The following is a 144,179-nucleotide window of genomic DNA, read 5'->3' on the forward strand; positions in this document are numbered from 1 at the left end:
AATTAAAAAGTATGTAAGTGCTTGAAAAGACTACTAACATGAGTCAGAGGGACCAGGTCCCTTGAAAATTTTGATAAAAACTTAGGCAGAAACTCTGATGAGCGCAATGTCTCCTAAGATTGCCATGTGAGCATACTTGTAACGGTATAAGAGTGAGTTAGATATATCCAAAAAACACTTCACGCATTGTACCTTTTCTCTTAACATAGCCAGTCATTTAGGAGCCATTTGACGGTTTAGAACAAACCCAACTCCAACGATTTCTTTCAAGATGCTCCCTACTTAATGCCTTGATGAAGATGTGTGCAAAATGGTATATCTTGTAGACCTTCATGTAAAAACACACTTTCTTTACATTATTCCATTCCATAAGTGCTCTTCATATTCACCACGAATCCAGTTCAAATATCTTTAACATATCCAACCAAGCTGAAGTTATCTCCAGAGGAAGAGTATGGACCAGGTCCTTCCACCTCTCAAGATACTTATGTACCCTCTTAGCTATCTTCAAAAGAGACTCTTTTGAGCTTGGCTGTTTTTTAGCATACAACCCAGCACTTAGCACACAGTAGTGTTTTCCAGCAATTATGTGCAACAGAGATCCACTTGACACCTTAGTGGTCTCAACATCCTCCATCCTGCACCTTTGAGCGATTCCTTGATATACTTCAGTTGACTGACCAAAGTGCCTTTTGACAGCAGCTATTTGCAATCCCAAGAAGAGATTGGCCTCATTTACCATTCTTACTTCAGAGTTACTGTCCATGAGCTAGGCACACTCTTTACCTCTTTCCTCTGGTCAGGCTAATTTTTAGTAGAAAATTTTGACAAATCTTCCATTTCATGCCCAAAGTGCTTGCTTTGAGAACTGAGGAACCTTATCAAGCTAGAGTGATAACACAGGAGCCTCGAGACCTTTAACAACTTGCAAGTTTGCTTTGACACAGCCCTCACTCTTCAAGTATCCATTTGAGAGAAACACTATCCATCAGGAACCATTTGATTTCATATGGGATACATGAGCAATTTATACCCTCATTACTTCTAACTTTCTACTGGCACAAAAATCTCATTATAGTTACTTCCCTCTTTTTGTTTGTCTCCTTAAGTCACAAATTCTAACCACAGTTGTCTGAGTACTTAAGGACCAAGTTCCACACTTTGTATTTCTTAAAGAGATAAAGCTCTTCCTTAGACCTGGTTTAGATCCCAGAGTCTGGAGGGGTGATTTCGGCATCAAGAGGATGAGCTCTTTTAAGCTTTTAATTGGAAAATGAAATTCAGCATTTGAGGTACCATGTACCTCTACATTTGATCCATCATTAACAGCTACAAGCCTTGATCACCATTTCTTTGCTCACCCTCAGATGTGTTTGACACAATGTTAGAGACTCCATCTTCAGCCTTAGGTGGAGTAATAAAGGAACAAGGTTCTTCTACATCCTCTAGATGCTTTTCTGCACTTTCTTCATTTGCTAGCCTCAACTTGAGTTATCATTTCAGCTTTATACTCCGTGCTCCTTTGCTTTTGTGATCAGATTTCTCTTAGTGTCGAGCCCTTTTCAAGTCTTTCTCACGATCATTTAGACTGAAGCATTTGCATCCAAATCTCTTTAGTCAAATAAGCTAGGGCTTTTTTTCCATTAAGCAGCTCACAGAAGGTCTTCTAAAGCAGGAGCCAGATCAAGCACCCATTTAACACATAACATAACGAAAATACCACCCTTCATTAGTAAAAACTTGACCTTATCTTCAGGAGTCATGTCTTTCTTTTCCTAAACACAATATCGGGTGTTCTACGAGAAGAAAAATAGGTTTGAATCATCTCATTTTCAGCACACAATTTGTTGTCATTTGCTATTGATTTTACATGGACCGGTCCTTCATCAGAGGAGACTTGCATATCTTAGTTCTAGTGACATTGCTTCTAGCACCAGTAACATTCTCATTCACATCACTAAGATAGATCAAGTATCCACTTAGCACTTAGCACTTAGCAGTAGATACCACTTAGTGCACTTGTAGTACAAATCTTTGACTTGGTATACACATTTAAATTCATAGGAGCGTGTCTTGCCAATTTTGCTCTCACAAAGAGTATATCATCTCTTCATGTTACTACTTGACATACTCCCACATTTTAAGGCTTTGAGTGAGAGAAAGTTGTCCATTCTTTCAACCGTACGCTCAGAACAATCACCATGTACCAACCACTATTGACTGCCCGTCTCTCACTTCAGCCTTTACACACGATCACTTATTGGATTTAGGAACCCAAACCAGCTTAGGTCCCAAGTAATGATAGAATGGGTGAACTAGATATTTGTTTGCCCATGCAGGTAGCACACTCTTCTTCTTACGGGAACCAGGTCCCTATTTTCTTGATTTGTGTTCAACATCCTCTCTGTTTCTCTGTATAGAATAAGCTTTTACTTTACTCAAGTCCTTATAACGACCAGCATGATCATAATGAGTGCAATGACAGTTTTCAGTCACAGAGACATATTTGCCATGCATATCGTAGGGATTTTTGACCCTTTTAGCAGCAACACTCTGTTCTCTATCATTATCAGTACACCTAGTAACAACTTTATTAGAGGGCTGAGTCCAATGATGTAGCTTCTCAAGTTCAGTTCTGACTCATTTAAGCTCTTTTTGAAGTAGTCTATTTTTTTCTACTTCAGCAGTGAGATTCATCTTGGCCTTTTCAAGTTCACCTTCAATCTCAAGATGAATCTTACTAGCCTCTTATTTTCTCATAGAAGAAGTGTTCATCCATTTGTTCATTTGTCTATTTAACAGAGTATTATCTCTAGATATTTTCTTAACTTGTTCTCTTAAATCCACTATAGTGATTGCCATATCATTTCTAGCTTGTTCTAAAACGTCAACTTCCTTATTTAGAGAGTTTTTATTATTTACAAAGCTATGATAGGCATCAATCAGCACATTTGCAAGAGATATTAACTTCTTTTGAGAGTAGTTTTTTAGATTTCTCTGAACATCAAGAAGATTTACCTCTTTGTCATCCTCATCTTCAGATTTTGCCACAAGTGCAGGGATGGAGTCATATCTTGAAACTTCATTATCAGTATCCATTAACGATAGCTCCCCAGCATCCTCACCATTTTTAGATTGATCTGAGGAGTCTTCCCAAACGGCCAAAGCCTGCTCTACCAAAGTGTCAGCATTAGTTTTTGAGTTGAGCTTGTCGTCAGGGACCCGGTTCTTATCTTCTACCTTTTCAGCATCCTCGTGATATTCCTGATAGTGAAAGGACTATGTTTACACGACTCGTCCAGGTTTCCCACAATCGTGACAACAAATATTTTCTTTGACACTTCTGCTATTGCTTCCTATCTTTGACAACCTTTTATTGATGGCAGCTATTACAGACTCATAACCGCCTGAGTCACTTGTATCATCTCTCTTGAGTACTTTCTTGTTTTGCACATCTTTTATTATGAGCTCGTAGATCTTGAGGTCATTGACTAGCTCATCAAGGGTCAGGTCTGCCAAATCCTTAGATTCAGAGATGACGAATACTTTCATTTCCTAGGATGTTAGCAGTGCCCACAATAGTTTATGGATAGGAACTTTTATTCGGAGTCTTCACCAAGAGAGTGAAGCTCATCAATAATGGAAGTGAATCTAGTATACATATCATGAATAGGGTCACCATCCTTCATCTTGAATACCTCATACTTTGTAGTAAGCATTTGTCGAGCGTTCTAAATATCTATTGGTGACTTGTAGAGAGAGTTAAGGTTGTAGTCTTCAAAGTCATTTTCAGTATGGAGGCTCTATTATCTTGGCTTGACTTACCGTTTTCTTCGTTTGGTGGAGTAGCCATGAGAGATCCTTTCTAGGTATTACCCTTTTAGAAAGCACCTGCTCTAATACCAATTGATAGAACCTATGAGTCCACCAAAATAGTTTAAGGGACCTGGTCCCTGAATTGTTTTTACAGATAAAGACAAAGAAAATAAGGCAAAATATTTATGTGGAAAACTCCTTGCTCAAGGGATTAAAAATCACGACCTACCCCAGTAGAATTTCCAACTTCACTAAACTGAGCAATGTTTCAGATTATAAGCTTTTGCAACCTAGGAATTAGACCATTGATCCTTCCCCTTACAATAACTCTATTGCAAGCACACTCTTAACTAACTCTAGTCAAGCACCAAACTGATTCAACTAACTCTAGCTGAGACTTAACACCGCTATGACTAACTCTAGCCAAATGTTAACAACAAAAGCATGATAAAACAAAATACCTACAAAACCCTTCTTGAAGAAGTGTAAGTTTACAATGTAGAGATCACAAAGACAAAACTAGACAACTCTAGGACTCAAAGCATCTTCCGTTGTTAAGATCTGGTCCTTGAACTTGTCTTAGCTTTGTTCTTTGAAGCACCAAGAGAACTATGGCGGTTGCACTTGTATAGATCTGGATTTCTAGGTTTTTAAGTGATGGGTTAAACAATGCCAACATGTTGTTTAAAAATAGGAACTCAAATGAGATCATGTGAGAGGCATGTGGCCTGGATAGAGACGTTGCACTGGTCTTTTTGCTTTTAGTATGCTTGCAGCTGTGCTGCTGTGGTACCGCCTGACGGAGCAATGTCACAACTTTATAGCTGTCATGTAACTTACAGTGCCCAAGGGACCTGGTCCTTGGCGTGTTTGTCAAATCATCAAAACTATGAAATGTCATAACTCATCATGTATTCTCTTTTTTATCTATTTAAAAATCTAATTTTTTTCTTTTTGGTACTCCCATTGTCTCAAATTAGACATTTGTCGCTTCTCGAATTTAAAATTATTTCACTAATATTTTAAAATATATTATTAATCATATTTACATGAGAAGAATTGCATTTTATAGTACTTTTAGTTTCTAAATATTGAAATTTTTAACTTTTAAATATTAAGTTGATCTAATCAAATCTACTTCAAAAGTGAGTCAACTTGACTCTTAATAAGCGAAAAGTGTCACATAAATTGCGAATTTGCGATAGAGAGACTATTTCCTTAATTTTATTTCACTTTCTTATAAAAATTCCATGACATGCATAAAACTGCAAGATTCGAGTGATATTTTCAGTATAATATACACACATTTATTAAAGATTATAAGATCCATTTTTTTTTTATTTCTCATACTTCGCGCCTAATCAAATTTAAACACATAACATGAAGTGTGGAAAGAAGTGGGATATTCTGAGCAGAATGGAGCATCTCGTAACAACACCCAACAAACAACAACAACAACATACCCAATGTAATCTTACGAGTGAGCTTGGGAAGGGTAGAGTGTATACAGGCCTTACCCCTAGAATGGAAGGTAGAGATGTTGTTTCGAATAGACCCTCAGCTCAGAGAAAAACAAATCAAAGTAGTCCAAAAAAAAAATAACAGAAGTAAAAAAGCCATGACAAAATACTAAATAAAGCATGATGAATTACATAGGTAGTATTATTAAATACTATTAAATAATTTGGTGGATAGTTGGTTGAGTAAATTTATGAGCCTGCAATCTGCATGAATCATACGGTACGTAGGTGAAGAAGATGATATATACTCATCATTTTACTAGACAACCAATGTACATGGGTACTAGAATTAATGATAGGGACTAGACTGCATACAAGTGATCGATAAACTGAATAACACGACACTTTCTTTCCACAAGGCCAATTGTTTTTTTGCCATTATCTATAAGTTGGGTGATCACAATGTTATACCCCCATTTATTCACAATTATGCATTTATGACAAATGGGAAGGCGGTTGGGAAGAAACTATCCCGTGATATATAATTAGGGCGGGTAAAAACTTATCGGCATCATGTGTTTACGCAAGACGAATAAATGTAAGACATGTATTTAATTATACATATATTTTTATCAATTAACCGTGGTAATTAATGTATATTTTCGCTAAACTTAATTACTTAACCATAGTAAGTTGAGTTGGTTTGGTGTATACATTAGATGCCGACAAGTCTTTAAATTAATTTACCACAGAGTCATGCAAAAGCAGATTCAGAATTTGAAATTTATGAACTTTCATGATGATTTTAAGTTAATGAACAACAGTAATTTGGTTCATAGTCAAATATTTATAGATATTTAGAGAATTTCCTAATAAGTATATAAGATTTGGAGAAAAGCTACCAAGTTCACGTGAACCCCTAAGTTACACTATAGATCCGTCTATGGACTGACAATGATGACTACAAATCTAAAACATCACAGTGTAACAGTCATTTTTTTTTCACTCGCTGTCTCGATACATGCTTTGAGGTCGACTAATATGAATTCACGTCGGGAAAATCTCATTTTGAGAGTGAAACTCTTCCCATCAAATTAAGGCGATTTAATTCTAAGAGCTCAATTAGAGACTTCTGTGGCTAAGAACGAAGAAGTAGTTACCATTCCGCGGCCTTTGGTAGTAATTAAGATAAGATGTCCCCCTTTTTTTCATGAGTCAAACAATCTTTTATTATAATCTGTATATTATTTAAATATATTGAATTATAAAAAATGGAACATAAAAAACTTTCTATGTGTTTTAATTATTTGAATTTTATTTTTAGAAATATTAAGAAATTCATTTCTGAATTAAGTAAGATCCAAAATTACAAGGTTTGGCTTACTGTGTGAACTACGTCATTCTTCTTGAGACGGGATGAAGTATTTTTCTGTTACTAATTTTTTTGTAGAAATTTATTGTACAAAATCAATCATGAGTTATAATGTGAAAATAAAAGATTACATTTTTCTTGCTTCCAACAAAAGATACTGATTTGATGAATGGATGTCCAGTCAGAAGATTATTATAGTGAAAGGTGAACATGTTTTATCTATTGACTGAGTATACGAAGTTTAAAGCCATTTTTAATTTCATTATAAAAGAAACAGAGAGAGAGAAACGTTATTAGTAAGAGGAATTTAAGACCTCGTAAAAAGTTTTTCTTTTTTTATAAAAAGTTGATGAAAAGTTAATCATACAAAACTTTTGCTCATCAAACTGGAACAATTTATTCAGAAAGCTAAGTAGATATTAATTCCATCTGAATATCTGATCCATTTATGCCACAAGTATACGCAGTGGTAGAGCCAGGATTTCCGCGGAGGGAGTTCAAAATATAAAAACTAAACATACGAAGAAGGCTAAGTGAGTTCAACGTCTACTATATATACATAAAAAATAATTTTAACCTCATAAAAACAATATTTTTTTTCCGCCGAGGGGGTTCGGATGAACACCCTCGGCATAGTGTGGCTCCGCCACTGAGTATACGCACGACTAAGTTTTAAAAGGAACATGTTATAATATTTGAGTTATAACTTTTAAATTTTGTAATCTTAAATATGTCATAATATTACAGGCCTTTTTCCATCTTATTATATACTCCATACTTTTGTTTCAAACTCTTCAACTTTGAAATCAAACCAAGTGAATTTCAACTAATTAATTTCTGAAAGTGTATTTTCTTGTCATTATTGTCGAGATATACTGCCAAAAGCTAATCATGCAAAAATTTTGCGCATCGAACTGTAACAATTAATCCAGAAAGTAGATACTCCGTTCTATAATTAAAAGACTATAGCTAATCGTTGATTACCGTGCGGATTAAACTAACTTTTCTTTTTGTTCTTCTTAGAAACATGGCTCATTTGGAAACAGCATGGAGGGGGGACCATAATCAATTATTATTGGGGGAGGGGGACCATAGTCAATTGTTATTTCACCTAATTAGACCACAGCTAATAGCCGTACCAGGATGTTTAACTTTTCCAACTTTTATATTATTATTAGACCATTTGTTGTGGTCCATAACTTCTACATTGGCATAAAAAAAAGTGTTTACTTACCAAATAAAGAAATAATTAATCTTATTCTTTTAAAATTATCTTTATTAAGTAATAAATAATTAAATCTCAATACATATTTAATTAGGGATAGTTTAATCAAATTACTTAATTTTATCTAAAAATTAATATTTTCTTAAGGAATATACAAAATGGCTAAGGGTATAATTTTTTTTATCCGGAGGGAGTACAAGTTTGTCACATCCATTCATCAAGAAAAAAGTCAATCAAACGTTTATCACGAGTTTCCTCTTGATAAAAAAAAAATTGGCCAATTTTTTGCTGTCCTCACCAGAAAAACAACACTCTCTTGTCGCTTTAATTATGTTATGCTTATTAAAAAAAAAAAATACTAAAGTTTTTTATGATACCCCTATTTAATATAAAAAAAAGATTGATACCCCTATTTAATATAAAACAAAGATTGATATTTTTCTCTTAAATAATGTGCACGATCTTTAATTTTAATGTTATGGTTAGAAACACTTGTCAACTTTAATTTTGAATTTCTGAAGTGATAATTTTTTGAGCTAAAGTTACTGTTAATTTAGGAGGAATTGAAAAAAAAATTATTTGTAGTTACAATTGAAATTTAAAAGTATCAAAAAGTTTCAACTTGAATTTCATTTGGAAAAAGGTGGTTTTTTTGAGTGAAAACCATTATTCACTTTGATTTATTTTTTTCAAACAAGTATATGCAGTAATTAATGCAAATACTGATGGCCAAATTAATATTTGCAAATAATACTGAGAATTAATAGCCAATTGATTGTAATGGTAATTAATGTTAGTATCACAATACATTAATCAAAAGTGTGAAAAACAAGAAATTGACCAGAGCAGGACATTAATCCAGCATATAAAACTCAAATACGTAAACAAAAAGGTCTTTTGGCCACACTATTTTGGGTATAATGGCCCAAATGAAGTAAATTCATATGACTATTTAGGTCAAATTTAATAATTTATGTTTACTTAATGTCATTTTTATCTTTTCTTCTCAAAGCTTATCTTAATTTAAAATTATACAATAGAGGTTATGGTAATTTTTATATAAATATGACTAAATTTGAATCAAATTGGTGTGGAGTATGCTTGAGAAGGTGAAGATGCACCACGTGAATTATTACACTAAATTTCTGGCCCCAAAAGTCTGTAGGAAATTAATTCTTACGGTTACTGGTTACATCAAAAGCAGTATTTCTACTATGCTATAAAATGATTTAAATTACAATAAAAAGCTAGCAGTAGGTCATGCAAAGGCATGGCAAACCACTATGCTATTTAAAATAGAGTTAAATTCAGAACTTTCGTTATTATACTTACCTATTATTTAAAACAATTTTACTGTCTACAATAATTATTATAAGTTATTTATCATCAATAAAATGTAATGACAATCTTAGGCATTTTTTCCGTTTCTTTTGAGACAAGTTAAAAACATGTTTTGCTTCCAGCATGAGGTTCATAAATCAAAACTATCAACTTATTTTTTGTTTTATCTAATACTATTAGTCTTTGAAAGAAAACTTAGAAACCAAGATATTTATCTACACGTTTTTAACCACGGTTTAATTTTATCTCAGAATATGATAACTACTTTTGTATTATTAAATATATAATATCTTAATGAAATCACATGGCGCAATGCGAGTTTTTGTAATAAACATATAATCTCTAAAATGGTTTTGACTTTCGTGAGGTCACTTTTTAATATTATTTCACTATTAAAAATTAGTACTACACTATTTTTTCTTGAGAAGACTTTTATGCATAAAGATGTCAAAGTTGGGTCTAGAGAACTAAACGGCTCCCGAAATACCCAACCAACTATGAATATATTTTGTAAGAGTCATTTTGTAAAGGCTTCTCCTTTCCTTTAACCCAATTAAGGGGAATATGATAAGTCCGTGTATGTTTTCTTGGAGAAACTTTTAGTCAATTTAGCATTGACCTTCAGAAACTTTAGGTAGTTCGATCAAATCAAAAATTATTGTGAAGCATTAATTTCGAAAGTGACTACTTGACAAAAGTCTCCTTAGCTGGTTGAGAGTGGTGGAGACCATTTTGACCCAAAAACAAAGTGGATATTAACTACAAAAGGAGTGTTATATGGGATATATATATGATATAAATCAGAAAAAGAATTTCGTGAAGCATATCAAAAAGAGAATTTACGCGGGGTGTCCTTTCCAAAAATACCTATTTAATTTTTTATCTCGTTAAAAGTTGTGTAAATATATTCGCCAGGATTTCCCCTCCTATTCTTCTTCTTCATTTTTTCATATGGGCAGTAAAAGATTGAAGATTAATTGCTTAATTGTGATTATTTTGGATTGGTATTGGTTAAAGAAACTTAAAAAAAAAAAAAAAAAACATTGTTGGGTTTTATTGAGCTTGTTTGTACAAGAAGACAAAGTGGGTCTATTAATTTTTTTAAGTTCTAAGTTGAATCTAACAATTGAAAATTATTTGGACCGGCATTAGAAGGTTGGATATCAAAACTGGAGGTGATTTGGGACAATTGGGATCAATTTCAAAGCAAAAACGTATTGTAGAAATTTCTACACAACATGTTATGGAATAATCATCAAAATTTGGCCACAAATTCTTACGAATCTCTATAATTTCCTCCGCAAAATACGAAAAAGATCTTGGCGATATTTCATCATGATTTGTGGCCAATTCCTTGTGATCACCCGAACATGCCATCTTAGTGAATTTCTACGTAACATATTATGTGATCACTAGGACTTGGCCATAATTACTGACATATCTCTAAAATTTTCAGCAACAATTACTGAAGAAATCCTGACAATTACCGTAATTTGTTGTTAAGGCAAGTCTCCTAGCGACTCACTGGAATTTTGCTCCCGATTCTAACAAAATGGTTATTTTTCACATTTTTTTTAAGACGGTCAATATTAGTGGCAGCGAAAATCTTATTTAATTTGTATAACTCACCCATTAATAATAAAACTTATTTAATTTGTATAACTCACCCTTTAATAATATAAAATCCTTATACTGTCGGACCCCTTTTAGTAGACAAACCCATGAGGCCTTTACATCAAGGTGAACCATTCGGGTGATTAGGACAAAGGATATTTGACACCATATGATAATTTGACCCACTAATGGCATAAAATAGTCCAAGTTAACAAAATTAGCACTCAGATAGCCCATATTTACATTTTTGGCTAAAAATTGGTAGTTGGAAGTTTTACTTCTTTCCATATGAGAGCTTCTTCTTCCTTTTTGGATTACCTACACGTAAAGAGTGTCATCATTAAAATATTTTCAATAATATAAATTGATAGTGCAAAAGCTAACAATCTCCCCCTTTTTGATGATGACAGCCAAAAAGGAATATGACTGTTTACTTCCCTGTTGAACTGCAGATGCTCCCCCTGAGCATATGCTGGATTCTTTGCTGCTCCCCCTGAGCATATGCTGGATTCTTTGCTGCTCCCCCCGAGCATATGATGGTTGCTCTCCAATTTGATGGTACTTTTCCCCTTTGGCATTATCAGAAAAATAGAACAAGACAAACAAACAAGGCCACACAGCACAAAAATAGACAATAGTATAGCATAAAACAGATTGGCCTATGTAATATAGCAGCACAATAATTACGTTGTCCTAGGTAGAAAGAGTTAGGGGAGAACAAACAATCCCCGAGACACCAATACAACATAGTTTTTTAGGACATACCAAGTCCTCAGCAGTTAGCAAAACAAAACAAAAAAAAAAAAAGATTTTCAAAAAAGGTAGTCATAACAATAGCCTTAAGAATAGCACTTCCAAAAGTATTTGAGGGTGTTAATGATGCGATCAGAGAAGGAGTTGTAGGACGTTTCAACATCTCTGGAAAGGGTTGAATAGGAGTTCTGAACGGCCACAACGAGATCAATGTTGGATGTAGCAGTGTTTCTGGACAGGGAGTTGACTCTTTCAATCAGCCTGTTTCCAATCCTGATACCTTCTTTCTTCAGTCCTTCCATGCTGACCCGCATCTTGCCAATATCACTACCCACTTCTTTGGTAGTACTCACCACCTTCTCAAGAAAGCTTTGAATCTTCTGGATGCTTTCTTCCATCACACCCAGACGCTACTTAACCTCAGCAATATCCTATACCACAGATGGGAGTGGAGCATGACCTGGTTCAACTTTTACCTTGACTGCATCTTTCTTGGTCCATTCATTATTAGAGAACACAAAATTCATGTAAGCAAAAGCACGATTATCATAGGTTGAGTTTACTTCTAGCGCAGGATAATCAATGAGATTTACAAACTGGTCCTTTAGAACGTGAGAGAGAATCATACCATATGAAAGGCTAGCAGTGGGGGAGGTGTCCTCAGCACTTTCAAATATGTATTCTTTGAACCACAGAGCCCAATTGATTTTGCGTTTCTTCAGCAAACAGTACACCACATACACATACCTATTTGTATTGTTGCTTAAAGAACCCACTTGGGGTAACAGGGTGGTAGTAACAATGTGAGCAAGAATTCAGTTAATAAAACACAGGTTTGATGGACTAAAATCAGACAGATCAGAGCCAGGTTCAGATATAAAAGCACGAGCTTCCTCAAGAAATATTTCAAAATTCTCAGGCCAACCATTTTTTATGTACTCAATTTTTCCAGAAAACTTAATTCCAAACACTTTTTCAAATAGAAATTCATTAATCACAAGTCTTGTTCCCATGACGAGGATTTCAAGTTCTCTACTATCTTTAGACATATGAAGATTTGCATAAAACATCCTAACAGGTTCCTCAAAGACTTCATTTTCACAGAGTAGAAAAACAAAGGGCAATTTTTGGGCTTTGAAAAAGGAACTTACATTGCAATACATGTCCTTCATCTATTCAAGATTTATGATTCTATCGATTGCAATGCAGAATTTTTTGAAGAGATTGTATCGAGCTTTTTCAGCAGACCCCTAAAAAAGTTGCATGTCCTCAGGTCCAAAAATATCAGGGTTCTCTGTTTTGGTCTTTTTTGAGGCATTCATCTTAGCATTGGCAGAGATGCTCCGCGTCTTATCTGAATACGCCCCAATAATTTCATCGTCGGAGGACTCGGTGAGATCTACATGCTTCTCGGAGATGTCATGAAGTAGCCGACTGAACCGACGATAACGTAAAATTTCCCTTTTTACTCTGACCATGGCAAATAAGGCAGAAAAGAGAGAGAGAGAGAGAGAGAGAGAGAGAGAGAGATAGGGCTTTGAAAGAATGGAGAGAAGAGAAGGTGAAGAGGAAAAGTGAGAGTGGGAAGGGTTAAGTAGAGTGTTGGAGAAGTGGAAAGGGTGTGAAAAGTGAAAAGAAGTGACTGAAGAGTTAAGTCTCTTCAGTCAAAGGGACTAAGGGTAACGATGAAGGCGGGGAGATTTCAAGACATGGGAAACAATGCGTATTTAAAAGATAGACATGAAAAAAAAATCACACAAAACTATTTAAAGTAAGAAAATAAAATCTTTTATTTTGTTTTATATATTTTCCTAAAATAACATACAAACTCAAAATCTTTAGGACAAACAGTTATTCCAAGATTTGCACGAAGGGTGCAAAATCGTTCTTCAAGAAGAGGTTTTGTAAAGATATCAGCCAACTGATTTTCAGAATCAACAAATTCAAGTACAAAATCACCATTTTCAACATGATCACAGATAAAATGATGCTTAATGTTATATGCTTTTCCCTAGAGCGATGCACAATATATTTAGACAAACTAATAGAACTAGCATTATCACACATAATAGGAACAGATTCGTAGGCAAGTTAATAATCAATTAATTGATGCCGTATCCATAAAAGTTGTGTTCCACAACTGCCTAGAGCTAAATAAACGCCTCGGTTGTGGACAAGGCGACTGAGGTCTGCTTTTTACTATGCCAAGATATGAGAGAGTCTCCCAATATTTGACATGTACCACTGGTACTTTTCCTATCAATTTTGTCACATGAAAAGTCTGCATCTGAAAAACCAATAAGATTAAAATTATTTGAGTTAGGGTACCTTAATCCAAGTTCCTATGAGATATCTGATGATTCTCTTGACAGCAATTAAGTGAGATTCCTTTGGAGCTGACTGGAACCTTGCACATTCGCATACACTGAACATGATATCTGGTCGACTAGCGGTGAGATATAGCAAACATACAATCATTCCTCTATAGGTTGTTTCATTAACATCTTTGCTTGGTACATCTGTTTCCAGGCATGTGGATGGGCTCATTGGTGTGCCAAAGGCTTTTGCTTTCTCGAAACCAAATTTCTTGATAAGCTCCTTTATATATTTAGTTTGACTGATGAATGTGTGATTAGTCGACTGCTTTATTTGCAGTCCTAAGAAAAACGTTAGTTCTCCCATCGTACTCATTTCGAATTCTCCCTTCATTAGATCAGCAAAATTCTTGCAAAGGAGCTGGTCAGAACTTCCAAAAATAATATCATCAACATAAATTTGAACAATTAAAATGCTAGATGAGGATTTTGGAATAAAGAGTGTTGTATCAATCTTTTCTTGAAGAAAATTATTTTTGAGCAGAAAAGAACTTAGACGTTCATACCAGGCCTTAGGAGCCTAGTTAAGACCAGATAAGACTTTTGTTAACTTAAAAACATGACCTGGGCATGAGGAATTTTCAAAGCCTAGGGGTTGTTTGATAAAAAATTCTTCTTTAATGAACCCATTTAAGAAAGCACTTTTTACATCCATTTGAAATAGTTTAAAGCGTTTGAAGGATACATATACGAAAAGAATACGAATGGATTCTAACCTTGCCACGGGAGCGAAGGTCTCATCATAATCAATACCTTCTTGCTAAGAGTAGCCTTGAGCTACCAATCTTGCCTTGTTTCTAATGACTTGCCCAGATTCGTTCTTTTAGTTCCGGAAAACCCATTTTGTTTCGATAACAGAAACATTTTTGGGTATGGGAACACGTTTCCATACCTAATTCCTTTCGAACTGATCAAGTTCTTCCTGTATATCTTTTGTCCAAGATTCATCATTTAAAGCCTCATCAACTTTCTTAGGCTCAAGTTTCGATACAAGTGTGAATGTTGATAGTTGTTTTAGAGAGGATCTAGTCTGAATTTTTGCTTTTGGATCTCCAAGAATAAACTCAGTTGGGAAGCTTGCTTCACTTCGCCATTCTCTTTGGATGTTTACTGCTTGACACTCTGAGGTAGTATCTGCATTTGTTTCCTCTTGAGTCAACTGTGTAGTATTATCTTTAACAATTTTATCCTCTGACTCATTATTTTCTTCAACAGATTCTGTCACATTCTCGGTAGTCGACTTTGTCAAGTCAATCTTTTCTCCTGCGTCATCATTAGTAGAGCTAGTGTCCTGGACACTGGGCTTTGTATCAACAAATACACCATGAACAGATTCTTCAATAGATAAGGTTCGTTTATTGTAAACTCTAAACGAACAGCTAATTGGCGCATATCCCATAAAAATACCTTCGTCGCTCCAAGGATCAAATTTACCGAGATTATCCTTACCATTGTTGTGAATAAAGCACTTACATCCAAAGGGATGAAAGTATCTTATATTAGGACGTTTACCTTTCCATAGCTAATATGGTGTTTTTTCAGTACTGGCCTTATCAGACACCTATTCAAAAAGTGACATGCGGTACTTTCGGCTTCAGCCCAGAATCGATCAGGTAGTCCTTGTTCCAGAAGCATCATTCGTGCAGTGTCTTGTAGAGATCAATTCTTTCTTTCTACAACTCCATTCTATTGAGGGGATATTGGTGAAGAGAAAGTCTGGGTGTATCCTTGCATGGCACAAAATTTTTCAAATGACCTATTCTCAAACTCTTTTCCATGATCACTGTGAATAGTAGAGATGAAATACCCTTTTTCTCTTTGTACTCTTCTACAGAAAATTTCAAATTGAGCAAAAGCTTCATCTTTGTGAGTTAGAAAAATAACCTATGTAAATCTAGAATAATCATCTACAATAACAAATTCATACTTCTTATCACCTATGCTAGTAGTTCTAGTAGGCCTAAACAGGTCCATATGCAATAACTGAAGAGGCTTGGTGGTATTGACAATATCCTTAAGCTTAAAAGAAGTACGAGTTTGCTTTCCTAATTGACATGCATCACAGATATGATTTTTTGAAAAATTTAGTTTAGGGAGTCTAAGAATCAAGTCGTTCTTAGAGAGTTTTTCACAAATATGCATGCTAGCTTGTCCTAGTTTTCTATGCCAAAGTCATGGATCACAAGCTATAGATGCAAAACAAGTAAGAATAGGCAAATCAACATTACTCGGAACATAGATATTATCTACTCTTTCACCGAAGATGATGAAGTTTCTTGCTGCATGACTCAGTGTGCACTTGATAGCTTCGAATAGTACTTTGAATCCAGCATCACATAGTTGATTGATACTCAGAAAATTATACTTAAGTCCATTCACTAAGTATACTTCAACTAAGTCACATGAGGGGCTTAGTATGATGTATCCAACCCCAATAACATCTCCCTTTGCATTGTCACCAAATCTAATTTGGCCTCTATCTATCTTTTTTACAGATTTGAAATTTTCCCGTTTACCCATCATGTGTCTGGAACACCCAATGTGAATAACCCACATATCCTTTTTAAAGGTCTTCTTGGGTTGTTCCTCACTGGTTTCTCCAATAGCCATAAAACACATGTTGGCTATGTTCTCTGGTTTCGCATATGACTCATCTTTATCACTTCATGCTCCATAGGATCTGGAAGTGTGTTACTTCATGTAGTTCTTCTTCTTTAGCTCTGGACATTCTGCTTTGATGTGTCCAAATTTTCCATATTGGTAGCATCTGTCATCATTCTTTTTATCAACACTGTTTTTGTATCCACTTTGGGGTTTGGTTCTACTCTTCCTTAGAATGCTTTTGACTCCTCGATTTATCATTCTCAAAGCTTCATTGCTTTCGTCATCTTCATCACTTTCTTCTGTAGTGGCTTTGAAAGCTACAGTTTTTTTCTTCTCTTCCTTTGAGTACTTTTTAATATGGTCAGTCTCAAAGGCCATCAGATTTCCTCTGAGCTCATCATAAGTCATTTCATCCAGCTTTCCACTTTCCAAAACTATAGCTTTAGTTTTCCATGCTTTACGCAAAACTCCTCACAAACTTTCTAACTTGTTATCCACTTGAGTACACAGTTCCTAAAGATTTTAGTTCACTCAGTATTTTACTGAAGCGAGTGAACATGGAATCAATGTCTTCATCTTCCTTCATCATGAATAATTCGTATTCAGTTTGAAGAGTATCAATTCTTGATTTTCTAACTTCTGACATGCCTTCATAAGTGACCTCCAGTTTGTCCCACATTTCTTTGGCTGTTTCGCAATTCGAAATCTTCACCGCTAACTGCATAATAAAGCAAACTAATAACTCTAGGATTAGTTGAAATTACCTCTTGCTGCTCCTTGGTGACTTTAAAAGATTCAGTATTGATCTTAGTTTTTAGATCCTTTGCGTCAACATTTGGAATCGGCTTTGGTCCCTTTTTTATTACTAGCCACGCCTAGTATTCAGTTGAAACAACAAAGCTTTTGAATCTTTCCTTCTAGTGGTTATAGTGTTTTCCATTAAAGTACGATAGTTTTAATGGAGAATGACCATCTTGCAGAATAGGAATGTGATATCTAGACATATTGATCTTTTCTCACATGCTGTTAAGCGACTTTATGTGAGACCTGCTCTGCTACCAATTGAAACACAAGAGGGGGTGGGGGTGGGGGGGGGAGTGAATTTTAATTTCCTCTAGTTGTATATAAGTCAACTGTTAATGTGACTTAGTCGACTTTCCTGCAATTCTTAAAGCTTTGTTAGTAGACAGATGAATATGAGTAATGTAATGCAGAATTATATGAACACAGAGAGTTTTGATACTGGTTCGGATCACCGGTGTGGTGCCTAATCCAGTCCCCTTGGGTTATAAGGATTTTCTTAGAGCTTTTGTAGTAACTTGATTACAGAGATGGTTCGACATGAACCGTGACTCCAACTTTTCTTCTAATGACAGCCTCGACCAGTATAGCTAGCTATTCCCTCTTTTCTTTTTTCTTACATTATAATATTCAACTGACTATAGTTCTTTTACAAGATGAAGAGTAAATAGCTATTTTTCTCGAATGAAGTTGTAAGTGTCTTTGGCTTGTGAAGACTGTATTTATACTTATGGATAGTTCTGCTTCGAGATCCTGACAAATGATTATGAATCAATCTTTCTATTTGACTGATTCTAATTTTCTTGCTCTAAGGTAACTGTTACGGTTCGCTTTTACGCGGCGCATTAAAGATACTAAGAGGTTGTCGGTGCTCTAATTGGATTTTGGTATTTTAGAGTCGCCACCTAATTTATTTAAGAAAAACTAGGAAAATAGGGTTTAAAAGAGTTTATCACGCCAAAGAAAAATTCGTTTTTGACTAGAGTTCGAGGTAAGGGTTCTGGTGATCCCATAGGGAAGGTTTTAAGTACCCTATTATTAAGGATCCATAGAATACGGTTGACGTACAAGTCTCAATGTTTGATTATTGTATTATTTGCTTAAAAGTGTTTAAGTTTCCGCAAAATGCCATTCATTTATATCATAAACCCAAGAAAAAATTTGGCAAAAAATCCCCTTAGAAAGAGGGGTTTGGGTTTTAAAAATCCGCGCAAGCGTTCAACTCACTTTATTTCCGGACTAAGACACACCCGAGATTTCTCCCGAGTAGAGCCACTACTATTTAGTCCTAATAAAATGGGTTTAGTACTTACGGGTATTATTATACATACATATAGAAAATATGGAGTATATCTCCAGTTTTATATGTATATATATAAAAAATATAAGTATTTCATTTTAACTCCAGTTTTATTCATTGAAGCCCATAAGGTCAAAGTATTCCAGTCCAGAATCCATCATTTCTCAAACTCGGCCCAAGTGTATTTCTATTTGCTTTTTAGTCCATAGGTTTTGGGCTTTCAAGCCCAACTAGTCTCAATTTTCTGGAAAAAAAATCCAAGTCCAAATCCCCTTTTGTTTTTCTGGAAAAAAACAATTTAAGTTCTGGATCTCAAGATTTAGCCCCAAGTTAAAATAAATGTTCTTATTCCTCATAGTCATAAGATAGTCTCTCAATTTCTGATTCTCGTTTTCAGCCCAGATCATATTTAAGTCCAATCGACCAGTTGAATTTTTTCGCAACGGCTTAGAGCTCAAAATAGTTTTAGGTATTGCCATTTACTACCAATTTTTGCAATAAGGGCAGAGGGCCCAAACCTATACTTAGTATTAGTTTAACAATTACTTAAGTTTAAAACATAAACCGGTCAATTTTATACTTCAAAATTGGTTTAGTACTGATTTCATGCAAATCCCAGATTAGTCAAGTTTTGAAAACACTTTTTGTGACGTTCCTAAAATACTACGTGTTTCCTAAGTTCTACGCATACATAAGGGATTACAATATTTTACAAACGTTTTTACAAATACATTAAATATACTGAAATGTAATCACAGAAGAGGGGGTTAGGATAGTGAGCCTACCTAAGCCCACCAGTTGGCTATTTTCACCTATAGTTGGGCCCTTCACCATTTTCACCCATGGTTAGGCCTTCAAACATATTAGCTTCCCTTATTCCTCATCCGGACTCGATGAAAATAAATGAGAATTGGGCCTGAGGCCCAATTGGTTTCAGGCGGAAGGTAATGGCCCAAATGGCCAGCGATGGTTTCACATGCAACACAAAGTTATAGAATTAGCAGATGCACCTTAGACATTTATCATGTACTTAATATAAACTAGATCATAATTCACGAACATACTTTGTGTCTTAAACTATATTCAAGCAGCCATCATGTATATATATATAAAAAAAAATAGTCCAACCACACTTAGCAAGCCCAAATGGAAGCAGCAAATGCCCAAAATGGCAGCCCAAATAGATTTAAATGATAAACAGAATAAAAACCAAATCCAATAACAGAACATAGAGAGAGGCAAGCCTTAATCGAAACATTCAAAATGCAGGGACTTACAATTGTGAGCCTAATTGGACGATATACTACATTTACACCAAATATTCAAACTCATATACATTACAAATATACTGAACTAACATGCCTGGTGTATGTTAGAATATCATCAGCCTATCTAATTCTTTTTAACAGGAATCAATACTTTAATTCAGAGATAAATCCTAATCCTACTTAGTATATCATTGTACCATTTAGAGAGTGAGTGCCGTGAATTTCGGCACATTTTATGCCTTTGTCGCTAGAAGTGTTGCTTGTTCTTAAGTGTTTTTACATCGTTTCTTATGTTATTTTGGTGTTTTGTAGGGTTGGTTGACTAAGGAATGGAAATGATAAGAAATGCTGAAAAACGGACAACTTGGAGCAAAAGGACGGTCCGTAACTCGAGTTACGGACCGTAACGTGATCCATACCAGAGAGGAAGATCCAGATACGTGCCGCTATAAAGGACGGTTCGTAACTCATGTTACGGGCCGTAACGTGTACCGTAAGCTGAGGAAAATTTCAGGTAAGAAGCCTAAGTAGTGTCACAGGTTACGCCCAGATGGACGGTCCATAACTTAGGTTACGGGGCGTAACGTCATGGAGTAATGCATTGGCCACTGAAGACTGAGGCCATGATCCGCTGGAAGATACGGACCGTAACCTGTGTTACGGTCCGTCGTAAGAAGCCGTGACATCAAGCTGATAAAGGACAAAATCGAAGGACGGACCGTAACCTGTGTTACGGTCCGTAACGATGCCGCGTAAGGGTGTTTTTGTCCAGAAACTTGGCGCGATTTTTGGCCCTATAAATACTTAAAGTTAGGGTTTTAATTCATTATTTTGATTTTCTTTGGGGAGCATTAACTTTAAGTCTTGAATATTTGAAGTGGTTGGAGCATTTAAAGCACCAACTTCACTTTCATTCCGTATTGTATTAGCATCATAAGTATATTATGTTAACTTTTAAGCTTTCTTTGTTAACCAAAATGATGAGTAACTAATTTTAATTCTAAGGTTGTGGATCCCATGATGGGTATTATGTGAATGAGTTTCTACTATTGATATATGCATAATGGTTGTTAGTATTTATTCTATCTTTGTGCGTTAGCGTTGGGTAATGATTGCAAGCATTAGCCTAAGCCATTATACTAACTTTTCTTGGGAAAGAGAGTAAGTATTGGTAAGATTGAATAACAATGACTCGGGGCGTTAACCCTCGTTTAATAGACTAACTTAGGGATAAGAACAAGTCTAATTGGCATTATTGGTCGCTCTTCGATTTCAACTCTTTTACATTTGGAAAAATCATAAAGAGGAAATACGGCCTAACTGTTGGGAAACATTAGGAAGTCCTTAAGAGATCAAGTGCATACTCTTAGAACAACCATTAGAAATATATCACATTGAAACCTGAAGTATAATATCTAATCAAAATGGGGAACACAACCTTAGTCTCTCTCTCGCATTAAGTACAATTCAAGTCAAAGTATTCAAATACATTACTTAACAAATATTTCAAACTATTCAGAATAGGATTAAAGCCTTTAAAGACTAGTATCGCATACAATTAGTGCCCTTTTCTCTCCATATTCCCTGTGGGATTCGACCCGAACCTTGTTTGGGTTACTATATTTGACAACGTCCGCTTTACGCCATTAATAAGTGCAATTTGAGCGTATCAGAGAGACACAGAGGCAGTTCTTAAGTCATAACAGAGATGGTATACTTTAGATATGCCCTCTAATATACAATCCTTCATACACCAAAGTCACACAAAAGCTGTATACTCTGGATATACCTAAGTATACCTCATGTATATTCAAGTATAGACTCTTCTTTAGGCATAAGTAATACACAAAATTTAACTTATAACACGTGCTCATGTTATTGTTCCTAGGCATACAGATAACACTCCATAAAGGGACACACTACTCAATAAAACACCAATCACATGTATCAAGGGATTCGTGATGGAGATAACATACATCATATGCACAGAAAGAACAGAAGAATAACCAGGGGAAGGGAAAGGGTGAAACATGACATACTAGGATTCTTAACTTCATTCTAGGTGAGACACATGTAGCACATTTGCATAGCATTTTTTCGCAAGGTCATTTATAAGTTTAGCAAACAAGAAAACTGGTTTTAATAGAACAAGACGTATGCATATTTAACACTGATGAAGATGAGACACAGATCATATACAATGACAGGTTCAGATCCTCAAAATAGGACACACAAATAAGGCTAATAGGCATAAAATGCAAGCAAGCTTGGCCTAAACCTTAAATAAACATGATCAGACACTACAGGCATGTGAATCACACTTAGACAATCATAGACACATGTTTGAATCATACAGGATCTTCATCAATTAAACACAGATAGACAAGTCAAGTGATAAGTCATTTTGCCATGAAATTTAAAGACAAAGGCCCAGTCTAGATGATTTAGTATTCATTTTAAAATCAACACTTTGAACACACATCAGTCATACACACCCTATACTAGTCATGGAATATCTCAAAGCCTCTCAACCATCATTGAACCAAAACAACAAATTGCCAATACATCAATACATCACCATTAGTCACAGGCAAGCAACACAACTTACAGTAAGATATTTAACAACATTGATAAGCGAGATTTTGGCCAAAACATGATTTAAAGCTACTGCTACTATATTTTGTCATAACAAGAACTGACTCATCAAACAAAATAGCAGAGAAATGCCATTATACAAAGTTTGAGTTAAGTGCACACCAAACTAAAACAAAAACAAACAACACATCAATTAAACTGCCTATCCACATATTGACTCTTGATTAAATAGGCTTTGGACTAACGATACCACATGGAAATAGGCCTGAAGGCTCTTTAAACATGTTTAAACTCATCAAATGAGAACACATAACCCTAAAACAGGACTGATATACACTCAACTTGGCTAACAACACTATCATTATACTAATCAGTCTACATGGTTACATCTAAGAAGATTAAGCAGCAGGACTATAAGTCTAAATACATACTAATCTTATATGGACTAGCAACAAGAACTTAAGACCCACAGTATTAGCTAAACAGCATAATTATAAACTAATCTAAAACTAACTCACATATTTAGCTAAATAACAAACATACTACATAATTAACTTTAAACTAAACACCTAATTAGTACTAAAACAAACACAGAAACTACAGAAATTTAGAAGGGGGCAAGAAGATTACCTCTTTCACGCGTAGCCTTAGATCGAGAAAGGACTTGAAAGCTCCTTGCTTCCTCCAAAACCAAACACTCAGCCGTAAACAAGCAAGAAAAATAGTTAAACTTTGAAAATTTTAAACTTAGTCGAACAACTAAAGGTCTCAACAAATAGAAACCCTAGGTAATTCGACTTTCTGAGTATAGTGGTATTTCAATATGCTCAATGTTATCCAAACTAGTGGAGAATGGGGTTCTTTATATAGAACCCCCAAATTATCGCAACCCTAAACAGGTGCGATGTGGGACTTCAAAGTGTTTTTCAAAAAACTAACTTCAATCAACAATCAACGGACATGAATGAAGGTAAAAGAGAGATCTTCAGTCGAATTTGACTCATACAAGGTCAATCCGCGCAATTCTCTCCAAACCAATGGCATTTGCCCATTCAAAATCGGATACAAACAAATGTAATTTAAAGAAAATTAGTTCTTCCCGTTGTAAATCACAGAGAAGTGAAGAGAGAGAATGGTATTGTATCGTGTTTGGGTGGATATTGGTGGAAATGGTTGAGAATTGGCAGAGCAATCAATGCTCTTGCTATGCTCGGCCATGCCATAGCAAAAGCAAACAAAGTGGGCCCCTTTCTTTGCCATTTTCGGTGTTACAATGACGCAGGAGAGAGAGTGTACACGAGGCGCCGCCATGGGGTTTACCTCCTCTTTGGGAGAGAACCCTAAGGGTAGTTTGTTTGATGACTGAAAATGAGGTGGGGGTATCACCCCTTTAGATGGTTTCATGGGCTGGATCGCGATCTTAATAGACCGAGCCCGACTGAATTTAAAAGGAATGAGGAGGGGCCTAATATATATATATATATATATGAAAAGGTTTGGCACTTAATTTGACAAATGGCCACAATTAAGAAAGTCAATTAGTCTAACCCCTCAAATATGGTCAAAACATGATTAGTTAATCAATCAAGCCATTAGTAATTATGATTAATTAATCTAATGAACTTAAATTGCAAATGTAGCCTTAATTGACTTAACCATGGAAATTGGCTTTCAATTAAGGCCAGAATTAAACAATAATTGATTATTTCAATTGTAGCCACTATTAATAATAAACTATTCTATGGTATGCAGAAATTACTTATGATAAAATTTGAATAATGAATATGCAGAAATTAAGAATTGAGGGGTAAAAATGATTAATTCATTTAATTGATCAAATTCCTTGAATTAAACGAAATAAAACACTTGCTAATTAATTTCTGATAATTTAAAAAATTATATAAATAATTGTTATAGATTATTCCCTTGGCTAAATTTAGCAAATATGGCACAATTGTTGTAAAAATATGTAAATTAATTTCCAAATGATTTATAATATTACAGAAATTATTTTGCCAAGTAAAAATGGCAAAATATTGCCTAAATAATTTTATAAAATCATTTTGACTTCTAAACAATACATATTTCACTCTGTTTAATATTCAAGGACTTTGGGTAATTAACTAAATTATGGGAGGTCAAAATTAGGTGTCAACAGTAACCCAAGGGAGTTTGTCTCAATTAAGGATCTTGTAGGTATCCGCTGGTTGATCTTGATTCTTCGTTCCTTCTTAGAGTTGATGCGGCTTGCTGAGCTGTATTTACTTCTTTTCCTTTGATGTAGATGGTGTAAGAATCTGCGTGTTTGGTTTAGTTTTTATCCTTCGCTAGACTTGATTTATCTTCTTTCCTTGTGGAGAAGTCTGCTTGATTGCTTCGCATCCTTCAGCTCGACTTGATTAGTCTTCTTTCCTTGTGGAGAGATTCTAGCAATCTTTCTCTTGTGATGGGGGGCTTGACCAATCCTGTTTCCTTTTGTAGTTGACTCGTGTTCTCTAATTGTTGGAAGTTTTACTTCTTTCCATATGAGAGCTTCTTCTTCATTTTTGGATTACCTACACGTAAAGAGTGTCATCATCAAAAAATATTGACAATAATATAAATTGATATTGCAAAAGCTAACATAATTAAGTACTGGACCAACTGTAATATTACGCACCCTCATCTGTCTCTTTTCCATTCATCAAGTCAATTATGTTACAGTTAATCTCTACCTAACATGATCCCCAGGCGTCTGTCTCGTTCTCATTTATTTATATTATTGTTAGAAAAATTGAAGAAGAAAATTACAAATTAGGTCCAATCTATCTTACTTAAGTTTTTTCTCTCTCAATGCTCACTTATAATGTGGCATTCTAATAGCCTCCAACCTCCTCCTGCTTACCCCAGTTTAGGTATCAGTACCAGAAAAAAAAAAAAAAAAAAAAAAAAAAAAAAAAAAAGAGGAAATAGCGATTAAACTGTTTGCCAATGATGAATTAGCTACGAAATTATGATTTCTTCATAAAATAAGAAAATAAAAATTGTGTATGTAGAAGAGCAACGGGTTAGCAATGGAAATGAAGCCAAATTTGGCGCTAAGTTTTGGCGCTTGCATTATAGCTGCAAAATTAGAGACATTTTCGATCTCTAAATTTATTACAGATTAGTGACGGATTATCCTTTGCTTATCAAATTATTGCAGAATTAGTTGCTACTGAAAGTAGCCGTCGCTGGGTTCTTAAAAAATCGACGATATACTTCGTTAAATTATTCAATTAGATAATAATTAATTGAATAATTTAAGAATAATTGAATTCTTTTTTCAAGTTCTACTGAATAAGTTGGAGGAAGCTTTGGTGCTACTGTAAAAATTCTAATTGTATGATCTAGAAGTCGCGGGCTAAATCAATAAAAATAACACGTTACAAGAATGCAACTGCATACAATAAATCAAATGTTGTCCAATTTCACAGGTGGACCCAAAGGGAAATTTCAACTGAAAAGGGAAGATACCTAAATCTTGATCAACATCTATTTATGCGTATTAATATGAGAGGCCCCGAGTTTCATGTATCTTACTTGCTCTATCTCAATTTATGTGATATACTTTCCTTTTTAGTCTATCAAAAAATAATAAAATATTTCTATATTTAGAAATTTTTAACTTTAAACTTTCCATTTTATCCTTAATGAAATGTTTTACAGTCATACAAATATCTATGACTTATTTTGGACCACAAGTTCCAAAAGTGTTCTTTTTTTTCTTAAACTTTGTGCATAGTTAAATTATATCACATAAATTGGGATGTAGGGAGTATTATATTAATAGACTTGTTTGCGCTTCGAGCTATCATAAAAACCCTCGTTAAATTTAGCGGAAAAAACTTTTTTTTAATTCTTGAATATTGAAAATAATAAAAATTTAGATTTTGAAAAATCGGAATATATCTTTAAATTTTCATTGAAAATCAAAACATACAAGTCTTTATATTTTTTTTCTCAACATAGAAAAATTCAAGGATCCTTATTCTGAAACCAAGAGTTACCAGAAACCTAACATTGTGTATGAACAAAAAAAAAAAAAAAATCATTTGACGATAACGAATTGAAATTTTGAACTTATAAATTCATAAAAAAGATCGTTACATGTCAGTCATTGCTTTTCACCACCTAGAGCAGCCTTCTTCCACGTAATTTATTTATTTATTTATTTGTCATCCAATGCTAGGATAAAAAACCATGGTGTACGACATCCAAAATAATTAATCTCTGAAGGAGAAACGAGTAAAAAACTCACTTAATTATATATTTTTTTTAAATTGACTCATCAAATAGTATTAATAGTAGTACCAATATAAAGTATCAGAGAAGAATAGTGTTGATTGCTACCTCAAAGTGGAAATAGCAACCACGTGAATTGTGATTAATCCAACAAACGGGGGATTCTTCTAGGCTTCGAGCTGCATATCTTCTTTTTTAATTTAAAAAAAAAAAAATTAAGCCTATTTTTGATACCTCTAACCAAGGTAATCTTGAGTTTGGTCAACAAAACTATGTCACTAATTGAATCGTTCTACCTACTATCCGAATACATTAAACATAATGAATTTGGCAAACAATAATTTTGCACGTAATTTGAATTTTAGATCTCCAGTGAACAATTTGGCTAGGACGTGCATTCAACTCATTTTATAGAGAGGAAAATCAAGTTGCGGATTCTGCTGGAAGGAGGGGTTATAACGAAAAAGGCCAAGAAAATTAAGATAGAAATATTTTATTGTATTATAATTTTCCACCCCTTTTTATAAAAATATATTATGTGTAAGACATTAATGGGACCAAACAGCTAGAACAGTCCCTAGATGAATATGGTGCATATAATTTAATACATATAATATTATCTTTTAAGCAACAAAAAAAAAACTCGCTTGGCTAATCTTTGGTGTGTCTGCTTCTTAATTACTCACAAATCATAAGCATTTATTTTCAAGGGATGAGCTCCAATATAAATAATGAAGATTTATCTAGTAATTAATAGTTGCCATTTGTCAAAATAAATTTTAGAAGGCATGTACCATTCCATAGTAGTTCCTTTGACTATGTTTAAGGAAAAGTTCCACAAATCAATTCGATAGCACAATTTTGCAGTAAATTAAACCAAATTCAGAAAAATAACAACCTGTGCATGCATCACGTGATATATTTCTTTTCAATATGTTTGTTGGTAGAGACGTGGCAACCATAGGTCACAAATCACAGTTGAGTTTTCCATAGTAATTTGAGAGTCCAACATGTTATAACTTCAATAAATTATGATAAACTTTCACTACTAAAACAAACCACTATTTTTCCACTAAAAAATGTTCAGCAGCTATTTCTGACTGAATGTCGGTGGAAAAAACCTAAATAGTAAAGTTTTCACACGGAAAAACTTTGAATTTGTTTACCCTAAAAAGAGTACAGTTAAATTTGTTTGTGGTTTAAAGGATACATGAATTAATTTGTTATAAATAATGAACAAATAGTTGATAACAAATAAGAAAATCAAGTCAATATAAAGCAGAAATGAAATAATTGAGCCTGGGCTTGTATGATCCTCGGAGAGAATTCTTTGATAAGCTTTCCTCCGGTGGAGCAATTGCATGCCTTAGCCTTTGATAAATAAGTGCTAATCCGGAGCAAAAGAATAGTAAAAATATGCAAATTATAATGACTGAATTGTATAAATTATTGTAAGAATCTGTACTTCGATGCCCTTTACAATGAACTATTAGGCTCTTTTTATAGTTGCAATCCTCAACATTGAGCTGTAGATTAATTCTAATAATGAGTAATAAAAGACAATAAATGCTACTTTAATTCTAATATGTGACGTCTGCTACGAATCTGGACCGGTCATATAACGTTAATCTTCCACAAAATGGCCCGAACCAACTAGTCCGGAAAGGTTGATCCGAGTTTATTCGGGGACTTCTTGTTCCGGCCAAACAAAATGACTAAGCAACATTTTAACTCCAACTGCCACGTGTTCTATTCCCATCATGCCATCTGTCGAGCATTATTTTTGTCATGTATACAGATAGTCCCCCCACTCTCCGGTGGAGAGAAGTGACACCGAGGAGTGGACTTGAAACGTCACCAGACCTACCCCTACTTAATGGCAGGAAAACGAATCATCCCAGCAGTTCATTCAAAAAGGTAACCGTCAAATCCGAATTCAATGCTTCTGCTGTGAAGCGACGACAACCTTTCAATCACGATGACTAACATAAAGCTGTCGTTCATAGAAAATTGTGTCCCTTTGAATACCAAACGTTTCATCTTCCTTAGTTGAGTATAAATAAGGCAATGGATCAAGCCTGAATTCAACCAAATCTTTTCTTTCCTTAAACAAGAAAGAACTTCCCTTGAAACCTTCTTTGTCTTCATATTTTCCTCTTTTGCAAAGATTCTAACATGTCTGCTTCCTCATCCCCTAATCAATCTTCTCATAGTGCTACTCCATCTCCCGGACGTCATTCTGGGAAGGCCCCAATCTCACCAACAAGTCAAGAAACCGACCTTAATTCCCTTGGTGCTGATATCCTCTATGCTGGGTTTAAGTATCATGAAGATTTTAGCATCGTTGACCACCATTAATCTGTTGAAGAAATTGATTCCTTCATAACTGTTGATATTATTCCCAAGGTTCGAGAGGACTGCAACTTCACACCTGAAGCTGAAATTGCTGTTGTTAATTCTGAAGCCAGGATGAACCATCACTTTGAGAGTTTCTCAATGTATACACCTATCCTTTTGCGATAGGTTTCAAGCTCCTAGTTCCCCAGATCATTGAAGACTTCTGCCGCCGATACTAGGTTTGTATCGGTCAAGTTTCCCCTCAAAGTTGGCGCCTGGTCTACTGCATTCAACTTCTGGCCGATCAGGCCAAAGTTGCATTCTCCCTTGATTATTTGATGCACTTGTATGTTCCCCGAGTGTTCCGAGGAGGGTTAGTTCACCTATATCCTTACGGAAAATGTTGTCTAGTCAATCCGGAGGATGAGTTTGATCGGGGATAGCTTCATAGGTTCGTGATAATCTGGACCTATCACCCAAGCCATTTCCGGAGGCATGGAATAATACTCGTAAACCCCTCACTGGAATTCCCACGTTTCTCTTTTTATTATACCACTTCTCGTTTTGCTCCTTTTTCCGTATCTATGCTATTTTCTAGATGTTCCTGTAGAGCCGAAACTTTTAGTCTAGATTTTCGAGTGGGTTGGTGCACTGCTGTGTGCCACTCCCAATATGACTTGATCTTGGAGAAGCATGACCTCCAATAGGTGGAGGGGAAAAATCCACGGTAGGTGAAAATTAATTTTATTCGTTGCGTATGGCTTCACACCTCTTATTTCTTCCACGTTCTTACTCATCCTCTCCTTGCAGGCCTTCCTGTGATACAAACCACTTTTCGGAAAGTCCCCACTCGAAAAAATGCCCTATCAAACATCGTTAATGCTACTTTCTCCAGCCGAAAATATAGACCAAAAGATGCATAAACTTTCCCGGCAGGAATTGGTTCTGGAGTTCGGACCCAACGCCAGCTTATGGAAGCGTGGAGCAAAGCACAACAAGGTGCTTAGCCAGGGTTGGTTTTTATTAATGATGACGATGAGCAGCCACAGGTTGCTGATCCCCAGGATCTCTTGCCTGATGCTCCCAGCAAAGCATCCGGGGAGCCCAAGGTTTCTCCCGTTGAATTATGTTCGGGAAGCCCTATTGTCCCAATCTGCGAACCATCGCAAAGGATTTTTATTCCGCCGGTTGAAACTGGAACTTCGGGCTCATCTCCACGTCCCAAACCTCCAATTGCCAGCTTGGAATCTTCATTGGCTCACCTAGCCAACTTGTTCCTTCAGGTATTTATTCTGTCTTTCCTATGAATCTCTTCATAAGTCCCCAGTGTTTCTGGTTGACCCTTTAACTATCCTGCTTTCAGGGTCATGTGACTGCTACCTCCACTGTTGAATTTGGTCGAACCATTTCTCCCTCCCGTGGTGAAGTCAAACTCTAAAAGGAAAATGACCGTCTGCGGTTTGAAATGGAAAGGCTCCATGCTAAAATTCGAGGTTCTGATTCCTTCCAAGCCTCTCTGAGAATGCGCTTAGAAGATGCGGCCAACTCGCTAAGAGACCGAGAGAATTCTCTTCAAATCCTAACTTCCTCATATGTGGGTCTGCAGAACAAAACAACCAGGCTCGAGGACGATTTGAACAATATCCGGAACCAACTTTCTAGTTTTAAGGTTTCTCGGGATAGCCTTTGAGCCTAATGCCAAAAATTACGACTCTGTTGTGACTTGGCCATTCTATAAACTCAGAGGGATACGTTTCAAGAGGCAAGTGCCCCTGACTTTAACCTTCCTACGTCGCTGCTTGAGGTTGAAATTGACTTGGATGCTGCAGAGATGGCTATCGAGGACATCCAAGACCCTGAGGAGAATGGATCGGGGAGTGAGAACTCTGGGTCACCACCTACTGTTGGAGCTGCTCCAGATACTTAACCCCCGTACTTGTTCTTAACCTTTATAATAGAATTTCTATCTTCCTCTCCTTTGTTTTGTTTCAGACAATAATTGATTTTTATGGAATTTCACCAAGTTTTGATTTTACGCCCGAGCGGACCATGGGATCGGACATACCGGTCCCTTTAGCGGGTTTGTAATATGGCTAAGTTGATTGATTTCTACGATCCCTAAGCACATCCTTAATTTTCAATCAACAACATAACTTTGTTTTGATAGTGTTTTCATCAATCATGTAATCACTCTGCTTTTGAACTTGTGTAATCATCTTCTTCCTTTCCTCTTCTTTTCCTCTTCTTTTCTTTTTTGTTTTCTCTAGCTACTTCAATTCCACAGACACTTATCATACCACCCTCGATGGAAATTGAAGGTGAATGTGTTAGGCAACAACCAAAGAAAAGAACATTTAAGAAGTTTAATTTCTTGGTGCTCTTCTTGACATGTCTACCTGTGGACTTGCCAAGTTCCTTATGTTTATCCTCATGGAAGATTCCAGAGGGCTTTGAAGAAGAAACTCGTAGGTTAATTCTACTGTAATCACATAGGAAGAGTTTTTATTATCACTGCAATTTTGATGAGAACAGTGGATGCTCTGAATGGTGATTAGTTTGAGACTAGTAACTTGCTGATACATTGTAATCCTTTCAGTTTTTTCACTTATCTTAGACCTTTTGTCGTACCCTTTAATCTTTCAACGTGTATTCCCAACTTCTAATTTAATAAGCATGACTCTTCTGAATCAAGCTACTTCCTTTTCACAACTCTTTTTTTTATAACTCCAGTAATTATTTCTTATTTTAATGTAAGACAAAGCAAAGATACGAAAACAATCAAGACTTACCCGGACGCACTGCTTCTGAGGATAAGTTAATTCTTTTATCTTAAGTGAGGGAACAACGCATGGTTTTAGCGACCCTGTCATCAAACGAGTAACCATGACATGAGCAGGATTATCTGATTGTCTTGAGGCTAAAGCTTGAGAAGGAATTAAATTAGAAGGAGATAAATATTGTGCATCTTGAGAGGGAATGGATGTTGATACCTCTGGAAAAGATGGTTGCATTGAACTAGAATTACGCATTACGGGATGCGTACGAGAAATTGGTTGCTGATTTGCGGGGATAAGGAAATTGAAGTGTCAGTAGTTAAAATACGTGAATTAGGAACAAGAGAAGGATGTGGAGATAAAATAGGAGAACTGTGCATAACATGTGTAGCAAGTGGAGAAAACTGATTATTTGAAAGTAAGGAAGTTAGAGTCCTAGGAGAAGTTGTAGACAAGTTTTTAGGAGATAAAGATGAAGGAGAAGAAGTTATATCGGATAAGGAGATAAAGTCAGTTGGTGAAGCACACTGAGTAGGCAAATTAAATGGAGAAAATATATGAGAGGCAGTTTGTGAGGAAGGAACAACAAGTGTAGAAGTTTCACTCTTCGCTGGAAACATAGAATTATATGAAAACGAGGATTCTATAAAATGTACATAGCGTGAAAGAATTATCCGATTAGTGGATGGGTCCAAACATTTGAATCCTTTGTGTTGAGAGGACACACTGAGAAATAAGTAAGCTTTAGAGCGAGGCAGAAACTTGTGCGCAAAAGAATGTGCAACATATGGATAACATAAACACCCAAAGACCTTAATTAAATTGTACTCGGCTGATTTACAATACAATTTTTCATAAGGTGTGATAAAATTAAGAATAGGAAGAGGAGTGATATTAATAAGATGAACCCCAAATAGAGATGCGTCTGCCCAAAACGAATAAGGCATGAGGCTTGAAAAAGAAGACACCTGATCATATTGTTAACACGTCGATGCTTTCTTTCTGCACGACCATTTTGAGCAGAGGTATATGGATAAGAAAAACGATGAATAATTTCATCCTCGCTAACAAAAGAATACAACAACAACAACAACAACCCAGTGAAATCCCACATCTTGGGGTCTGGGGAGGGTATAATGTACGCAGACCTTACTCCTACCAAGGTAGGATGGCTGTTTCCGAGAGACCCTCGGCTCAATAGAAGCATAAAAAGGGGGGTCAGATAAGGTTAAAAGATTTAAAACGATATTGCAATGAAATAATGAAATAATGCAAGCGACACAGTAAAACAAGATAATCAAGGAATTCAAAGCGATATGGAAATGCAAATCACGAAAGCGGCACAGATAAAATAGAGTAATCAAAGTACAGAAAGTAGCAAATAATAACATAAATCAAAGCACAAGAAATTATAATGCGCTAATGCGCCTACTAATGAGGAAAGATAACGAGACTTATATACTAGCCTTCTACCCTAATGTGGGTCCTCCACACCTTCCTATCTAAGGCATGTCCTCGGTAAGCTGTAACTGCGTCATGTCCTGTCTAATCACCTCTCCCCAATATTTCTTTGGCCTACCCCTACCTCTTCTGAAACCATCCATGGCTAACCTCTCACACCTCCGCACTGGGGCATCTATGTCTCTCCTCTTCACATGCCCAAACCATCTCAGTCGCATTTCCCGCATCTTGTCTTCCACCGAGGCCACTCCCACCTTATCCCGAATAGCCTCATTTCTAATCCTGTCGCTCCTAGTGTGCCCACACATCAGACTGAAACAAAAGAATGAAAATGAAAATTGTTATACTCTTTGCCACCATCAGACTGAAAATAAGCTACAGAGGAATCAAAAATGTTTGAAACCATTTTATAGAACTCTTTGAATTTATCATATGCCTCTGACTTGTTTCGCGTTAAATAAATCCAAGAGTACTTGGTGCAGTCATCAAGAAACAAAATATAATATCGAAAACCAGAATTTGAATTAAATGAAGCTTGCCACACATATGAATGAATTAAAAGAAAGGAGCAAGTGCAATATTACGAGAAGAAGGAAATTGTAACTTAATTTGTTTGCCTAGACGACAAACATTACAATCATAATTTTCAAAAGATGAATTACAATGAATAAAACCCCTACGAACTAAAGCTGTAAGAGAACGTTTCCCTAGATGGCCTAAACGTTGGTGCCAAAGAGAGGAAGGTGAGACAACACTTGATAGAGCAACGAGACATGAGCGGCAGGAAGTTGTGCGGACAGGATAGAGAGAGCCATTATTCTCACAATGGAGTAACACTTGTTTGGTCTTCTTGTCCTTAACAAGAAAAACCAGATTCAGTGAACTTAATGAAACAATTATTGTCGACACACTAACACTGAATTGACATTAGATTTTTTCTGAACAGAAGGAACGTATTAAACATTATTTAATTGAAGAGGCTTAGAAGATGTCAGAAGAAACGAAGTACTAGTAGATAAAATAGAAAGAAGATTAGCATTTCTAACCATCACTTGTGACGAACTAGTGTAAGGAGAGGAAGAGGATAAAAGTGTTGCATTGTTCATCATATGTACAGAAGTTTCGGAATCAGGATACTATACCGATGGTTGAACCTCCTCCAAATTCATAGCGTCAAATGATCTTGGTAGAAAATTTGGAACATATGAATGATTGAAACGATTCCTACACTCCAAAGCCGTGTGATTAAAGTGGAAGCAGATTTGACATTATTTAGCAGAAGCGAAAGGAGGTCGCCCAAGAATTCCATCACCCAAAGAGAAAGGGCGAAAATATGGTTGAAAACAAGCCCATTGGTTAGAAAAATTAGAGCGAGAAGAGTACTGGCTTCGACCTCAACCTCGGTTCAGTTTACCACTACCACGTCCATGTGACCCTTTTGGATACTAATTAGCATGAGATAAATTTGAAGAACGAGGTTGAGAAACATGTGGTGCTTGAGTGGAAGCAACTAAAGCAATGTGAGAAGTGGAATAATCATTGTCTACTGCATTGATATGCGCTTCTTCACTAAGTAACAAGGGGCGCAGTGCTAGAAAAAATGGAAGTGTTCATGTCGCATTCAATCCAGATACAAAGGTACGATAAGAAGGTGGTAGTCCTTGCAATGCTTGGGTCAGCAAATCATAATCGGTAACTAGTTTTCTAACTGCTTTAAAAGTGAACAGGCAAGAGAATGCAGTTGTTGGAGATAATCCTCCATGGAAAGTGAGCCTTTCTTAAAATTTTGAAATTTTTACTTTAGATGAAGTGATGAGAAGGAAACCTGATTTAGGTAAAAGGACGCAAGAACATCCCATGCATGTTTGGAGGTGTCGCAGGCATAGTTAAGAAGCGAGTCAAGAACTAGAGGGGAGAGAGTGGCATTAATCCAACTGAGAGCTATAGTGTCGCATTGAATCCACAAACGATATTCATCATGGGTTGATGCTGGGCATGGAATAGAGCCATCAACCAAGGGAAGAATATTATGACTTTTTAGAACAGTAAGAATAAAATTCTTCTACGTAAGATAACTAAGATATGTCAACTCAATGGGTACAAAACCTTTAATATTTGAAATACTTGGAAGAGGATTTGGAAGACCCAAAGAGGATTGAGAGGAGATGACTTGATTTGAAGAAGTAGTAGTTTGGGAAGCCATGGTGCTCTTGATACCAAGTTGAAGTTTAAGAGATAGAAATTAACGCTAAGATTGAAAAGGCCTGCTTGAATAGGCAAGGCCAGAACGTGTATTATTTATAGGTCAAATACAAGTATGAAACTGAAGAAAAGTAACTGCAACATGACTCTCTAAATTATATTTACAATAATATCCTTGTCACAAAAGATGAGTTGGTATATTCATAATTTACGTCAAAAAAATTAGTTCCATTAACCAAACCTTAAAAAGGAAGGTTCGTATACTATAATTTTTTGAAATATTGACACCACTTGCTAGAAATTTTGTATACTTCACCATATATACGTACCCAAATATACATCACCTCAACGACCTTCCCTTACATTCATGTTAATACGCTTCAAAATGTGATTTAACAGGTATTGAACTATTACATTATTACAGTTTCAGTAGATTAATTATCACTCAAAATACGTATTAATATTCATATTAAAATGCTTTTGATTTTATGCCCAATTAATGTTGCCACTTGTCTCCTACACTTCATTCCTGCCAAAGTGCTTGTTGCAATTTAGAGATTATCAGCCCAGTTATCGATATAAAGAGCCCTGGTTAGGCAAACCCAGTAACCCATGAGCCTTAATTGGCCCATTTTAAAGTCATATTTCACCTAAATTTGTAGCAAAATGATTTGGGAAATTGAGATGCGTAGACAATAACAATAGGGAAACAACACAAAATACCCCTAAAATGTAAAATATTTACCCCCCATGTCCTTTCCTAAACTAATTTCGCTTCTTACCCAACCGGCTGAAGATATTTACCCGAGTAACCCATCGCCTAAAACTCTTCCTTCATGGTACCATCGCAGTATATTTATATATCATGATGGTAACATGGAGGACCAAGAGAAGGATCAAAACAGTCCTCCACAATATCGTCTCAATATATTTATGTACCACGATGGTATCACGGAGGACTGAGTGTCTCATTGAAGGATTGAAGCAGTCCTCCACAATACCATCATAGTAGTATATGTATATAAGATGATGATATCATAGAGTTTTTTTTTTTTTTTTTTTGAGAAAAGTGTGTCTTTTGAATAAATAAACATGATAACATCTCAGTATATTTATATATTATGTTGGTATCATAATTTTGGGAGAATTTCGGGTAAATAGTTTCGGGGACAGGGGTATGGCGGATAGCTATTTTATTTTCAAGGAGCAGCGACCTTCTTTCCCCAGTTCAATACCCAACAATTATTGGCATATTTTGTTTAGGTTTAATAACTGTGGCCCAAAAAAAAAGAAACCGAATATTCAAATCCTGTATTTTAGCAATATTGTGTGATTAGTTTAATCACGCAATATTGCTAAAATATTGCGTGATTAAACTAACTAGACTAATTCCTTTAATCCTCCATTGTCCCGTCATAGTTGAAATCATCGAATTTTCCTCTACTACCACAAAAATTCTCTCAGATCATTAGTAACAAATCTTATCAAAATCCAATCTTGAAATCACAATAAACTCGGATGTGCACTTTTTTACTAGTCTCTTTAAGTGAGTATGGTCGAGATTTGTTGAAAACACGTAAACGGAGCTATATAAGAAGGATTCCAAGTTGGACTGGTTTGGAGTTAAGTTTCAGATTTGAAATCGACCTGGAAAACATCAACTGGACAATGTATATCACACGTGTTTATGTCATTTTATATTATAAACATATTGTCATGGATATACATTCTTCGGTCGAACACGATCAAACACATACTTTCATGGATATTCACAAATATACATGATATGCAGAAGATATACGGGAATATACATGAAGATATAGGATGATATACACATATAGAGTCGTCTTCAACCTCGAGCTTTCAATTTGAAATATCAACTCAAATACGCTTGAAATCATCTCTAAACCACTCCAAAAATGATATTCAATCTTTTTTATGTTTCCGACAAACCCGATGTCACCCAATCGAAATAATCACAAATGCACATATCGAAAAAATTTGAATCAAGTTTCAATGGTCTTTAATGATATTTTTTGGTCCTTCTTCAACCTCGAACAATGTATTCTATGTCATGTTCACGTTTTTAAGTTCCAAACTTCAAATCATGGTTTCAATGTTTCGGGGGGAAGAGTTCGACGCATTGTTGGCAATTGAAGAAGGCAGAAGATGAAGGGTGATTGAACTTGGCTATAAGTTGCCAATTTTAAGATATATTAGGGTACATATGCCAATAAGGGAAAAGGGATTTATTGTGTGCCCATTTTTTACCCAACTACTAGCATGTACATGCCAATTTCTCAAATAATTTACCAACACTTCAATAAAAGCGTAAGGTTATTTCCTATTCAGAGAAGGAATTAATACAAGGGAAAATTTCAGAAATATACAAGTTGATCACTTACATTGTAAAAAAATATCCCAAAACTTACATTACAAAAAATAGCCCAACATATACAAAGGCAGAGAGAGAGAGAGAGAGAGAGAGAAGTTTGGGTCATTTTTTGTAAGAATTTAAAAAATGGGTCAATTTTGATCGCATTATTGCCCCAATTAACATACAATGTAATTTTCTCTTAATACGATACTATTTTACACTATCAAGAAAGATTATACTACCTAGAGATCCAACTTATTACAATTTTAACAAATATATCAAAGAGAAAAACAAACACACTAGCTTCAAGTATAACTCTACTCAAAGGTGCAAAAACAATGAGACAATATTCAAGTGAAACTGTCCACGCACCAAGAAAATTATTGATCGGGTTTAATGTAATCATAAGTTTATCTCATTTATACTGGCTTCATTCTTTGATTCAAGACTCAAAAGTTGCAATGCTACTACCTTAAATGATTAATTCTGTGTAAAATCATCATTTTCGTTGTTGCTGGTCTAATTGTATAGTTGATCAGTGTCTGGCTTATTCCAACGAACAGTGATTCGATAATTCTTGCTTTAGATCTGCTGCTTCATTTGATTATTATTTTTACTAGGCCAGCTTGATTGATAAACATGTATATACTACATTCCTCCAACACAAATACAGAATAACCCTAAAACCTTCATACGATGACAATCGAGCAATTAAAGTGTCTGATTATAACACGACACCTTATTTCAATGGCACCATAGGAAAGACAACCAACTCTGTCACTAATTTAAAAAAAAAAAAAAAAAACAGAAAAGGGAAAAATATGAAAAATGCCTCTACGTATTGATAATGGCTTAAATTTGCTCTCTTTTACGGTTAAAACGCCCCTACTTTTACCACAGTTACAGTTAAAAACTTGTGCTCCTTTCCTGGGTCCAACAGGTAGAAGGAGGATAAACTTTAAACAATTTTCAATAAGTTAGGGACATTTTTAACCCTTTTCTGCTACAAGAATGAAACTATATGATAAACATGAATCTTGTAAAGGCTTTTTTTATTTATTTTAAAAAAAAATAGTAAAGATCAGTATCACTCTTTCAGCTCTGATCAGCAACTTTTATTATGCATTAGATTGCTATCTATGGTGGGAACCACAATTTTATAATGTGAAATCCTTGTCCAAATGTAAACTAATGCACTCTATCTGCAAAAGGGTCAACGTAATTTGATGATGAAGTTCCGTCTTTCTTTCTTGGACCATATTTCTTGAATCAACAAGGAAAAAAAAAGGAGGAAAATGGAAGGTCAAAGTTCAAGTCTACAAGCTCCATTAGTGTCAAATCAAGAAAGCAGCCATGATGATAAAGAAGAACATGAACAAGATTATGGAGGAGAGATCATTGAAGAAATAAAGAGGCAACTAGGACTTGTTGTCCCTCTTATAGCAGTCAATGTTCTGCAGTACTGTCTGCAAGTTATTAGCATCATGTTCGTCGGACACATCGGTGAATTGGCTCTCTCTGGTGCTTCCATGGCTACTGCTTTTGCTTCAGTCACTGGATTCAGTGTTCTGGTAACTTCTTTTGTTGACTACTTGTCTGTTCAAAATCTTGCTAAATGGTTGCACTACTTAAAAAATGCTATTTTTTCCCACTGAAAAATGTTCAGTGGCTAGTCCCGCTGAATGTCAGTGGAAAAAAACTAAGTAGTAGTGTTTTCACTCGGAAAATTTAGGAAGTTTCTCAGCATTTCAATGGGAGTCCCGCCATGCGTTTTCCCAGTGAGCTGGTTCGATTGGAATGAGGTGGGAAAATCATGTTTTATAACACAAATTTCTCACTGAATGTCGGTGGGAAAAAAACTCTGTATCTAGTAGTGTTGTTGATTGAATTTGACAATTTGTATGCTGCATGAACAGACGTGGATACATGATCTAGAGTTAGTGGGTTCAAATTGTGATAATGTGTGTGATTTCGGTGCTTGAAACAATTTTATCTTCTCCATATTACTATCTTTAGAGTCGATAATTTTATATGAGGAACATTTGAACTAAATCACTTGTTGTCGGTACTCTTCATTTTTCGTGTTGAGGTTTATCCTAAAAAGGTACTCAAATGGATAAGAGTTCTATTTATAGGTTTTCGTTGCCTAATTAGTTATTTTCGAATATGTAAATCAATAGTTCAAACTCACTCAGAGATAGGGAATTTTTTTTTTGGTTATATGTGTACATTCTGAGTGTTTTTTGGCTATATGTGTACATTCTGAGTGTTTTTTGGCATATGTATACATAATTCGAGCATAAAGTAATGGGTTAAGTTGAACTCATAGATTGCGCACTAAGTCCACCTATGTGCCCGAACATACGCGAAGCTAGAAGCACTATTACGGGTTCGACTTAACCAGTAACTTTTACTCAAATAGTGTACTTGTGTTAAGAAATTCATAAATATGTACATATATTAAATCTAGAACCTAGGTATTACCACATGAAGTCACTGTTTTAAAGTTCATACCCATAAAGTTGAAATCCTGGCTCCACCTCTGTGCGCGAATGAATTAATTAGGTGCTAATTCCTTTCTTATCTTGAAGTTTAGTTCTTCTCAATGTTCCCCACTTCCAAAACTGTTCATTATTTTACTCGTAGATTTATTTCTGAACTTACTGCCTTTCACATATTCTTTTGGTAGTTAGGAATGGGAAGTGCATTGGAAACACTATGTGGGCAAGCCTATGGAGCTAAACAATACCACATGCTTGGCATTTTCACACAGAGAGCAATGCTAGTTCTTCTTTCCTTGAGCATTTTGATCTTACTGATATGGTTCAACACCAGTACAATTCTCATCGCTTGTGGTCAAGACCGTGATATATCTATCGAAGCAGGACAATTTAATCAATGGATGATTCCGGGCCTTTTTGCGTATGGCATCCTTCAATGCCTCAACAGATTTTTACAGACTCAGAATATAGTGATGCCCGTGATGTTGACCTCTGGGATCACGGCGTTCCACGTTCTTATATGTTGGCTTTTCGTGTTCAAGGTTGATCTTGGGAGCAAGGGAGCTGCTTTGGCTAATGCCATTTCGTATTGGGTTAACGTGTTTTTGTTAGCCGGTTATGTTAAATTTTCCCCAGCTTGTAGAAAAACTTGGACTGGTTTTTCGAAGGAAGCTTTGCACGACGTTCTGGATTTTATCAAGCTTGCCATTCCTTCTGCAATTATGATTTGGTAAGTCTAATATCATTTTTTCCAACTAATCAATATGTTCTTTTAAATCAAATATGGATGGCAACGTACTTACTTTGTTAGCGTGCTTATGCTGAAGGCTTTTTGACCTATTAGGCCTCCGTTTCAACATCAAGACTTAATTTTTTTTATTCTTTCCATCCATTGCTGGCCATATCTGTTATGAGTAACTCACCTTTTTATGTTTTATCGCTCTGATTTCAGCTTTGAATAGTGGTCATTTGAGATGGTTGTTCTTTTATCTGGCCTCCTCCCAAATCCTAAATTAGAGACATCAGAGTTATCGATAAGGTCCGTGTTTTATTAACATCAAGCTCATTGTTCATTTTGCTTCTTATAACAAGAGAAGATCAACAAACTACCTTTACACAATTTTTTTGAAATTCTTTTCAGTCTTAATACTTGTTGGATGGTATACATGGTTTCAGTTGGACTTGGTGCTGCTATAAGGTAAGTCAATGCACTTCGCAGTGACAAAAAGGTGTCAACTTTTCCTTCACATATATGTATGGACTTGAACTAAATTGTTTCTATCAGCACAAGAGTTTCAAATGAGTTGGGGGCTGGTCGTCCACAAGGAGCACGATTGGCTTTATGTGTTGTTGTGATAGTGGCCATCACAGTAGGATTGACAATCGCAACCACCACAATTTTGGTTCGTTTTGCGTGGGGGAGGCTATACAGCAACGAAGAAGAAGTGATTAGATACGTCGCCAAAATTTTACCTCTGCTTGCTTTATCTGATTTCCTGGATGGCTTCCAATGTGTGCTTTCAGGTTAAAATTACTCAACTCTTTCATTAGCTGAAGCAAGAACGAGAACGTGTTACGTGCTGTAGAGTATTTTTTGCATTTTTTTCAGGGGCTGCTAGAGGATGTGGATGGCAAAAACTCTGTGCATATATCAATCTTGGTGCTTATTATGTTGTGGGGTTACCTTCTTCTGTTCTCTTTGCATTTTTTTTCAATACTGGAGGCATGGTACATCTCCATTACTCCTCTAACAACCCCACCCCCAAACTACCCCTCATCAAATCTTATCTTTCTGTCTTTGATTTATATTCATACTTTCAGGGACTATGGATGGGGATCATTTGTGCACTGCTAGTGCAAAATGTGGCACTAATCGCTATAAATATATGCACTAATTGGGACAAGGAGGTGAGTCTTTCTCTCTTTTTGCAATGTCCTGATAAAATGTTGTGATTCTGTGAGAAACTTGGCAAATAAAGCAGAAATAATCAAACATCTTTTACCATTCTAGCTACTAAGGGGTCGTTTGGTTGCTGGTTAGGAAGTGGATTGTTCATGTGTTAAAAGTTTAAAACTAGTATAGTTAATACCATGTTTGGTAGCTTTTTAGTTGCTTTGCACACCAAGTACGGTGTTCGGTTATCATTTTACATTCCACATAATTAAAACATGTATAAGTTATGAGTCAATCTATATATTATTCTGTGCAGCGTAGAAGATGGAATAACTAATAAATAAATAACTAAATCATGCATAACTAATCTCTGCATAATTAATCCCTACATATCTCTAACCACAACCAAAAGACTCCTAAAGGGTTAGGCCAACTATAATAGAGAATGCGGAAGCAATCTGAGACCAAACACACATGTAATATAGACAATATAATCACCGATTTTAATCAAACATAAATCGAAAGAATACCTCTTGAAGCGTGACAACAACGGTAAATCATGTTCCCACAAATTATGTGCTTCAATACAGATTGATCATTCCCTTTCACACCACATTTTAATCCAACTCAGTAGAGAAAACATTGTTTCCTTTCCTATATCAATTGATATCATCTTACTATGAGCCTATGACTTAAGATGGCCTATGTTTATGACTTAAGATGGCCTATGTTTCTTTTTCTTGTAGTCTGTTCATGTTTCTTTTTCTTGTTCTTTGTTCCTCTGTTCACATCTGTTTTTCTCTATGATATTAGGCAAGAAAAGCTGTAAATAGAGTTCAAGGCTGCGGACTAGTTGAGTGACATTTGGTGCTGCTTATCCGATGAAGAATATTTTTTATGTCAAGCTCAAATTTGGAAATACATCTTGAATTGTATCATGTAAATTGCATGAAAATAAGCTTTTTTTTTTTTTTTTCTTGCAGTGCATCAATTTTTTACATCCCTTAACATTAACTTTGATTGAGTTTTTCTGTTTCATCTATTTGACATTCTAAAAGGAAGAATTGTATCAGTTCCACATGTAAAATATAAACGAATTCTTGTGCATATTTATGTGTATGCATAGTACAGGGTGGACGCTATGGGTGCCACAAGAATGGGCTACTGATAGGCCTAGGCATCAAGTCAAATCGAGTTCAATCGTCTTCATGTCACCAACAGTTGTATCAATTTTACCAAGAGACACATTGCAAACAAAAAGAGAATGAGTAGTTAAAACCTGAAAGAATTTTTCATATAGAGTAATTGCATTTATTGTTGTAGAGATCTAAACACTTGTCAAAATTATAAAGAACAATCTCTTACAGCCAACTATTGCAGAGTGGACGATTTAGGTTTTAAAGGGAGCAAATTTACACGGATTGATAGTAGAAAAAAGAAGCGAACTTAATAATACCATAGCGACTCATTATATTTCATGTTAATTACCTTTGGATAGACACTTATCGAAAGGCTAACATCACACACTTAACTGAAGTTACTCCGAAACATTCTTCGATGCTTGTCTCCTTAACTAATAGGCTCCTTGGGAAACAGAGCAAAAAACTAGAAGTGAATCAAATATGGAATACTCACCCAATATTCAAAAAATTTGCTAGTGATACTTGGTGGGAACAAGTCAATTTGGTCAGTGCTGTTAATTTTTTCACAAAGAAGTCTTTTTTTTTTTTTTTTCTAAATCGAATATTGAACCACTCAGGTATTTACCCTAAGTGAGCTTTTTTATTAATAATAAAGAATCTCAAAAAGAATAAGTACAAGTAAGGGCCTCGTTATCATATCCACCTGTTTTTTATAAATCTTGAACAAGAGCTTCTAAAAAATAAAATGATTCTTTGAAGAATGAAGAGGACCTCTGGAAATCAAGTCTAGAATCGATTAATCAGATGATAGATATTCTAATACTCGTTTTTTTCATATGACAACAATGAATAGAAGGAAAAACAGGATTAAGTTTGAAAGATAATGTAGGAAACTGGCTTCTTGATCAACAAAATATTTTTCATAATATTGATTCTTTCTTCAAGCAAAGCAATACAACTCACCATATTATCTCTAGTCATCCCAAGTGCTTATAATAACTCTGCTTATTTAACCATCTAGTTTCTCTCAAAAAAATTACCTAACATAGCTAATGTTTAAGTGATGAAGATTTGATCAGTCTCAATATCGAAATTACGTTGGATGAAATTAAGCTAGTCGTCTTCAGTTTTAAACCATATAAATAGCCTGGACGGCTAGACCTGATGGACTCAATCCGTCTTTCTTCCAAAACTACTGGGATGTTGTAGGTAACTTGGTTGCTGGTTTTTGCTTCCAGAGATTTGAGACTTGTACAATGATTGAAGAATTGAAAATTTTAATAGAACTCACACCCAAGTGTGATAATCCTGAAACTATTAAGCAAATTAAATTAGACCTATTAGCTAGCTTATAAATGAATATGACTTACATGAGCTAGTTGAATCTACTCAGTAGTTGTTGCACAGTTGGACCAAGTTTTCTTCATCCAATCACGGCATTCTTCAGCAGTACCAGAAGGATATGCAAGCTGCCACTGCAGCAATTTATGTTGCCATTCTCCGATATTTGGCCCCCCACTTTTAATCTCCAAAATAGTCATTATTTCCTTTCCTTTCACCAGTGGTTTCATTTCCCAAACCTTCTCTAGACCTCGCTTTGTTATTGCATTCTCTACTATCTTAAATAATCCGCTTCTCTTCTCCACTTCATCCTTCTCATTCGACAAGCTTGTAGACGGCGACAAAATATCAACAGGATGCAAAAGCATTGATAGAAGAAGAGCAAAGCGCCAAAATTCTTTAATCTCTCTAAGTAGCAGTCCAGTCAATATTCTAAGTTTAAAAGTAATTGGAACATCAATGATATCTCTTTTCCAATCAACATCTAGAACTTGGATATCTTCTATAGAAACAAGTGATGGAATTGAGGTGACAAACTTCTTAGTTGCGGTATGCAATCTTATGACTGTTTCGGCATCACTGTTCTTCAACTTGAGAGAATCGCGAATAATATAATCGACAACTGGAATCTCTCTCTCTTTATTTCCAATATAAATGGTCTTAGTCTTACTGATCAACGGCAAAAATAAAGCAGCAAACAGGCAAAGTCTCTTTTGATCATCAGGAAATGAGGAGCATCCAATTAAGTTTAAAAGACTCCAAGCTGAATCCAAGCAAGCAACACACAACCTATCACACCTGTCCCGATTTAATGGTTCATAACCAAATACAGTCGAAAATAATTTCAAGTCAGCAATAGAAGTCATTGCTTTGACTGGGTTAGTATAACCTGCAGCGGCAAAATCAAGAATGGGTGTTCAAGATTTAATATATGTATATCTATAAAACAGTAACTTTTGACTTATATATATAGTATTAGTTTCTATATACATAGCATAATTTTCCGACTAAAGGCGTTCAACGATTACCTTGTCGTTTGTCAAAAATCATAAGATCAATTTCTTGTCACTACTAAAAAAAACGGGATTTTTCGACCGCATATTTTCGACCTCACTTTTTGGTGGAAAAAAATCGACTACATGAGGTCGAAATTTTCAGAATTTAAATTTTTTTATTTTTTTTTGGATTTCGACCTCATGAGGTCGAAATTTTCAGATTTTTTTTTTTTTTTATTTCGACCTCATGAGGTCGAAACTTATTTTTGTACAAATAATAAATGAGAAAAAACATTTTTAAAAAATAAATTATATAAATAAAATAACTAATAAAAAAAAGCATATTTCGACCGCACGCGGTCGAAATAATAAACATGTAACAGTTAATATACTCCCCCAAACTTCAATCGGATTGCAATCCATTTCCACCAACCAAAACCTAATTAAATTAAAACTCCCACCCCCACCAGACCCCTACGCTGCCGCCGACACTCCACCCCCACCACACCCTAACCCCGCCGCCGACGCTCCATCCCCACCACACCCCTCCCCGCCACTGACGCCGCATCCCCACTGTAAGTTTTTTTTTGTTTTTATTTAGTTATTTTCTCTTTTCCCCAGAATATCCATGTGGGTTTCTTAGTTTGTCCCTCGTTGCTTAAAGTTTGATGCCTAGATAACCAGGATTTTGGTTTTTATATGTGGGTTTAGCAGCTTTTTCTGTTCTTGTGATTCTTCTTATTTTTTTACTTTAGAATATGCTCTCTTTTAATGATGACCTAATCAACCATGGCAAAAAAAATAGAATTTTATGGCCAACTTGTGTGATTAAGGACTATTTGATGAGTTTCTTTTCCTATCTGTCCTCATGAGGTCGAAGATATTGATAATTTTTGACCTCATGAGGTCGAAATTGTACCCACAAATTAGAATTCGACCGCAGGAGGTCGAAAACCTAGGCAACATTTTGAATTTCGACCTCATGAGGTCGAAATCTGGCAACAATATTGCTAATTGGAGGAATCTCATAAGCTTACATGTTCTCTTAGGTGAATATTCAGTAACCGCTGGACATTAGCGTTGAAATTTCCCATCATAAATCTGTACTCTATTCATAAGAAAGAGGAAATGATGCTCACATTGCTTATTGTACACTAGCTTTCTGGCACATACTGTACACGACTTCTTTGTCTTTTTTCGAGCAACTCATATGAGCTTCTAAGAATGTGTCAAGAGATTTGTTTGTTTAAGAATTAGTTAAATGGTGCTTAGCTTGAATGTGAATTCTTCATTGTTCTCTTATCTTTTTTTGCTAATTATGATGCCCTTTTTGAGAATTATGGTAATTATGGTTGGTGATTCTTTTACTAATAACATATAAACTAAGTATTAGTTTAACAAGTTCAAACATTGTGCTATTTGTGTAGATGGATTCTCGTAGATGGATGTACAATAGATCTTATGATGATCCATTAAGGATGAGGGATGAATTTATAGCCGGTGTCTATGCTTTTGTTGAATACGCAAAGTCACTTGAGGATTTTATAGTTCATGGTGTGGTTAGGTGTCCTTGTGTTAAATGTGAATGTATGAATTACGAGACCCCAGAGCTTGTTACACTTCATCTGTACGAAAAAGGCTTTAAAAGTAATTATACAGTGTGGACTAGTCATGGGGAAACACACAACAATTTTGGTAGATCTCAGAACTTTGAAGTCGGTGAAAGTAGTAGGAGGGTAGAACGTAATGTCCAAAATTCTAGAATGCACGACATGGTTCAGGATGCATATGGCATGCATTCAGATTTTGAATCTGGTGGCCATGTTGAAGAACCTCCCAATGAAGACGCCAAACGTTTTTATGCAAAGTTAAATAAAGCTAGCCAGCCCTTAAAAGATGGGAGTCTGCAGTCTCAATTGTTTGTCGCCGTTAGATTGCTGAGTATCAAAGCAGATAACAATGTTTCTGAAGGGGCAATGGATTCTTTCATTGACCTCATGCATGAATTAGTTGACTCCACTCTAGAGATACCCGATAATTACTATAAGGCAAAGACATTAGTGTCCAAGTTGGGACTGTCGTCGGTCAGAATTGATTGTTGTGAAAATGGTTGCATGTTATACTATAAGGACGACGTCGGTCTAAAATCTTGTAAATTTTGTGGTAGTAATCGGTTTAAGCAGACTCGCAGTGGGAAGAGAGTTGTTGTTAAGGAGATGCATTATTTACCACTTATACCAAGGTTAAAGAGGTTGTATGCATCTAATAGTTCTGCCCCTCATATGAGATGGCACAGTGAAAATAGAAGGCCACCGGGTGTTATGTGTCATCTCTCTGATGGTGAGGCTTGGCAGCATTTTGATAGAACCTATCCGGACTTTGCAGTTGAACCACGTAACGTCAGGTTAGGTTTATGTTCAGATGGATTCACTCCGCATTCTATTTCTGCTGCTCCGTATTCTTGCTGGCCCGTGTTCATAACCCCGTATAATCTTCCCCCTGAGATGTGTATGACTAGTCCATATATATTCCTTAACTGCATTATTCCTGGCCCTCGTAATCCAAAAGTTTTGATTGATGTGTACTTGCAACCACTTGTTGATGAACTGAAACAATTGTGGGTTGTAGGGTTGAGACATATGACATTTCGCGCAAGCAGAATTTTAATTTGAGGGTCGCTTTAATGTGGACTATTAATGATTTTCCTGTATACGGGATGTTGTCCGGGTGGATGACAGCCGGAAAGTTAGCATGTCCTTACTGCATGGAGAATACTAAGTCTTTCACTTTAAAACACGGCAAAAAAAATTCATGGTTTGATTGTCACCGTCGGTTCTTGCCGATGGATCACCCCTTTAGGAGAATGAAAAATGCATTCAAGAAGAATACAATTGAACAAGACTGTCCACCTCCAATATTGTCTGGTAAGGATATCTGGGAGAGAGTTCAGAACCTCCCAAAAGTTACTGAAGAAGAACCGTACAGGTTTGAAGGGTATGGGGTTTACCATAACTGGACAAAACAGAGCATATTTTGGGAGTTGCCATATTGGAAGGATAATCTTCTTCGACATAATCTTGATGTCATGCACATTGAAAAAAATTACTTTGATAATTTGTTTAACACAGTGATGGATGTAAAGGACAAGACCAAAGATAATGTTAAGGCTAGAATAGACTTGCCTGAGTATTGTCGACGAAAAGAGTTAGAGTTGCAGCCGAAACAAAACAGGTTCTTCAAGACTAAGGCTAGCTATTCTTTCACAACCGAGCAGAAGCGTAAGATTTGTGAGTGGGTCCGGGACTTGAAGATGCCAGATGGGCATGCATCAAATTTTAGAACACGTGTTGATTTGGACCAAGGGAGGATACAAGGGATGAAAAGTCATGACTGTCACGTTTTCATGGAAACATTACTCCCAATTGCATTTAGTGGCTTGCCTGAACGAATCTGGAAACCTATGATAGAAATTAGTTTGTTCTTCAAAGACTTGTGTTCCAGTACGTTGAGGGAAGATAACCTTTGTCGGATGGATTATAATATTCTTGTTATCACAAACAAGTTGGAGAGGATTCTTCCTCCAGGGTTCTTTGATGAGATGGAACATGTTGCTGTTTTCCTTTCGTTTTGCATACCACAAACATACAAGACGTGTTTAATACAAGATGTTCAAAGCAAACATAGTAATATCTCCCATATTTCATTTTTACTTGTGGCTTGTTTGGATATGAAATTAGTTGTTAATCTTGATTTATTTGTAGATGCTGGAGAGGGGTCGGGAAGTACCTCAAGATGAAGTCTTCAAGATTACTCACACGAGGAAGGCGAAGAATGCCGATGGTATGGACCAATGGATTGAGCCTAGGGCTCAGCAAACCTATGTAAGTCACTAACTAATAATAATAACTACGTTTGTTTGAACTAAATTTGCCTACTAACATTGCATCCTTCAATTCAGACCGAGTTTCAACAACACAAGTTGGAATATTGTGCCAGTCAGCCAGCCGGGACGTCGATGACCAACGAGATAATTGCTCAGCAGTGGATGGAGAAGATAGCTCCCCCGACAAGGTATGGGACAGTTTATGGGATGCCTAATCGAGCATGTCGTCAATTTTCGTCGTTCCTTCAAGGTGTAGGTACTACTTCTGAAGGGGCAGTGGATCCTAAGGAGTACCAAGAAATGAAGCTGAAAGTTAGTCAACTAACAAGTACACTTAGTTCCACGGAGGCAAGGATGTTGCATATGCAGGCCCAAATTGACAGCTTACTCAACTCGGGGCCCTCTCATATTCCCCCGTGTCCCGGGGATGCTCGTAGGTGTTATATCCCGTATTTTTGTACAGTCGGATAACTCAAGACAATCGCGGGAAGACAACGAGCAAGGCCATATTTTTATTTTGTTAAGCATATAAGTTATTTATGAAGATTTTGAAGTGGGAATATTAAGAAAGGTCAAGGGTATAGAGGGAAAGGTCGTAATATGACTCGTGAAAATATGGAGGAAGACGAAGGGCAAGTTTGGAAATTTGAAAAATAGCTTTCATGAATTATAAGAACTAGCCAAGAAATGATTGGGCTTGAAAACAAAAAAAAAATGGGCTTAGGTGTTGGGCCAAGGGAGGCCGTCCAACACACTTGGGCCAAGCCCATGTGGAATTAAAATCCATGGGATTAAAAGAAGACCAAGTCTTCTACTTGTCCACATAACCCTCTAGAATTTTCAAGAAATTGAAAGAACAAGAAAGAAGGAGAAAATTCTCCAAGCCATTCGGCCACCCCTAACCTCACAACAACCTTGAGCAATTCTTCACCAAAAATCATTCTCTTCTAGCTAAATAATCCCTTGAAGGGCCCTTAGCAAGGTGGAGTATTCATTGGAGCAAGAAAAACATATATTCATAAGTTGGAAATTCAAGCAAGTTGGAGAATCAAAGAAGGAGGTAAGAATTCATCCTCTTTACATGTTATGGATATTTTTGCATGTTGTTGTATACAAAAATGAGTGAAATTCATGAGGAATATGAAAGTGGGGGTGGAGGTCGTGTATGTGTATATGTGTGTGTAGAAATTATGTGCTAATTATTTTATTTAGTGTTTGGTTGTTATTGTTGTGAATGTTATGTTGATAATGAAAGTTGAATGATTTTGGAGAGGTTGTAGTTGTGTATGCATGATGTTGGCCGTGTAGTTGTGGTGTGGTGTGGAGGAAAATGAGTTAATTTTATTTAGTGTATTGGTTGTTGTTGTGTGGGTTCTATATTGCTATTAAAAGCTTAATAATCTTAGTGAAATGGTAGAAGTTGGAGGCTTGTCTTGGAAGATTATGTAAATTGAATATTATGTTCTTACATGTATGGGAGACAATGATATTAGTATGGTGTTGTTGGAATGTAAATTATTAAGTTGTTATTGTTTTATTGGAGTTGGAAGGTTTTGAAGGAAGTAGTATATTGATTGAGTTGTTATAATGTATCTTGGATTGAATATGGAAATTGTTAGTATGGTTGTTGACATTATGTTGATAGTTTGGCCGGGTTGAATTCCCGGATTGTTGTTGATTAAAAAATTGGCTAAGTTGAATTTTGGGGATGGTGTATTTACAGGGCAAGTGCTGCCGAAATTTCGGTGGCCAAGTATTACCTTAAGATTCCAATTCTAAATGCTCTAATCAAAGTTTGGTAAATGTGACCAATTTGTAGATTTTGGCGGATTTGCAACTTGAATTTGGAATAGCATAAGGAGCGGAAAAAGGTATGTAACGATTCACCCTTCCTTCTTTGGCATGTCTTAGACATACTAGGTTTGAATACGAGCCTCGGGGACGATCCTATTCCTAGAAATCCGAGATTGAAATTGACCATTTTTCATTCAATAGAATTGAATTAAGTTTTTCCTATCTTATTGAAACAATTGCATCTAACATCTACAACTTGTTAAATGAAATCGGATTACCATAAAGCCTTCACAAGTGTCGTAATTATTCTAATGAGAATATTTCTATGACGATTACGATGAATATGTTCTACAATGACATGGATGATGTCAAGGAAGAAAATGTTTATATGAAGAATATGACAATGATGATTCCATGATTAAAGGTTCCAAGTTCATGATTTCAGTGACGATATGAGAACGTTGAGCTATTTCTTGAATTCTCAACTCTATTCATGAATGATAACTATTTTTAAAGATTCCAAAGTATACGAAACGACACCTTATGATCCTGTTTTATGTTTTCTCATGATATTACTCTCCATTAGTAGTCTCGCCTTATAATATTAGTTCCTTCAAGGTGAGACATGACGATTATGATTATCCCATAATGTAATCGGGGGCTACCGACCTTACGTCACTCCGACGCGAACATGGTTTCCTTGGACTCTCATGCATGTTGTATACATGTTATAAGTATATGTAAATGTATATGGGGAAGATGGGGAAAGGTAAGGCGCTATAGACGCATAGCCACCTGATCAGTTGGAGTATGGTACATGATATCGTCCCGGACGCGGGATATATGGTTAAATGGACCGGAGCCGACGCCTCGGCAATATGATATGATCTATTTTCTATATATGTGAAAAAAAAATGTTTTCCAGGAAAGCAAAGTATTATATGTATATGGACCGGGCTGCACGTGCCGCAGCAATATGTTATAGTATACGCACATATGGATGGGGCTGCACGTTCCGCAGCGCTAAGCATGCATGGTATCCTCCAACGTGCACTTATATGTACAGGTTATGTTTCTATCTCATGACATGCGCTATATCTCTTTTATGTCATTATCCCTGTTCTATATTTGTCGTATGTTATTATTCATGCCTTACATACTCGGTACATTACTCGTACTGACGTCCCTTTTTGTGAACGCTGTGTTTCATGCCGCGCAGGTCAGCAGGTAGACAGATTTGACTCCTAGGAGCTCCATCAGCAGTACTGTGGCAGCGCTCCAGTTGTTCCGGAGCCTCAGTTTCTTGGTACTACTTTTGTGTATATATTCAGGCACGGTAGAACCCGGCCCTTCTTGTATATGTGGATGTACTTTGTTTAGAGGCTCGTAGACAGATATGTACAGTTAGATGTTTTGTACTTTTGATGGTCCTCGTCGCTGGGTAATGTGCTAGCAAAGTTTGCTAGCCTATGTTTATAATTATGCTACTAATGTTAATGTTAAGCAGAAAAAAAAATAAGGTGATGTTCATACGACCCACTTAGTAATAAGAATACGATACGAGATAAGAGGTGCTCGGTACAAGTATCGAGTACTCGTCACGGCCCTAGTTGGGTCGTGACAGTAGGTCACAACCCAGTAGACGACGTAGGTCATAAGACAACGTAGTTCATGCTCTTGTTGATGAGGATAGTGGGGAGGAATCGGATCATGTCTCTAACACCGAACGTTGACTTTTTTTATTCGTATACTTTTGGATTGTAATATTGCTATGTTTTCTTGGATATGTGTATTTTTTTTTATGATAGTTTTAATTCAAATTAGATGTACTTTTGAATGTGAATTAGATTGTAGGAAGTAGTTTATGGATGTTTAATTTTACGATGTTTAAGTGTTTGAATCTAGAAAGTAGTTTATGGTTGTTTAACTTTACGATGTTTAAGTGTTTGAATGTAGTTTTAAAGATATTTAGAAGTACTTTAAATTGAAACTTGAGGTTGAATTTGATTTTAGAATGTGAAGTTTATGATTGTAGAAGTACTTTGATGAATTGGACGTGTTGATGAATTGCATTGTTGATTTGGTTGATGAGTGTGATTGGCAGGTGGGTTGCTGTAAAAGCAGCTGAATTCTGGAAAAAAAATTCCAGATTTTTGACCTCATGAGGTCGAATAGTCACCCAGATATTGATAATTTTCGACCTCATGAGGTCGAAATTGTACTCAGCAATCATAATTTCGACCGCACGAGGTCGAAAATCTGGGCACAATTTTGAATTTCGACCTCATGAGGTCGAAATCTGGCAACAATATTGCTAAATTTCAACCTCATGCGGTCGAAATTATGAATTTTTTATTATTATTTTCATTTTCTATCGTATTTCGACCACAGGAGGTCAAAAAAATTAAATAATATTTGCTTAAAATAATATTTTCGACCGCGTGCGGTCGAAATTTTTTATTAATATTTAAATAAAATAACTTTTTCGACCTCATGTGGTCGAATTTTTTTATTTTTTTAAATTTAGGTAGAAAACTTATTTCGACCACGTGAGGTCAAAAAAAACATTCACCCTAGCTGTTAGCGACCATGTCTTGCGGTCGAAAATTGGCCTTTTTCGATCGCGTGTGGTCGAAAATTTTGGTAGAATTTCACTGTTTTTTTAGTAGTGTGTCCTATGCGCTAATTTTCTGGGAAAATGACAAAAATGGTCCCTTATCTTCCGTAGTAGGTTCAAAGTAGTCCCTTAAGTATCAGCTGAGCAGTTTTGGTCCTTTAAGTTTGCCAAAAGTGAACACTATTGGTCTGCGTCAGATACTTACCAAACTCTGATTGTTAAATTTAACCAAAAATAGGGAGGAAAAAAAGACTACCAAAAACACCAAAAATTTCCGTCAAAATCCCAGGAACCGCAACATAAAAATTACATCAGACACAAGAATAGACAAAAAATAACTGGCACCTCAAAAAGTTGCACCACTCTTGCAATAGACAAAAATAACATAAACTACAAAGGTTGTACTTCCAAATGTGAGTTCCAGTTAAATTTAATAATCAAAGTTTGATAAATATTTTGACGAAGACCAAAAGTGCTCAGTGTCTGCAAACTTAAAGGACCAAAACTGCTCAGGTGATACTTAAGGGATTACTTTGAACCTACCACCAAAGATAAGGGACGATTTTTGTCATTTTCTCCTAATTTTCTTCTCAATAGCATCCTTCACTTCTTTATCTGAAGCTGCCTTCTTTAGTTCTTCATCTAACACAAACCCAAACCTTGCACCAAAACGAATTGCTCGAAGTACCCTTAAGGGATCATCCAAAAAATGTTCTCATTGGAGGTAGTGGAGTGCCAATTTTTTGAGCTTTCAAATCTGCAATGCCCCTTCCTGTAAAATCCTCGATTAACTTCGTTTTAATGTTGTAAAACAAGCTATTAATCGTCAAATCTCTGCGTTCAGCATCCACTTTCGGAGTTCCAAAATTCATCGATGGAATACGAGAGTTGTCACTGTATTCTTCTGATCAAAGTTTACGACATCAATCCATGCGTCTTTTCGCCAACACATCCTTGCTGTTTCCAAGTGCTTTGATTGTTCGGGGTTGCATGGGATGAAACAAACGTCTAGGTTTTCCTGCTTTATTTCTGATAAGTATTCATTCACTTTGTTACAGAATTCTAGTCCATGCATGTTGTCCAGAGCAATATCAATGTCATCAGATTCTTTATCTAGAAGCTTATCACGAACCCAACCACCAGCAACACGAATCGTTGTTCCTAAATTAAAATGCTCGACGACTTTACGTAAAAGCTGGAATAACTTCTCTTCATCCTTCGTCAAAGCAATATGGTCCTTCACCATTGTTGTAACTCTGGCGTAAAACCCTAGCGCGGCTATTTTGGCTCTCTATTTTTCTCTGTAGGCATAAGATGGAGTTGAATAGAAAAGAGCTCCAATTGTTTTTATTTTTTAATAGTCAAATTATAAATAAGGAATTATTCATAGAATTCAACTTACCGTATCCTAGTTTCTTCAACAGTAAGCAATCGTCTCTTAATTTGTGGTAACTCTTTATATTGATGAAAAAGAAAAAGAAAAAGAAAAAACTATTTATACTTTTTTTGGGGGGGAAAAGTGTCAAAAATACCCCTCTATTTTGGGAAAAGGGCTAAAAATATACTACATTATAAATTTGGGTCAAATTATTCTTCCTGTCGTTAAAATTTTCAAATATATCCCTGTCTTAACGGAAATCCCAACATAACCCAATTTCATTTTTAAACCAACTCCATTTAAACCCGACCCAACTAAATAAAAAACTCATATGGTTACCCGCTCTTGTGCTTAGTGGCTCCAGATGTAGGACTCGGGAACAAGTTGGTTGCATATTTTTTATGTAGTTGGGTCGGGTTTAAATGGAGCGGATTTAAAAATGAAATCGGGTTATTTTGGGAGATTTGGGGCTATCCGTTAAGATAGAGATATATTTGAAAACTTTAATGAAGGGAGGGTGTTTTTGACCCAAATTTGTAACGGAGGATTTTTTTAGCCCTTTTTCCAAAGGGACATTTTTGACCCTTTTCCCTCTTTTTTTTTCCGAATTTTAAAGATAAGTACTAGTAATTACTACTATTAAGAAGCACCGGTTGGTGCTCCTTTTTCGTCGTCCGTTGGGGACGCCCCCCCCCCCCCCCCCTCCAACAATAAAAAAAAAATTTGGGCCCCATATTAAACAGGCCCATTAAAAAAAATAAAAATGTAAAAAAAAAATTGTGGGCCCCATATATATTAAACAACAACTAATATTAAAAAAAAGTCGTGGGCCCCATATTAAACACCATCCAGTATTAAAAAAAAAGTGGAACTCACCACTAAACTCACAGGAAAAAAAAAGTGGACCCCATATTAACAAAATCAAGCAATATTGAAAAAAAAAAGTGAATTCCATATTTAAAAAACAAACAATGTTAAAAAAAAAAATTGGGCCCCATATTAAACAGGCCCATAAAAAAAACAAAATTGTAAAAAAAAAAATTGTGGGCCCCATATTAAACACCATCCAGTATTAAAAAAAAAAAAGTGGAATCCACCACATCCAAACTTACGGGAAAAAAAAGGTGGACCCCATATTAACAAAATCAAGCAATATTGAAAAAAAAAGTGAATCTCATATTTAAAAAACAAACAATGTTAAAAAAAATGTGGGCCCCATATTAAACACCATGCGTATTCGTAGCAAACACTAATATAATAAAGTTTTATATACGGAGCACAAACTACAATGTTATATTAATCGTATTTTGAACATAGTATCCCATATTGACAAAATCGAGCAATATATAAAAAAAAAATGAATCCCATATTAAAAAAATAAACAATGTCAAAAAAAAAAGTGCAGACTTTGTATTCTTAGCAAACACTAATATAATAAAGTTTTAGATACGGAGCACAAATTACAATGTTATATCAATCGTGTTTTGAACATAGTATATATAAAAAAAAATAAAAAAAAATGGGTCTCATATTAAACAGACCCATAAAAAAAACAAAAAAAAAAAACAAAATTGAAAAAAAAAAGTGAATCCCATATTTAAAAAACAAACAATGTTAAAAAAAAATGTGGGCCCCATATTAAACACCATGCGTATTCGTAGCAAACACTAATATAATAAAGTTTTAAATACGGAGCACAAACTATAATGTTATATTAATCGTATTTTGAACATAGTATCTCATATTGACAAAATCAAGCAATATATATAAAAAAAAATGAATCCCATATTAAAAAAATAAACAATGTCAAAAAAAAAAGTGCAGACTTTATATTCTTAGCAAACACTAATATAATAAAATTTTAGATATGGAGCACAAATTACAATGTTATATCAATCGTGGTTTGAATATAGTATATATAAAAAAAAAAAAAAAAAAATGGGCCTCATATTAAACAGGCCCATAAAAAAAATTGTAAAAAAAAATTATGGGCTCCATAAATATTAAACAACAACTAATATTTAAAAAATTGTGGGCCCCATATTAAACACCATCCAGTATTAAAAAAAATGTGGAACCCACCACATCCAAACTCACGGGAAAAAAAAAAGTGAACCCCATATTAACAAAATCAAGTAATATTAAAAAAAAAAAGTGAATCGCATATTAAAAAAACAAACAATGTTAAAAAAAATGTGGGCCCCATATTAAACACCGTGCGTATTCGTAGCAAACACTAATATAATAAAGTTTTAAATACGGAGCACAAACTACAATGTTATATTAATCGTGTTTTGAACATAGTATCCCATATTGACAAAATCAAGCAATATATATATAAAAAAAAATGAATCCCATATTAAAAAAATAAACAATGTCAAAAGGGTGGGCCCCATACTAAACAACACTAAGCAATATAAAAAATAAAAAATAAAAAAAGAAGTAACTATAGAAAGCATGGGTTTAGACCCATGCTTCATCGTCCGTTGTCCCTTAAAAAAAAGGGGGTGGGCCCCATACTAAATAGCACCAAGCAATAAAAAAAAAGGAAGAAAAAAGAGTGGAACTCGCCACATCCAAACTCACGGAAAAAAAAAAGTGGACCCCATATTAACAGAATCAAGCAATATTAAAAAAAAAGTGAATCCCATATTAATAAAACAAATAATGTTAATAAACAAATGCTTAGAAAATCAAACAATTAAATCAATAATAATAGACTCACTGCCACATGCGTATCAACCCATTAGTGGGAGCAAATGAAATTATTGTACAGTAACATACTTAAAATACTTATATATTAAAATAAGATAGAATTTAATTACTTTTTCATTTTTTCCTTACTCTAATAAATGTGAAAATAATTGTGGGCCCCATATTAAACACCATGCGTATTCGTAGCAAACACTAATATAATAAAGTTTTAAATACGGAGCACAAACTACAATGTTATATTAATCGTGTTTTGAACATAGTATCCCATATTGACAAAATCAAGCAATATATATATATATATAAAAAAGTGAATCCCATATTAAAAAAATAAACAATGTCAAAAAAAAAAGTACAAACTTTGTATTCTTAGCAAACACTAATATAATAAAGTTACGATAAAAAAAGTGGACCCCATATTAACAAAATCAAGCAATATCAAAAAAAAAGTGAACCTCATATTAAAAAAAAAAGTGCAGACTTTGTATTCGTAGTAAACACTAATATAATAAAGTTTTAGATACAGAGTACAAACTACAATGTTATATTAATCGTGTTTTAACATAGTATGTATATATATATATATATATATATATGCATAAAAATAGTGCAAATTAATAATGTCCAAAAAAAAAAAGTGCACCCCATATTAAAAAATCAAACAATATTCATGTAATTTCTAAAGTATCTCATTAAGTCAATAATGATGGATTCATTGCCGCGTGCGTATCAATCCATTAGTGGGAGCAAATGAAATTACTTTTCTTCAAAAGGTTAAGTAGTCAAACCATACAATTTTCTTTCTTTTTTTATATTAGCCTGAGATCTAATGTAGATATTAAACTGTTGTATTTGTTATTCCGCCATGTCATTTATTTGTTATGTTTACTAAAATAAATATACTTAAAATATTTATATTTTAAAATAAGATAGAATTTAATTACTTTTTTATTTTTATTCTTACTCTAATAAATGTGAAAAGAGATTAATGTCGTAAAAAAAATATCAAGTGGAGATCAAATAATGAATAAGGTAAATTAGTCAAATTATAATTCTAATCGACGTTTTCTTAAAAAACCATCCAAAAGATAACATGACAAGTAAAATTAGCTAAACCGAGAATATTTACCAAAAATTAAAAAATAGTATTTCTTCGTTTAAATAGAAAATCAATTTCTACTTTGTTTCGTTTTAAACATGTAAAATTAATTTAATAATTTGAATTATCTAAATCAAAATTTGATAAAAAAAAATAATAAGTATTTTACACCTTTAAATTAATTGAATTAAAATTGAAAGTATCAACTGATGCTTAAATATTGCTATTGTTTTATCTCAAAGAGAGGAAAATAGTTTCCTTTTAAACAAGTCTTCTCTTTTAAAAAGTATTAATAAATTTTCGTAGCAAACACGAATAAAATAAAGTTCTAGATACGGAGCACAAACTACAATGTTATATTAATCGTATTTTAAACATAGTATGTATATATATATATATATATATATATATATATATATATATATATATATATATATATATATATATATATATATATATATATATATATATATATATTATCATTATCTAAACACAACTACATATACATAGATACATTATAATCTGAAGTGTTGGGCCCGTGCGCAGCACGGGCATAGGCCATCTAGTTTATTTACAAAGAGAACTTCTTTTGTCGACTTTTTTCTTCTTTTATTGCTATGATCTTAATACTTAATTTAGTATCTTAGAATATTTTATTATGGACTTAGATATGGTACTACGTGCACAGCATGTGTCCTAGTCCTACTGTTATTTTTCGACTGATGGTTGTCTGCCTACTACTGTATTTTCGAATGACAACCAAGATATTCATATGAGAGTTGGACAATTTTGTACAGAAAAATGTAAGAAATATATTTGATATTTTCGTATAAAAATATTGTTAGATATAGTAGTAGTATTTAATTTAACTAAAAGTTAAAAAGAACATTGAATTTTTTGTGATTTTTTGGTACACAATTCTACTTTTTATAACTAGGAACTTCCCACTTTTAAAACCACCTAGGTGAATAAAAAAAATGCACAATCCGTGATTATTGTCAAACTTGGAAGGAAACTATTAACATGAAGAACAGGATGGCCCTAAAAATGGTAACACTAACCTGAATGATACAATGCTAGAATATGTAAAGCCAATATTAATTAGGAAATCTATTTTTTTTTGGCAATAAACTGTAAAATTTTATTACCACAACCTCCCACAATTACAAACTCAGCGAGCACCCGTGCTTCTAACCACCTTACCATGAAGGGTGTTAGGCGCTACAGGCCTCCATAAGCACAAACTAGTTACAAAGATTCTTAAGAAAGCCTATACATCTTCCTGCCTCTTTTGATCCAATAAACATTTCTATCCTCTCTCTCAGTATAAACTGTATCTGTTGTATGACCATATCCGCATGCACACTTATCCCCCTAAATATTTTCCAATTCCTAGCTTGCCAAGTAAGATAGATTAGAGAACCATGAATAGCAGCGATGGCTTCTCTCTTCATCCTACACCAGTGCCTTCTCTTGATAAATTGAAGTGTCTGCATAGTGTCTTGTTGAGGAATCTGTTCCCCCATCCATTGCTCAATGGCGCTCCAAACAGCCCTGGACCATTCACACTTCACAAACAAATGTGTATGGTCCTCCATTTCATCTTTTTCACATAACACCCAGTTCGCAGAGTCGCAACCTATTCCCGTGCCTAACATTCTATCCTTGGTCAACAGTTTCTTTTGTGCTATCAGCCACAAGATGAATCGATGCTTAGGTTGGAGTAGTTTACCCCATATCATATCATGACACTCCAGCTTCCCTCCATTATTCAGCAGTGTGAGATAGCTGCTTGTAACCGAGTACTGGCCATCCCTGGTAAGCGTATATCTCCTATTCGTAAACCACGGCTGCATCCCTAGCTTTATTTTATTCAAGTTTTTCCAGTACCAACTGCAGTCACCTGGGGGGTGGTGGCTCCAAAGGTCTTCATCGGGCTTCATATAAATGCCATGAATCCATTTCACCCATAACACCGCTTTATCAGTGACTAGCATCCATATCAACCTCCCAACTAATGCCAAATTCCATTTCCTACAGCTTCTAATGTTTAGTCCCCCCTGTTTTTTTGGTTGACACAGTTTTTCCCATGCTAGCAACGCAACCTTCTTAGAATCTTCGCTACTACCCCACAAAAACTCCCTACATTTCATGTCAACAGCCTTTAAGACACTCTGTGGCAAGATAAACACTGCTCCCCAAAAGTTATGAAGTGAAAATAGGATTGAATTTACCACTTGTAGCTTGCTCGCATAAGATGAATACCTAGTAGACACAGCTCTGATCTTCTCTGTTACTTTTACACTGAGTTGATAACAATCGAGCTTATTCCATCTTTCGGGAGAAAGAGGTAAGCCTAAATATTTCATAGGAAAGACACCAACTCTGAATCCCGTTATTTCCAGCAACCTATTTTTTGTTTCCTCATCCACTCTAGCCAAGTAAATACTGGATTTCTCTGAGTTGGTACTCAATCCTGTTACATCCGAGAAATGCTGTAATGCCTCCATAATCCTAGTAATCGAAGATTTATTCCCTTTGCAGAAAATCATAAGGTCATCTGTGAAGGTAAAGTGTGTAAGTTGCAGCTCCTTACACATGGGGTGATTCCTAAAATCTGGCAAATGACTCATCTGTCTCAAAATTATACTTAAATATTCCATGACTAGCATAAACAACAAGGGAGAAATAGGATCTCCCTACCTCAAACCTCTTTTACCCACAAAGTACCCATAACTAGCCCCATTTACCTTGACTGAAAAACTGGTGGTAGTTACACAAGCCATAATTAACTGAGTGAATTTATGAGGAAACCCATAACCTTCCATCATTTCTTGCACAAACTCCCAATGCACCATATCATTCGCTTTCCTAAGGTCTATCTTCATTAAACACCTAGCCGAAGTCTTTCTATTGTAATGTCTAAGTAGATCGTGACACATTAGCATATTGTGCACCAAAGACCTTCCCTTGACAAATGCTGTTTGTGCCTCATTTACCAAGTTCGGTGGTACTTTGGCCAATCTCATACATAACAATTTAGAGATGCACTTATAAAGAACATTACAATATGATATTGGCCGAAATTGGCTTGCGTTGACAGGATTACTCACTTTAGGAATAAGGGATATTAAGGTGGCATTCAGCTGCTTCAATAATTTGCCACTCCTCATAAACTCCCACACTGCTTAACAGACATCCTTCCCCACCAGATTCCAAGCTTCTTTATAGAACCCACTTCCATACCCATCAGGTCATGGACTCTTATTTATGTTGATACCAAACATAGCATCTCTGATCTCCCTCTCAGTAAAGGTTTTCAACGGCCCACATTGCTCCTCTATAGACAGTCTTGGGCCCTGTTCAAAGAACCCTGGGTGTGCTTTCCTTCTGATACCCCCCGTTTCCCCTAGTAACTGCTTATAGTACCTCACAAATACCTTTTCTATTACCTCAGGCTCAGTCTGTATTTGGTTCAACTCATCTCGAATTTGGCATATTGAGTGGACAAGTTTCCTCTGTTTGATTATTGAGAAAAAATATTTAGTATTGTCATCCCCCAACTTAATCCAAGTGGCTTTGATCCTTTGGAGTAGAAACATTTCTGCCATCTTTGCAGACTCCTTGTATTTCAGCCTTCTAACCTTCTCCTCTTGCTGCACAATCACATTAGTAGGATCCTGCTGCAATCTGATCTGACACTCAAGCATAGCAGCCCTGTCATCATGCGCTTCCTTAACAATATTATTGAAGTGTTGCTTATGCAACAGCTTGAGTTGCTTCTTTAGCAACTTTAATTTTCGAGCTACTTGAAACATTTTGTACTCTACAATTTCTATATTCCAACCAGCTTCTACTATCCTTTGAAATTCTGGGTGTTTACCCCAAACATTGCCATACTTAAAAACTTGTTTCCTCTTTGTGGGTTGCTGCACCATATGTATTACAATGGGACAATGATCACTCACACCTTCTGGCAAACGTTAGCTCGACAATCTGGCATCCCATCTAGCCAATCACCATTTACAAAGACCCAATCAATCTTGGAAAATATCCTATCATCCTGTTTATCTGTCCATGTGTAATTACACCCATTTGATGGCATTTTCACCAGTCCGCAAGCATCCAAGCAGTCCTCAAAATCCACTATTTCTGTGTGTGTGACCTGGTTGCCTCCAATCCTATCCTCCACATGTAGCACAGAATTAAAGTCTCCCATAACCACCCATGGACATGAACCTATATTCAACTGCACTAAATAACTCCATAACTCCTTCCTATCTTCTTTCAAATTAAATGCATATACAAAAGTAGCAACAAAAGTAAGTTGCAATGTAATACAAGTTATTTGACATGTCATGGCCTGAGCTATTTCACTCTGGACCACCACATCAAACTAATTTTTCCTCCATACCAGAAGTAACCTGCCATTATAACGAGACGCATGATTGCTTTTATACTAGTTTCAATAAAACACATTATACCTAACTCCAACTCCCTACAGAGTTTTTTTATTTGCCTCTGCTTATTGAGGCCATTTAGGCTTCTTACATTCCAGCTCATGAGTTTAACCATCCTTAGGAGGAGTCTTTTGACTACCCCTCCCAGCTTCAGCGAATTCAGTGCTTTGCATCTCCCCCTCCTTGCCAAGTGCTTGAAAAGCATTAGTGACAGGAACTGTTACTCTTCTCTGCCCATCCCCTGATTTACCACTGGTAGTCGCCTCTAGTCTAGTTATATTGTTCTGTTGTATATGCCATGTGCCACCATTTTGCGGTTTCTTCCAGCCCCCACCCTTCCTTCTTAGTTATATGGCCTTTTCCAGCCACCCCCTCTACCAGCTACATGAGGTAACCCCGCACCATTTCCCCCTGTCATCTGATTTGGCTCCTTAGCTTTTGCTACATCTAGTGGTAATTCCTTTGTTGGTGTCTCCTCTGGTACATGTTCTACTTGTTGAATTGCTTCAGCTGTTTGCTTCTTATTCTTCCTACAAACATCCTCACTATGCCCATATTTTTGGCAAACCTTGCACAAAGATGGTTTCCAATCATAAGTTACCTTTTGTTTAATAACATTCCCTCTCTCATTTTTAAAGAAGATCACATCTGGAAGTGGAGTATCAATTTGTACTTCCACGAGTAGCCTAGCAAACTTCAACCCCATTTTCTTCTCCGTGCTCTTATCGACCATCAATGGCTTCCCTACCAAACTCCCAATTCTACTTAGACCTTTATGGCTCCAGTATTTGAAGTCTAATCCAAGGAGTTTGATCCAAATAGGTACCGAGTATAATTCTCCTCTAGTAAACTCCATATCTGTATCCTACGATTTCACAATCAGGGGCTTATTATCAAAATGATAGATGCCCCCTTGGATCACTTCATTCTTTCCCTCTGCATTATCAAACCTAATCATGAGGATTTCATTTTGCATCATTACCACTTTGTTTATCCCATGTTTCCCCCACATACGTTGGATATACCCATTTGACACACTAAAATGAGGATATGCACCCAACACATAACACACAATTGCGTGTTTCCAGAATTCAATCTCAGTAACATAGTCCTCCTCCTCTATCTCCACAATTAGTTGGTCTCCCTGCGTCTCTGGTCTAACATACTCCAATTTGAACCCCGCATTGGTGACCTTAGATATATCAAAATTGTCCCACACAGATGCCTTACCATCATTGTTTGTGCCAAAATTGTGGTTATCGTCTTCCTCCTGTTGGGTTTGCTCAACCTCTTCTGCCCATGACTAATTCCCCATCGTCTCGGAGGTCCGAGTTGCTTGTTGCCACTCCCCAATTTTATCCCTTGCTTGTTGGGCTTTACTCTGAACTGGGCTCAGTTGCCTCGTTGTGTTTCCCCCTTTGGTTACCGGCGTACTCACCATTGGAATTCCTGTAGCTCTGCCCCCTTTAGTTTGCCTTAATTGTAAGACTTCGCTAATTGCCCTTGTTCGCAGATTTGCAGTTGTTGGACCAGTCCCACTAACTGAGTTGTCACTTTGCTTAGATCCCTTCATCCCCTCCTTTAGCTGACTGTTTTCCGGTGGATTCGTCTGCTTTGTTCTCTTTCCCATGGAAGGCGTAGGTTTAGCTAACTTGCGCCGAGAGAAACGAGGCTGACGTCATCCCGAGAGTGACAATTGGAGTCTTTAATTAGAAAATCTATTAGTAGTACTTATTATAGTATAAATGTTCTCTAACTGCATCAAATTGATATACAACGTATTTGTTCATAATTGGAGACTTTTAGAATTATATATTCTCTCGCATCTTATTCCTATATAATTATTATTCATAGATTATATTAATTATTCTAAATAAAATTATTAGTAAGTATATTAAGAGCTTCTTTGAATTAAAAAAAAAATGAAAAACGAGAAAGTTAAAAAAAAAAAAAGGAATAAAGAATCAGGAAAAAAGTAATCCTAAAATAAAAATAAAATTCGTTGAAATTGAAACTTAAAGGGAAGGAATTATTACCAATAAATAAAAAACAAACATCAAATAATGTGCTCATTATATCTTCCATATACAAAAGGATAAAATTTAAGGTGCAGAAATTAATATAAGGCAAAATGAAAGTTCATGCCAACGTTTTGTAAATATTTTTTATTATTAGTGCAAATAGTATTTATACAAACTATATTTAAAGACTTCTGAAATTTAAAATAAATGGTAATTGATAAATGAAAAAATCACTAATATGAAAAAATAAGTTTGTTAGCTTAAGAAATGTGTAACAGCTTACGTTTTCACCAAAAAACTAAATAGAGAAGAAAAAGAAAAAGTCGATCTCAAAATAAAAATAGCAATTACTAGGAGATCAAAATGGAAGAAAGAATGTTAATTGTTATCAAGAAAGGAAAGTCATGGACCTCGATAGGGGCGTACATGGACTAGATTGGTTCGGGTTTTTTAAAGAACAAACCAAACCAATTGCATCAGGTTTGTAAATCTATAAACCAAACCAAACCAATAAAAGTTGGGTTTTTCAACCTCGGGTTTTCTCGATTTTTTCGGGTTGCTCAGGTTTTTCGGGTTTTTTTCCGGTAAAGTCTTCATATAAAACATATAACTTGTACTTCAAATATTTCTTTAGTCCTAGTAAGATACGACTATCTAATTAAGATATTTATTAAGAAAATAACACAAAACGTGAGATGAGAGATGACATTGTACTAAAATATTCAACGGAAAAAATTAATGAAATTGCATAAAATAAAAGTACTAAGTCAAGCTACAATAAATACGGCTAATTTATAAGGTCTGTAGAAAATGATCATAATCTAAAAGTACTAAGTCATACTAAAATAAATACGGCTAATAAGCATTAATTACATGACTAGATATTAAAGAAAAAAATAAAATTAAGTTATGTATTTTCATTTTCTAGACTAATATAAAACTAAAGAATAGATATCAATATTATTGTCATTCTAGTGTTAGATATGAATTACTTTTGTTAGCATTAGTCTTGATTTGATTTTTGTTGAGTTTTATTTGAGTTACTAATATCATTAATGGGCTATAAAACTTATTGGACCATTCAAAATTCTAATTCCAAGCTTGAAATAATATGTAAGACAAAAAACTATGAAAAAGTTAAAGAAACATTTATAAGTTACATTATAAATAAATATTTTTATGTACAAATATGTTTGAAATTTTATAAATGTAATATTCGGTTGGTTTGATTCGGTTTGACTTTTTGTTTTTAGTTAAAACCAAACTAAACCAATAGTGTTTGGGTTTTTCTTTTTAAAACCAAACCACTAGTCGGGTTTTTTTCTCGGTTTGATTCGGATTATCGGTTTGGTGCGGTTTGGTGCAGTTTGTCAGTTTGTTTTGTACACCCCTAGATCTCGTAGTACCCGCATACAACAACTCTGCTCGACAAAAATTGAATCTATCATTGTTAAATAAGCAATAAAGATCAAAAGATATGTTCATCACACTTTTCATACACAAAATGCAAAAATTGAAAGTCTCAAATGATGTAACTAAAAATATAGCTTTTATTTGGAGAAATAAAATATTAATAAACATTTAAGTACAAATTATGAAATTTTCTGTCAGACTGTTGAATTCTTTTAGCTCATTTGATCCTTAATTTGATATGATAAAAGTATTCCATGTTCACAATAAAGCTAATGTTTGTGTACTGCAATCCATTTATATTCAGAAAAATAATTTCTTCAAATTCTTTAAATAGTATCTAACCCATTTTTCTGTAATTTCATACAAAATAACTTAATTAAATTTACAACACATGTACATAAATAAAATTGAACAGAAAGAATATGGAAATCTGGAGCAGAAGCCGAGCTTCAGCAGTTAGCTCACCTGATAGATAATGAAGACATGGAGCCCTGAAAGAAGTTGCTACACTAGTTTTGGTGATTAATGTAGATGCGTAAATTTTTCAACGAGTCTTCGGCACTTTCATACTTCTGGGCCTATGTTCTCAGAATCTTCAGATATACCTATCACACCGCATTTCTAGCTTTGTTTCTCGCTGGTGCAACGCGAAGTGGAGTGGCTGGACTTACATTCTTGAGCTACACTTTCTTTGGGCGACGAAGAACTCTTCTTTTTGCATTTGAAGGCATGTTTCTCTACAAGGTATTTATTCATTTCTTTTCTTTGTTAGTTTTCCCTTCTTTCTTTGTCGAAGTAATTGAATTTGTCAAATATATATAACTTGATATCGATTTTTTCCAATATTTCTAGATTTCTTTGTTTGGTATCTTTCATAGAGCAAATTCTCTGTTCCACCTAAGGCAACAAAGTGACTACATTGCTCTTGCATCTAGCATCCTCCTCATAGGATGTCATTCTTTACTTTCTGGCCCTTGGGATTGAACGGAGACAACATACCCATATGATATTAGAGCTTTAGATGCATGTTGCGAGATAACTGTGTTTTTATTCATGACACTAGTCATGAATTTAGCTACACTGTTTCTTATTTGCGCCTTGAAAGCGTGGGTATTTGCTCTCCTTGCTACTACTTTATTTGAGGTAGCAGTCAAAACCAAATCTCATTCAATTTTTTTACATGACACTTCGGCCATTACTTAGCATGCCTACCTTTCCTTCTTTTGTGTGGCCTAGCTTTGATCTGTAGGAGCTGAGGTAGTGGTTTCCGTTGCTGCCAGTTCACTAAGTAGACTCACTCTACCGAGGGGCAACAAAGGCTTGGAGGAGCAGAAAAAGAGATGGAGAATCAATTGACATGAATCATTTTATTCGTGCTATTGACGTGAATCTTTTGATTCACGCTATTGACGTGAATCTTTTGATTCGCGCCATTGACGTGCATCTTATGATTTGTATTTAATAATAAAAAGTTACCTTTAGACGGAACTTAATAAAATTTATGAATGCATTAGATATTTTTGTGTCTATGTTAACATCTTGCTTATTCTCTTCGTGAACATTGTTCTTCTCTTTGTGCTTCTATCTATATGAGCGTCATATTGATATACACGTTCGGGCTTCATCTTTTTGTGCTATTGACATGCATTCTATGATAGAACATTGAATATCTTATAGAAAGTGGTCACGTGCTATTGACGTGCATCTTTTGACTTTGTCTTTAATTTTTAGAGTTTTAATTATTGGGAACGAAAAAGAACCTGTAGACAAATAATTCAACATATTTCTAATCTTAAGATGTTGCCACATTTACATTTAATATATACAAGGAACTAAAATTGACTCAAATTGGATAACACAAATAAAAACTACTAAACCTCAAAACTCAAATTGCAAAAATACAGCAACACTCAGCCTCAAATTTAAATTAGTTTAAATAATACCTTCCAAACTCATCTACCATTCTCAAATACTTTCCAATGTCATCCTGGTAAAGCATAAAATTTTTAGAATCCATCTTTCGACAATCTTGAATACTCTTTCAAAATTGGTATATCACGACAGAAGCAAAGTGTTTGTTCAACAGATCTGCAAATTTGATTCCCTGATTAATATCTCCAACTAACAACGAAAGTGAACATCCAAAATCTAAACAATTTCTTCTATTATTGTGGTTTAGGTGGCACTATTGGAGTAGAGAGATTTGTCCTAAAGTTTTCGAAAGGAGTTCACAAGAGAAGTAAGAACCAACACAAATATTTTTTGTGCTTATATCAATATCGTGCTCCTTCTCTTCGTGAACGTTGTTCCCTTCCCGACCCTTCTATTTATATGCGCGTCATATAGATTAGTCCGTTCTTGTAACCACCGGCCGGTCCTTATTTGTGAATTGGTACTTGCACTATTTGGAAGTCTACTGGAGGCTTGATTTTCTAATGATATTTTAGAATTCATCAGCTTAACAATTATTGGATGTGGCGTAGGATTCCTCTATCAAGTTGATCCTTCTACCATCTTCCTGCGTATATGTTCATTTTCATGTCTTATAAGTATTTTTTTTTCAACGTATCAACGCAATTAATACTGGTTCAGGTAATTCCCATCATATCCCAAGAGATTAATACAGGAGATACTTAAGACTATATGTTGTTTCATTTCTTCTACATGCTCATATGTGGAAGCATTCTGACAAAGCTATAAATTTAGTTGCATCCCGCAATTTCTTAAATGGATGGCAGTGGAGTTTTGTTAGGTGTCGCATTTTAGCCTCTCCAGTGCTTCTATTATTAGTTCTATTTAATGAGACCCCCATAGTTTCTCATTAAGCAAGGGCAAACGGAGGAAGCAGAAGTAGTCATCGGAAGGATACAAAAATCTGGAGCAAAAGTTGAGCTTTAACAGTTAACTCACCTGATTGATAATGAAGATAGGAAGTCCTGAAACAAGCTGCTACACTTACCAGTTTTGGTGATTAATGTACCCGCACAAATTTTGTTAGCGGGTTTTAGGTTTAGACTCTGCCATATTTTCGGGCCTATATTCTTAGTCTATCGGGTATACCTATCACACTTACTTTCTAGCTTTGTTCCTTTTGGTGCAATTCGAACTAGGTTGGCCAGACTTACATTCTTGAACTACACTTTCTTTGGGCGCCTCTTCTTGAATGTGAAGACATACTTCTGTCACGACCCAACCGGAGGGCCGCGACGGGCACCCGGTGCTAGCCCACCCGGGCGCCCCTCATCGTACTTTCACATTAACATATCGGTGAGCCACATAGCTAAATCATACTTTTTATGCATCAATCATACTCTTTCCATTGGACAATATTACACTTATATCATCATTTGCAACTATACCCAAATCAATGTACATAAGCCGACGAGGCTAACTAAATGACATCCAAAATATAGGCCAACAAGGCCAAATACATCTAACCATGCACACATGTTTACGAGCCTCTAAAGAGAGTATGATATATAGGCGGGACAGGACCCCGCTATGCCCATAAATATGTACACAAAAGAATCAATACCAAAAGTTGCAGCTCCGAATGAAATGGAGCTCCGCTAAGTAGTCCCTGAGTAATATAGCTATGGATCAAGTCTGTCTCCCTGGCCACCTGCGGGCATGATGCAGCGTCCACAAATAAAAGGACGTCCGTACGAAGAATGTACTGAGTATGTAAAGTATGATCAATATCATTATAGAGGCATAATAAGCGACATAAGAGATAGCATAAGATGGGAGATAGTAGTATCATCGTCATAAGCACTTACTTGCTTTTCATAGGGACTTCCATTTCTAATGTGAAATTCGCGTACATACATCCATATCCGTATCCGTACTCATTTACATTCCGTACACATAGTCGTATTCATGTACATATTCTTATTCATGTTCATATCATATTTGTATTCATACTCATATTTATATCGTATGCATATCCATATCATATACGTAGCATTTACATAGCATACCCGACCACGAAGGTTCGGTGTCTCCTTCACTGCTCACGTTTCTACCTTCATTAGAATTATACTATCATTAGAAAGTCGATAACTTAGCATACATGACTGAAGCTAGAGAAAATTGGACCGCATCTCCTTTATTTATACGACTTCGTCCATATCATAAATCAACTCCCAAACGTCAATAATACATTCACAATATCATAACATTAGTCTTTATTCATCCACATTATCTATATTCCTCAATTCACTTCAAGCCATCCATACCCATGGTCATAACACACGATTTCATTCATTCATATATAATATCTATCTCATGTTCTTAACATCATTTACAACACGATTATAATCATATCATATCACGAATCATTACTCAATCCAAACTATTACCCAAAGATGACACTATTCGTACATTCAAAAACCCATTTTCTATATTCTTCTACAATCCAAGTGTTTCAACTTTCAAACACCTTAAAAAACATGGAAATACCATAAAACTTACCTTAGTTGGTGTGGGAATGAATCTTGAGTGAAAATACTTCTCTTGAACCAAACCCTAGTTCTCCTCCAATGGAATTTCTTGTGGTCCTCTAACCCTTGGAAGCTTTCTAACACATAAACACTTGATTCTAGTCCTTGATCTTTGTGTTCTCTTGGACTTGAGTCGAATATACTTAGAGAAGGGTTTTTGATCTCTCAACACTTGTAGAAGATGAAAAATGAAGTAAAAGAACCCAAGGCATCTATTTATACAAACATTAAAAATCAGTCCGTCGGGACTTCCACGGACACTTATACAGTCCGTATAACATTGTACGGCCCGTATAAGTGGTCGTGGTTCACCAACCAGCAAATCATCTCCCTGCTGGGAGTTATACGGACACCTTATACGGACCGTATAAAGTTATACGGACCGTATAAGTGGTCGTATAACTCCATTTCTCTGAAATGGTTTCCGTCGTTTCGTTCGATCTCCAATCCTTATGAAATCTTCTTAACACTTGTGTAATACTTCATTAACCATACAATAGGCTCTATAGCATCCCTTCAAGACATCACTACATAAACATTAGCTCAATCATAGCGGAACCTTTCCGAACACGACTTACGTTTCGCTCCCTTCAACAAACTAAACTTCACATATTCATAGAACTTCGAAATCCTATTGTATGCACCTCAAGCTATCTAATCCTTCGCTTAACCCCGTAGGGATTTCATAATCACCTTAAGTTCACACTAGCCTATCCACAAGGCAACACATACGGAATTTCCGCGGTGTAACAACTTCTCTCCGAGGTATTTATTCATTTTTCTTTGTTAGTTATTCCTTCTTTGTAGCTACATTTGCTGACTTTAGACCTTTGACTAATTTATTAGTTCAAACGCGTTTTCGTGGCTTTGGATATTGATGGCAGACTAGGGTCATGTTCTCGTTCAGGGACGGGGACGGGGACGAGGGTTAGGAGGAGTAAGTGGGTTAAAGGAGCATCTAGACTGAGAGTAGGTTCTTGGAACGTTGGGACGTTAACGGGAAAGTCCATAGAGCTAGTTAAGACCCTTAAGAGGAGGAAGATTAATATAGCTTGTGTCCAAGAGACCAAATGGGTAGGACCTAAAGCTAAGGAGGTAGACGGGTATAAGCTTTGGTTCTCTGATAGATCGAAGTATAGGAATGGGGTAGGCATTTTAGTAGATAGTGATTTAAGGGATCAGGTGGTGGAGGTTAGGAGAGTCAACGATAGGATGATGTCGATTAAGGTGATCGTTGAAGGGACCACTTTGAACATTATTAGTGCTTATGCGCCGCAAGCGGGCTTACGCGAGGAGGAGAAGAGACGCTTTTGGGAGGATTTGGACGAGTTAGTGGGAGACATACCGCCTACTGAGAAACTTTTCGTGGGAGGGGATTTCAATGGGCACATCGGGTCTATTTCGGGAGGTTATGATGATGTGCATGGAGGCTTTGGCTTCGGGGACAGAAATGGATGAGGAGTTTCACTTTTGGATTTCGCAAGAGCTTTTGGGTTGGTGATAGCCAATTCGAGTTTTCCAAAGAAGGAAGAGCACTTGGTAACCTTCCGTAGTTCGGCGGCTAAGACTCAGATAGATTTTTTACTTCTTAGGAAGGATGATAAAGGTTTGTGCAAAGATTGTAAGGTCATTCCGAGGGACAACCTTACAACCCGACATAAGCTCTTGGTGATGGATTTAGGGATCAAGATGACGAGGAAGAAGAGGGTCGGGGATGATCGACCTAGGATCAGATGGGGGAGTTAGACCACGGCTAGTGCCCTGGAGATGGAAGAGAAATTGAAGGATATGGGGGCCTGGGATAGTAGTGGGGATGCGACCAGTATGTGGGATAGGACGGCTAGTTGTATTAGGGTTGTAGCAAGGGAAGTGTTGGGAGTCTCGACAGGTAGTCGTGGTCGGCATCGAGGGGACTGGTGGTGGAATGGAGAAGTGCAAGGGAAGGTGGAAGCAAAGAAGATGGCGTATGCGAAGCTGATAGAAAGTAAGGATGATGTGGAGATGTGGACGAATAGGGAACTTTATAAGATAGCGAGGAAAGAGGCGAAGTCGGCGGTTTCGACGGCAAAAACGGCAACTTTTGAACGCCTCTATGCTGAACTAGAAGAGAAATGTGGGGATAGGAAATTGTTTAGGCTAGCCAAGGTGCGGGAGAGAAGGGAGCGCGATGTGGATCAAGTGAAGTGCATTAAAGATGAGCATGGAAAAGTATTGGTAGAGGAGACTCTCATTAAACAGAGATGGCAGTCATATTTTCACAAACTCTTGAATGAAGAAGGGGAGAGAGACATCGTGTTGGGAGATTTGGAGCATACAGGGAGGCGTCACGATTTTGGGTATTGCAGGAGTATTAAGGTCGAGGAGGTTAAGGGTGCTGTCTGTAGGATGCGCAGGGGAAGAGCGACCGGACCTGACGAGATCCCTGGGGAATTTTGGAAGAGCGCGAGCTCGGCAGGTTTGGAGTGGCTGACTAGGTTGTTTAATGTCATCTTTAAGACGGCAACGATGCCCGAAGAATGGAGGTCGAGTGTAATGATCCCTCTATACAAAAACAAGGGGGATGTCCAGAGTTGCGAAAACTATAGAGGTATCAAGCTACTAAGCCATACTATGAAAGTGTGGGAAAGAGTGGTGGAGATGAGGGTGAGGAGAGGCGTGTCTATTTCAGAGAACCAGTTCGGATTTATGCCGGGACGCTCAACTACAGAAGCCATTCATCTTGTGAGGAGACTGGTGGAGCAGTATAGGGAGAGGAAGAGGGACTTGCATATGGTATTCATCGACCTAGAAAAGGCTTACGATAAAGTTCCAAGAGAAATCCTATGGAGATGTTTAGAGGCTAAAGGTGTACATGTAGCATACATTAGGGTGATCAAGGACATGTATGAGGAAGCCAAAACTAGAGTAAGGACAGTAGGAGCGGACTCAGAGCACTTTCCAGTTGTGATGGGGTTGCATCAAGGATCAACTCTTAGTCCGTTTTTATTTGCCTTGGTGATGGATAGATTGACGCGACAAATTCAAGGTGAGGTGCCATAGTGTATGATTTTCGCGGACAACATAGTCCTGATCGATGAGACTCGTAGCGGAGTTAACGCTAAGCTGGAGGATTGGAGACATACCTTGGAGTCTAAAGGATTTAAGCTGAGTAGGACCAAGACAGAGTACTTAGAGTGTAAGTTCAGTGAGACACCCCAGGAGGTTGGCGTGGAAGTTAGGCTTGGTGCTCAGGCCATCCAAAAGAAAAGTAGTTTCAAGTACCTTGGGTCTATCATGCAAGGCAGCGGAGAGATTAACAATGATGTCACGCATCGTATTGGGGTAGGGTGGATGAAATGAAGGCTAGCTTCAGGAGTGCTATGTGACAAGAAGGTGCCACCACAACTGAAGGGCAAGTTCTACAGAGTGGTGGTTAGACCGGCTATGTTGTATGGGGCGGAGTGTTGGCCAGTTAAGATCTCTCACGTTCAAAAGATGAAAGTTGCCGAGATGAGAATGTTGATATGGATGTGTGGGCACACTAGGAGCGACAGGATTAGAAATGAGGCTATTCAGGATAAGGTGGGAGTGGCCTCGGTGGAAGACAAGATGCGGGAAATGCGACTGAGATGGTTTGGGCATGTGAAGAGGAGAGACATAGATGCCCCAGTGCGGAGGTGTGAGAGGTTAACCATGGATGGTTTCAGAAGAGGTAGGGGTAGGCCAAAGAAATATTGGGGAGAGGTGATTAGACAGGACATGACGCAGTTACAGCTTACCGAGGACATGACCTTAGATAGGAAGGTGTGGAGGACCCACATTAGGGTAGAAGGCTAGTATATAAGTCTCGTTATCTTTCCTTATTAGTAGGCGCATTAGCGCATTATAATTTCTTGTGCTTTGATTTATGTTATTATTTGCTACTTTCTGTACTTTGATTACTCTATTTTATCTGTGCCGCTTTCGTGATTTGCATTTCCATATCGCTTTGAATTCCTTGATTATCCTGTTTTACTGTGTCGCTTGCATTATTTCATTGCAATATCGTTTTAAATCTTTTAACCTTATCTGACCCCCTTTTTATGCTTCTATTGAGCCGAGGGTCTCTCGGAAACAGCCATCTTACCTTGGTAGGAGTAAGGTCTGCGTACATTATACCCTCCCCAGACCCCAAGATGTGGGATTTCACTGGGCTGTTGTTGTTGTAGTTATTCCTTCTTTCTTTGTCAAAGTAATTTAATTTTTCAAATATAATTTTTCAAATATAGCTAACTTGATATTGATTTCTTCTACATATTTCTAGATTTCCTTATTTGTTATCTTTCACGGAGCAAATCCTTTGTTCCACCTAAGACAACAAAGTGATTATATTTCCATTACATCTAGCGTCCTTCTCATAAGATGCTAACGTCCTTCTCATAAGATGCTATTCTCTGCTTTCCGGCCCTCGGAATTGGACAGATGTAGTATACATAGACAATTTTAGAGTTTTATGCGCATGTTACGAGACAATGGTGTTTTTATTCATGACATTAGTCATGAATCTAACTACATCGCCTTTTTTATGCCTTGAAAGAGTGGGTATTTACTTTCCTTGCTGCTATGATTCTCTGAGCGCGATGCATAATATACAAGTTCTTTCTTGAGATAGAAAAGAAGGAAGGTGAATTACCAAAAGCAGATATCTCTATTGCTTCGTGAAGTCGCAATATCTGTATCAATCGGAAGCTTTTAACTTCGCCGTCACTGTTTTATCCACGAAAACTTCATTTTCCAGTTGAAAATATTTGCACCCACCATTTACCTATAAAAATAACAAATAAAAATTCAGTTTTTAAAAGTAGAATATGTAGACAATGTGATAAAAGCTCCATAAAAAGTTGTAAAAATTATTTACTTCGGGCACTTTACAATGCCAAAAACGACGGCCCAAATTTTCTGGGGTCCTTGATGTTATGAGATGGCAATGTAGATCGCACTTACAAACGTCTGGTTCTATAACATACATTGACGTTCTGGAGTCTTGAGACATGACTTAATTGGAGGCCAAAGTACGAAAAAGAGTGAAACTGGAGGAGATGAAGAATGGAGAAGTTTGAAAATGAAGGTTGTGCCCTAGTTTTAATGGGACCTTTAATGTAAGAAATTCTTACGATAAATGAGTCAACGGAAAATGACACCAGTAGAAGTAAGGAAAACAAGTTCCATAGGTGACATTCACATTGATTGTTTCTTCTCCACCCTCCAACACACCTCATCTTCACCCCTACCCCTGTATCCCCCAGCCTCACCACCTCATATCCCTACCCTTACACCCCACCTCCATTTTCCATAGTACTATTTGTTTAGATTATATGCAAATGCTTTTAGGATAATATTTTTCGCTTACGTACCGAACACAAGAAAAAAGTAAGAAACCCAATTATTTTCCTGAAAAACATTTTCCTCCATACCAAACACACCTTAAATTGATTAATTAGTAGGCGTTTGGCCACGCGATATGAAATCATGATTGCATATTTTGATTTCAAATCAGCGTTTGTTCATGCAATTTGAACAAAATTTCAACTTTAACTTCATATCATGATTTCAAACCCCAAATTCTTCAAAAATGTATGATTTGGGATTCCAAATCAGGATTTCAAATTTTCTGAAAAATAAAATTTGACCCATAAGTTTATATTTTGTAAAAAAAGACTCATATTCGACATGAAGAGATTGGCCGTACATATGGAATGATTATATTAAAGAATAGCTAGTTACTACTATTGTTGATTTTTTGAAAGTGGGTCTTTGTAAAGTTGCGCGTATGTGAAAGTTTGTAATAGCATGTAATCACGCACATTAATTTATAAAAGGAATATAGAGATACGTAATTTATTGACGTAGCGCCTTAGAATATTTCTATACCTTGTTTATGAATTATGATTTGTTCATCTAGTAAAATTGTATAAGAGTTGGAGAAGTTTTAATAGTTTTGAAAAATTGTGGGTTTTCATGTTTAATCCAAATTGTCCAAATAAAATTTCAACTTCAAAACAACTTGCCTGATTTGAAACCATGTCCAAACGGAGCCTTTAGTAAAAATAAAAACTTCCAAATTATTCACCAAAAAAAAAAGTTGGAATCTGAATAAAAGCGAAAAAGGCAAAAAAAAAAAACAAAAAAAAAAAAAATCAAATGCTCCTCGGTTTTCCAGAGCGGTAAACGGATCTCTCTCACACACACACACGCACAGTGGGCTCTCTTGATAAATCACATTTCCCACAAACCCTAGCAGTCACTTTCCTCTCTCTAAAACGCCTCTCTCTCTCTAACCAAAAATGGCTTCTCGGAGGCTCCTCGCCTCTCTCCTCCGTTCATCCCGATCCTCACTCTCCAACTCCATAGCCTCACGCGCTCCACGCGCCCCCACACGCGCTCCACGCGCCCCCACACGCGCCTCCCCTACAGGCTTCCTCCTAAACCGGGCCGTAACTTACGCCACCTCCGCCGCATCAGCTAAGCCGGCGCCGTCAACGCCGCCGCCGCCGCCGAAGACCGGGGAGCCGAGCGGCAAAATAACGGATGAGTTTACAGGTGAAGGGTCGATAGGGAAAGTGTGTCAGGTTATTGGTGCGGTTGTTGATGTGAGATTCGATGAAGGATTGCCGCCAATATTGACGGCGTTAGAAGTGATGGATAATCAGATCAGGCTTGTACTTGAAGTTGCACAGCATTTAGGGGAAAATATGGTTAGGACTATTGCTATGGACGGTACTGAAGGACTTGTTCGTGGTCAACGTGTGCTTAATACTGGTTCTCCTATTACTGTGAGTGAATCATCACAATTCATAGATTTGTGCTTTACTTGCTTAAAAAGTTGCATTTTTTTCTCGTGCAAGATGGGATGCTTAAGGGTCAAATGTTAAATACTAACGTTGTTGGAGCTGTATATATTATACATTTGATTGAAACTGCTTTTAGATTTTCAATACACGACATCTGTAGTTTTATTGGGGAAAATTACGCTAGATTTACGCCACGTAACCCATAATTTGAGTTTATTACCTGGTTTAGTCCATATTTGTATAACCTTTTATACAAGGTTGGTACATTATGTATAATGCTTCCCCCCTCAGGTATAGTGCTGTCTAAACTGAAAATAAGGCTACTTGGCGTAATATTTTATGTTGGGCTGTATATTTTTGAAAATTTCCCTATTACCATGAGTGATCAGAATTTTCCTTTATGTTTTTTTTTTTCAGTTTCATAGTTTTGTGCTTTACTTGCTTAAAAAGTTGCATTTTTAAAATTTGTAGGAGCTTTATATGTTGTACATTGATTGAAAGTGCTTTTAGATCTTAATGCACGAGATCTGTAGTTATATTGTAGTCTTTACTGCTGTAATTTGGTTGAATCATCTAATGTTATAGATTTTTACTTTTTACTTAGAACAAGTAATTGTTATGGGAAAATTTCAGAAATATTCAAGTTGGTCACTAACATTGCAAAAAAATAGCCCAAAACTTACATTACGAAAAAATAGCCCAAAATATACAAACATATATACAAAGGCAGAGACAGAGAGAGAAAAGTTTGGGTCATTTCTTGTAAGAATTAAAAAAATGGGTCAATTTTGGTAGCATTGTTGCCCCAATGAACATACAGTGTAATTTTCTCTTGTTTTTTGTTTTATTATAGTCTTTAAAACTATAATTTGGTTGAATCATCTAAAGTTACCAAATTGTAGTGTAAGGACTATATAATAAAACGATTTACTTGTGTGTGTGTGTTTTTTTTTTTTTTTTTTTAAATTGCAGTTTTAAGGACTATGATAAAACTATTTAATTGTTTTTTTCTCTACAGATTAAATTGATTGATATAGTAAAAATAAGACTTCCAAATTATTTACCAAAAAGTTGGAATTAAAGCAAAAAAGGGGGAAAAACAAAATTCAAATGCTCCTTGTTTTTTTTCCCAGTTTCACAGATTTGCGCTTTACTTGTTTAAAAGTTGCATTTGTTAAACGTTGTAGGAGCTTTATGTATTACACATTGATTGAAAGTGCTTTTAGGCCTTAATGTACGAGATCTGTAGTTTATTGTAGTCCTTAATACTGTAATTCGGTTGAATCATCTAATGTTGTAGATATCTGTTCAGGCGGTTGATTTCCAGATGGTCACTCGACTAATACTCCCTACGTTCCAATATATGAGGGTGGGCACGAACTTTAAGAAAAAATGGAAGACTTTTGAATCTTGTGGTCTAAAACAAGCCAAATAAATTTTGTGGCTAGAAATCATTTCATTAAAGGAAAAATGAGAACTTTAGAGTTAAATGGTTGCTAAATATAGAAATGTGTCATTCTTTTTGGGTCTGACTAAAAAGGAAAGAGTAACATATAAATTGGGACAGAGGAGAGTAATTGTTATCTCAGAAAGTCACCTTTCTTCTTGATCCGACCGTCTAAGAAATCAACTCTCTGTTTAGGACGAGTAAATCAATGATCAATTTATCATACTTCAATCCCAAATTAGTTGGGGTGTTCATTCCTTTCCATTTGGCACATTGCATCTTCGTTTAAATTTCAATAATGAAAAAGTTTGCCAAAATAAAAACATCAGTAACAACCAAAACCATACTGTTTCTCAGTACTGCAGTGCTGTGTAGTTATACATGTATATATAATAATATATGCCTTCGAATTCTATATGTGAAAGATTTTTTTTTTTCTGCATAGAACTTCTACCTTTGTTGTGAGAGTTTTGAAACAGATAGTACCTTTGAAGTGGAAAGTGGGTTACTACTCAGGGTGTTGAACAATTCATCTTTGCTCATGATTTAGTGTACAGTTTGAAAGAGTTTGGTACCATTTAGCAGTAGTAGTTTACTACCTTGGGAGTGAATCACTCATGTTTGCTCATTATCTTCAGAAGAAATCCATCACTCTATGTTCCCCTGCATTTTTTTGTTTTTGCTTTTAAATTTTATGCTGGGGCATGGCGACCGTGCTTTGGCTTCTTTGTGATGGTCTCTTCTGATTGTTTTTGTTTCTAGTATCTTGATTTTGGCTGCCATCCGTCTTGTCCAAGTTTTCCTTGTATAACAGGTTATGTATGTTTAGTTGAGCTTAGTCTTATTTAATTTGTTTTGAGCTTGATGGTTTCCCCTTTGATGACAGGTTCCTGTCGGTAGATCCACACTTGGCCGTATCATGAATGTCATTGGAGAGGCAATTGATGAGAGAGGCCCAATTAGTAAGTCATAATTGCTGTGGATATGCCATACTCTTATTTGTCCATGGGACGTTATCAAAAAATTCTAATTTATCCATGAGAATGGCTCTGATAGTTGCATCTTAATCTGTAAAATGGTTACAGCAACCGATCACTTTTTGCCAATCCATCGTGAAGCTCCTTCCTTTGTTGAGCAAGCCACTGAACAACAAATTCTTGTCACTGGTATTAAGGTACGTGCGTCAGTTCTTATTTTCTTTGGCAGTATATTTTTGCACTAATCCAAAATGCTACATTCACTACTGATTCTTCTGGTATTGCTTTTTATTGGACTGGACTTAATAATGATGACTATTCTATCATTATTGTGCTTTCGGTCAGGTTGTTGATCTTCTTGCTCCATACCAAAGAGGAGGAAAAATTGGGCTGTTTGGTGGTGCTGGTGTCGGGAAAACTGTGCTTATTATGGAACTGATTAACAATGTCGCAAAAGCACATGGTTAGGAATGGTTTCTTTTTACCTCCTTGTAAAGGTCATATAAAAGTCTCTGCAAAGCTGATCAGTTGAGTGGCTTTGACTATACAGGTGGTTTCTCTGTCTTTGCCGGTGTTGGTGAACGCACTCGAGAGGGTAATGATTTGTACCGAGAAATGATTGAAAGTGGTGTCATCAAGCTAGGCGAGAAGCAAGTTAGTTTAAACAAAATTATTTGCTCTACATCTTTATCTCATAGTGCTTTTCCTTTATGTTTCTGACATATTATGACCTCAACTATTTCAGAGTGAAAGCAAGTGTGCCCTTGTATATGGTCAAATGAATGAGCCCCCTGGTGCTCGTGCACGTGTTGGACTTACAGGTTTGACCGTGGCTGAGCACTTCCGAGATGCCGAGGGGCAGGATGTGCTTCTCTTTATTGACAATATTTTCAGGTTTACTCAGGTAGGCTTACCTCTATGAGGCCATGTATAAATTTTTGCTTATATTATAAAACCTGACCGTGGCGCTATGTGCATCTTGTATTGAAATAGGCTAACTCAGAAGTGTCTGCTTTGCTTGGTCGTATCCCATCTGCTGTTGGTTATCAACCAACTTTGGCTACGGATCTTGGAGGTCTTCAAGAACGTATCACCACCACCAAGAAAGGTTCTATTACATCCGTCCAAGCTATTTATGTGCCTGCTGATGACTTGACAGATCCAGCTCCTGCTACAACCTTTGCTCACTTGGATGCCACAACTGTCTTGTCCCGTCAGGTATAATGCCGTTATTTCAGTAACTTTCACGGTTGATGGAGTTGATTTAACTTTGGTCATTTCATTTCTTTTGGATGCCAGATTTCTGAGCTTGGTATCTACCCTGCTGTCGATCCACTTGATTCTACATCCCGTATGCTCTCACCTCACATTTTGGGAGAGGATCACTACAATACTGCTCGTGGGGTACAGAAGGTTCTTCAAAACTACAAGAATCTTCAAGATATTATTGCCATTTTGGGTATGGATGAGCTTAGTGAAGATGATAAGATGACTGTTGCCCGGGCACGTAAAATCCAAAGGTTCCTTAGCCAGCCTTTCCATGTCGCTGAAGTTTTCACGGGTGCCCCTGGAAAGTATGTTGACTTGAAGGAGAGCATTAACAGTTTCCAGGTATTAAATCTCCTCAATCTTCAACTTATTTGTTTTTTTTTATTTGTCAGTTTATATACTTTGTTGTTTGGACTTTAAAATATGAGATATTGTATGTCCGTTGTATCCAATTGTTGTATGGAGGTTTTTTTGTGCTGCTAGTCTGCTATGTGACTAGAACTTCCTTTCACCTTCCTCTCTCTTCTGTATGAGATCAACTACTGCATTTGTTAGTTGGTCTCACGTTATCAGACATGCAGTAAAACCTATTCAACAAAGTTAATCTGAATTTATTCCTGCACTGCAACTTCCCTTTACTCCTACAAGAATGTGCAGTTGTATGTGATTGAACTTTCTTCCTGGCTGTTGTGATGCTGAAGAATGCTTTCAATTTCTTCGCAACTCCCCCCAACCCGACTGTTGGTTGTTAACCTTGTTGCTGTTTGGTCCGGTTTTGATCAATGCTCTGTTAATATCTTTTGACAGGGAGTGTTGGATGGCAAATATGATGACCTTTCAGAGCAATCGTTTTATATGGTTGGTGGTATCGACGAGGTCATTGCCAAGGCAGAGAAGATTGCCAAGGAATCCGCAGCCTAGATAGATTATAAACATCAGTGACTTTCTTTTGTTCTCTTCGCCAAAATAATTTAGTCTGACGTTTTGGATTCTTTTTGGGAGGACCAAGGGGTCCAGAATTCTGGTTTTTGCCTTATATCCAATGCGGGATTGTTATAGAGAGACATGCTGCGGCCAAGGACGTTGTCGCCAAGCCCCCTGCTCCGTTATGTCACATAATAAGGGGGGTAAAAGTGGCGAACTTGTATATTTTACTTTCTTGTCTTTTTTTGAGAATTTTTTGATGCCCCAATTATCAAATGTCTTCTGAATTGCGTTCTTTTCCAAATATGAGTTCACTGCATGCCTGTCGTTATCATCTTTTCTTATACCGTGATCATCTTACCCTCGAGACTGAAAGCTTCAGTATAAAAGGAGCAAATAAAATTGGAATCGATATAAATTATATTTCTTGAATATAATTATTATATTTACAACTTGAAAAAAAAAATATAATTTGATCATGAACATGGTTGCGCTTAAGTTAAACCTTGTTCCGTCATCATTTTGTGTGGCGTCTAGACTCCTATGCGTGCTTTGGGAGTTTTATTAGGTCACTTTTTCCAGCAATATGTTTTCGTTCTGTCATTTTTCTTCGTCTATTCTTTAGTAATTACTAGTACCAATATTAGAACGTAGGAGAGTATAGGAGATATAGTAAAGAGTGTAAATTTATTATGGAATATTTTTGGAAGCTGTATGCATTTAGATACCATATTTACCCAAGTTTTCTTGGTTAGCAAGGTTTAGGATTCGTATATAAATTTGGCTTCAGCTTATTCAATGAGAGCAAAACGCAAATTCCTTCAAACTTTTCACCAGTAGCGCTAGGGTTTTACGTCGGAGTAACAACATGGTGGATCAAGAATCAGCATCTTCCCCACCATCATCTGTCCAAGTGAAGGACCATATTGCATTAACGAAGGATGAAGAGGAGATATTCGAACGTCTTTGTGAAGTCGTCGAGCGTTTCAATCTGGGAACAGTGATTCGTGTTGCTGGTGGTTGGGTTCGTGATAAGCTTCTAGGTATTCCCAGCAATGACATTGATATTGCTCTGGACAACATGCATGGACTAGAATTCTGTAACAAAGTGAATGAATACTTATCAGAAATAAAGCAGGAAAACCTAGACGTTTGTTTCATCCCATGCAACCCCGAACTATCAAAGCACTTGGAAACAGCAAGGATGTGTTGGCGAAAAGACGTATGGATTGATGTCGTAAACTTAAGATCAGAAGAATACAGTGACAACTCTCGTATTCCATCGATGAATTTTGGAACTCCGAAAGTGGATGCTGAACGCAGAGATTTGACGATTAATAGCTTGTTTTACGACATTAAAACCAAGTTAATCGAGGATTTTACAGGAAGGGGCATTGCAGATTTGAAAGCTCAAAAAATTGTCACTCCACTACCTCCAATGAGAACATTTTTGGATGATCCCTTAAGGGTACTTCAAGCAATTCGTTTTGGTGGAAGGTTTGGGTTTGTGTTAGATGAAGAACTAAAGAAGGCAGCTTCAGATAAAGAAGTGAAGGATGCTATTGAGAATAAAATTAGCAGAGAAGGCATAGGACATGAAATTGATCTTATGATATATAACGATGGGTGGCGAAGGTACATAAACGGTAAGGGTGGTTAGTTAAACACCTTTAATCGGAAAATTATACTCCCTTTGTCTCAATTTATGTGACATTTCTTGTTTTCGAGATTTAAACAATGTCAAGTTTTTAATATATATTTTTTCATCATAATAACATGAGAAGAATTGCAGCTTATAGTACTTTTCATATTGTTTTTGAATATGTAAAATTTCAATTTTAAAATATTAAGTTGATCTAATCCAATTTAGCTTAATTAGTCTAATTGACTCTCGGGATGCTAGGAGATAATTGGGACAGAATAGATGGAGTACAATACAACAACAACAACAACCCAGTGAAATCCCACATCGTGGGGTCTGGGGAGGGTAGAGTGTACGCAGACCTTACTCCTACCAAGGTAGGACGGCTGTTTCCGAAAGACCCTCGACTCAATAAAAGCATAAAAAGAAGTCAGATAAGGTTATAAGATTCGGATAAGAGATTCAAAGCGATATGAAAATGAAATAATGCAAGCGACACAGATAACACAGGATAATCAAAGCACAGGAAATAACAGATAATAGCAGAAATCAGAGCAGATAACACAGGATAATCAAAGCACAGGAAATAACAGATAATAACAGAAATCGGAGCACAAGAAATTATATTGCAATAATGCGACTACTAATAAGAACGGATAACGAGACTATCTACTAGCCTTCTACCCTAATTTGGGTCCTCCAAACCCTCCTATCTAAGGTCATGTCCTCGGTAAGCTGTAGTTGCACCATGTCGTGTCTAATTACCTCTCCCCAATACTTCTTCGGCCTACCCCACCTCGTCTGAAACCATCCATGGCCAACCTCTCACACCTCCGCACTGGGGCATCTGTGTCTCTCCTCTTCACATGCCCAAACCATCTCAATCTCGCTTCTCGCATCTTGTCTTCCACCGAGGCCACCCCTACCTTATCCCGAATATCCTCATTCCTAATCCTGTCACTCCTGGTGTGGCCACACATCCATCTCAACATTCTCATCTCGGCAACTTTCATCTTTTGAACGTGAGAGATCTTAACTGGCCAACACTCCGCCCCATACAGCATAGTCGGTCTAACCACCACTTTGTAGAACTTGCCCTTAAGTTTTGGTGGCACCTTCTTGTCACATAGCACTCCGGAAGCAAGCCTCCATTTCATCCACCCTGCCCCAATACGATGTGTGACATCATCGTCAATCTCCCCGCTGCCTTGCACAATAGACCCAAGGTACTTGAAACTACTTTTCTTCTGGATGGCTTGGGTACCAAGCCTTACTTCCAAGTCAGCCTCCTGAGGTGCTTCACTGAACTTACACTCCAAGTACTCTGTCTTGGTCCTACTCAGCTTAAATCCTTTAGACTCCAGAGTATGTCTCCAACACTCCAGCTTAGCGTTAACTCTGCTACGAGTCTCGTCAATCAGGACTATGTCGTCTGCGAAAAGCATACACCATGGCACCTCACCTTGAATTTGCCGTGTCAATCCATCCATCACCAAGGCAAATAAAAACGGACTAAGAGCTGATCCTTGATGCAACCCCATCACAACTGGAAAGTGCTCTGAGTCTCCTCCTACTGTCCTCACCCTGGTTTTGGCTCCCTCATACATGTCCTTGATCACCCTAATGTACGCCACAGGTACACTTTTAGCCTCCAAGCATTTCCATAGTATCTGTCTTGGAACTTTGTCATAAGCCTTTTCTAGGTCGATGAATACCATGTGTAAGTCCCTCTTCCTCTCCCTATACTGCTCCACCAACCTTCTCATAAGATGGATAACTTCTGTAGTTGAACGTCCCGGCATGAATCCGAACTGGTTTTCTGAAATAGACACACCTCTCCTCACCCTCATCTCCACCACCCTTCCCCACACTTTCATAGTATGGCTTAGCAGCTTGATACCTCTATAGTTGTTGCAACTCTGGATATCTCCCTTATTCTTGTATAGAGGGATCATTACACTCGCCTTCCATTATTCGGGCATCAATGCCGTCTTAAAGATGACATTAAACAACCAAGTCAAAAATAACTTTTTATAGATATATATTAAATCTTGAACACCACGACAGGTGGTCAACCAGTCAAAGCAATGGCTTCTATTGCTGACTTGGGATTATTTTGGACTGTATTTCGTCGTCCTTCTGTTTGTATACCACCACTTCCCGAGTGACGTGAAAGATCGTGTGTTGATTGTTTGGATTCAGCTTGGAGGCTTTTAAAGTTAATTGGATGTTCCTCATTTTCTAAGGATCAAAAGAGACTGCCTATTTGCTGCTTTATTTCTTCCATTGAGTTGAGGCCATTTATACTGGAAATAAAGAGAAAAAGATTCCAGTTGTCGATTATATTATTCGCGATTCTCTCAAGTTGAAGAACAGTGATGCTGTGACCATCATAAGATTGCATACTGCAGCTAAGAAGTTTGTCACCTTAATCCCGTCACTTGTTTCTGTATACGGTAAAAATTGAATATATGTTAGACCGGTGAGACTGGTGACCGAGGGAAGAAAGAGATCAACATGGGTATGGATATTTACTTTCTGGATCGGAGGAGTGCTTGAACCGAGGAAAGGGAAGAACATTGTTTGGTCCGATTTTCCCATAGCCAAGTTGATCATGGCCGTTGCTCCGTTTGATCGTGGCCGTTTGTCCATTTGATCGTGGCCATTGGACCGGAAGATCCGTTACGCGATTGCCACGCGTCGATAACGTCCTGCCATGTTCAACTGCCAATCGTACGGGTATCAGACTGTACGACCAACCTAACCCAACCTAATCCATTTCAGAGTTTTTTCTTTTATTTTTTAGTTTCTCATGTTGTATGAGGTCCATGGGGCAATACTATAAATAGGGCTCATTGCCCTACTTTTGAGAGGTTGGCTTCCTCATATCAAGAACATTTTGTACTAGAGAATATATACAAATCTCTCTCAGTATCGTATTTTGATCCGAATTCGTTGTGTTCATCTCTTAAATTTGTTCAATCAAGTGATACTCATATATTAGTAGACACATAAATCTATAGCGAATCTTTGATCATTATTGCTCTCTTCATATCATATCCATATATATCTTTTTTCCATCAAATAGATTGAGGCTTAACCACATATCCTATACCTACTCACAAGTTTAATTGATTATCCAAATTCGGGGTAAACAGTTTCTAAAGAAGATATCCAAGTCCTAGAAGTTGATTGGAAAAGAGATATCATTGATGTTCCAATTACTTTAAAACTTAGAGCCTATTTGGATGGGCCTATGCCTATAAGCTGCAAACAACTTATAAGCTAAAAAAAATAAGTTGGGGTAGTCTAACTTATTTTTTTTTGGCTTATAAGCTACTTTAGATAAGCTAAGTCAAATGGGCCCAATTATTTTTTGAGCTTATTTTAAGCACAAAATGACTTTAAGTTGGCCAGCCAAACACTCAAAAAAGCTGAAAACAACTTATAAGCAACTTATAAGCAATCCAAACGGGCTCTTAAAGTATTGACCGGACTGCTAATTAGAGAGATAAAAGAATTTTGGCGCGTTGCTCTTCTTCTATCTATGCTTTTGCATCCTGTTGATATTTTGGAGTCATCTACAAGCTTCTCGAATGAGAAGGATGAGGTGGAGAAGAGAAGCGGATTATTAAAGACAGTAGAGAATGCAATAACAAAGCAAGGTCTAGAGAAGGTTTGGGAAATAAAACCACTGGTGAATGGAAAGGAAATAATTCTGGAGATTAAAAGTGGGGGGCCAGATATCGGAGAATGGCAACATAAATTGCTGCAGCGACAGCTTGCATATTGTATACGGTAAAAAACGGTTATATGTTAAACCAGTAGGACCGAAGGCCGAGGGAAGAAAGGGGCAAGAACGTGTATGAAGGCTCCCATTCTGAACCGGGGAAACGGCTTGGACCGGAGCAAAGGAAGGGCATCATTTGGTCCGGTTCTTCCATGTCCTGGTTGTTCGAGGCCGTATGTCCGTTTGGTCGTGGCCGGTGGTCCGGGAGACCCGTTGCGCGGTTGCCACGCGTCGATGGCATCCTGCATTGTTCAACTACCAATCGTATGGATGTCAGACCGTACGGTCTACCTAATCCAACCTAATCCAACTCAGAACTTTTTCTTTATTCTATTATTTTTTATGTTGTATGAAGCCCATGGGACAACACTATAAATAGGGGGAATTGTCCTCCTTTTAGGGGGTTGGCTTCTACATTACCAAGAACTCTTGTAATAGCAAAATATACAAATCTCCCTCTCAATATATCAGATTCGATCTATGTTTGTTGTGCTTATTTCTTACGTTTCCTAAACCAAATACCGTTTATGTATTAATAGATACACGAGAACATAGTAGACCATTGATCATCAATTGCTTCTTTATAACATATTCATATATTCATTCTCTCTATCAAATAAGTACAAGATATAGCTACATATCCTATACCTCACTTACAATTTTAATTGATTATCCAAATCCGGGGTAAACAGTTTAGCGCCTACCATGGGGCTAGGATAATAGTAGTCTTTTATCTTGATATTTACCTTACCCATCTAAATAAAAAACACCTTCTGTTCGTGTCTGAAGAAACAGACTAAATGGCTGACAGTGGGCAATATGGTCACGTCAACAACAACGAAATCGTGGCCGAAAACGAAGGAAGCGGTCCACGAGGACCACCGAAAAGTTGATCCTAACCCCGTTAATTCGAGGGAGGGCCTCAACCGTCAAAACACCGTGGACCAGGATAATGCCACCTTAACGACCACTGATCCTCTAAATACCCACAATTCTGTTACTTTATCCCGGGCACAGGACCGGAAAGAACCGGGTACACCTAATGACAATATTAAATTACGTTTAATCTTTGAAATGTTGCAGGAACAGAGAGCAGCAATTGCCGAGCAAGGGATCGCAATTGCCCAGTTGCAAACCCGAGGGGATACAACGACCCGGAGAAGACGAGCGGTGTTGCTGAACCCAGAAGGGACGAGGCACGCGTTATCGAGAGCGATGGATCCGGAGCTGGCTCTTCCACCGAGGTTCTAAAAATTCTCGAAACTCTGGCAAAACGGGTAGACTTGACCGAAAAGAGGGTCGAAACATACAACTCTCGGGTGGATCAAATACCGGGGGCTCCGCCTTTACTGAAGGGTCAGGATTCGAAGAGGTACATCCAAAGGCCTTTTCCTCCGAGTGCAGCCCCGAAATTAATCCCGATGAGGTTTAAAATACCGGATATCCAGAAATATGACATCACAACGTACCCGCACGAACATGTGACCTCATACACATGCACCATAAAAGGCAATGATATGGAGGAGAACGAAATTGAATCAGTATTGCTGAAAAAGTTCGGGGAAACCTTGTCAAAAGGAGCATTGACATGGTACGACCATCGAAGGGGAGGAAATCAACCCCGGCACAACGGTGCACTTGTTAAACACGGCGATAGAAAACGGACACGCCAAAATAAACACAATGGGTTTAACTTGGGATTGGCGCAACAAGTACATCGACTACTTGCGTGATGGGAAGCTCCCGAATGACCCGAAAGAATCACGGTCATTAAGAACCAAAGCTGCGCGTTTTTGTTTGGTAGACGGCCAATTGTGTTGACGGTCTTTATTCGGACCCTTGGCCAAGTGTTTGGGTCCCGGAGAGACGGAGTATGTGATGAGAGAGGTGCACGAAGGAACCTGCGACAATCACTCCGGCGCCGATGCTCTGGTCCGAAAAATTATCAGGGCCGGTTATTATTGGAACCAGATGGAGGAAGACTCAAAGAACTTTGTCCGTAAATGCGACGGATGTCAGAGACATGCTCCGATGATTCATCATCCCGGGGAGTTGTTGCATTCGGTGGTGTCACCCTGGCCTTTCACGAAGTGGGGAATGGACATCGTCGGTCCATTACCATGGGCACCAGGTAAAGCCCGTTTTATTTTATTTATGACTGATTATTTCTCCAAATGGGTTGAAGCGCAGGCTTTTGAAAAAATCAGAGAAAAGGAGGTCATTGACTTCATATGGGATCACGTCATCTGTCGTTTCGGCATCCCCGCTGAGATAACTTGCGATAACGGGCCCTAGTTCGTGGGTGGCAAAGTCAGCAGATTCCTCGAAGGGTTGAAGATCAAGAAAGTTGTATCAACTCCGTATCACCCGTGTGTGAACGGACAGGCCGAATCCCGAACATTTGATCACTTCTTTCGAAATGCTCGCTGATGCCTTCATCAAAGTTCACGCCGGTGCCAAAAAGGTGCAGGCCCGTAAAGCCGATATTTTTCGTATAACCCAAAGAGACGATGAGTTACTGCGTGAATTCGTCAACCGATTCCAAAGGGAACGGATGGAACTCCCCCCGGTTCCAGAAGAATGGGCCGCACATGCTTTCACAAAGGGGCTCAATGTTCAGAGTTGAACCGTTTCGTTCAAATTAAAAGAAAGCTTGCTGGAGTACGAGACTGTGACATGGGCTGATGTCCATAACCGATACGAGTCGAAGATTCGGGTGGAGGATGATCAATTCGAGCTCCCCTCGGGGCCAATAAATGTGAATAAAAGTTTTGAGGGACCAAGGAAGGGTTACGAAACAAAGGCCGAATCGTTGAAGGAAAGGTATCGTCCATACTCCCATTCGGAGAAGCAAAGTTTTAGGTCGGAAAAATCAAGGGTGAGCCCAAGCCATTTCTCCGGTCGGGGTAGTAAACGGGTCGAGCGACCATCGAGCAGTCGGGGTCTCTCATTCAGGAGCGATGCCGGAAGCTCTGCCGGCAACAAGGACTCACCAAAGATATCGGAGTACAACTTCTACGTCAGTACCTCGGGTCTCATCTCAGCCATCGGTCGAATCCCGGATGTAAGATGGCCGAGACCTCTAAGGTCCGATCCGGGCCAACGGGACCCGAGCATGGTGTGTGAATACCTTGGAACCCATGGTCACAGAACCGAGGACTGTCGCCAGTTAAGAGAGGAGGTAGCCCGGTTACTGAAGAATGGTCATCTCCGAGAACTGCTGAGTGAACGAGACAAAAGTCACTACAAAGAAAGGGAGGCTCATCGGAGGGCCGAGCCAGAAGAACCCCAGCATACAATCAACATGAAAGTTGGGGGCACTGATGCCCCTCGAGGGCCGGTAATGAAGCGGGCCAAGGTCTCTGTTGTTCGCGAGAAGCGCAGCCGGGGCTATTTACCCGAGGGCTCCATCTCTTTCAGCAACGAGGACGCGGAGGGCATCATTCAATCGCACAATGATGCATTGGTAATTTCTGTACTTATCTTTAAAACTAAGGTTAAACGTATTTTGATTGACCTAGGTAGCTCGTCCAACATCATCCGGTGGAGAGTGGTCGAACAGCCAGGGTTGCTCGATCAGATCATACCGGTAGCCCGAGTACTCAGTGGGTTCAACATGGCGAGGAAAACCACAAAAAGGGAGATCTCATTGCCTGTGAACATCGATGGCACTATCCAGCAAACGGTATTCTATGTAATTGAAGGGGACATGAAGTATAATGCATTGCTGGGTAGACCCTGGATACATAGCATGAGGGCCGTGCCCTTAACCCTGCATCAGCTGCTGAAATTCCCCACCCCAGAAGGGATAAAAACCATCTGAGGTGAACAACCCGCTGCAAGGGAGATGTTCGCAGTCGAGGAAGCAACACCTCGGCCCAAAGAATCGGCTCAGAAGGAAGAAGATCTAATCGGAGGAGCAGAAACCAAATAGCAACCAAAGCACACCGGGTCGGATCCGGGGTATGAAGGGGATGATTTCGATGTTCCCAGATCGTTTGTCATGCCGGATGACTCGGATGCAACCAAATCGACTGTAGAGGAGCTGGAGCAGATCATCTTGTTCGAGTATCTACCGGACAAAAAGGTATACCTGGGCACGGGGCTAACCCCGGAGCTCAGGAACAAGTTAATTGAATTCCTTCGAGCTAACGCAGATTGCTTCACATGGTCCCATATAGATATGACAGGTATATCACCAGAAGTAGCAGCTCACAAGCTTAGCGTGGACGGGAAGTTTCCCCCGGTGAAGCAGAAGAGAAGGCCCATGGCGGAAGCAAAACACCCCTTCGTAAAAGACGAGGTAACAAAGCTTTTAAAAATAGGTTCTATCCGGGAGGTAAAGTACCCGGATTGGCTGGCTAATGTGGTAGTGGTGCCCAAGAAAGGTAATAAATTTCGAATGTGTGTTGATTACAAAGATTTAAATAAAGCATGCCCGAAGGATTCATTTCCGTTGCCTCACATCGACAGAATGATCGATGCTACAGCCGGACATGAGATGTTAAGTTTTCTCGATGCTTACTCCGGGTATAACCAAATTCGGATGCACCCGGAGGATCAAGAGAAAACATCCTTCATTACCCAGTACGGGACTTACTGTTATAATGTCAAGCCTTTTGGCCTAAAAAATGCCGGTGCAACATACCAACGCCTAGTTAATAGGATGTTCGAAGAACAACTAAGAAAAAAAATAGAAGTTTATATTGACGACATGGTTGTTAAGTCCCTGGAAATAGTGGACCATTTAAAGCATTTGCAGGAAACCTTCGATGTGCTCCGCAAGTATAACATGAAGCTTAACCCGGAAAAATGAGCCTTCGGCGTCCGGTCCGGTAAATATTTGGGCTTCATGGTGTCGAACCGGGGTATCGAAATCAACCCGGACAAAATCAAGGCCATCGAGGATATCGAAGTAGTGAACAAAGTCAAAGGAGTGCCGAGGCTCACCGGAAGGATAGCGGCGCTAAGCTGTTTCATATCAAGATCCTCGGACAAGAGCCACCGCTTCTTCTCCTTACTGAGGAAGAAGAACGATTTCGTTTGGACACCGGAGTGTCAAAAGGCTTTATAAGAATTAAAAAGATACCTGTCCAGCCCACCACTGCTGCACACGCCAAAAACGGACGAACGGTTTTTTCTCTACCTTGCTGTCTCCGAAGTAGTGGTAAGTGGCGTTTTGGTCCGAGAAGAATCAGGTACACAATTCCCTATCTATTACGTGAGTAGAACTTTAGGGGATGCGGAGACTCGTTATCCCCACTTGGAAAAATTGGTATTGGCGCTGGTAAGCGCTTTTAGAAAGCTCAAACCCTACTTTCAATGCCATCCGATATGTGTAGTAACTACTTACCCCCTAAAAAACATCATGCATAAACCGGAATTATCGAGTAGGCTAACTAAATGGGCTGTAGAAATTAGCGGGTATGATATCGAGTACAAACCTCGAACGACCATCAAGTCCCAGATCTTGGCCGACTTCGTGGATGATTTCGCCCCGGCTATGGTCCCCGAGGTCGAGAAAGAACTTCTGCTGACCCCGGGAAAGGCCTCGGGTATTTGGTCTCTACATACGGACAGGGCCTCGAATCTCAAAGGTTCCGGGCTGGGAATCGTCCTTAGAACCCCGACCGGGGATGCCGTTCGACAGTCCATTAGAACTGCTAAATTGACTAACAATGAAGCCGAGTATGAGGCTATGATTGCAGGTTTGGAACTGGCCCGAGGTATGGGGGCCGAAATAATCAAGGCAAAGTGCGATTCGCTTTTGGTCGTAAACCAGGTGAACGGCGTTTTCGAGGTCAAGGATGAGCGGATGCAGAGGTATCTTGAAAAAATTCAAGTGATACTACATCGATTTAAAGAATGGACCATACAACACATACCGAGGGAGCAGAACAGCGAAGCCGATGCACTAGCAAATTTGGGATCCTCGGTCGAAGGGGAGGAAATCAACCCCGGCACAACGGTGCACTTGTTAAACACGGCGATAGAAAACGGACACGCCAAAATAAACACAATGGGTTTAACTTGGGATTGGCGCAACAAGTACATCGACTACTTGCGTGATGGGAAGCTCCCGAATGACCCGAAAGAATCACGGTCATTAAGAACCAAAGCTGCGCGTTTTTGTTTGGTAGACGGCCAATTGTGTTGACGGTCTTTATTCGGACCCTTGGCCAAGTGTTTGGGTCCCGGAGAGACGGAGTATGTGATGAGAGAGGTGCACGAAGGAACCTGCGACAATCACTCCGGCGCCGATGCTCTGGTCCGAAAAATTATCAGGGCCGGTTATTATTGGAACCAGATGGAGGAAGACTCAAAGAACTTTGTCCGTAAATGCGACGGATGTCAGAGACATGCTCCGATGATTCATCATCCCGGGGAGTTATTGCATTCGGTGGTGTCACCCTGGCCTTTCACGAAGTGGGGAATGGACATCGTCGGTCCATTACCATGGGCACCAGGTAAAGCCCGTTTTATTTTATTTATGACTGATTATTTCTCCAAATGGGTTGAAGCGCAGGCTTTTGAAAAAATCAGAGAAAAGGAGGTCATTGACTTCATATGGGATCACGTCATCTGTCGTTTCGGCATCCCCGCTGAGATAACTTGCGATAACGGGCCCTAGTTCGTGGGTGGCAAAGTCAGCAGATTCCTCGAAGGGTTGAAGATCAAGAAAGTTGTATCAACTCCGTATCACCCGTGTGTGAACGGACAGGCCGAATCCACGAACAAGACAATAATCCAAAATCTAAGGAAAAGACTCGAAGCATCAAAGCATCATTGGAGAGAAATATTGCCGGAGGTACTATGGGCCTACAGAACTACTTCGAAATCAAGCACGGGGGAAACTCCTTTCTCGTTGGTCTACGAGGCTGAAGCCCTTATCCCCGTGGAAGTCGGTGAACTGACCCTCCGGTTCCAGTATACAACCGAGGAGTTGAACGAGGAGGCCATGGCCGTCAGACTCGACCTCACGGATGAACTCCGCGAAAAGGCGTTAGTCCGTATCGCAACCCAGAAACAAAGGGTAGAAAGGTACTACAATCGGAGAGCCAATTTTCGTCATTTCCAAGTTAGGGACTTGGTGCTCCGAAAAGTTACCTTGAACACCAAGAATCCCAATGAAGGAAAACTGGGTCTGAACTGGGAAGGACCTTACAAGATAACCGAGGTAATGGGTAAAGGATCGTACCAGTTGGAGTCCATGGACGAGCAACGGTTGCGCAATAATTGGAATATGGCTCATCTGAAAAGATACTACTGCTGAGGTAAAAACACTCCATGTTTTCTATCTTGACCTTTCTTTTTTTGCAGGAAGCCGAGTACCAGGCAAAGAAAAGAATCTAAATCTAAAAACACGTGTTGCACTCTTTTCCTTAGTGCGGTTTTGTCCCAAAATGGGTTTTCCGACAAGGTTTTTAATGAGGCAACAAGTACAACGTGTTACTTGACGAAGATAAAGGACAAACGTCCGGATTCTCGGGGTCACACCCAACGAATGGGGACTTAATAGCACTCACCCGATCTTGCAGCTCGGCTAAGAGCTAGGGGACTATCACACCCAATCCGGAGGCCGCCCTCAACAAACAAAACCGGGCCAAAAATGTTAGGTTCCGATGTAAGGAGCAAATGATCAAAATGAATCGTGTCCACCGAGTGTTTGCTACGGCAAAAGCAAGGCCGGACCTTCTGCTATAGGTTTTGGTGTAAGGACCAAACGATCAAAACGAATCGTGTCCATTTAGTACTTGCTACGGCAAAAGCAGAAGGAAACAAAATTCTCATGTATACAAACACTTTGCAATGCAAAATTATCGAAAGTTTGGATAGCAATATCTCGGTTATCTTCCTGTTAAAAGACTTTACCCCGGTGGTAACCGCCGTATTCCGGCACTACTTCATTCACACACCCTATACCGGGCACTATGGTCGAATTTCGACAAAGGCGACAAGGTCATAGCGAACTGAGCCAAAATCGTTAAAAAATTCGACTAAGGCAACGAGGTCACAATGATCCGAGCCGAAATTTTCTAACCTCCCAACCGGGGACTGTTACGTCAAAATTCAGCCAAAGCTGAGATTCGGGAGCCTGAAAGAATACCGGCCCTAAGGAAATGCCTATCGTGATTCGGAGGCGTCTGAATTCACAAAGCATTAGGTAAGTCCTACGGGCACAGTGAACTGATGACTACGAGTCAGCTTGCCCGTAAAACGGACCAACGATTCAGTGAAAAATAATATGCAAACGTTCAAACGAAGGAACTAGAACGATGCATTTTTTTTATATATATATATACAAAATTTATACAAGGGATGTTTTTACATCAAAACCAAATCCCTACAAAGGCAAAGAATAAAAATAAAAGCCAAGTACAGGCCCTAATCTACTCGGAATGGCTGGAGCCAGAACGTTCGGACATTGTCCGTTCAGAGTCATCGGAGTCAGAACCAAGGGCACCCTTGGCCTCTTCCTCGATCCTTTTGGCCTCAACAATAAGGGCCGGAAGATCAGTAAAGCCATGCTCGGCTTGCTCAACAAGAGATTCAATCCAAACTTAAACAATATATACTTCCATAAACAAGGTTCAAGTATTGAAATGAAATACTACACACATAAATATTCAATACCAAACAAGAAATTGAAGAAAGGATTAAGAATATCTCATTAAAGTGCTTCCAATCTTCTCCTCCAATGTGTTGGTGTGAAACTCTAGCCTCCAAGGACTTGTGTTGAGCCAAAGATCATAATGTTTTCCCCCAAGTATTCCTTTTATGTTTCCCCCATTTTTCCAAGTCCAAAAAATGACAAAATATGCCCCAGATTTTCGTTTTTGCAGTTCTGCCCGTTTTTTGCAAATCTGTCCCGTTTTTGCAAAATTGTCCACTTTTGACAGTTTTGCAAAACTGTGCAGTTTTTGTCCAATTTGGCCTCTTTTTGACTTTATTTTCGCTTGGTTTCTTCCGATCACTTCTAAATCACATAAACCTATAAAATGGAAGTAAACAACATTAAATGCACTATTTTGTAAATCAAAACATAGCAACAATCTAAGATTGAAGAAGAAATAAGTTGGTAAAATACCAACTTATCAGTGATCCTCTGAGATTTCCATTTCTCGTACTCAGCAACAATAGTGGCTTGAGCCTCGGCGGCTTCCACGCTCTTCAGAGCTTCTTCCAAATCGGCCTCGGCCTTGGCTAATCTTGCCTCCAGAGCACCCCGAGCCTCTCCAAGAACATTCTGCATATGGATGGACGATTCAAGCTCGGCCTGGAGAGTATCATTTGCATCAGCCGTCTCCTTAAGCTCGTTTTTTAGATCGTCACACATCTGGGCCCTCGTCTCCGCCTTCTCCTCAAACACCCTTGCACGCTCTTGATATCGGGCACTCTCAGATTTGAGCAGCCGATTCCTCTCGGCCAAGCTCGCGGCATCCGATTTCACCAAATCCAGCTCCTCTCGGAGTTGGGATAAGGTGGTTTCGAGCTCACCGAGCCTCGAGGAAATTTGAGCGTTGTCTTGGCTAAGGTCGATCTTGTCAGCTTCGAGACTCCGATTGTATTTGGTCATCGCGGCCAGCTCACTCTTTAACTGACGGTTTTCGGCCTTCACTGCGTCAAGCTCGGGTCGGATATTGGAAAGAGCGACTGCTCGATTCAACTCCTCGTTAATGAGGCACTGCCAAGAGACCCCGGTCATCTTCCGCTTGTCCAAATCCGAGACAAGAGGCCGCAGATAGCTCGCCACACCCACCGAGCGAGAAAGAAAGCTGCAGTCCTCGGGGACAGTGACCACAACCGATTTTGTTCGCCTCAGCTCCACGCTTGGGGCCGGAAAGATACTCACTAAGCTGTCCCTGGCCCCAGATTCGGAGGTCCGGCTGGCCGACCTCGTGGCCCGAGGGATCGGGAGATGCCCGAATCCTGCAGCTTCGCCGGTAGTAGGAGGGGTGCCCAAGAACATATCCTCAAATTCGTCAGGCCTCGGAGTCGGAGTAGAGGAACTTGGAGCAGCCTTGGTATCTTCAGCAAAGGTCGGGGGCTCCGTAGTTGCAGCAGGCTCATGATCGGGTGTCAGATGAACGTCAATGGGGACTTCGATCTCCGGGACTGGCTCGGTCCTTTGCCTGGCTTCAGCAGCGGCCGCCTCCCCGGTCCTTCTTGTCCTTTGCAGGGGCGCTTCTTCGGAAGAAGTTTCACCTGAAATGTCGACGAAATCAATCGACCTTAGAGGCGCCGGGGAAAGAATTTCTTCCGCACTAGTGTGTGAAACTGGAACTAAAAGTCCTTCACCAGTAGAAGGAAGGGGTGGAACGGTGACAGCCTCCTTCGGGATCGGAGCCACAGGAGGATCGGCATCGACTCTCCGAATAATAATGTCGGGCTCTGTTTCATCCCGTAAGGTCCGAGTGACGCTCCTTATCCACTTCTTCGACTTTTGCCCTTTGTCCAAGGGCCTTTTCCTCTTGGCAGCAGCAGCAGCAGCAAGGGTACGTGTTATATCCCGTATTTTATACATTCGGATATTTCAAGGTGGTCGTGGTAGGTTAAGGACAAGACTATTGTCACGACCCAGCCCCGTGGGCTGCGACTGGTGCCCTATTTGGACACCCAAACTGACTTACGTACCAGATCGACATATCAAAGATTTATTCAGACTTAACATACGTTATTTCAAACAGATACTAAGAACAAATGTCATCTTAAGCGGTTGCCCGTACAGGAATATCATATCAAATCCGGTAGGCTGGCGGAATACACATCGCCCAGATATACAAACATATACAAACATATGGGCCGTTTTGGCCATAACAGCAACCGAGACCGCTTAAGGCACAGATCATAAACAGAAACGAACAAACATGACCCATGACCCAGATATATGACTATAGGCCTCTACAAAACATAACAGAAACATATGACGGGACAGGGCCCTGCCGTACCCCAGATAGTCGTACATATATACAGAGACATATACAATGAAAGGTCTTTACCAAAAGTATGGGCTCCGAGTCAAAGGAGCACTCCAAAGTAGCAGAATGTATCCTACACTGGCGGGTCACCAGAACAAACGTCTGTACCTGCGGGCATGAAACGCAGCCCCCGAAGAAAGGGGGTCAGTACGAAATATGTACTGAGTATGTAAAGCATGAAGTACAGTAATCCAAATCAGAACTGAAATAGGGAGTATGAAAAGCGGTTACAAAATCAGTATATCAAACCTGTTTTTAAAAACATAAATAATGCAAATAAAATCATGCATAAGGCTCAGGAACGTGGTCGCCACTCCGACACTGGCGCCACAACACATCATACTCCAGAAGGTTTCAAATCTCCGTACAATCCCCGAACATATCATATCATCATATCATATCAAAACATCAGAACATATCATATGCCATATCACATCATAACGCCGTATTTATATAAGCGGTACCCGGCCCTATGGCGAGGTCTCGGGAACCGTAACACATCATACTGCCGAATATAACATAGTGCGCACGATCACAAAACCGGCCCGGGATCCGGCGAACGATATCATAGTAGTAGGCACGAGCAGAGTAGTGCGGAAACTATATGCATATAAATAAATAAATTTCGAAACTCGATGAACAAATATATTTACGGCATCCGAAGGCTCAGAAATCAGTTTCGGGTCAATCGGAGTTAGTATACGAAAGTTACAAACTTTTGAAGTACAGAACTTTCTGAAAGCATTTCAGAAGCTCTTTTCGGAAATTCAAGTGACATTCATATTAGGGGTACTTTCAACCATTACTATGGAGCAAAGCAAATGGAGCCTTTAAGATCATATGTACGTATCAAAATATATGTATCCAAAGCTTTAGCCATATCAAATATTTTTCGGACATCATTATGGATCACATATTCATACTAGGAAACTTGCGGATAACATTATGGATCAAATCAAATGGGGACTTTAAGACCATATTTTCATATCGAAATATTCGTCAAAGGCTTTCGTCTTCTCGTTTTTCTTTCGAACAACATTTGGAACATAACAAATAAAATCTTTGAACATCATAAAATATGTATCCAGTCATATGGAATAGCTTATGGAGGTCAAAGATGTTAGTCATCCTAATGGCTCTAAGAATAGGATTTTCTTTAGGAGCATACTTCTACGTTATTTGTTCATTCCAAAAAGGCCATGCCAAAAGAAAGAAAGGTAGGCTTTACATACCTCGATCGCTCGCTAACAAATCTCGATCACTCGCCAAACAAATCCCGACTCAAGTCTCGGGCTCTCCAATAGCTACAATAATATTATCAATTACCAAACATTAGCTACAAGTACTTAGAATTTAAATTCTAACTAGTACTTGTCTACAGAAATTTCGGCAGCACCTCCCCTGTAAATTCAACATCCCCGAGAATTAAACTCGGCCAAATTCATCAACAACCATACCAACAATACCAATAATCAATTCAAAACACATTCTAACATTAGTAACCTTCCTTTCAACATAATTCATCAACATTCAATTCAACTACGAATTTTCAAGCCGATATCGACACTTACATATTCACTACCAATTCAAGATCATTCAAGTGCAATTCAAAAGCATTTCATACCATTCTACAAAATATACAACAATCCCACCAAAAACTATAATTCACCCGAAACCTCCAACCTTCGACACAACATTCACAACACATTTTTCATCTTCCAATTTCATCAACAACAACCACAATTTGCACCTTAACAATTCCATTTCCATAATTACATAAATCTATAATAAAATCACAAAATTTCCTACAACAACTTAACAACCAATTTCATGCCAACTTGAACTAGTATTCTTCCATTTACATCACAAGGCCACCACAACACAATTTACCTAATAAATAAAATTTTGTTCATTCCTCTCCATCCACAACAATATTCGGCCACACACACACATACCCATAACACACAATTTTCATACTTTACATTCATTTCCATATGCTACAACATATATATAAAATTCTCCCAAGACAAAAAGAGTAGAATCTTTACCTTTTTCCAATTTTTCCGCTTGCTAAAAAAAGTACTTTCTTGCCTCAAAATTTATACCCCGTTGAAGAGGGTCTTGAGCTTAGTAGGAATACAAGAAAATTACAATTTTTAAACTCAAGATTGATGGGCTAAAATTTTTCTTTTCTTTTCTTGTATTGGCTGTATGGCCTTCTTTTGATGCTCTCAATTTCTCTCTCTCTCTCTTGAAAGTTCTTGAAGGTTGAATGAGGAAATGATAATAAGTCCACACTTATATGACTTGGATAAAAATTTAAATGGGCCTTGGGCCACACACTCCATGGCCGGCCACTATTGGGCCATCTTATCTTTTTTTTTCCTAGCCCAATTCCTTTTTGGGGCTTATTTTGTAATTCCCGAAACTAATTTCCAAAATTCCCCATTTTGCCCTTGACCTTCCTCCATATTTCCACATCAACATTTTCATAAACAACACATATATTAAATAAAAATCAAATTTATGGCCTTATTTCTTACAAGTCAAAATTATTTCGAATTTTCCGAATATGCAAAAATGCGGGATATAACAACTATGTTCCAAAATTATTTTAATATACAAGTTGTTTATTAATATGGAAATATTGAGAAAGGTTAAGGGTAAAGAGGGAAATTCACAAAATGGCTCATGGTAATATTGTAGAAGGCTAGGGGCAAAATGGGAATTTCACAAGAAGTCTTGAAAATTCTTGAAGAAGCCAAGTTGGCCGTGTGGCATATAAGTATATGTCCACATTTTTATTTAATAAGGATAATTATATATATATATGGACCAAGCTTGTTACATAAGCCAAGTGGTCATATTTGCTATTTTAAGAAAGTTCAAGAAAAATGGAGAAGGGTACATGTGTCCACCTTGTATTGGTAGAAGCTATATATATACATATAATTGATGACAAAATAAGGGGCAACTCATCATTTTGACTCTAGAATCTTGGAGAAAAAAAAGAAAAGAAGAAGGAGAAAGGAAATATAGTAGGTTCGGCCATGGCTCAAAAAATTGAGGCCATGGAAATTGATCAAGAAAAATTATTTCTTCTAGCTTTCCTACTAATTTGAAGGTCCTCTTTAACATGAGAAAATTGTTGGAGCAAGAAAACCATTCATTCTTGCAAGTTCATGACCCTAGCCAAGTAAGAAGACAAGTGGAAAAAGGTATGTATTCAATCTTCTTTTCATATGTTATGGATGCTTTGTATATGTTGTAGAGTGAGGAATGAATGAAATTCATGAAATATGTAAGTATAGGGGTGTGGCCGAATGGAGGTGGTGGTGTAGAAGTGATGAATTAATTTTATTTAGTAGTTTGATTGTTGTGTTGTGGATTCCATGATGTAAAATGAAGGTTTGGTGGCTTGAAATGAATTTGAAATTGTTTGTGCATTATTGAAGAAGTTAGTGTGACATTAGTGTGGTTTCTTATATTTGTAAGAATAAATTTGTTAATGTATGGGTTGTTGACATAATTCATGAATTTGGAAGTGAGACATGTGTTGGAAGATTGTAAGTTGGGTTGTTGTGGTTGAATTTGAAAGAAGGAAATAGGTTGTTATTGTTCTTGTTGAATTTGGAAGGCTTCGGGTGAAGTAGTGTGTTGATTGAGTCGTTTTGAATGCTATGTGAATTGAATTGAATATAAATGAAATGTCGTTGAATTGTATGACAAGGTTGTTAATGTTAGAATGCGTCTTGAATTGATTGTTGAAGTTGTTGGCACGATTGTTGGTATTGTTGTTGATAGTTTGGCCAAGTTAAATTCTCGGATTGTTGATTGATGATTTGGGCCCAGTTAGATTCTCGGGGATGGTATATTTATAGGGGAGATGCTGCCGAAATTTTGGCAGATCATAAGTGAATTTATTTGAAGGATTAAGACAAGTATATGATGATGAGTCTAATGATTGTGTCAATCTTCTTGAAGGTAGACTAGCGATAGCGAGCTTGGACAATTAAGCGTAGCTAATAGGACGTGGAGCAGGAATGTTAAGGCTCGTCCCTTTCTTTCAAGGCATGATTCCGATGCTATGATTTCATAATTGCTTCCATATTTTCCTTGTTTTCAAAAGTTAGATGTTTATGATTCTAAGGCATGATTCTCTTCCCGATAACTCGTAAATGTTTTTCCAAAGTGTCCATATTCTACCAAAATAGAGGTTTATGATTTTGTAAGCTCTTATGACAATAACGATGGATATGTTTCACAATGACAATGATGATATCAAGGATGAGAATATTTCTATGATGACTATGATAAGAATGATTTTCCAAAAATGGCTTCTGAAACGTTCGTAGAAGGTTCTGTACTTCAAACGCTTATAACTTTCTTATACTAAATCGGATTGACCCGAAACTTGTTTCTGAGCTTTCAGGTGTCGATTTATGTACGTACCCATCGAGTCTTAAAAATTTGTTCCATGTGCATATGTATATGAAGCGACGCCTTGTGAGACTTATGATCTTATTCCATGTTCTCTTAACGCTGTTATTCGTTGCTAGTCTCATCTTATAATAATTGTTCCTTCAAGGTGAGACAAAGTTATGATGATTATTCCATAATGAAATCGGAGGTTACCGACCTTACGTCACTCCGATGGAGTTATAGCTTTTGATTGGGCTCTTATGCATGCTTAAGTTGTGATGATTACACCGCGCCTATACGGCCGGGCAGCACCGCTAAGGCGGACGGCTTATGGATGATTACACCGCGCCTATACGGCCGGGCAGCACCGCTAAGGCGGGCGGCTTATGGATAATAACACCGTGTCTATATGGCACGGGCAGCACCACTAGTGGGCGGCGTGAGATGATTACCCCGGACGCGGGAGGCCCGAACGCGGGTTAATGATGATATTTGACTCAGACAGCTTATGTATGCATGAAAGTGAAAGTGAGCATGCATGATTCCGCCTTAAGAGACAAGCAGTTACAGTCATACCTTTTCTTTTATCTTCCATATTTCCTTATTATATTGTTGTTCATGTTCTGTCCATATTATCATGTTATCATTTATGCCTTACATACTCAGTACATTGCTCGTACTGACGTCCCTTCTTGTGGACGCCGCGTTTCATTCCACGCAGGTACACCCAGATGAGTAGAAGATGTTCCAGCGGAGTTGGCAAGCTCTATTTGCTCTGGAGTGTTGTCGGGTCAGAGTGCTATGCTATGATGTCTTGTTTGAAGTTAGAGACTTTGCAGACAGAGTCATGGGTATAGAGTGTCGGTATTGTAAGCGGCTCCACCAGCCGAAGTGCTACTATGTTTCATGTTACGAGTTTCATGTGATGATAAATCTTATTTGAATTGAGTACAATGAAAGGAAGCTGTACTATGTATTTCATTTCTCATTTGATTCAAGGAGTCCAAAAGATTATGTAAGTAATAAGAGTCAGCGGGTTCTCTCGGCTCCGGATATGGAGCCGGGTGCCCATCACACCCTAGTAAGATCGGGGTGTGACAGTACGAGATGCACCCGCTGAGTCAAACTCTGGTGCCGACGTTGTGGGTTCGGCTGCCGACTCCGACCTGGGATCCACCGAGCCTTTGGGTAAACCTGAAAGTCAAAACGTAATGAATACGGATAGTAGAAGGAGCAGTGAACACAGGAAGAAGCAAAATACTACCGTGGTTCTGGGTAACCCATCGGCCACGTGACAGGTGGCCCCACGTCCGGTTATCGTGGACATGTTGGATAAGAAGTGCAGTGACCCATTCGCTCAGGTTCCGGACGACCGGAGGAATATACCTATTGGCTGATATGAATAAGAAAAACAGTGAGAAAGTGGAATCAAAATTTGACGAAACATACAGAAGCAATCACTTAAAGGGTTCAGACTTACGCTTGTTGTTCCACTTCTCCGGGAAGGGCATATGACTGGCCGGAATGATGTCCTCGGTCCTTACCCGGACATATCGCTCCAACCAGCCCCTGTCTCTATCCTCGTCTATTTTTGAGAAAAATGGATTCTGGCTACGCTTGGCAAGTTTTATTACGCCACCCCGGAACAAACTCGGGGAGTATAAGCGTATCAGGTGGGCCAGCGTGAGCTCCTTTCTGGCATTGTTGGCCAACAGCCGGAGGCACGCTACGACCCTCCAAACGATCAGACCAATCTGTACCAAGGTCACATCATAAGTCCGGCACATGTCCAGGATGACTAGATCAATCGGAGGGTTGAGCTTGAGGGTGAAAGGGTAAGTATAGACATACAAGTAGCCCTCCCGATGGTCGGTGACTGACTCATCGGGCCTAGGGGCGAAAACTCGGACCGGACGATTTCCCCATCCACAGTCAGACCAGACCAGATCAAGTTTATCCTTGGTAATGGAGGAGGGGTATCGTCTCACGTCGTACCCTCTGTCGGACACCAAGGAAGGTTTTTCGACCTCTAAGTCTTTGTTGAAATTGGTTTTGGCCGGTATAATGTCCGAGGCCGTGGGCTCGAAGGAGCCCTTTGTCTTAGAAGGAGAAGTAGCCTCGGTTCCCGGAGACGAAACCGAGGGAATGTCATGAGAAGTGGTTTCAGACATCTGAAAATGTGAAAAAGATAAGTTAAGTGGATTCGAAAAAGGAGTTAAAAAAGGAAACAAGGGAATAGGCGATATAGGAAGTATCAGAAGATGAGAAGCAGCAATGAACAATAACAGAATAGTGTAAGGGAGGGGAAAAGTTGCTTCCTTTCGCGTAAAGCAAACGATGAATCAACAAATTTGGAATAGAGGATGAATAGCTGTGACGAAGATGAAGAAATGCAGCAAAGAGTGAAGATGGAGAAGAAATGGGTCGTAAAAGTGTTAGAATGAAGAGGTAAAAGGGCCTTATATAGGTAAGGGTTGTGACGGTTACGATTCCCCAGCCAACCGAGGAGCGCCACGTGCCCCATAATTAATGAGGAATGACTTGAAACGACGTGCGTGCGGCGGCTGTCAGAGCAGACCATTCGGGACGAGACACGTGGCCGATGGCAGAAGAACATGGCGCAACTGTTCTCGCCAAAAATGAAAAGATAACGACGGACAAAGGGAGTCACCGGTTTAGTGATTCATCCACTCCCCGTCACTTCGACAAATCTACGATCCAGGAAGTGTGGGGACTATCTGTATACGGTAAAAACCGGTTATATGTTAAACCGGTGGGATCGAAGGCCGAGGGAAGAAAGGGGCAAGAACGTGCATGAAGGCTCCCATTTTGAACCGGGGAAACGACTTGGACCGGAGCAAAGGAAAGGCGTCATTTGGTCTGATTCTTCCATGTCCGGTTGTTCGAGGCCGTATGTCCATTTGGTCGTGGCCGGTGGTCCGGGAGACCCGTTGCGCGGTTGCCACACGTCGATGGCGTCCTGCATTGTTCAACTGCCAATCGTACGGGTGTCAGACCGTACGGTCTACCTAATCCAACCTAATCCAACTCAGAACGTTTTCTTTATTTTATTAGTTTTTATGTTGTATGAAGCCCATGGGGCAACACTATAAATAAGGGGCATTGTCCTCCTTTTAGGGGGTTGGCTTCTACATTACCAAGAACTCTTGTAATAGCAAAATATACAAATCTCCCTCTCAATATATCAGATTCGATCTATGTTTGTTGTGCTTATTTCTTACATTTCCTAAACCAAATACCGTTTATGTATTAATAGATACACGAGAACATAGCAGACCATTGATCATCAATTGCTTCTTTATAGCATATTCATATATTCATTCTCTCTATCAAATAAGTACAAGATATAACTACATATCCTATACCTCACTTATAATTTTAATTGATTATCCAAATCCGGGGTAAACACATATCCTTCTGGTACTGCTGATGAATGCCTTGATTGGATGAAAGCAAACTTGGTCCAAACGAGCAAGAACTACTGAGTAATTTCAACTAGCTCAGCGTTTACTTTGGTATTATTATACGGGAAGTTCAATACACATTTAAGTGTTTTGTGCTCCCTTATTATTTCGGCAGTGTTCATATCCAATTGTTGGTACTTGCTAGTAGTTTAGAATTCAGACCTTCATTCTTTGCAATATTGTCTCTTACTTTGGTTATCTTTACTATTCTTGGTGTTTCTTACTTTGGTTATCTTACTATTTTTGCTGTTAGTACTTTTTTGTCTTCAATAATTTCATTATAGCTTTTTTTACTCTTGCATTCCTTGCAACTTGTTCTGAAAACCGTTTTTCTTGAACTGATGGTCTATCGGAAACAGTCTCCCTACTCCCACAAAGGTAAGGGTAAAGTCTGCGTACGTTTTACCCTCCCCAGAGCCCATTTGTGGAACTACAACACTGGGTATGTTTTTGTATATTACCTTATAATAGGCTGAATAGCTGAAGAGGACAATAGTTCATATGATAATTAAGCTTGGCCACAATCATTTTCTAGTTCATTATTGACTTACTCCAATTTCCTGATGGTGTTGCAAAGATTTTTCCTATTTCAGTAACTTGTACTGTTTTGCCTCAATATAGCTGGTAACTTTGAAGTCTATTTCATATTCTGTATTTTCTTTCTTATAGGAGTAGTGCACAGCCTTCATGATAGTACTCCACAGTTGATGCTGGTGCCATTGAAGAAGCGAACATGGGAGATTTGGGTGTATGCCAGAGAGGGTATTTGGGATTACTTTGTTGAAAACATTTGAATCTTAATATACTCACGTGAAAGACCTGACTTTCTAATACTCACCATATAAAGAAACTCGCCATTGATCATGCAAAGCGTCTACTCTCTTTCGTCTATTGTTTTAATCCGTTCTTTGAATGCAAAGGGCGAAGAAAAAAGAGAAATATTTTTTATTCCGATTTTGACTTAGACCAGCCCTTACTCCGGCCTCAACCCTTACCCCGACCTCAATTTTCTTTCGACAAGTGGAGTGAGGAAGACCAGATAACTCTACTTGATGGTTTGATTGAGTTCAAGTCCCAACGTGGAAAAGGCCCTAATGTATGGAGCTTCCACTACTTCATCCAGAAAAAATTTGAAAACTCAATAAGTGATGAACTTAGGAGATTGAGAAAGAAATTGTTTGCTAATTTGGAGAAGAATCGAGATCATCAGAACCCTGTTTTCTCCAATCCTGATGATTGTTTAGTCTTTTACCTTTGAAAGAAACTCTGGGCTAATGACTATTTAGTTAATGAATTGGATTTTCAGTCCAATTAGTATCCTCTTTTGGCTGCCATAGGGATGCTGTCAATATGATGAAGAAGAGAAAAGATTTTGTGCAAATATTAAAGGGAAAGTAACACTCTATGTCTATTTGGAGATAATATTTACAGAAATGGCCCATATCTCTAATATTACCCGAAATGATTCTTTTATACATTATTATATATTTTTATATAAAATTGATACATTGTCTATAATAAGTGTATAATGTTGTATAATATTGTATATCGTGTGTATAAACACTGTTGGAAAAAAAGTTAGCTATGAGGATGTAAATTTTAAAAAATTAGCTCTGTGGATGCAATATTTTATGTTGGGTTGTATATTATTGAGATTATCCCAAAATTAAAGACACTTTTGATAGCTTTTTCCTTTTCTTGTGTGGAACTTTTAAATTTTTGTTTTTTATTTCAAGATTCGACTTGGAGGATTAATGGATTGTTTGTCCTTCAATTTATAATTTAGTCTCTTAAGTAGGTTTATTTTGTTGCTTTTATTTTCGGTTTTCTTATTTTCTTTACTCTTTTTGTATTTGAGAGAACACTTCAATTTAATTTGAAACTTAATATTTTATCCTTATTGAGATTTATAACCTCACAAATATATCAATTTTAATCTTTAATTTTTTTTAAAAAATTCTACACATAATTAAAATGTATCGTATAAATTGAAACGTAAAGAGTTAATGGTCAGAAATACATCTGAATTATTATGTTTTTATGAGTTTCACAACCTAGCTATCAACTGTTCTCTTTTCCTACCTAAACTATCACCATCTATGTACTAAAAGCATACCTCAAAGCTGATCAGGCCGATTATCAGTTGTTCCATTTCCTACCTGAACTATCGTGTTTTTTAATACATAAATGATGATAATTTCAAGTAGAAAAATAGATATTTGCTTTTTTGTTGCAAAGTATTTGATAGATTAAATATTGAAATTCAATTGAATCATGTAGAAAAAAAGGTAAAAAAAAAAAAACAGAACAATTCATAGTTAGAGCGTGAAATTCGCGAAAAAAATAATTTAGGCTTTTAACCATTGTCACGACCCGACTAGGGGCCGTGACGAGTACCCGATACTTGTACCGAGCACCCCTTATCTATCGTATTACCTGTACCTCTTAGCAAGCCGTGTAAACCGAGCCATTTTTTTCCTTGAACATAAACTAATAAACTCCGTTATTACCTTGTACAACAATATTAACATGCCAAAACACTATACATATATCTGTACCTGACTGACTGTACGTATCTGTCTACGAGCCTCTAGACATAGTACACTTATACATAGAAAGGGCCGGGGTGCTACCAAGCCCGAATGTATATGCATAAAATAGTACCGCTGGAGTGAGGCTCCGGAACAACTGGAGCGCTGTCAAGTACGGCTGGTAGAGCTTCTAAGGATCACGTCCACCTGTCTGCTGACCTGCGCGGCATGAAACGCAGCGTCCACAAGAAGGGACGTCAGTACGAATAGTGTACCGAGTATGTAAGGCATGGAAGACAATGCAAGCAATAACATAGAGTGCGATTAATAATATCATGGAGTCACAGGACATATAACGAGGCAAGAAAGTAACCTGTACATAGGAAGGCCCCTTTTTGGGCGGCTATCATGCATGGCTTGTCTTTCCCTTTTAAAAACGTTTCCCCTCCATGAACGTAGAAAATAGAACTTATATTATGTCGTATCTTGTCGTATCGTGTCCTATCGTGCCCTATCGTATCCTATCGTGGCATATCAGGTCGTATCCTATCGTGTCTTATCATGGCATATTATATCGTGTAATGTCATGTCTTACTACAGCATGTCGTGTCGTGTTATATCATGTCAATGTCATAGTATAGTGTGTCATAGTGTATCATGCCATAGCGTAACTTGTCATATCATAGCATAGCTTATCATATCATAGCATAGCTTGTCGTAGCGTATCATATCATGGCATAGCGTATCATATCATAGCTTAGCTTTCCGTTGAAAATCTTTTCTTGTTCATATATATATAAAAATAGAACATGTCATATTGCCGAGGCGTCGGCAGCCGATCCATTTAGCCATAAATACACATCCCGCGTCCGGGCATCCCGCGTCCGGGACGATATCATGTCATGTAATGCCAACTGATCAGGTGGATATGCGTGTATAACGCTCTGCCCTTATTCCCATCTTCCCCGTATACATATGCATACATCATGTACATATATCAGCGTCTATAGCGCTCTGAATCTTTTATCATATACATATACTGGTATCATGTACGTATATCAGCGACTATAGCGCTCTGGATCTTTTATCATATACATATACGTGTATCATATACATATATCAACGTCTATAGCGCTCTGGATCTTTCATCGTATACATATACGTATATCATGTACATATTTTATAAACATATATATATCTTATATACATATACATGTCTTATATACTTTTACATATCTTATATACATATACATATTTTTATATACATATACATATTTCCGTTAGAATGGTACAGTACTTATCGTTTGATAATCGGAACGAGGATCAAAAGTTTCCTTTGGATTTTACTCCCAAAATAAGTCAAACGGAGCAATAGGGAAAATCCGGGAACAATGGGCCCACCTCGGGTCAAATGAGGCGGCGTACCAAATTTACGTACATTATATTTCATGACGTCACTTGTGAGGGTTTTAAGGTAGTCGGGTCATATTTATGCCAGTTCTAGATGTTTAGGAAGTTTCTCCAATATTTTACACAATTTCTAATTCAATTCTACTGAATGAAAAAGGGGAAACTTTAAGTGCGGATTCCGGGAAATAGAGTTGTCCCCGAGGCTCGTACCCAACTTATTACGTTTAAGACATGCCATAGAAGGAAAGGTGAAGCCTTACATACCTTTTCCGCTTCATACACGTCTCCAAAATCAAGTTTCAAGTTCGCCAAAATCTACAATTTGGTCACAATTACCAAATGTTAATTGTAAGGCTTTAAGATTTCAATCTTAACCAATACTTGTCTACAAAAATTTGGGCAGCATCTCCCCTATAAATACACCATCCCCAAAATTCAACTTAGCCAATTTTTAATCAACAACAATCCGGGAATTCAACCCGGCCAAACTATCAACACAATGACAACAACCATGACTACAAAACACAATATAACACAACTAGTCTTCTTTCCAACATAATGCAATAGCTTTCATTCCAACTTCACATTTCCAAACCAATCTCAATGTTTTTACATTCATTACTAATCAAGATCATTACAATATAATTCGGAAGCATTTCATATCGTTTCTACCAAATATTCACAAGATATACAAAATATACAAACTTTCCACCAAAACCATAATCCATCCAAAACTTCTAATCTTCAATCTACATATTCATAACATATTTCCATCTTCCAATTTCATCAACCATAATCATAATTTGCACCTTAATAATTTCATTTTCATAATTACATAAATCTACCATAAAATCACAAAACTTCTCATAACCACTTAACAACCAATCTTTCATGCCAATATGGACTATTATCCTTCCAAATTCACCAACTAACATAATAATTCACATTTAAAACTCCACTTCTATAATTACATAAAAACTTCATTAAAATCACATAATTTCCTATAACTATTTCCAATAATTTTCCATGCCAACTTGAACCATTTTCTTCCATTTCCAATATAAATTTCACCATAACCACAACTAGAATACAACATAAAATTCAACTCATATTATTTATACAACAATATACATATATGTCCACTTACATATATGCACACCCACTTTGTAAACTTCCATATTTCCATAAATTCTACTCATTTCTACATACTACAACATAAACCAACCTTCATAACATAATAAAAAGGGATTAATTCTTACCTTTTTCTACAATCTTTTTCACTTGACCAAGTTGTCAACTTGAAGAAACAAGTGCTCTTTCTTCCAAAATAATTACACCAAGTTGTAAAGGACCCTTGAATTAGTAGGAATACCACAAGAAAATAATTTTGGGGAGAAGATTTTAAGGGGTGAATTTTCTTGGGTCATGGCCGTGTATGGCCTTCTAATTTGCTCTTCTTGTTGCTTTGTTTTTCTCTTCTATGTTTCAAGAACTTTCTAATGGATAAATGACCCTTATATTCATTTTAGCACATGGGAAATATTAGAATCATGGTTTGGGCCTTAGGCTTGGCCGGCCACCCTTCTCTCTTTGGGCCTTAATTCGTTTTTTTTTTTTTTTTTTTTGGCCAACTCGGTTGATCCCGAGTTGGGCCTAGCCCACTGACCTTTCGACCTTAAAACGTCCATATCTCCTTGCACCGATGTCACCTGGGAACCCACGACCTATGGTTGGAAAGCTAATTCAATTATCTACAACTTCTATGTCTTGGTATTTTTCCAAATTCCAAACTTATAATACCGTTTTTGCCCCTAAAAGTCAGATCACCCGAAAACGTTTTCTTAAAAATATTCGTTTGGAGGACTTCCACTTTGATTTGGCCCAAGGGTCCTTCTTGAGTTATGTTTAACTTCACATATGTGATTCATATGACTTTTCAGATGTCCAAAAAAAATCTCGATGTGTGGGCCCCACCTCAGCTTACAAATAATCCGACGTAAAAAAAAATACGGGATATAACAACCATTATCTCTTTAAAAGACAAAAGAAAAATAAGAGAAAGACTCCAAAAGTAACCAAGCTTATTAGGCCCCCTTACCCCTTCTCCTACACCCAAATGCCATCTACTTCACAGTTCACATTGATGTCTTCCTTTCCAATTAACCAAAATACCAACATACAAGAAAACCAAAAAATAATTGCAAAATCACTTCGCACCAAATCACACGCTTGATTTCTTCATCTAAGCTTCCATCGACTTCTCCAATTTCTTCTTCTCCTTTCCAAACATATATATATATACACACACAAACAAAAAACCCAAAATGGACAAAAATAGGATTTTTTTTATTTTATACCAAAATGGGTATTTCGTTGGTTATCCAACGAAATACCCACAATCAATACTGTTCCGGTCCGGATTTGTTGCATTTCGCTACACTTGTAGAGAAATGTAACAATTTTTTTTTTTTTTGCATTTCGTTTGTATTCCAACGAAATAGGATTTTTTTTTTGTATTTCGTTTATAAAAAAACGAAATAGGAAAATATTTTTTTATTTCGTTTATCTAAAAACGAAATAGGAAAATATAATTTTTTTTTGTATTTCGTTGGTATATGAACGAAATAGGATAATTTTTTTTTTTTGTATTTCGTTTATAAAAAAACGAAATAGGAAAATAATTTTTTTTATTTCGTTTATATAAAAACGAAATAGGAAAATATAATTTTTTTTTTGTGTATTTCGTTGGTATATGAACGAAATAGGATAATTTTTTTTTTTGTATTTGGTTAACGAAATAGGAAAATAATATTTTTTTATTTCGTTTATATAAAAACGAAATAGGAATATATATATATATATATATATATATATATATATATATATATATATATATATATTCTTTTGTATTTCGTTCGTATACCAACAAAATAGGATAAATATTTTTTTTATTTCGTTTATATAAAAACAAAATAGGGAAATATAATTTTTTTTTTTTGTATTTCGTTTATATACCAACGAATTAGGAAAATATTTTTTTTTTATTTCGTTCATATATCGTTTTTCTGCTCTCCACTTTTACCCTAAATTATTTTACCTTATCCTCTCCATTCTCCATTTTCCATTTTCCATTTTCCCTTCTCCATTCTCCATTCTCCATTCTCCATTCTTCCTCTTCTTCCGTTCTTCATTCTTTTCTTCTTTTTCTACTAATCCTATCACAAGGATTCCTCAACTTTTGCTCCATAATCTTCTACAAATTAAGGTAATTTATTAATTTTATAAGTTTTTACATATATTTTTTTATTTAGTCATTATAAATTAGTTCACATTTATTTTTTTGAGTTATTTATATCTTATACTTAGTGTAGTAGACTATAATAAAGAAAACAAAAGTTACAAGTTTAATTAATCAATAGTTGGTAATTTCAGTCGTTGCTTCAATTAAAAAAAGCTTTAAAAAATGTTAGTAGAGTTTATTGGTCAACGAACTACAATTAAAATACTAAAAAGATCATCGAAGCTACTGATTAAAAAGGTATAAATTTATATTATAAAATGTTCTTTTAGTTAGTCATTTTCATAGAACAACAGTTAAAAAAAGATGAAGAAATTGTGAGTTAAGTAAGATTGTTAAATATAACATAAAGATATTTGTATCATTTGTTAGGTCATTTTCTATGTTCAAATTGTGACTAGTCGTTGGAGATTATTTTATGTTGATAAGCATAAAGAATTTTTACTTTTCAAATTAAAAGTAGAAGATCAAGAATTTGTGAGGAAGTTGGACTTGTTTTTGAAGCTAATAGACAAAAATAGTATGTCCTTTTTTTTAATACCGGAATGGGTATTTCGTTGGATAACTAACAAAATACTGTTCCGATCCGGTAAAAAAAAATTAATTGTCCTTTCATCCCCTCTCCAGGCATATGGTTTGTTTTAAATAGAAAAGAAGTAGTTATATGTAAGATGAATACTATTATGGCAATTAATTATGAGCTTAACTAAAAGTTTAATTATATTTCGTTGACCACATAGGGAACTGCAATTATTTTTTGACAGTTGTACTCTTACTAATTTTTTTTTCTTTTCTCACGTGACAATATATCTTATAGTTTGACCTTTGTTGACTTTCCTATTGAATATATAGTAAACAATTGTGTAATGTGTTGTCAATTATTCTAACAACAGTGGCTTGGTGTTGCAATGTTATAGATATGGATCGTCCCAAAGTCACTGTACATCCAGGTCCAGAAAACTATGATTTATTAATACTCCAGCAACAGCATCGATCCCAGGTTGTGTGGGATGGAAAATTGACTGGACAGAACGCGTGTTTAACTATACGTCGTGCGAATTATGAATTCTGGAATCACATGAGGCAATACCCTTTACATAATCGCATCCTTAATTACTTTGAGAGGTGTGGATTTGGGGGAGTTTTAGCAGTAGGTAATGTGCAGTATGATGAAGGAATCATCACTGCACTTATTGACAGATGGCGTCCAGAGACGCATACATTTCATATGCGGACTGGCGAATGTGTCATCACACTGCAGGATGTCGAGGTGTTATATGGCATTCCCGTGGATGGCCACCCATTGGTGCAAAGAAATGTTAAAAATATAACTAAATCAACGTGGCGGGAATTGATGTACTTCCTTACTAGTTGGTTGCCCGGAGAAGAAGCAATTATAGGTAATAGCTTGTTGGTAATACCACAATTATCTAATCATTTGGAAACCTTGATTGCCAAGAATGATATTATTGATGAACACACTAATGAGGCTGAGGTACAAAAGAGGGTCAGGTTGTACCTGCTTTGATTGATTGATGGCACTATATTCCCTGATAATACTGGTTCAAAGCTTAGTTTACACTTTTTGCTTGACATAATAGACCTTGATGCAATAGGCGGGAAAGCTTGGGGAGCAGCAGCATTATCATACTTGTACAATTGTATATGCCGTGCTTCGATGGCTAATAGCCGTAATGTTTGTGAATTTATTGTTTTGTTACAGGTACGTGAATTTCAATATTATATTGCTCTACTTCAGTAGAAATAAAAGATGAAGCAGCATTCTTATAACCACCATTACCCAAATTTTATATTTTCGGGTTATTTTATTTAATTCAAAAAATATTTATATATTTAAATTTACTTATACAGGTTTGGGCTTGGGAGCGAATAATCCCGATGCAGCCATTACTTCGTCCTTCAAGAGTAAACGAACGAGATATTGTATTTGCGCAGAGGTGGACTCGTCGTGGAGTTCGTGAAAGCAAGGCACGAGCTGTGCTAGTAGTTTGTAGGGATGTTTTAGACAACCTAACTGATGATCATGTATTTTTCCTTTTAAATTTTTTTGATAAGAAATGTGAAAAATATAACAACAATAGATTTTTTATAGATTTGTTCAGTTTTTGCTAACTCGTACTGTGATAATGGGTTGATTTTGTTTTAATTTTGCTATAGCTAATTTGCTACAACTTGCTACTGGTTGTGATATTTTTATTAGTTTTTCTTCTTTTAGCATAATTAGTAGTTTGTCTAGGTTTGTTTTAATGGCTAGAAGGCTACTAAACTATTTTATTTTGTTTTTATTTCCATCAAAATCCATTATGGAATTTTCAAGTTAGCATGTTCTTGTTATGCTTTGGAACGTAATAAAAAAGAAAGTGCTCCTAGCAAGGATTTGGTCATGATATGCTTTCTACTATTGAGTATTTTTTATTCTTCATTTGCACGGTTTGGAAATGATGAAATTTTGTGTATTTAGAAGGAAGAAAATTGCTTGAATGTTCTAATCTTTACTTAACTGAAAATGCATGATGGATGTTTGTTGTAATGACAAAATGTATAATTTGTATTATAAATTATAAATGACTGTATAATATTTTTGCTATCATAGTTTGTGTGGGAGCCTTATACAGAGGCCATCAATGATGGACTTCCGGAGTGGTGCCGACGTGGTCAAGACATTTGGGTGGCGCAGTTGCCACTCATTTGTGAGATCTACCGAGAGTGGCACATGGCGGGTCGGGTCAACCGATAATTTGGTAGGGAGCAGTCTGTTCCGGGATCACTCCCCCCACATATACCATTTCATTTTTCACTGGACAAGAGATTTAGGATAGGTCAGGAGATGGGGGAAAATTTTGAGCAAGCTGAATATTTGTGGGAACGCCGTCGGGAACTAATAGTTGAAGCTCCACATACTACTGTAGCTCCCGGACCGGATTCTGAATATTTTAAATGGTACCGAAGGTACTCCCGCACTTTGATAAGAAATCTAGAACGTACCGTGGATAGGGGATACCAACACCACGCAGGGAGGAACGAAGCACTGGTACGTAACTTTTGGTGCATGTCAAGTTAAATAGACAGTTAATGATGTACTATATAGTTTTCTAACATTTGAGTAGAAACAAAATTACTACTAGTACTAATTAATATATCTTGAAAAATAGTCTAAGAATTTGACTTACTACAGATCTCATCCAATGCCATTATTCAGGCAAATTTACCATGATTCTCTTAACCTAGGTGCTTCAATTTGTATACTTTATCTCTTTCATTATTTAGCAAAAAGAATGTATAATAATACATTGACCATGATTATGAAAGTAATTTAATTATATTTTCTAACTAAATCATCATATAAAGGATTTGGAACCGATTTACATACAAATACAGGTGTATCATATGTATTAAATATTATAGTAATATTGATAACTATACGTATATGATACACATTAATTTCTATTTGCCAGTCAATGGCTTTCTTACGTCACTGATTGTTATATATTTTTTTGTAGGCTCGTGGAATTCATAGAATTAGACATTTGGCTTACAGTGTTTAGAAAGATTCGTCAGAGTGGCCTTCAGATTCTCAGGGTATGAATGCATTGATGCAAAGGTTTATTAACATGTCGACTGAGTCTCTGAATGCTGCTGCAATGGGGACGAGGTTGACATTTGATCCCGATTATATACCACCAGCAGATTATGTGGCACCGCCTAAGTTGCCAACTGGTCGTCGGGATCGTGCAAATGTACGTCGTGCTGGTAACCCACGGGGTCGAGGTCAGGTGGCGCACCAGCTTGTTGATGACGATCAAGTTGATGATCTAGAGCCACACCCAGGTACGGATCATTCATTTGATTTTTCCGGCCCATCTATGACTGCTTCGTATCATCCACCTACGAAGTTACCCAGCCCATATCACCCATCTAGTCCATATTACCCACATACAAATTTACCCAGCCCATATCACCCATCTAGTCCACATGACCCACATACGAATTTACCTAGCCCATATTATCCGTCGATGGAATTTTTCGACCCATCTATGACTGTCCCAGAAGCTCCATGTCACTCATCTATGGATATACATAGCTACCACTATCCGACCATGGATATATCTAGCCCATCTATGATTCCGTCTGAGGCTCCATATAACTCGTCTAATATGGTCACTCCACAAGCATCATCAAAATTAAAAGGTTTCACCCCATTTAGCAATTCCTCACAACCTTGGAGCCAACAGGCTTTGGACAATCTCCTTTTCCAAGTTCCTCGGACTAGTACCTCATCCCGACCTCCAGCTAATTTTCCCTGTGATGGAAGGAGGCTCAGTTTTAATGATGCATATGCACCTACGCCAGATGTTCGGGACTTAGAGGCACATGTTCGTTTTGAATTTAAATTTTTATGTATATAATTTAAGTATTGCATTAAAAAGTAACTTTTATTTTGTATGATATTTATAGGGTGCGGAAGGGATGCATGAGGGGGTTCCTCCGCGCAGATCTCGTAGGGATCGCCGGCCAACACAATGTGGCACTGGTGGGAGGAAAGGATGCACACGTAGGAATGCATGAGGAGCTTTAACAACTTATTTTGAAAATTTATTGTGTATCTATGACTATTTAGACTTATATATGACATATTATAGCGACATATATTCCGTCAATACGAATTATGGTGTATTTCTAACTAATTAGACTTCTATATGAATTGTTTTTTTAATAAATACGAAAATTGCATGTGGGGTTTAGACCTTTCTGCACCATGTATTTTTCTATAAATAGTCTTCCATAATATCTCATTCATCTCACCACGCTAAAACAAACTCTTTCAAAATGTCATCGTGGAATCCATTCTTCTGGCAACGCGGCCCAATGACATATCACCCAGGTGACATTTTTGAGTCAATGGGTAGGAAATGGGTTTTGGAACGTGAATTTGAGTACTCGCTTAATCCGAGCGAGCGCTACAATATACAATACATTAGAAAGATGAGGAGAGAATGGAACTACCGCCTGGATGAAGCTCATAATATTGAGACCGATTTAAGAAGTCGTGGCCTACATCGTCCAAAACGCCGTGCAATAGGCATGCCGCTCACATCACCCCGAGAACTGAATCTTGCTTTGAACCGCATTCGCGAAGAAAATAATAGGATGCGTTTGCGATAATTGCGTTTAGAGGGACACAGATTGGGGTTATATGTTACCCCTAATTGGAACTCAGACTGCGAAATGTCTGATGAAGATGATTTTTCATAAGCATTTTTTGTTGTTATGTCGGCTAGTTAAGTGTTGTATTTGTACCTTTTTCATTTTTCAATGTTATTTCAATTTGAATTTCAAGTAAATAAATCCGACTTCATTAAAAATATAAACGATATCTTATTAATGTAAATATTCTAGGCTTCGTCAGTGTCAGGAACGATGCTAATGCTATCATATTCATCTTCATCTTCATCTTCCTCTCCATCTCGTCCAGTTTCTGTTGTTATGTCGGCTAGTTAAGTGTTGTATTTGTACCTTTTTCATTTTTCAATGTTATTTCAATTTGAATAAATAAATCCGACTTCATTAAAAATATAAACGATATCTTATTAATGTAAATATTCTAGGCTTCGTCAGTGTCAGGAACGACGCTAATGCTATCATATTCATCTTCATCTTCATCTGCCTCTCCATCTCGTCCATCTTCATTATCGAGTGAGTGATTTCCCCCCTCCCATCCGAGAGCGTCGTAGTCCAAGCCCCACAGTTCACAGCGTCGTAGTCCAACTTCCCTCTCCTTTATGTTTTTTTTTTAAAACCATCCGCTGAAAAAAGGTATTTTAGACATTAATGAAGTTAGTTAATTTGAGATATAGATAATCGAATACGATGAATATTGGTTGAAAGTTTATATTTTTTTGGTTGAAGTAGTCCGATTATTTATAAATTGGATGAATGCAATTGTAAGAAAATGTTAGCTCTTTCAACAGCCTGACCAAGGAATCCGTGTAAAAAAAATTGGGATTTGACTTGTCCATGCTAAAAAAATAGATTTGACTAGTCCCTGCATTTCGCAAAGTATGCAACGGTATAGAAGCTTGGAAAAGATAAGTGCAACAATGTTTCTGACAAGATTCTTAAAAAAAATTGAAAGCTATTGACTAGCTTCTTTTTTAGCTTCTGACTTGTCCATGTAAAAAGCAAAGGAATCTGTTTCCAAGTCAAAAATAAATTGAAAGCTATTGACTTGCTTCTTTTTTAGCTTCTGACTTGTCCATGTAAAAAGAAAAGGAATCCGTTTCCAAGTCAAAAAAATTGAAAGCTAATAACTAGCTTCTTTTTTAGCTTCTGACTTGTCCATGTAAAAAGAAAAGGAATCCGTTTCCAAAACAAAAAAAAATTGAAACCTATTGACTAGCTTCTTTTTTAGCTTCTGAGATGTCCATGTAAAAAGAAAAGGAATCCGTTTCCAAGTGAAAAAAAATTGAAAGCTATTGACTAGCTTCTTTTTTAGCTTATGACTTGTCCATGTAAAAAGTTTAAGAATCTGCTGACAAAATTCTTAAAAAAAAATTGAAAGCTATTGACTAGCTTCTTTTTTAGCTTCTGACTTGTCCATGTAAAAAGAAAAGGAATCCATTTCCAAAATAAAAAAAAAATTGAAACCTATTGACTAGCTTCTTTTTTAGCTTCTGACTTGTCCATGTAAAAAGTTTAAGAATCCGCTGACAAAATTCTTAAAATAAAATTGAAAGCTATTGACTAGCTTTTTTTTTTAGCTTCTGACTTGTCCATGTAAAAAGAAAAGGAATCCGTTTCCAAAACAAAAAAAATAAAATTGAAAGCTATTGACTAGCTTCTTTTTTAGCTTCTGACTTGTTCATGTAAAAAGAAAAGGAATCTGTTTCCAAATGAAAAAAAATTGCAAGCTATTGACTAGCTTCTTTTTTAGCTTCTGACTTGTCCATGTAAAAAGTTTAAGAATCCACTGACAAGATTCTTAAAAAAAGTAGCTTCTTTTTTAGCTTCTGACTTGTCCATGTAAAAGGAAAAGGAATCCGTTTCCAAGTAAAAAAAAATTGAAAGCTATTGACTAGCTTCTGACAAGTTTTTATCTTTGCATTTCGCAAGGTCAGCAACAAAATATAAAAGCTTAGATTTGACAAGTCCATGACGAATTGGGACTCAACTATCCCTGTATAAAGAAAAGGAATCCGTTTCCAAGCCAATTTTTGAACTTTGCATTTCGCAAAGTATGCAACGAAATATAAAAGCTTGGAAAAGATAACTGCAACAATGCTTCTGACAAGATTCTTAAAAAAAATGGATTTGACTTGTCCCTATAAAAAAATAAACAATGGAATCCGTTTCCTAGTAAACAAAAATGAAAGCTACTGACAAGATTCTTAAAAAAAAAATTGGATTTGACTTGTCTATGTAAAAAGAAAAGGAATTCATTTCCAAAAAAAATAAAAAAAAAATTGAAAGCTATTGACAAGCTTCTGACAATTTTTTAGCTTTGCATTTCGCAAGGTCAGCAACAAAATATAAAAAACTTATATTTGACAAGTCCATGATGAAAAGCTATTTATAAACTTGGATTACTCCAATTTTTTATTTTACATTTCGGTGCATACGCAACGAAATGCAACAAAATTTACATTATAAAGAACTCTAACCGGTCATTGTTATCTTCGGGTGAGCGTTTACAAGCAAGAGCCAATTTTTTTTATTATTTTGCATTTCGCAAATGATCCAAAAGCTTCGACTGAGCATTTACAATCCAAAAAATGTCGAAGAATAAAGAGAACACTCCTGGAAGCTCTTCCTCACCATTTGCTTGGGCATTCCCAGAAAACAGAAATGATAGCTCAAGTTCAGAGTCACCCAACAGCGACTGGGGAACATGGGATCCATATGATTTAGAGATGGACATGTACAACCCGTACATGCTTGACGAACGAGAGGATGATTTTCGAATGCTGAAAAAATCAGATCCATGTGAGTACTACTGCGGATTACGCCGTGAATGGGAGCATAGGTACCATGAGTCAAATATGCTCGTGAATGAGCTTGAGAAATTGAGGGCACCCAAGCCACGTCGATTCTCTGTGTGGATGGAACGCAGGGATATGATAGAATATGAGGTAGCTGTGAAACAAATTCGAAAGGAGAATAATAAGTTGTTGGTGAGACGTTGTAGGTACTATATCGTTAAGCTCGCTGAAGAACAAGTTGCAGCAACAAATCGCACGCTAACAGAACATGAAAGAGCAAGTGCTTTAGCATACGAACTTTACAAATCGGATGATGACATGCCTAACGAACGCCCTTAGACCAACTGTGTGTTATGTGTTTTAATTTTCAATTATAATGTAATTTTATGTTCATTCAATAAAGTGTTGTGTAAGTTCTATCCAACAATAACAGTTAAATTAAAGACAAAATTAAACTCTACAATACGAACCGTTTATATTTTAAAGTAAGGACAACAACATATAATTGAAGATTACATAAGATAACAAAGATTACATAAGATAACAACAACATAGAACTCATGAATAAACTTAACAGTAAACAAGCAACAACAACTACTGAGTACGATTGGGGCAACGATTTTTGTTATGACCGGTTTGCTTGCAAGTTCCACACCTCCTAGCCATGCGAGCAGGAGCAATATCCATTTCATTCCTCCTTCTAGTTGTTCTCTGGGCTCCAGAAGTTCGCTCGTATGCAGTGTTTGCAATTAAACAGAAGGGACTTGCAGGCTAATATGCCTTATCACCTAAGGGAGAAAACTTTCCACTGTATGTTTTCTTGTAATACCTACAACTGTAGTACTTGCTAAAATAGTCCTTAGGCTGAATTTTACGGATCTGACAAAATTTAATTGCATGGGAACATGGCATGTGGTAGTTTTTCCACTTCCCACATGAACATTTTTTTCCATTGTCAGAGACTTTATAGACATTTCCACCCTTACCTCCGTGTGCAACTTTTGAATCCATCGATACTTGATTTAAAGGCCCAGAAAAGATACTTGAAGATATGTTCGCCTTGCATTGTAGTTGAATCGTGTGTCCACTCAACAATAGTGCCCGGATTGAAATGTTCTAGGGCAGCCATGTATCGAGGCAATGCCCTAAAAGAACCTTCGAAATCACCATACACTATCTCAAAAGATTTCTTACTCCCTTTTTGCGCTTTTCTATAACTAAGAGTATAGCGATGAATGCCTTTTATAGTTTCCTGAACAAACTTAATACTGATTTGTGCATTGATCATAACATATGGTATCAACGAAGTAGCAATCATGTTGCTATTCAAATTGAAATGATCCTCTGTATAATCCTCCGTGTCACAATTATGTGGCTCAATCATTTTTCCTGCTTTCCACATACCACTTCCGATCAACGAAAAACGGATCATCCAACTACAACCTTCCTCATGCCGCTTGCAAATAACCTTCCAAAATGTACCTTTGGCTTGATCTGTTTTAAATTCTTTTTTGTGGGCTATATTATAGAGTCTCACTGCACCTTTCATTTGCTTCTTGCTGTGAAATAACATACCTATTTGCATGTACAAGAAAAAATACCAACTCCCAATTACACCAATTAAAATCACAAAATTCAAAAATAATATATTATTAAAAAAATTAGTCGCACCAAACTAACCTGATTTGATAACTTTAGGATTACTGGAATTTCAAAGTGCAGCCCGAACAGACCCGTTATCTCTCATGTATGCAAAATCTTTTGGTTCTACTTCTTCTATATTATCCAAATATGGGATCACATTTGAATGATAATTAACACTAAGATTACTGGGGGCCACAACATCTTCATCAGAATCGTCACCGTCGGCAGACGATTGATCATTGTCCGTCCCTTCATGATCTAATGGACTATCGCTATTCGACTCATTTATTATATCATTAGCTAAATTGTTATTGCTCAAAATTTGTGTGAGCTGAGTCAATGTGGGGTTATCTTCAAAATCGTTATGCCTATAAATAAGAAAAAATCATAGAATTTACAGTCAAACACAATTATAAAATCCATGAATAAAGTGAATAAAATATGATTATATTTACCTATCACTGTCCAATTCACTTGGACCAAGATGTGAAGGGTGTCGTACATTACAATTCAAATTATGCAACTGCGTAGTAGCATTACTTGGTCCACCCGTCTCACGATTCTGTCCACTCCAATCAAAGTTATGATCGTGCGTTGAAGCCACACTATCATACTGTGTACCATAATTAGTTGTATCATTTGACTGACTACCAAATCCTACAATTGTTTGTTGTTGAACTACACCCCTTGAAAAACCAATATTCAAACTTGGGAGATAGGTAGCACCTCCAAAATCGAACTCATTGTAGGTTGGTACTTCGACCTGGGTAGAGCGTTGAACTGTAGCATACATGTCAAGCGCCGCTATGCATATGTGATTTTTAAAAATCTCAGGACAATGAAGAAATGACGATAAAGATTCATCGTCCGTAATTGGCATCTCACCATAAATTGGTGAACCATCGGCTGTAAATGAACTTGGACATCGTTCGGTTATAACCACCGATAGTTCAGGATCATTTACGAACATTTTACTCCTTAAGACGCGTTGCAGGCGATCATATTTTAGGGAAATTAGAAACCTTTTCCCTATTTCAGGACCACAGCTGTATCTAACCGAACCTGCTTCATACACAACTTCACCACCCCAAAATAAATACACTTTAACATGAGTTTCTGTCATTTTTTATGAAATATATGAGAGAAAAAATAAAAGTTGAAGGATATGAAACAGATAAGAGAAAAACAATAGATGAAAGATATGAGATCGATAAAAGAAAATTGAAAGACGAAGGATATACCATAGGTAAAGATAGGACAATATTTATAAACAGAGAAAAGTAAAAAAAATCGCAAATTAAGTCACGAAATGTTAAAGATATTATTTTGACAACTATTCAATGCTCGTCTGAAACTGATTGAACTAACAGAAATGAACAAAAAAATAAAATTAAAACCATAGCGATATGGAGAGCAGAAAAACAGTAAAAAAAAAGGGGGGTTTTTGTTATATACCTGCGAAATGGAACAAAGCATTTCGTTGGTATATAAACGAAAAAAAAAATATTTATCCTATTTCATTGGTATATGAACGAAATACAATATATATATATATATAAACGAAATAAAAAAAATATTTTCCTATTTTGTTTTTATATAAACGAAATACAAAATTTTTTTTATCCTATTTCGTTCATATACCAATGAAATACAAAAAATAAATAAATTATATTTTCCTATTTTATTTTTATATAAACGAAATAAAAAAAAATTATTTTCCTATTTCGTTTTTTTTATAAACGAAATAGAATTTTTTTTTATCCTATTTCGTTCATATACCAACGAAATACAAAAAATAAATAAATTATATTTTCCTATTTCGTTTTTATATAAACGAAATAAAAAAAATATTTTCCTATTTCGTTTTTTTATAAACGAAATACAAAAATAAATAAATTATTTGTTACATTTCGCTACAACTGTAGCGAAATGCAACAAATTCGGACAGGAGCGATATTGATTGTGGGTATTTCGTTGGATAACCAATGAAATACCCATTTTGGTATAAAAAAACACATCCTATTTTTGTCTATTAGCTCCACAAACAAACCATTTTGGCGCCGGACTCCTTCCCATTATCCCCGTTAAATTTTAGCTCAAAACAGTCCTCCAACTAATCAAATTGTACCCTTCACATTACTGGTTACTCCAAAACAGGAAAAAATTGGTCAATTTTACCCATGAACTATTTGAAATGGGATAATTTTTTGAGCCATTGTCCCTTTTTTAAAACTATCCACGAGGTCATTGTCCCTCTTTTATTTGTTATAATAATAAAGTGTTTATTGTCACGACCCAGCCCCGTGGGCCGCGACTGGTGCCCTATCTGGACACCCAAACAGACTTACATGCCAAATTGTCATATCATAGATTAATTCAAATTTAATATTCGTCATTTTAAACAAAACTGAAAACAAATGTTATCTTAAGCGGTCACGCACACAGAAACATCATATCAGAACCAAAAGAGCGGCGGAATACACATCACCGAATATACGTACATATGCAAACATATGGGCCATTTTGGCCGCCATAACAGACAGGACCGCATTAAGACGCAGATCATAAACAAAACGAACACACACATGACCCATGACCCACAATATGACTACAGGCCTCTACAGATCATGACAAAAACATATGACAGGACAGGGCTCCGCCGTACCCCAAATAGCCAAGTATACAGAAGCATACACATGACAAAAGATATATACCAAAATATAGGCTCCGGATCAAAGGAGCACTCTGTAGTAGCAGAATGTGGGGCCTACACTGGCGGATCACGAACGTCTGTACCTGCGGGCATGAAACGCAGCCCCCGAAGAAAGGGGGTCAGTACGAAAGATGTACTGAGTATGTAAAACATAAAGTACAGAAATTCAAACCACAACTGAAGTAAAAGGTACAGAGGGGGAATACCGAATCAGTATATCAAAACCTGTACTGAATACATATGTACATAATGCAAATAAAAATCATGCATAAGGCTCAGGAACGTGGTCGCCACTCCGACGCTGGCGCCACAACACATCATACTCCAGAAAGTTTCAAATTTCCGTACAATCCCCGAACACATTGTATCATCATACACATCATATCATCAAATCATAACATATGCCATATCACATCATAACGCCGTATACAAACGGTACCCGGTCCTATGGCGAGGTCTCGGGAACCGTAACACATCATACTGCCGAATATATCATAGTACGCACAAACACAAAACCGGCCCGGGATCCGACGAACGATATCATAGTAATATGCACGAGCGAAGTAGTGCGGGAACCATATGCATATACACAATTTAATTTCAAGACTTGACAAATAAATACATAGATATATATCGACATCAGGAAGCTCAAAGTAGGTATCGAGTCTATCGGAATTAGTATACAAAAGATGTGAGCCTTTAAATTTACAAAACTTACGAAAACACTTCGTAGGTCATTTCCTGAAAATTTAGTATCATTCACGTTAAGGAGCTTTCAAATAACGTTATGGAGCAAATCAAACGGAGTCTTAAATTCATAGGCAAAAGTCCCCTTTTTAATATCGTACAGAAATAGGTCAAATAAGACGAACGAAGGAAGTCTCTGGACTAGTGGGCCCACCTCGGGTCAAGTCGAGGGGGCATACGTAAATTACAAACATTTGACTCTATGGAGTCATTCATGAAAGTTTTGGGGCGATTCGGTTACATTTGTGAAAGTTACAGACGTTGAACCTTTCTTTCCAACAATCACAAAGATTCTAATTCAATCTCATTGAATAAAATAGTATCAAAATTAAACTCAGATTTCCATGAACAGAATATTCCCCGAGGCTCAAATCACAACCTAATACATCTAGGACATGCCAAAAGAAGAAAAGGTGGGGCTTTACATACCTTATTTGCTTCTTACGCTCGCCCAAACTCAACTCCCGTTTACTCCAAAATCTACAATTGGTCATAGTTACCAAATGTGAATTATAAGCTTTTAAGAATTCAATCTTAAATCCATATTATCTACAGAAATTTCGGCAGCATTTCCCCTATAAATTCAACATCCCCGAGAATTAACTCAGCCAAAATATGAACAACAACATCCACAACAATACCAACAACATCAACAATCACCACAAAACACATTCTAACATAAATAGTCTTCTTTCTACATAATGCAACACCTTCCATTCCGACTTCACACTTTCAAACCAATATCAACGTTTTCATATTCATTTACTAATTCAAGATTATCCAAACATAATTCAAGAACATTTCAAACAATATTCAAGAATTCAAACAATCCCGCCAACTCCATATTCCATCCGAAACTTCTACAAACGCAACGAAACTACCAAGTCGCATTGTCTTCTTCCCAATTCATTAACAACAACCATGATTCACATTTTAGAATTTTACTTCCATAATTACATAAAAACTATACTAGAATCACATAATCCCCTATAACGACTTATAACCAATTTCAATGCCGACTCGAGTCATTAAACCTTTATTTTCATCATGAATGCCACAAGGACACAACTAACAAATTAAATGAACCTCAATTCACCTTTCTACACTTCCATACCACACGGCCATGCACACACTCACACACACACACACGGCTCACACTACACACATCACAATTCTAAAGTTTTCATTCAATTCTAATCATTATAACTTATGCACTTCTTCCATAACATAAAAGGATGAAATTCTTACCTTTTTCTTCAAATTTGCCCTTGCCACAAACGTAGTCCTCTCGCTTAACTAATTATACCACGTCGAAGAGCGTCTTGAACTTAATAAGAATTCAAGAAGAAAGAGATTTTTGGATCAAAGTTGAAGGACTTGGAATTTTTTTTTGTTGTTCTTGTTGCTTCGGCCGAATGGCCTCTTGGTGTTTGCTCTCAATTGTTTTTTTTTTTTTTTGTGTCTTGAATGTTCCATGAATAATGTATATAATGACCCTCTTTATTAATTTGTCACATGGAATAATTTTCCATGGACTTAGGCCAAGGCTATATGGCCGGCCACCCCTTGATTTGGGCCTCAATTTCTCTTATTTTTTTTTTTGTGATTTTCCTAGCCCAATTGGTTATGGTTCCCGTTTTGTAATTCCCGAAGCTAATTTCCGAAATTTTCAATTTTGCCCTCGGCCTTCCTCCATATTTCCACATCAACATTTCATGAACATCACACATGTATTAAACAAAATAAAAACATAGCCTTATTTCTTACCAGTCAAAATTATTTCGAATTTTCCCGAACGCTCAAAAATACGGGATATAACATTTATACTACTTATTTTCTCATGTTGTTATAATATTTCTCATACATGTCACCCTCCTCGCACCCCCACCCAAAAAACAAGAACAAGGGCAAAATTGCTGAATTTTGAATAGTTCAAGGGTACAATTGACCTATTTTTTTTTAATTATTTTGGAACAACCGCTGGTAGGAAGGATATTATGAGCTATTTGGCTACACAAATAACATCTTTCTAGCCGCCTAAAAGGAAGTATTCAAAGATAAGATAAGACTATACGCACACAAGCTAACTTCATTCCTTCGGATCTTAGGTGCGACCTTAGAGAGCTTGTTTTGGCAGTTACTCTCTTATAGTATGTATCCTGGTTTTCGAGTTCTAGTCCCGCATCTGACATTCATTGAGTTTCTCTCTTCGGGAGCATGTGCCTTGTCCTTTTTGTGCAATAAACCCCTTCAGCCGAAGACTAGTGGTAGGTGGTCCTGCGGAGCTTTCGGAAAAAGATAGCCTTGTGTGTAAGCACAGCAATAAATCGCGGCAAATCTAAGATTAGAGGCATCTTCAATAGTGGTGACCCTTTCACTCTTCCACGGACTGATACATGTAGTAGTGAATGCTCGTAAGAAAAAGTTTGACTCCTCGGAGGGTTTTTTTGAGCCTAAGACATAGTGACAGTAGTGTTTAACCAGAAAACGAAATGGGGGAAATTTTTTAGTACGGGGTAACTTTGACCCTTTACCCCTCTACCAAAACAAAACAAAATGAGATAAAAGACTCGAAATTACCCAAACTTATTCACACACCCTCACCCACTTCTCCTGCGCCCAAATGCCATCAACTTCACATTTGCTGTCTTCCTTTCCCATTAAGCAAATACCAACTGACAAGTAAACCAAAAAAAAACTGATTTCTTCATCTAAGCTTCCATTGACTTCTTCCCATTTCTTCTCTTCTTCTTCTTTTTTCCAAACACCACCCAACTCAATTGACACACAAATTAAACTACCGTTAAACACCACCACACACAACAATGACGTCACCATCATCAACAACCAACGTCATGCTATCAATCTCAGAGAAAAAAACGGTCACAATCGATCTCTACCGTCCACTTCGAAACTACATAGTCTACAATTACTCCGAACGTGAAGCTCAAAATCTTGAAGATGATTTACAAACACTTAAACAATATCGTATCGATATCGAATCGTCATCATCAGCATCATCACTTGCTGCTAGACGTGACCTCTTGCAAAATTACTATAAAGCCCTTTGTGCTGTTGAGTCTCGTTTCCCTATTTCAAATGATCAAGATCATGTTAATTCTCTTACTTTTACTTGGTATGATGCTTTCAAGAATAGAAACAAAGCTGCCCAGCAGAACATCCATTTAGGTACTCTTACTTTGCAACTTTGCTCAATTGGGTCTTCAAGTTTTATGTCCTTTTGTTTGATTCTTGAGCATAGTACAATTGCTAATGCGTTGGGTACAACTATCAGTTGTTACACATTTGCTCTTAGCTTCAACATTTTGGTCTCCTTTCCCCTTTTCTTTTCTAAAGTATGAACAGTTTAATTCAATTGGGTCTTGAAATTTTTCATTTTTTGGTTCTTTTTTCGTTGTACAATTGCTACGGCATGGGGTACAGCTTTCTATTGTGCGCACTTAGAAAATAAAAAGAAGACTCGGTTAATTTGTTTGTCTTAGTTTGACTCGGTATGGAGTTTAAGAAAATAAAAGAAGGCTTTTGAATCTTGTGGTCTTAAACTAAATATTGTTTAAATGTGTGTAATGTACCAAAATGCCCGTTGAATCTTGTGTTCTTAAACTCAAGATTTGTGTGATGTAGCAAAATGCCCCTTGAATCTTGTGGTCTTAAATATGTCATGTAGGATGTTGGGGGTAAAGAGTTACTAAATATAGGAAGTGGCATTCTTTTTGAAACGGACTAAAAAGGGAAGTAAGACAAACAAATTGAAACCGTAGGAGCACTTGTTTTGCTGCCAATACCTAGATAAACATTAAACATACAACAATATTCTTCAGACAAATTGGCTATATTTACCTACTAGTAATAAAAAAAGCATGGCTATGTTTATCACTTGGTAAAGAAAAAAGGGGTACATTGATCTTAATTCTTACGAGTTTGGAGAAATGAATGTTAAGCTCGAACTATTGTCATCTTATCATACATTTGTACTGATCCTTTTTTTGTTTGTCCACATAGAAAAAGCTGCAGTTTTGTTCAATCTGGGGGCAGTTCACAGTCAGATGGGATTGGGTTTTGATCGTTCATCAGTTGAGGGGCGAAAGCAGGCATCACATTCCTTTATTGCTGCTGCTGGGGCATTTGCCTTCTTGAGAGACAATGTGGCAATGAAGGCATCAATGGGTAGCTCCACCACCGTTGATGTCTCTGTAGAATGTGTTGGGATGCTGGAAAGACTCATGTTGGCTCAGGCTCAGGAGTGTGTTTTTGAGAATAGCATTGCCAAGGGAAATACTCCTGGTGTCTGTTCAAAGATTTCAAGACAGGTTTATTTCTCTATTCCATCTTTTAATCTGTGCGACTCAATAACTGCTGTATGAGATTTACTTGTAAAGGAAAAAAACTTATCTGTGAGGTTTAGTTGAGCTCTTGACCCATTACTGCACAGCTTTTTTCTTTTTGGTTAGCTCGAGTGAGTTAATAATATTTCTTCTCTTATTAAAATCTGCCTAAGATTTTTAGAAGGTAATAATTTAGTCTACTACAGATAAAGACCAAATAATTTTTACATTTCTATCGAAAATCTAGTCAGCCAGGAAAACTCCTACGGTCTGTGCGGCTTTTGTTTTGTTAATATGCACTTGGTCACTACCCAGTGTAATCCCACAATAGTGGGGTCTGGGGAGGGTAAGATGTACGCAGCCTTACCCCTACCTGGTAGGAAGGCTGTTTCCGATTGACCCTCGGCAACCCTCCTCCTTTATCCGGGCTTGGGACCGGCAATGTGAGCGAGCTCACACAGGCGGAGTTGTTTTGTTAATATGCACATTTTTATTAATTAATCAATCCTCCAAGTTCCTATATGCAATGAGGCATGGAGTTTGGTTAGAACAAAATCAAATAGAAATTATAAGAGACTATTATGCAGCTTGAAAATCAGGGTTTTAGTAAGAACAAATTTCATATTGGATTTGTTCTTTTCGAATTTTAATTTAATCTCTGAATAGTTCACTGGAGAAGGCATGTCTGAGTTGGGTTGGCTAGTTCCTTCAAATATGGTTTTTAGTTTATTGCACGTTATTGCATGTTAAGCCGAGGGTCTTTCGGAAACAGCCTCCCTGTCTTCCGAGATAGGGGTATGGTCTGCGTACACTTTACCCTCCCCAGACCTCACATTGTGGGATTTCACTGGGTATGTTGTTGTTGTAGTTTATTGCACGTTATATCCTGTAGAGTTCGTTTTGGATGTTACTTAAGTGCTTTGATGTAGCAATAGATGCAAAATTGATGTTAAAATGAAATGAATTTTCTATCACAGGTTGGATTGTTTTACGAGGAAGCTTTGGCAGCATTAAGTGTTGCACCTCTGAACCAGCACTTGGACAAGACTTGGCTAGCTCATGTTCAGCTTAAGGCATCACTTTTTTATGCTGAGGCCTGCTACAGGTACAGTCTAGAGCTCCATGACAAAGAAGAAATTGCAGAGGAAATTGCAAGGCTGAAGAGTGGTGTTAATGCCTTGTCTGAGGCAAGAAAAACATCTCCAAGGGGATCACCACAGCAGCTCTTGGATGCAATTAATAAGCTAGAAGCTACTTTAAATCTAAACTTGGACAGGGCTATGAAGGAAAACGACAGAGTCTACCTCATGAGGGTCCCACCAGCCAGTTCTCTGCCACCACTTGCAGCATTTTCCTTGGTCAAGCCTATGCAGATGAATGATATTCTGGATGCAAGCAAGGAGAAGATGTTTGCCAGTCTTGTCCCAGACAATAGTGCAAAAGCTCTATCTAGGTACACTGAGATGGTTGATGATGTCACCAGGACTCAAGCTGAGAAGTTACAACAGGGAAGCGAGCTAGCTCGAGTAAGGCTCAGAGAAATGGACTTGCCTGATTCTATTCTTGCTTTGGAGGGAAATATATCTCTACCTGAGGCCTTAAAAGAAGATGTAGAGGCAGTGCAAATTTGTGGTGGTCCAGCTGGTTTGGATGCTGAGCTGCAGCAACTCAGAGATCTGAAGAGGGTGAACCAGGAGTTGCTGGTCCAAACTGAGGAGCTTTTGCAAAAAGAAGCGACAGAGGACACACAATTTAGAACTCAATTTGGAACCCGATGGACAAGGCCTCAATCTACTACCCTAACAAAAAACCTGCAGGACAGGTTAAACAGGTTTGCAGCTAACCTGAAGCAAGCTGCAGAAAGTGATGCCAGGATTGAGCGATCAGTAAGGGATCATGCAGCACTCATGTCAATCCTTGACCGCCGTCCAGTACGTATTTATTATGTGACCTATGTTTTAACCTTATTTTACCTAAATAGTCATGTCATGTCTCATCGTGTCGCTTCAAGTTGGTAACTGACTTTGTCAAGGGCTTTACACATCAATGCATATAAAAATAATCAAATGCTCTGGCCCTTGGATTTGTTTGTAGACACATAGTATTAGGTGGTATTTCTAAGGATAATTATCAAAACTTATCTAGTAATGAAGATAGTGAGTTAGACCAATCTCTTGACAAGCTTGTACTACTACTGAGGGCTTAGTAAGATGGTCAATGCTTCTATTCCGTATATTTCGGATCTTCTCACATGGTTCACTTCCAAGGATTTTCAACAGGTTAAAATGCATACTAGATATGGAGTCTTTGATCCTTTAACATTTTGGAACTTGGCTCAATCTGTGGTTTATTATACATGTATGTCATGTTATTGTTGCAAAAGAAATTCATCACTGGATCTAGTGCTTAAAATGTGATAACTCTTCTATTTCTCTCTGTGATGGGTGTCAAGTTAAGTCCTGAGATGTGCATTTTTCTCTTTGATAGATCGAATCTGCTCTTCCAACCTTGGCAAGACCAATCCTGTCTTTGGACGCCACTGAAGATGCCATTGTGGGAGCCCTGAAGCAGAGCCTGGTAATATGAATTAGTGGGTTACATTTGTGTTATTTGGTCTTTCTGTGTTCCTTAGCCGACACTTATGTTGGAGCCATGTTTCTTGAGTGACTAAAGCCTATTCTTTTGGGAAGACATATATATCATTTCCTTTTTTTTTTTTTGGGGTTGGTTTGGGGGGGGCATAACTTCTTCTTTCAGTTTGAGAAGTGTCTAATTCCTTCTGATGACATTTTTTATCAGGATATCTTTCTGCTGTTGTTTCTTGGCCCCAGGAGATAATTTGAAAATTGATGTCGGTTGGGCATTGACATAATATTTTATTAGAGAATATCAATAATATTTTATTAGTTTTACTAATGATAAAAGCATTGAAAATAATCATATTTCTTTCATGGATGATTTTTGAGCACTTGCTGTACATTAATCTAGTTTGAAATCCTTTAATGCCCATTTTGCGAGTGAGAAGTGGTCTTTGAATAGTAAATTAGAAAAGACAGTTATACTAGGCAACTTTAGATATTAAGTAACATGAAATGTTTAGGCTATTATGCATGTTATAAAGTTATCTAAAAATTACGGAGGAAATTGTCCGTAAATATTTGGATATATGAACTTTGGATATATGAACCTTAGAAAACACTTCAGTTTCAAGTAGTTTATTTGGAAAGAGAGAGTCGGAGGGCTTTTGAAGGAGTGGAACAAGATTTTATAAAATGCAAAGTAGTATGTTGTCTCTAGTTTCATTTTGGTGTACTTTATGAGGTCCCTATTTGTATAGTGGATTGGATCTCTTTTGTTGAGAACCATATTTGGGTGTAGGTGTTCTCTTCTTTTGGTATATGTCTTGTACATGAAATTTCCACATTTGTCAATAAAATTATTTACCTTATCCAAAAAAAAAAAAAAAAAAAAAAAAACCACTTCAGAACTTCACTTCAATCTGTTTTAGAAGGAGTTATCTCTTATTTCAACTTAGAAGCTTTACATTGTTGCAGCATAAATTATTTGAGTGGTCTCCCTCAAGTCATTGTTGCTTATATTTGCAGAGGCAACTAGAAACTCTTGGTGCTCAGCGAGCTGGTCTGGAAGATATGCTGAAAGAGATGAAGAGGAAGGTATAATAAGATTCCTCTTGAACTATATGCTCTGCAAAGTTGAATTTGTTAGGTTGAGCCGTTGAGGTGGACATCTTTTTGGGAATGAAACTTTAACCATCGCTGGTCCATATAAAATTTCTCATAGGAGGGTTGGACAAGTATGATATCTTTCACCCTAGCATGTGATGAAGATATAATCCTTTGCTAGTACACATCCTCTTATTCTGCTGCTCTACAGTTACTGAGTTTATTAACATGATATTAATAACATAAGTTCATATTTCAAATATATAAGCCAATGGATAAACATATTTTGGTGTGAAAACTCATTGTTAACACCCTGAATGAGTCGTTGGATTAGATGGTTCACTCTGTGCAGCAGGTTATTCCATCAACGGGTTGGCTTTTTGTCCAACAGTTCCGTATTTGCTTATCTTATTGATGGACTGAGGGGGCAGGAACTGAAAGTAGTATAAGAGATAAGCCCTCCAATCTATTCAGTAGAAGTAAAAATGAGGGCCACACTCTTAATAATCCTGTTAGAATGTCCCACGTGTGTTAAGGGAATGAACTATTGTCTCCTTATATGGTTTTGAGCAGTCTTTGCTAGCTTTTGGAGTTGAATGAAACCCATGATTCGTTTTCTTTACATGGTATCACTGTCAAGAGTTATTCCTATTCTTGGTTTACCTAATGTTGTGCCGCATTTTTATATTGTTTATTCTTCATATGTCCAGTCCTGAGTCTTGGGCTCATGAGCTAGTTTGTTGAGTTGAGTTAGGGCTAAGATCCATTTTCTTTTCAAATTCAAATGGATGGTGTGCTTACATCACATCAAGGGAAGCTCTTCATTAGATCGAGAGACTCATCGTTGGGTGGTTGGAGGGAGGGTTATTTGGTTATGCAACTTGATAAGATCTTTTCTCGCAACTTTCATTTCCTTGGGAAGTCAAGAAGAAATTCCTTCTAGTATATGAAAAGAGGGATAGATCGGGCTTTTCATAAAGAAGTGGTGACATAGGCTTAAGACTACTCCACTGTCATTAGTCGTTGCTTTACATCATCTCAGGAGCAGATAACGCAGTATGAATTCTTTGTGCCATGTTGACATTTGTGTATCCATTTGCAACATGCTTATCTTTGGGCATTTGCTCTGCCTCTGCTTAACCATTGAAGGATCTAATTGTGCAATTTGATTTTGTATCTGTTGTGTGATGTTACTCAGGATGATATACTTCCGAAATTGATGACATTCACGGGCTCGCATGAGGATCTTTTCAGGAAGGAGATAGCAAAATATGATCATATTTCTGAAGAAATTTCTCAAAACATCGAGGCACAAGAACAGTTGCTGCTGCAAATTCAGGTTCAGAATTCGTGTCTTTTTCAGGGATATACCCTTTTAGTTTGCTGCCCTTTTTCATTTCAACTTGGGAGCTTCTCTTAAGCTTTAACGTAGGAATACTTGTCTGGTAAATTTGAGGTTGTATGTGTTGCACCGTCCTTAGTAGGAGTTCCCTTTTATATTTCCATATTGTCAGTTTCAGGATTGCTCTTCAGAATACTATTTATGGGTAACGAACCGAGGGATGCAAGGCATTTTCCTTTTTGTTTCTTTTAATCCCTTGTGTCATTGCCCGGTGGCTTGTTTTGAACTATGATTTTCTGTTACTTCTTATGCTGATCAATACAGGAAGTTGCTTTTATTTTTAAATCTGGAAAGCATTACAGACGTGATACAATGACATCCTTAATTGAGATATCACCTATGGCATGTTTTTTCGTTCCAAACTTTTTTGAGTTACACAGTTTAATCTGACTTTGAACTTGTTTTGTATCTAGAAAGTGTTAGAGAGAATGTTTCGAAGTGGGGGCTGGGGGTGTAAAGAAGATCATAGAATAATTGTTAGTTCCTTAATTGCAATTATATTTGTGGTGCTTCTTTTCTTATTTAATACTTGTTATTTCATGCGTCTGAATCCCGTGATTTGCATGTCATAATTAGTGCCTGAGAAGAGTTTATATGGAGAAATATGGTCAATGAGGTTTATATAGCTAACCTTAACTCCCGTGATTTGCATGTCATAATTAGTGCCTGAGAAGAGTTTATATGGAGAAATATGGTCAATGAGGTTTATATAGCCAACCCTAACTTGTTTGGGTCTGAGGTGCAGGTGTATTTTGGAAATTTAAGAGTTGTAGTGCACAGATTATGGTATAATAGTATAATACACATGCTTAACCAAAGTATTGTGTTCTTTCTGGACCAGAAATACTTCATGTTGAGGTTTCATTGTGCAAACATAGAGAGAAAAGTCCCTCTTTTGGGATAGAACAATCTACTTGCACTGGACTTTATTCAAGCTGCATGTCTTTGAATGTTCTTTAACAACGTGGTATTTCGTTTTGCAGGCTCAAAATGAGGAGTTTGCTTCTGTTTTCAATCTTGAGGATTATAAAGGTGTGTTTTAATCCTCATAATCATTTTGCAATGTCTGCTGAAAAACATTGAAGCTTAGATATTCTCGATACACAAACATCTTCTGTCCCATCTAAATAAATTAGGTAGGCTAAGTTTAGACAGGCTAATCCTTTCATTCGATTTTTTGTATATCAAAATGACTTCTTACTGCTCATTATGTGTCATGTGATATATGTAAAGCTAGTTATGTCCCTTGATGTCATCTTATAGTGATGTTGCAATTATCAGTTTTAAAATTGACATGGTGATTGCTGGCCAGCCCGTGCTATGATATGTTGTCCATTCTGCATTCTCTATTAGTTTTTCTGTCTACTTTGACATTTCTTCTTGGCGTGGTTTATCCATATCATCGAGTACGGCTGTTGATTTTAGATGTTCTAGTCACTGTTAATTTGCTGAGCTCAGTCTTGTCTATGTCACAGCTTCCCGCGAGAGAATCTATAGGCAGATTGAAGCTGCCATTTTGAAATATCGAGAAATCAAGGAAAATATCAATGAGGGATTGAAGTTCTATGTAACACTTCAGGTATGAGAATTTCCATCTCTTTTGAGACTGCTCTTTTCTATTGGACTTGTTGGGGGAGGGGGTGGAGACTGGAAGATTTGCTCACTCGGTTTACAACACAAGGAGGATTTCAACCATCGTTTTGAGTGGATCGGATCCTCTGAGCTCATTCCTCTTTTTATATTGGATCATTTGTATCCCAGATAAGAACTTCCGTTGGGGGAAGAGGAAGCAGGGGTGGGGATAAAGTGAGCTAGATTAGAGTCATTGATCGCTCTCTAATTTGGTTCCAATGTCATTATAAGGCAACTGGCTTGTGTACATGGGATTGCAATCATCCTCCAAGGGACCTATTTTATCCCATTGAGAAGATTGAGATGGGACTGTTCCATGGGTTACATTTTAAACGCCTGTCTTATGGGGGAGAGGGTTGAGATTGTGACAATTCTTCGTATACATTATTCCTTTCCCCCCATCCCCCCTGCCCCTGGCTGTCCTGCGGGCTCCTTTACCAGCTCCACCACCTCACCTCATATTCCCATTTCTTTGATTTTATAAAGAAAGTATCTAGGCGAGTTACCAGAAGAATAATCCGAGTTATAATCTCTCACCTAATCCATTATTAAACATAATGATAATTATACAATCCCATCCCACTAATCTCACCAAAAATCCCTTATTATATTCACCAACAAAACTAATATATGATAATCTACCCTATATGTTCAAGTCAAAGAAGAACCCCTTTGATCTTTTCTCATATAAGCCTAGTCGGTGGTGTCAAAGCCCCAAGTCCTCCTGCAAATCTGACAAGGATCATTCACTTGTGTAACCTCACATGCCAATGATCGTACTTATGTACGTTCTTTGTATGAGGCTTGGGTGGAGACTTATGAGGGGATGAGAACTGCAGCTCAAAGTTACTTTCTGCTTTTCAAGATTCATTTTAGTTGTGCGCAGTTGGACAAATCACTAGAAATCTTTTTCCATGTCTTCCTGAATATGTCAAGCTTCTTAGATCTATTTGCGCACTTCCAGGAAATGAATTCATATAAATTTGTCTTTGTTGAACAGGAGGCGATCACTAATGTGAAACAGCAGTGTAGTGATTTTGTGATGACAAGAAACATACAGTGCCGAGAAATGATGGAAGAGGTGCAGAGGAAAGTCTCAGGTCTCAGTTTCCAGGATAACAGAAATTCAAGTGGATATACTTATCCTTCAGTTGGGCAGGCTCATCAGCCTCCGAGAACAAATCCCGAGACTGGAAATATACCCAATTCCTCTCGACCCCAGACTCCTACATATCAGCCTTCTCAACAACCAACAATGTCTGGATATAGTCAAACCCCTCCTTATAATTCTCCACAACCGCCTGCACCACCTTACCATTTTCCAAGTCAAGGGCAACCATATCAGCATCCACAGCCACATCCTCAACATCAACAACAGCCTTCACCGAGCCATGAGTACGGTCAACCTGCATATCCTGGGTGGCGGGGTCCATACTATAATGCACCTCCTCAGCAACCGGGAGCTATGCCTCAACCTCCTTACACCGCACCTTCTCCATATCCTCATCCTCCTCCCCATCAGAGTGGTTATTACAGGCAATGATTGGTTTTCCAATATATTTTTTTCGTGTGCATCTCATGTTCATTTTTGTCTGGCAAGTTTTTTGTCGTTCTTAAGTGGATTGGACCTGGCTAGACTTCTTTGTTAGTTTCAGCTCTTGGCATACACTATTATACGTTGTTAGCAAGTTTGGATGAAGCATGGCTCGCTTTACCCGCATGTACAGGGTATCTCCTTGTAAGATCATATTGATTATATACGATGAGCAAAATACAAATATCAATAAATTAGAACTCTCCCGTCTAAAGTACTCTATGAGATGTGATATCTTGTGAATGTGAAACATATGGATCTATTTGTTGGTCTTGCATATCAATAGTAACTTATGTAATTTGATGTCCATTGCAGTTCCAATTTCCGTGCCTTATTTTGCAGAAACATCTCTTGAATTTTTCAAAAATGGAACCCCAATAACCAAAATAAATTTTGAATTGGGAGATGCACTGTGGTGATAATTTATGTTGTACATTTTGGAGCGTATGGGCTAAAGTGAAAAGAAAGACATCAATTATGACAACTAGGGGTGTACATGAACCGGGTTGGTTCGGGTTTTTTAAAGATCAAACCAAATCAATTGCATCGGGTTTTTAAATCTATAAATCAAATCAAACCAACAAAAGTCGGATTTTTTAATCTTGGGTTTTTTCGGTTTTTCAGGTTTTTTTTCGGTAAAGTCTTCATACAAAGCATATAGCTTGTATTTCAAATATTTTTTAGTTCTAGTAAGATACGACTATCTAATTAAGATATTTATTAAGAAAATAACATAAAACGTGAGATTAAAATATTCAACGAAAAAAGTTAATGAAATTGCATAAAATAAAATGATCATAATCTAAATGTACTAAGTCATGCTACAATAAATATGGCTAATATATAAGGCATGTTGAAAATGATCATAATCTAAAAATCCTAAGTCATGCTAAAATAAATACGGTTAATAAGTATTAATTATATGACTAGCTATTAAAGAAAAAAATAAAATTAAGTAATGTATTTTCACTTTCTAAACTAACATAAAACTAAAGAATAGATAAACATTATCGTCATTCCAGTATTAGATATGAATTACTTTTGTTAGCCTTAGTATTGATTTGATTTTTGTTGAGTTTTATTTGAGTTACTAATATCATTGGGCTATAAAACTTATTGGATCATTCAAAATCTAATTCCAAGCTTGAAATAATATGTTAAAAGACAAAAAACTATGAAAAAGTTAAAGAAACATTTATAAATTACATTATAAATAAATATTTTTATGTATAAAATATGTTTGAAATTTTGTAAATGTAATGTCGGGTTGGTTTGATTTGATTTTTTTTAATTAAAACCAAACCAAACCGTAGTGTTCAGGTTTTTCTTTTTAAAGTCAAACCAAATCATTAGTCGGATTTTTTTCTCGATTTGGTTCGAATTATCGGTTTGGTGCGGTTTGTCGGTATGCTTTGTACACCCAGTTACTGACAACAATGAAGAACCTTTTGAGTTCATAATGGAGCTAGAATTTCAGATGGAGGGGTGGAGAAGCCAAGCACAATTCAGGTTGAAAATACAGAGGTGAATTTATGATTTAAACTTTAACGGAGTCGAGCCTGGAATTTTGTCATAATTCATTTGATTTACTTGGAGTCAAAATTGATTATCTGTATTTATTTAGTGAATATTTTAATTCATATATCGGGTCTGCCTCAAAGCTACTGGATTCGATGTACCACGAGTGACTACATACATCTGGATGGAACAAGTCGTTACATTAGTTCATTCCGGAATTCCATTTGTGGACTTTAGGAAATATCCCTCCGTTTCATTTTATGTGTTACACTTTGACTGGACACTTTTTTAATTTATTAAAAAACTTATGATCTAAAAAGCCATATATATTTGTGTGGTTATAAATCATTTCATTAAGAATAGAATGAGAAGTTTAAAGTAAATTATTTTTAAATGTAAAAAAATAATCATTTTTTATGGACAAACTGAAAAGTGTATTGCATACATGGAGGCAGAAGAAGTAAGCAAATATAGCTTTCAACATTAGCCTTTAGGTAACGTACGAGTACATACATGCTGTTGTTTCTTGTTTTTACCGTTATATATAAATACAGTTAGGCAATAAATCACGTCAAATTAACTTGTCCTCTTCTAATACGTACTTACTAATCACCTCTAACAATTATTATTCAGCTTACATACTGTTCTCTGCAAAATCAAATGAACACGTGGAGTTTCTTGGGCTTGACAGGTTATTATCACCGTTTTGTGAAGGGAATTTCATTCATTGCAATTTGCAGCTCTACTGATTCAGTTGACCAGAAGGGTGCACAATTTAAGTGGTCGAACACCAATTTAAGTATTGTCCACAGGTTCAGGAAGCTATATAGCGTATTGTGACACTTCGCGCATTAGACTAGGGTGTATCTTGATCCAAAAGAATTAACGTCAAAAAGATTATTTGCAAAAGAAATAATTAAGTAAAGGGAAAGTAAATGGTGGAGTACTAGTAGACAAAAGATGTTACTTAGTAGTTGGCAGTAAACAAGTAGTAGCTTTGTAATTACTGAAGGGGAGTTAATTTTCTTTGGTCATGCATGCACTAAACTCACACCATCTGTTCTAAAACACTGATTATTATTCTCTCTTTTTTTTTTCTTTTTCCAGAAGCTATAGCACTTTTGGTTATGGAGAGAGTAATAATATTGCAATTTCTCTTTATTGTCTCTTTTTTGGTAATGAGTAGTGGTAGTTCTGTTTTGGGATACAATGTTCCTTCAATTTTCATATTTGGAGACTCTATATTTGATGCTGGTAACAATCACTACAAGAAGAACTGCGCAGTACAAGCTGATTTTCCACCTTATGGCTCCAATTTCTTTCACCATCCTACTGGTAGATTCGCCAATGGTCGAACCGTTGCAGACTTCATCTGTGAGTTCTTATTACTCCTTCCTAACACCCCACTCCAAAAGAACCAAACCAAAAAAGAAAAAATCCAATGATATACTCTATTTGTCCCATTTTATATAGGGATAAGGCACTATTACCCTGAACTATACCCGAAGTTGCTAAGACACACCTTACCTTTTCTGGATTTTATTACCCCCTAAACTTATTTAAAATGGAATAATTACCCCCCTAAACGCTGATGCCACTCTCATATGGGAGAGTGATACACTCTCCTTGCCACATGTATATTTATTTGTTTTTTTAAGTTTTTTTCAGCTTATGCATGTGTCAATTTAAAAAAAAATTGAATTTTCTTTAAAAAAAAATGATTTTTAAAACCCTTTTTTAAAATAAAAAAATTGAAATTTTGATTTTTTTTTAAAACCCCCTCTTTAAAAAAAAAAAAAAAACTGAAAACATGGATTAAAAAAACTGAATTTTCTTTAAAATATGATTTTTAAAACCCCTTTTTTTAAAAAAAAAAAAAACTGAAACACATGGATTTTTTTAAATTAAAAAACTGAATTTTATTTAAAAAAGATAATTTTTAAAACCCATTTTTTTTAAAAAGATTAAAAAAGTCTGAAAATTTGATTTTTTAGAAACCTGTTTTTAAAAAATAAAAAAAAACTAAAAACATGATTTTGTTTAAAATATGGAAAAATGGATTTTTTTTTTAAATATGGAAAACTTGATTATTTTTTTAAAAAGTCTTAAAAAATCTTGATTTTCATGATTTCATTTTCTTAGGACACTTTTATTTTTCAAATAAAATCCGGAAAAAGTGTTTTTATTGTCAAAATGTGAAAAAACTGAATTTTTATAAAATTTTGGAAAA

The 144,179-nt window shown here is 37.1% G+C and overlaps 4 protein-coding genes, 1 long non-coding RNA gene and 3 pseudogenes across 6 annotated transcripts in view; 5 read left to right on the forward strand and 3 right to left on the reverse strand.

Annotated features, from left to right (window-relative positions):
* Positions 1 to 38,514: 38,514 nt before the first annotated feature.
* On the forward strand, positions 38,515 to 43,477 carry LOC132614397 (protein DETOXIFICATION 16-like; annotated as a pseudogene).
* Positions 43,478 to 44,860: 1,383 nt separating this feature from the next.
* On the reverse strand, positions 44,861 to 55,351 carry LOC132613258 (tRNA nucleotidyltransferase cca2-like; annotated as a pseudogene).
* Positions 55,352 to 62,548: 7,197 nt separating this feature from the next.
* On the reverse strand, positions 62,549 to 63,513 carry LOC132613259 (uncharacterized). The gene is made up of 2 exons (XM_060327287.1): positions 63,265 to 63,513; positions 62,549 to 63,223 (listed from the first exon to the last, which is right to left on the reverse strand). Exons 1-2 carry the CDS (start codon positions 63,511 to 63,513, stop codon positions 62,549 to 62,551), a joined length of 924 nt encoding a protein of 307 aa, XP_060183270.1.
* A 14,343-nt stretch (positions 63,514 to 77,856) lies between these two features.
* Positions 77,857 to 83,435, forward strand: LOC132613568 (ATP synthase subunit beta, mitochondrial-like). The gene is made up of 9 exons (XM_060327631.1): positions 77,857 to 78,481; positions 80,833 to 80,908; positions 81,032 to 81,120; positions 81,269 to 81,386; positions 81,474 to 81,577; positions 81,669 to 81,827; positions 81,917 to 82,141; positions 82,223 to 82,534; positions 83,000 to 83,435. Exons 1-9 carry the CDS (start codon positions 77,993 to 77,995, stop codon positions 83,111 to 83,113), a joined length of 1,686 nt encoding a protein of 561 aa, XP_060183614.1. The 5' UTR covers positions 77,857 to 77,992; the 3' UTR covers positions 83,114 to 83,435.
* Positions 83,436 to 83,659: 224 nt separating this feature from the next.
* LOC132613260 (tRNA nucleotidyltransferase cca2-like) lies at positions 83,660 to 108,228 on the forward strand (annotated as a pseudogene).
* Positions 108,229 to 109,937: 1,709 nt separating this feature from the next.
* Positions 109,938 to 112,927, reverse strand: LOC132614733 (uncharacterized). The gene is made up of 3 exons (XR_009572428.1): positions 112,635 to 112,927; positions 111,640 to 111,690; positions 109,938 to 110,184 (listed from the first exon to the last, which is right to left on the reverse strand). It is a non-coding gene; the product is annotated as an uncharacterized LOC132614733 (long non-coding RNA).
* A 17,352-nt stretch (positions 112,928 to 130,279) lies between these two features.
* On the forward strand, positions 130,280 to 140,633 carry LOC132615978 (vacuolar-sorting protein BRO1-like). The gene is made up of 9 exons (XM_060330577.1): positions 130,280 to 130,963; positions 131,798 to 132,105; positions 133,098 to 134,051; positions 134,608 to 134,697; positions 135,726 to 135,794; positions 137,002 to 137,142; positions 138,189 to 138,237; positions 138,681 to 138,784; positions 139,838 to 140,633. The coding sequence occupies exons 1-9, from the start codon at positions 130,600 to 130,602 to the stop codon at positions 140,378 to 140,380; spliced, it is 2,622 nt and encodes an 873-aa protein (XP_060186560.1). The 5' UTR covers positions 130,280 to 130,599; the 3' UTR covers positions 140,381 to 140,633.
* Positions 140,634 to 143,013: 2,380 nt separating this feature from the next.
* The window catches only part of LOC132614377 (GDSL esterase/lipase 6-like), a 3,907-nt gene continuing 2,741 nt past the window's right edge, over positions 143,014 to 144,179 (forward strand). For both annotated transcript variants that reach the window (XM_060328822.1, XM_060328823.1), the window contains exon 1: positions 143,014 to 143,323. In XM_060328822.1, coding sequence (XP_060184805.1) covers positions 143,077 to 143,323 — 247 coding nt within the window. In that variant the 5' untranslated portion in view covers positions 143,014 to 143,076. The remainder of the gene's footprint in view (positions 143,324 to 144,179) is intronic.

Source organism: Lycium barbarum, chromosome 10, assembly GCF_019175385.1.
Source record: "Lycium barbarum isolate Lr01 chromosome 10, ASM1917538v2, whole genome shotgun sequence".
Lineage (NCBI taxonomy): Eukaryota > Viridiplantae > Streptophyta > Magnoliopsida > Solanales > Solanaceae > Lycium > Lycium barbarum.

Excerpts from the sequence above, each read along its gene's own strand:
- LOC132613259 (XM_060327287.1), bottom strand. The coding sequence starts at position 63,513 with ATGGGAGACTTTAATTCTGTGCTACATGTGGAGGATAGGATTGGAGGC. Across the intron at positions 63,224-63,264 it reads GAGCTAACGTTTGCCAGAAG|CAACCCACAAAGAGGAAACA; the intron begins GTGTGAGTGATC and ends CATATGGTGCAG.
- LOC132613568 (XM_060327631.1), top strand. The coding sequence starts at position 77,993 with ATGGCTTCTCGGAGGCTCCTCGCCTCTCTCCTCCGTTCATCCCGATCC. Across the intron at positions 80,909-81,031 it reads TGATGAGAGAGGCCCAATTA|CAACCGATCACTTTTTGCCA; the intron begins GTAAGTCATAAT and ends AAATGGTTACAG. Across the intron at positions 81,828-81,916 it reads ATATTTTCAGGTTTACTCAG|GCTAACTCAGAAGTGTCTGC; the intron begins GTAGGCTTACCT and ends GTATTGAAATAG.
- LOC132615978 (XM_060330577.1), top strand. The coding sequence starts at position 130,600 with ATGACGTCACCATCATCAACAACCAACGTCATGCTATCAATCTCAGAG. Across the intron at positions 135,795-137,001 it reads TGAAAGAGATGAAGAGGAAG|GATGATATACTTCCGAAATT; the intron begins GTATAATAAGAT and ends GATGTTACTCAG. Across the intron at positions 138,238-138,680 it reads CAATCTTGAGGATTATAAAG|CTTCCCGCGAGAGAATCTAT; the intron begins GTGTGTTTTAAT and ends TCTATGTCACAG.